General features: G+C 34.2%; 1 protein-coding gene and 2 long non-coding RNA genes across 12 annotated transcripts; 1 reads left to right on the top strand and 2 right to left on the bottom strand.

The window, feature by feature from the left end:
* Nucleotides 1–8,187: 8,187 nt before the first annotated feature.
* Nucleotides 8,188–12,748, top strand: LOC127869516 (uncharacterized). Its single transcript, XR_008044652.1, has 3 exons — nucleotides 8,188–8,383; nucleotides 9,299–9,439; nucleotides 12,525–12,748. It is a non-coding gene; the product is annotated as an uncharacterized LOC127869516 (long non-coding RNA).
* A 43,433-nt stretch (nucleotides 12,749–56,181) lies between these two features.
* Nucleotides 56,182–65,758, bottom strand: LOC127869512 (uncharacterized). Of its 6 annotated transcripts, none has more exons than XM_052412136.1 (15): nucleotides 65,695–65,758; nucleotides 65,096–65,153; nucleotides 64,256–64,549; nucleotides 63,747–64,001; nucleotides 62,408–62,632; nucleotides 61,909–62,190; nucleotides 61,586–61,729; nucleotides 61,351–61,375; nucleotides 61,078–61,229; nucleotides 60,932–60,959; nucleotides 60,700–60,788; nucleotides 59,331–59,355; nucleotides 58,866–59,077; nucleotides 58,628–58,649; nucleotides 56,182–58,322 (listed from the first exon to the last, which is right to left on the bottom strand). In XM_052412136.1, the coding sequence occupies exons 2-15, from the start codon at nucleotides 65,145–65,147 to the stop codon at nucleotides 58,214–58,216; spliced, it is 1,914 nt and encodes a 637-aa protein (XP_052268096.1). In that variant the 5' UTR covers nucleotides 65,148–65,153; nucleotides 65,695–65,758; the 3' UTR covers nucleotides 56,182–58,213. The 6 variants fall into 6 exon arrangements, with proteins under 6 accessions (XP_052268096.1, XP_052268097.1, XP_052268099.1 ...); XM_052412137.1 differs by lacking the exon at nucleotides 65,695–65,758 and having other exon boundaries at nucleotides 56,182–57,485; nucleotides 58,279–58,322; nucleotides 58,636–58,649; nucleotides 65,096–65,474; XM_052412139.1 differs by lacking the exon at nucleotides 65,695–65,758 and having other exon boundaries at nucleotides 56,182–57,485; nucleotides 58,279–58,322; nucleotides 65,096–65,470.
* Nucleotides 65,759–67,333: 1,575 nt separating this feature from the next.
* Nucleotides 67,334–126,345, bottom strand: LOC127869511 (uncharacterized). Of its 5 annotated transcripts, XR_008044647.1 has the most exons (9): nucleotides 126,135–126,345; nucleotides 125,480–125,559; nucleotides 117,481–117,504; nucleotides 88,278–88,510; nucleotides 87,625–87,705; nucleotides 87,169–87,202; nucleotides 86,414–86,777; nucleotides 85,789–85,844; nucleotides 67,334–70,017 (listed from the first exon to the last, which is right to left on the bottom strand). It is a non-coding gene; the product is annotated as an uncharacterized LOC127869511 (long non-coding RNA). The 5 variants fall into 5 exon arrangements; XR_008044645.1 differs by lacking the exon at nucleotides 117,481–117,504; XR_008044650.1 differs by lacking the exons at nucleotides 125,480–125,559; nucleotides 126,135–126,345 and adding an exon at nucleotides 121,946–121,970.
* Nucleotides 126,346–144,179: the final 17,834 nt, after the last annotated feature.

Raw genomic sequence — 144,179 nt, 5'->3', positions numbered from 1 at the left:
GAATTGATTATGTTCTAAAAATGTTATTTCGCAGACTGCTATACTCAATCATGTTTAAAGAGACGTGTATGAATGTCATAGTGCTCCAGATAGGCCTAAATGGAAGGGCGCCCTACCCTTCCGAAGCCCCGCCCTGCCGCTTCGAAGCCAAGCCCTGCCATTTTAATCTGTCTTTTCGTTATTGACTACAAGTTTTATAACAGATGAGCATGATTGATACCAAATAGCACCTTACTAATTAACTGATCCTGTTCCAGTCGGTCTAAACGCCCTCCTAAGTGTTTGATTTACGAGTGCAGTGCTGCGACCAGATATAACCGGTCAAGCCATAGGTAACCTGGCCCATACTGAGACCGTATATATCCGCAAAATCCGTGCATATTTCCTCCACTTGCTGGGCGCTTTTCTAATAAATCCATATTTGACAATCTGTATCACCCCAGGAAACCCGATACCTTGTGAATAGTGTAATACCATTTTGTCAATTGAGATATATTTACATATAATGTATAAGAAGCTAGTCAATTGACCAGTCGCCAGCTGTCAATCAAATATAACTATCAGCCAATCATAGGCGAGTTTTCACACACCCCTCATCAACGCTTATCTGTCTGCCATTTTGTCCGACAAACAAACTGTGTCGTACATATGGAATAAACGTAATTTTTAAGAGTTAACACAGATTGTATATCAAATGCCTGATTACTACTCTTTGATCATTATTCAAAATTGTGGGTGCCTACATACTTTATAAAAGGTCATTATTTTACCTTTATTTCTTCAACATATGAACGAGTTATGAGAAACAAAAACACAATTAATAGTTTGACCACAACAGTTGTGTGTTCTATAAAACGTGTTTAACCATTTGATGCACACTATTATTTAGCGGTTTGAGCGACATAATAATTGCCACACGTGCTTATTGCTTATCTCAGCTGAATTGGCGATAACTAATATTACAATGACAGTATGTTGCGCGGATCTCAGAATGAAAGAACATTAAGGCATTGTTAGGTACTATACACAAGAAAAGAAAACTATTGAATTACTTTAATAATTTCCAATTATATATTTATTTTCAGTGGATCATAAACAAGGGAAATCATTCTAAATTGTAAACTTAAATATTGTTTTAACTGAAGTAAAAACAAAAAAAGGTGATTTCAACGCGGCTTAGCTAGCTTTAGCGACTTCGGGTGTAAAATGTACGGCTTACAGTACAACAACAAAAACAACATTTCTAATACAACATATATATTAATACGGGGGAAAATGTGAACATTGCAATGAACATATACGGTCCATCTTGTTATAAATAAACAATTGCATAATATGCTTAATATATTCCATTCGAATGTTCGTGAACAGGTCAGCACTGTATTAATACCAACATTTCATTTTTCGATAGTAAAAATGTAACTGGTTAGCATTTAAAATACATGCAATAAAATGCATATCAGACTATCTGTTAATGAAACCACTAAATTAGGCCTATATTAAATTATGGTTACAATCAAAATTTAATTTATATCTAATTAAAAAGAATCGGTGTCTTTTTAAAAATAACACAATAAAACAAAGCTCTAAACATTTTAAATAAACAACAAGGGACAAAATTGTCACAAAACCAGGTTTTCATTGTGAAAAAAAAATCTTATAAAGGGAGAAAACTCAAACTGAACTTTTGAAATGAACAAACAAAATAAACCCCCTTTGTAAGTTTGTTTTTAAAAAAAATCTATTTTTAGTCGTGGCGACCTTGACATTGGAGATATTGACGTGATTCTTTCGTGCGACACACCGTCCCATGATGGTGAACAAATGTGCCAAATGATTTTAAAATCTCACAATGAATGACATAGTTATGGCCAGGACAAGCTCATTTATGGCCATTTTTGACCTTTGAACTCAAAGTGTGACCTTGGAGATATCGACGTAATTATTTCGCGCGACACACCGTCCAATGATGGTGAACAAATGTGCCAAATAATTTTAAAATCTGACAATGAACGACATAGTTATGGCCCGGACAAGCTTGTTCCGCCCGCCCGCCAGCCCGCCAGCCAGCCCGCCAGCCCGCCAGCCAGCCAGCCAGCCAGCCAGCCCGCCCGCATTCGCCAATCTAATAACCAGTTTTTTCTTCGGAAAACCTGGTTAAAAAACCCATAATAATTTAGATGTGTCATTTGCATTTAATAAAAATATTTAAAAAAAAAAAAAATATATATATATATATATATGAATAGCCACCTGATTCACTGAAAGGCTGTTTAATACAAGTTCGAAATCAATATAAAATAAATGTTCATTTTAACAACAGAATTTTATTAAACTCCATATAATATGTATATGAAACGTTTCTGATAGTCAGTCTGTCGTTTAATCATTTTTTTGATTACGCCATTTCTCTCGAAAGCATTTATGATTGTATTAAAGTTTAACAAAGCAGTTTAGTTTTGTGTGCGGCTTTAACAATTTCTTTGTAGAAAATAGCATGATACATCGTTATCAATATAATATTTCAATCGCCAAATCCGCTATCATTGCGATCTGCTTGTCGGAGTTTTCTAGAGTGCGTTTCACTAAGCTGCGTACGCAAATAATTTCCGTAAATATTTGCGTACGCAAATCTTGTTCTCAAAAACGCGTTTCACTATACAGCCTTTGCTGAAGCGTTCGCAGTACGCGAGATTCGTCCTCGAATATTCCGAGCACGAATCGACCCCTTAAGTTATCTAATGCCTCAGTCAAAAATAATCCGGCGTTTTTTTCCGCTCATCGGGCTGGCGCCGGCCGATGATAACACGCACATCGGGTAATTTTGTAGCATCGGGCGGCGTCCGGATTAATGTTTTATATCACAGTTTTTTTACCCGACATCGGGCCCGGGAAGGAATCGAGTTGAGATCGAAAAAAGATCGGACGAGCAACGAACGGTTATCGCCCGGCGTGCGCCCGACATCGGATTCATTGTACGTGTATCATAACGAGAATCGTCCGGCGTCCGTCGGGCATCATGCGGAGGCCCTCCGGCAATCAGACGGTCGCCGGCCGATGTATATGCCTCTGGTAAATACCTTTACTTTTGCCGATACACGTTCAATGAATCCGATATCGGGCGATCGCCGGGCAATACCCGTGCGTTGATCGTCCGATCTTGTTTCGATCTCAACTCGATTCCTTCCCGGGCCCAACGTCGGGTAACATTTTTAGTGAGACTTAAAATTAATCCGGACGCCGCCCGATGCTACAAATTGGCCCGGTTTCCGTGCGATCATCGGTCGGTCGCCAGCACGATGAGCGCAAAAATACGTCGGCCGCTGATCGGACGGTGATCGGTGTCTATTTGTGACTGAGGTATAAGCGAAAAGGAAATCGTTGAAAGGTATCGTCTGTCGCCGGAGGGTATTATATAGGAGGTTTTGGCGTGACGTCACAAAAGGGGTTTTCCGTTACTAAAAATAGATTGGCCGTCACCAGGGTTGGCACCAATCGACCGCCCGCGGTTTTAACCGGTTAAAACCGCCCCGGTCAATAACCCCGAAGTGGTCATTACTGGTTAATACTGGTCAATTGAACTTTACCTCCAATTTTAATGAATATTCCATGCTTAATTAAACAATATTGATAATATAAATAAAACAGACATGTTGCCAATAATGTCTTAAGCTATTAATACCCACTATTTTATACCTGTTCATGCAATTTGTAGGCCAATTTTTCAACATTTCGCAAATTAGTCAAAGTCGGTCAATTGGATTTTTCTAGTCGATTGAACTTTTTTTCAATTCTTATGAATTATTAATGTTCAGATAATTCTGTGCTTGATTCAACAATAACCTGTCAATTACTGTGTATTAGTTGTTCCTCATGCCCATTGTCCCCACAGTCTTCTCAACTATACAGGTTGGGGCACCCAAAACTGATAATAGGGCCTTAAAAGGCATTTTTTGACACGACCTTTACTTGTCATGTATTCTTGCCTAGATTTCTTTAAGTGCTTTTTTAAAAAAAGTGAAAAAAAAATTCCATTGATATGAAAATAAAAAAAAACTTTATAAGAAATAATTATTAAACAATAATAATAATTGAAAAGAAGAGTAGACCCACAATTGGAAAGCATTATTTATTGGCAAAATCAAGAACTTTTGATTGCTTATTCATTTGAAGACCAATTAAAATTTTAAATACTAACTGAAAAAAAAAAACCTCTTAATACAAAAAGGAGACAAGTTAGAAGTAACTACATGTATTAAACTAATAGCAAGTTATCTCCTTTTGGGTGAGTGAAATGAAAAAGCCTAAGGGCAGATTTGCTTCATTGTCAATATCAGAGGCATAACAGAACAGAACAGAACAGACATTTTATTTAGACTTATACATATTAAAAGTACATCGTCTTAATACAAACAGTATAAAATAAATATGTCACGTTTTCATTTCATTTAAGTTGAAAACAAATATATATATAAAACACACACACACAAAATACAAATGAAGAAAAAGCATATAGTAAATTTTCTAAACATATAATGACAGAAAGATTTGTAGATGATACCGGTTAGACTCTATATGGTATTATTGATAAATGAATTGCGAATTACAAATGCTTCTTTTATATATTTACACAACTTGACAAGTTCGTTTTTATCAGATGAAGTCAGTAATTGGTGATACTTAAACACAGATGGATTAACATAACACTGCATGCATTTTATTACCAATTAAGGCTTAGGGGCCAGATTTATGACCCTATAAAACACATCAGTTCTGTTTGTCCATTGCTTATCAAATAGATATATCAATAGATCAGTGAAATACTATGGTGACTACAATAGTAATAATACTTTAGTTACAGATGTGATACACTGAGATAAAGATATTGCACTAGTCCTTATGTATTTGAGCCGTTTCCATAAATAATAAAGAAGCAATCTTTTACAGCTTTAAGATTTTTTTACAATAAAAAACTCAAAAAAAGTTTATAAATTACAGAATATTAATGATTGATTTAATATAGAATAGCTTAAAGTCTTCCTTTGTGATGTTTAAATTTTACAATTTTCAATCGACCAGTATTGACCAAAAATGACCAGTATTGACCGGTTTTAACCGGGTATTGTCCGCCGGCCCGGTCAATACTCAATTGACCGGTCAATATGCCAACCCTGCCCCAAACGCAATAAAAAACGGACATAATACATGGAATATTTCTTTAAAGACACAATCATATGAAAACCTAACACTGCGGTTCTTTTCCAAAATAAACACACAAATTTGTTAACGTAGACCATACATGTATCTGACATAAAGTTGAATTTTTGGACCGATGATTCGAAAAAGTTAAACGCATGGAACAGCACAGTGTTTTCTAGTGTTTTATCTTTCCACAACACATGTCTTGCAAACAAGCAAATCTGTTATGTTATCATTGCCTGATATAAACAATGTTTAGTAACAAGGTTTTACAGCGGTTGCGTGACTCACAACTAGGTTAACATGGCCGCCGCATGTATAATGTACATGTATTTTGTGTGTAATGACCTTCACTCGACATCGTACATGTATCAGCACTGTTTAAACCTATCGTTTATGTATAAACTGAATGATACAGTTACTAGCATCTTCTCTTGAAATGTGTTACGTATCGACGTTTCTTCAAACAAAAGTATTTTATCAATTGTAAGCTGTTTCGATTTCCATACTGTGAGCATCAACCATTAAAGGGCGCTAAAATCATCTTAATTGTAATGTTACTCGCTTGAATAATAACTATCCGTGCAGTTAAAACTTAAATATTAACTTTATATAACGTAAAATATACTAGTAGGTTAATATGTATCGCAAACTAGGCTTATTACACAAATTATCCTTTGAACACAATCACCTTACATATCACGTCATCAATCCTTTGTTTTGTAACCGCTCAGTAGTAACGGGCAAGGAATAGAAAATAAAATCCAACCTTTTCGGTTTGGAGGGGGTGGGGGCAGGGGTTAAACTTTGATAATTTTAAATCAGAGTTCAAGCTCGTTTTCTCGCTTTGAAAACGGGGATCGGGCATGCGTGTATAGAATGAGAGCGTGTTTAATTACGGTTATTTGGAATACTGGCGACCTTTTTGTTTGGTTTGTTGTTGTGTTTTTTTTAAGAAAAGGGCGTATACTAGTAAGCGGAAACAATAGGTCATACAATAAATTATGTTATACATCATTTGGAGTTGACCTTAAATCTGCCGTCCAAAAGGCTCTAGATGGGTTCTTGAAAGCGACTTTTACATACTCGAGTTGTTACGAGGTATCTTTGCAACGATATGAGGCTGTTCTGCGTCTGGTATTATCATAATGCTCAAATATGGAACCTTCTTGCCTAATTGGATTGCAAATTGAAAACGTCAACATCCGAATTGTGAAAGTGTGCTTAAGTCTTTATTCGCAATCACCATGTGTTTCACCCATTATATGTTGTTTCTGAACATACATGTAGCATAAAAACACAGCAAAGACAACAATATTCTGATTACTTATTTCAAACCAAAGTGACATAAGTCAAATGTAAAATCTCGGTTTCCATAATAAATGGAAGTCCATGCTACGTTTCAACGGTTTGGATGTGCTATTCAAAAATATCTAAGCAGAACCTTTTATAATAATTTGGCATAGTGATTTAATTATGTACTGTTAAATAGAGAACTTAGGTTGAGAGACATTACCAAAATTTCTTTTGGCTTATTTTGCTTGTTGAAATCGAGTCATTTAACGGAAGAAAACCGATTCCAGAATTAGTAATGGCTGCCTTCATTTATAAGAAATTGCAGTGATAATCTCGGAGAAGCATTGTGTACTACAGTGTGATTCCCCCACAGAACATGTGCAGCTTTCGCGTACGCGGCATATTGTCGGGGAGGGGGGAGGGGAGGGTAATACACTTGTATTAACCGATAATTAATTTCATTTGTGCGTATGTCATTGTTTAGAGTAATATAATATCGCTCTCATAATCGGATGGTATCTGTTTGTTTGTTTTTCAAATATCACTGCTCCCCCCAAAAAAACGAGTATAACAGATGCTAATATATTCAGGAATACGCAATAAGAACGAAAAAGAAAACAACAGGTCACAGCCGTTATTACAACATTGATTGTTGAAGTGTTTTACTTTGAAAATATACGCCATTAACAGCATGTGTCATTATGTCATATAGCTCATTAAATGGAACAACGCGAGCTCACTTTGCTTACACCAATAAACACTAAAGCCACACACTTCGAAATGAGAGTAAATTTAAGTATAAATAAGAAACATATTTTATCTATGCCAATTTAAAATATATCTGGTGGTTACAAGGTAGAAATCCGCCTTTTTGCGCTTTAAAACTTAAAAATAATCGCGTTTGTTGAAATGGACGTATACGTCTAGAAATCCTACTTTCGGTTTTAAAAGCGGTACCGTTTGAAAAATGATAAATTACTTGCTAACTAGGCTATAGATTTGATTTTATCTATGCCAATTAGAATATATCTGGTGGTTACAAGGTAGAAATCCGTCTTTATGCGCTTTAAAACTTAAAAATAATCGCGTTTGTCGAAATTGACGTATACATATAGAAATCCTACTTTCGGTTTTAAAAATATAAAAAAAATTACTTGCTAACTAGGCTATAGATTTAATTTTATCTATGCCAATTAGAATACATCTGGTGGTTACAAGGTAGAAATCCGTCTTTCTTGCGCTTTAAAATTTAATAATTATCGCGTTTGTCGAAATGGACATATACGTCTAGAAATCCTACTTTCGGTTTTAAAAGCGGTACCGTTTGAAAAATGATAAATTACTTGCTAACTAGGCTATAGATTCGATTTTATCTATGCCAATTAGAATATATCTGGTGGTTACAAGGTAGAAATCCGTCTTTATGCGCTTAAAAACTTAAAAATAATCGCGTTTGTCGAAATTGACGTATACATATAGAAATCCTACTTTCGGTTTTAAAAATAAAATAAAAATTACTTGCTAACTAGGCTATAGATTTAATTTTATCTATGCCAATTAGAATACATCTGGTGGTTACAAGGTAGAAATCCGTCTTTCTTGCGCTTTAAAATTTAATTATTATCGCGTTTGTCGAAATGGACATATACGTAAAGAAATCCTACTTTCGGTTTTAAAATTTAAACAAGAGGCTGAGCTGTCAGAAGACAGCGCGCTCGACTATTCGAGTGCTTGACAGTATTAACGTATGCCATCATTGGAAAATTGTCCATATTCAATAAGGTCAATGTAATATAGTCATATTCTAAGTGGAAGAGGACCATAATTGAAACATATTGATCGCTTATGTTTTAAAGAAGTTGTACTTTACAGACGATTCTAAGTTCAGGTATATTTTTCACAATCTATTGAACATTTGTAAAGACGTAAAACAAACTAATAAGATTTTATTTCAAGTTTGATAGCAATAGCTTGGGTGGGATGGTTGGACGGTCCTTCAAAAATAAAATAAATATTTGTGTTTTTTTATCATGTTTCAACAACAACAAAATTCTTTTTCAGTGTGGGGGGGGGTTGGGGTGGAGAGGGGGGTATAATGTGTGTGTGTGGTCATTTATAAGTTGATCTTTCAAAAATACGAAAAAAAAAGAAAAACAATATTTTTTATTTTTTTTTGGAGGGGGGGATTCTAGGGTAGGGCGTGGGGGATGGTTTGGGTGGAGTCCATTGTAGTATGTCAGGTAAGTGTTGTTTGGCAAAGTATGAATCAAATCTGATCATAAATAAAGAAGTTGTGGCAATTTTAGCAAAATTTTATAATTTGACCTTGAGAGGTAATTCAAAGGTCAAAGTCAAATTCAACTTGCAAGGTACAGTACCCTCATGATAAAAAGAAAGTATTTAAATTTTGAAAGCAATAGCCTTGATACTTTAGAGGTAAAGTGGATCTAAACTAATAATTTAACAAAATATTCAAAGTTACTAAGTCAAAGAAGGGCCATAATTCCATCAAAATGCCAACCAGAGTTATTGAACTTTTCCTGTACAGTCCCCTTATGTTAGTTAGCGAGTGTTCCAATTCTGAAAGCAAAAGTTTTGATGCCAGTCAGAGTCCCCCCCCCCCCGGTACATAACTTTGCCTGCACAGTTCCCTTATTATAGTTAGTAAGTGTTGCAAGTATGAAAGCAATAGCTTTGATACTTTAGGAAAAAAGTGGACCTAAACACAAAACTTAATTTTCTTAGTATAAAAAGGGAACATAACTCTTACTTGCTTGATACAGTTGTCTGCTCTTGTTTATAGATTGGGGTCATGTTGGTATAGAAGTATGCAAAATATGAAAGCAATATGTCAAGGGACAATAATTGAAGTGGTACGCAATCTTTAACATTCCAACGCTCGGCTCATGCTCACACAAACGCTCATGCTAATGCGGACGTCGGGGTGAGTAGGATAGCTCCACTATATATCTTTTATATATAATAGTTGAGCTAAAAAATAATAAACTACTTGCTAACTAGGCTATAGATTTAAAGACAATTTTGAACACTTTCAAATTGCATCTATATGTATTGATTAACATGTATTTCATTTCAATGTGTGTGGCTTTAATTAAAAAATGAAGTATTTTGAATCCAGTGCAATATATGTTCAAAAAAATTACCCCCACAACGTTTATATGAAATAAAGCTTAGTCTCAGATACATGTATAAAGTTATTGATTGCTCTAATGTGCAAAAACTAAATCATATACCAGGTTGTTTTTTTCCTTCTTTGAGACCCGCCGAATTTCGGCATTTTCCACTAGACGAATTTTTCCCCTCTTACAGAGATTTTTCCCCAAAACAATGATATCTAAAAATTATATAAGTTAACCTGATCCAGTGTAGAAAATAGAGAAAATATTGCATAATTAAATTATCTGTTGTCATGAATTTGATTTGTTTTAAAAACAGTAAAATATGTTAAATTGATTATTTAAGACTTTCCTCATTTTCCCAAATATTCGGCTTTCGCGTGATTTTTTTCCCCTCGAAAAAGGCCAGGCCCTTACCCCAAAATCAGATAAAAAACACCTGTATACGTTATAATACTAGGTTTTCTAATAGTAGTAATTATACCAGTATTAGACGAAAGTATTTACTTAAAAAGCCTATCAAATAAAGGCAAAAATTAAAATCTTAAACTGACTCATGGTTAATTTCAATAGTGTTAATAACAGTTAATAATAGAGCATTTTCAATTCTACTTGCGCATCTCACATTTGACTGAGTATGTCCTGCTGATAATCATGATATTATTTCAGAAACAAGAAATGTGTTTGTCAGAAACACTATGTCCCCTACTGCCCCTCTTTGAAACTATATATTTGACCTTTGACCTTGAAGGATGACCTTGACCTTTCAACACTCAAAATGTGCAGCTCCATGAGATGCACATGCATGCCAAATATCAAGTTGCTATCTTCAATATTGCAAAAGTTATGGCAAGTGTTAAAGTTTGACGCAAACACACAAACAAACACACAAACAAACCAACAGACAGGGCAAAAACAATACATGTATGTCCCCCACTATAGTGGTGGGGGACATAAAAATGTAAGGGTTATTTTAATATTTAAAACACTAATAAAATATCTTGAAATGCACCACACCCCACACTTTGTTTTTTGTTTACAGATTTGTGTTATGTGATCATAATCTATATCAGGGCTTGTCATCAGGAAACTGGGAAGAACCCTAGCCTTTCAAATTGGGAATTTCATGCGCGCTAACTGCTCATTTCGGGAAGACCGTGTTTTTTAATGTTTTTGAAACTGGGTCTTTTTAACTGTGCGGAAGTATTAAAAGACACATTGTGGTGCATTCTTAATCATATTAGAGCTTATAGCCTTCAATTTGGGAGATGCCCAATATGTCTAAGTAAAAAGAAAAAATATATATTTTTTTTACAATTTGGGAAATTCCTCTTATCAATCTTGGGAAAAAATGACCTTATTTTCAATTGGGAAGTAGCCGAATTTCGGCCTCTGTTATATACATGTAAGGGTGAAAAGCCCTGTATAATATTTATGAATTATTGGTTTCCAAATTGACATAAACATATAATATATAATATTTTACTGTTTATAGCCTTTTTAATCATATGTAAAAGGAAATTAATTATGGAAATTCATTTGAGAATTCTGTACTTCCTCGTAACAGAAAAAAATAAACTTAAAGTATATTGAAAAATAATTCTTAAGAGTTTTATAAAAATAATGATTCATTTGCAACCAGAAGCGCATGAATTAAAATACCAATATTACAAAATGTCACGTAATCGGATGTACTTTAGTGAAGATAAAACAAGTCTCTGATGTCTAAAATATTTCTTTTATTTTACTCTATTCCCTAACACCAAAATTGTACTATAATAATTTCAAAGTCAAAGTAAATAACATAACGTGAATAATTCCTAAGAGAAAGCGAGGTACCGTCTGCCTATTTTGAGGGTTATTTATACTGATCCCGTTGTGTATTCGCTTAATTCGTGACCCACGCCTGTCAACAAGTAATGGACGTCAACGTGTGTATCTTGACGTATATAGACAGATGATGTATGATCCCTACAGATTCTACACCGCCTGTACTCGCGGGCCCCTATGTAATTTGACAAGCCAATTTGTGTTCACAGGTGTATTCACACCTGGGACACGTATCGGAATGTCATTCCTCCCCGCTTAATGTATTTACTAATTGTTTATATGCATTTTACGAGTCACGAATCTTATGTTTTCTGGTACCCCCCGCTTAATGTATTTACTAATTGTTATATGCATTTTGCGAGTCACGATTCCTATGTTTTCTGTTAGTTACATCTCGCTGAAATATTTCTATGACTTTTCATAAAGTAATATATTCATTATAACCCATTACATTACACATCTACATAATCAATTTTCAAATTTCATTACACCCTACCCGAAGGTTCTATTTCCTAAATTAGTTTGTTTATACAACAATAACACGACAATAACAACACAATAATGTACAATGAGATAAATTCTATTATTATATATATTATATGTATACCCTACCCGAAAGTTCTATGACGTTACACAACTCACTCTTTCAAATGAATTTTTCCTATTATTATATATATTATATGTATACCCTACCCGAAAGTTCTATGACGTTACACAACTCACTCTTTCAAATTTGAATGTTTTCTATTATTATATATATTATATGTACATTACGTTACACAAACAAACACATACAACCATGTTTTCTAGTTGTTGTCTTCAATTATCATTGAAGTGAGCTCTTTTTGTGGGAGTGAAGTTGAGTTCCTTGCTACTGTAAAAACCAATTTGATAGGGAGAAAATGCATTGTTTTATATCTCATATATATGTTTGACAATGAATTGTCAAACAAAGTTTAAATGTAGAATTTTAGAGCATTATCCATACGATTCCTATTAACTTTATATTATTCATGCAAAAAATGAAATTAAACATTTAATGATATTATTATCTACTTACAGGAGGTAACAGAATGCATAATAAATGAAAAAGAAATATACATTGTAAATCAGCTTACCAGCAATTATCAAAGAAGTTCCATCATGGATTGCAAGTCTGGACCGTAGAGAATTATGCACTGTGAATACCTCTCCTACCTGCAAATAAAACCTTTCACAAAGAATCATGTGTATATTGTTAAACTTAAACAGCTCATTTTCTCAATGTTTTTTTGGAATAAGACCTACTGTATACCTGTGAAATTGGGAATTTTAGATCCAATTTACATGTTGAAAAAATATTATTGTTTCATATAGAATTAGGGATAATACTCACATGAAACTGAAAATTATAAAAATGTATCTTGTATCACTTGAATCAGTATTACAACTTAAAAACAGCACTTAATTGCTCAGTTTCCACACAAAGTGTATATTGTCATCTATAGTCTGTGGTTTCCAAACCATCACTTTGGAATTTCAGGACTGTTTTGGGAAAAAAATACATTTTGCCATTGGAAATATTATAGAATAACAGCTTTACAATAAAAAAAATCAGCCAATTTGAAAAAGCCCTGTAAAAGCATATTAATTGCAACGATAGTTTGTTTATGTTTAATGTTTATCACATTTGAATCAATAATTAACTTCAAAACAAGTGCATATTGGTCCAGAGGGAGCTAGTCAACTCGTACCTAAGTCAACTCGTACCTTCGGTCAACTCGTACCCGATTTGGTCAACTCGTACCCGATTTTTGGTCAACTCGTACCCCCACTAGTTAACTCGTACCCGAATTGGTCAACACGTACCCTCCTAAAAATTATAAAATTATTTATATATATCAAAGACGTGAAATATGTTCTTGTATATGATTTTTATATGAATATAGATAAAGGTTATAAACAAAAAATTCATTATTTTTCACACGTGTATAATTATAAAGGATGTGTTTGTCGGCGTTTTGTTTGATAAAATGTTGACTTATAACACCTATATGACGACAGAACCGTCGGCGATTTGACAAATTTTGTTAAACAATTAGTTTGTCGTGCATCTAAAATGACACGCACGGTAGTTGTCGGCATTTTCTTTGATGAAATGTTTTATTGTAAACACCGCATGATGACTTAACCATATAAATGTATGATCTACTTTGAAGTTAAAGGAGTATGAGTAAATCCCCAAATTACTATATAAAGGCTTTGCAGATTGGCTTTAATCATTAATATCTTGAAACTAAGTACGTAAGTGTGTTTCGTGTCTTGGACTTAATTTCATTTATTGTTTATCGTGGATTATATTTTAAAGTAAGTAATCCCTTTATAATTTTGTTAATTAGTTTCATTCGAGAAACAGACCTCTATAGAAGCGTAAGCTGAGGAATACAATCCTTTTTTTAGTTATAACTGATGGTATTTACATCTTTATAATATATAGCGTCAGTAAATACGTATATACGGTATCGGGTCCGCGACGTTTGTGAACGTTGGCAGCATCGGCTTTGTGGAACTGGTTAGTTTAATTTAATTTGTCAATTGTATATAATAAAAACATCTAAATAAAATATAACTATTCAGTTTTTATTATTTTATCATTATTACTAGCTATAATCATTTATAATAAACTATTTGGAACTGGTGAGTATGTAAAGTCTAAATTATAATGTACACAATATAAAGTGCATCATTTATTATTTTATATATAAGCTGTATATATTAAATTTATAAATTATTTGTACATTTATATGTGTATTATAATCATTAAGATTATGAGATTTTGAGTGTAACTTCTTGCGTTGTTTATGGTTCTTTCATTCAGCAATACATAACCACCGTCTGTCGGATTATCTAATTTAGTGTAATCTTGTCGATCCCTGCATAGGCAAATAAATTTTAAATTCATATAAACATCATTAAATCTCGATAAAAACATCATCAATATTCAATTTACTAAACTGATCAACTTCCAATAATTCTCATGTGTATTGCGCTGTGTGAAGTAGCAACTGGCCTTTATTGATCGTTGTCGATTAATTAAGAGATTAAAGAGATAACGGTCTGTGTTAATTGATTGATTGAGTGTCGTATTAACCTAATATAGTTAACATTGAGAACAATTACTAAATCAAATAGAAATTAGTTATGTAGAATATGATTATTAAGTTGAAACTATTATCCTAAAGAGTATACTGAATATTGATGCATGCATAAATCATGTTTATAAAACAGAACTGTTATTATTATTTTTTTTAGAAATTATCTTTAATATGATTATTAGCGTATGATTAAGTACATAAACATAAATTATGTAAATGAAAAAGAGCGGTATATTTTAAATTGTGTAGAAATTGGCCTCAAAGAAAATGTTCAATTATAATAAATACATTAAGGTATAATATTTTTATTATTTAATTATATAAATATTAAATTTTAAGCAGCGCAACTTAAAGGCCAATTTCGTAAATTATGTAAACGGTCTCCAAATGGAGAGATAAAACGTCAATTTATATTATAACCTTAGTCGATTTCGTCTGCCTTTTTAATTAAAAAGACCATTTATTGTATAAGCAAACCAAAATGACCAATATATATATATGATAAATTACATCTTCGGTAATATATATATATACTTAGGTAATTACTTTAATTAGTCATATCGTACCCTGGTAAAAAACATAAAAGTTATGTTAGTCTATGCCAAAATATAACTTTATTTGGTCAACTCGTACCTGCAATAAACATAAAAAACATCTAATGCATGCAAACACCCATCGCAATTTGTTTCCATAAAGAACAAATATTAAAAAGGTACGAGTTGACCAATCTGAAAAATGACTAAAGTACGAGTTGACCAAATCGGGTACGAGTTGACTAGGGTACGTGTTGACTTCGGTATGAGTTGACTGGAAACCGGTCCAGACCATGTGTGAAGATATTTTGATAAAAATAACATTTAAAATAATTACTGCATTTTTATATTGCATACTTTATTTTTAATAGCAAGGGAATATATAAACACATGTATACAATGATCCTTTCAAAATGTTTAAATTATAGTAGATCTATTTTAATATGTTTTTGAAAATATTTGACTGTCAGTGTCCTATTCATTGGTTTTTCCAGCTTGAACAATCACAAAAAAATGCAAATTGCTAATACATTAGTAACTTAATTAGTAATTTCCAATAGTTAATGTAAACATTGCCTTGTGTTTTAACAAATTGCAAGCAGAAATAAAAATGCACATTAGTAAGAATAGCAAATTATTAATCCGACTTATCTGACATCGTAACACGATGCGGGTCACGCTCCAATGGATTCTAGCGGTATTGACATCATGATCATGTGTACATGAACCAGCTTACATTTTAGTACGTCGTTCAAAACACAAAATCAACTTAAAGATCTACTGGTTAATAGGGACGTTAACGCTTTTCACTATGATTTACACTTCATTCTGAAACTTAAAATGCACATATCTCCACGGAAAATGAATCAACACAATTATATTTCACTGAGTGCACTTTAATTCCATGCTCGATCTCACACATGTACACTTACATTGCGTTGTTTTACATTCACTAATAAATGTTGGCCAAACGATCTAAAAATAAACATGGTTTGACTAAATAGCGGTAGGCACTTTGAATTTACGGGTTTGTACGAAACGCGCTGAATTAATGTTCGACGAGACGATTTGAATTTTAAAACATCCGCATAAATGACGAAATATTTGACTCATGGGTAACTGTGATTATTAAGAGTGTAATGTAATTGTTTAAACAAATGATCCACTACAACAATGTAATATGCTAGTTTTCCATTTCCGCCCATCAGTCACACCAGCACAAGGAAAAAGTAGGTTGGGAGAATTTCATTAAAAAAGCCATTCTACACCAAAACATAAAGATATATTTGCAAAATTAAAACTTTCATATAATTCAACATAATTTGTGCAATTGTTTATACTGCGAAAGCATATATGATAATAGGGACCTGTAATGATCCCGTGAAATCAGTTGTATTGTTCTAAAAATAGATTCTACTCAGCGCGACGAGATACCGCGGATGAATTGCGAAACAAAGATAAGTTGATAAAACAAACAAAACATATTCGACGTATATTCTGACTTTAAAATAAAGATAGAAAATTTACGTTTAAGAGTTTTTTTAATTAAAAACAAAGGTTTAAGTATTGCTGTGTTCTTTTTTCACTTAAAAGTTGCATTTATACCGCATGCAATGTTTGTCATGAAGTGCACGTACATTAATTCGCATATTAATGTTCGTAGATACAAATTTAGTACGTTTGAACGTGTGATCACATCATATGTGTTCTCACGTCGCTTATTATGAATTTATTTCTTCGTCATCGAAACATTTGATGTTTGATTAAGACGCAGTTTTCTTTCCACACATTCAAATAAAACTGTTGCATCCGTATCAATCGAAAATAGGTCTTATGGAATATGCGACCAGCTTAGCACAAACCAAGCCTGTGCACTTGCGAAGTCTGGTCAGGTGCTGCGCTTTCCGCTATAAAAATACACGCAAGGGTTCGTGGTATTTCCTGAGTATCCTCCTCAGCATGCATATCCACGCAGGCTGGACTGGAGCTTCATTCGGGGCATATTGCATAAGTAAAATTTTCGCATGACGCGGGTCTTCTAAAAGTGCTAGTGATAGAAAACTGGCAAAAGTCGAAAGCCTATTATGGCTTGCAGAAAAGGTTTTCAGACAGACTGACCGCGTACGTCACACATGTGTGGCTATATAATTAAACGATTTCCCTTCTATCTTGGACACCATACTAGTTCGGTAGTTTTGTCTCACAATGCAAGACAAACGGCATTTACCGATAGGTTTTCATAAATTTCTTTCCCTAAAATTCGTGTTATTTGATATATTGAAAGCAATACGATGTTATCAACACAAGACGTTTATTAATAGTACATTTCGTTTTCCCTTGACGATTTACGGATCCAACACTGACCCTGAAAGTTTTAGAGATGGAATTTACCGGTAATGCGTAGTTGTAACTGGGCAAACATGAACATGCGTAGAGTAGTCCGCATTTCTCTACACTGTTTAGTGTTTCATCATATACTACAATGACGCGTCGATGTTGCCAATGTTCCGGGGAATTATTCTTAAATAAGCCAATGGAATGAATGTTGTGTATTCATTCGGATCTTTTGGCGTTATGTAAATGTTATTTTAGGTGAAAAGCTTGGTTAAACAGCTACGCCAAAAACACATTTAAAGAGAATCGGCGTTGAAATTAAGAACGAGACATAAACTACTCGTGAACCAAGATGTTTAGTATCTTTCTTCGCGTACATCTCTATTTCTGCTATATCGACCCGTGTTTATTCTGAGTGAAAGCACAAACACTCTACTCTTACAAATATATTGTTTGTTCTTAAAGGTGCCTTTTCACAGATTTTGGCATTTTTTAACTTATTCATTAAATGCTTTATATCGATAAATGTAAACATTGGATCGTAAAAGCTCCAGTAAAAAATCAAGAATAAAATTAAAAAAAAGGAAAACAACATTGTCCGGACCAGGTTTCGAACCAGTGACCCCTGGAGTCCTGCCAGAGTCCTGAAGTAAAAACGCTTTAGCCTACTGAGCTATTCCGCCGAGTACACTTACTTGACGTATTTTATACCTTATATAAGCCATCTTCGTAGTTTCACCAAATTTAACGACAAAAACAGAACTCTCCAAATTATTCAATCGTTTCGCGTTGCAACGCTTTATAATTTTTAGGTTTTAAAATCGTCAAAAGATGCATATAATGGCTATATTAGACCATGGTAAATGTTCAGTATTACTGTTTCCTCACAAATATTATAACTAAAACGAAAATTTGCGAATCTGAAACAACCTTGTTCAATTTTGTCAATTTACCAAAGCGTGAAAAGATCCCTTTAAAACGTCAATAAATATATAACGAAGTGCTATTTTCCATGTAAGGATGTTTCATACGAAACACGCCGTAATACTCAAAAATTATTTAGCCAAAATAATTATTTTGTGTGACTCTAAATGTTCGGACATATGGGTCTTCGTTCATAATCAACGTCACTAAATTTTTGGAAAACATATTTTACACCGCTATATTACCAGATTTCTGCAATATATTCGCTTTGTACAACCGGATAAAAAATCTACATCTTTGACCGGATTAAGGTCATACAACCTGGTTGATGAATGTCTGAGGGATATGGACCATTACATTTGCGTTATTGGGTAAATTTCCACGTTAACATTTAATAACAATAGTTTTTAACCCCAAAACAGTTGAAATGATTTAGGAAGCAGTATATTTAATGTTTTTACTTTTTATACCGTTTCGAAAAATGTTGCAAAGATGTGAAGTTGTATTTATTTAAAAGAGGAAAAGAGAAAGAATAGTGCAACGCAATTAAATTATTGCACTGCACCTTGAATTATAATTTGTATTTCAATATAATAATTGACAAACACAGGTGGTTAGCGTGTGGCTATGATATTAATAAGTGAAAACATCATTTTGAATGATAAATAATCATATTATAACGAAAAATTAACTTTTCTGAAAAAAAATATTTCACTATCAAATATATATATAACAAGGTATGCAACTCAAAATCACCCCATAACGGGGTGCATCGCTTTGAACAGCCATATCTTCATCAATTGTGCAGCGATTTTCACGATCTCGGTCTTATTCAACGCAGAAATGAATTTCCTTTCTGGAAATGTATATGTCTTGCAATATTTTTACAAATGCTGGGTCAACTTTTAAGAAATAACACGATACACAACACGCATGACCCAGTTGACAGTGATCATGCTGTCTTTAAGACTGAAATCTTCACGGAGTAAAGGGCAACTTCCCTACAAAGTTCATGTAGTTCGATACCATAATTCAATAAAACGTATGAAAAAAACATTATTACCGTTCTTGTCGTTACATTCTGCATCAAGACTAACTGTCCAGCGCCGTTTGAAACCTTTGTTTACATACATTTCAACTAACTGACATTTTAAACATACGAGTGATTTCATTGGTCCAATGCGGAGGTGTGTCTTTACAACTGTAGATTTCATTCATAAAGAATACATGATCACTGTCAACTGGGTCATGCGTGTTGTGTATCGTGTTATTTCTTAAAAGTTGACCCAGCATTTGTAAAAATATTGCAAGACATATACATTTCCAGAAAGGAAATTCATTTCTGCGTTGAATAAGACCGAGATCGTGAAAATCGCTGCACAATTGATGAAGATATGGCTGTTCAAAGCGATGCACCCCGTTATGGGGTGATTTTGAGTTGCATACCTTGTTATATATATATTTGATAGTGAAATATTTTTTTTCAGAAAAGTTAATTTTTCGTTATAATATGATTATTTATCATTCAAAATGATGTTTTCACTAATTAATATCATAGCCACACGCTAACCACCTGTGTTGACAAACACACATAACATACCTGTATCTAAATTTCAGTCATATGTATTTTGTTTTAAATATTTTTCATATCTAAATTTTCAAACACGAAACAAAAAAATATTTTTAGTGTCCGAAAACTTAGACTAATAACGGTCAACAAATATGTTACAAAATAGTAGTTTAATGACATATACCCATGGAACTGTTTACAGATACAATTTTAAAATACGCACCACTGAAAGAAGATCATTCACTGCACAATATTGCATACCGAAGTTTACATGTACGATATACAGTGAAACCTCATTATTAAGACCACCCGTGGGACTTTTGCCAGGTGGTCATGAGATTTTATTAATTTTGATAGAAATATAATACAAGTGGTAAATAGTCAAACTTTAATCTTTTTGCATGCAAAACAACCGATATCAATAAAAACATTTTTCAAATATAGTATTTCAAGCTTTTCAAACAAGAAGTGAAACATAATTTTCATCATGATACTATCATTTACTTAAATGATGTTTAAATCTATTCCGATATAAGTTACCTGAATTCCAAATCTGATTTATTATTTTGGTGTTTATGAAGTGTTTTGTGAGGAATAAACGGATATAGTTTAGACAAATGTGATAACTGTGAGTTGACAAAGAGTTTAACAAAATTTCATAACTTGTAATCCAAGAAATATTTACTTAGCAGATACCTGTTTGTCTTCATTGTGTAATAGCAACTATATTTGCGACTCCAAAGTTAAACATTATATGTTGAGCGATGTTAACGCTTTGGTCGGATTAATTTTCGTCACGCTTTATCACCCTTGATTAGCCGCTTGATTGGATTGAAAGTGATTGAATGAAGCGACCATATAATGGAATAAAGATAAATCTGTCTTTCAACAATTGATCCCATAAAATTTACAGCGAAAAGCACCAATCAATGGGCAAACGCAAACATTTCCTAAGACAGACAAGGAGGTCCTCTGACAATGAGGAAACCGTAAAAAGACATGAATCCGAGTGTGACGCTTACCTACGTGTGAGCCGCCTCTTATCCGCTGCAAGATATATTTTGTTCGAGACCGTTCTAGCAATGGACGCGCACGTTGCGACAATAACCGTTGCAACCGGATCTCAGTGGGACGACATCGCGGCCATCAGGGATTCGTTGAAAGAAGTATCTTCCTCTATTAGCAAAAAAGTAAGCATCCAAGAAAGACTGATACGTATGCTTGATAGTAAGTTAGATTCACTAAAGCTTGATCTAACTAGTTCGATTGACGAGAAAATAAATTCCCTCCGAGATGACCTAGCAATGCGTTTTAGTTGAGAGGGCAAAATAATTCACAAAGTATTCACAACAAACTAGTCCCTACAGTCACGCATGGAGGCCTTAGAAACTGGCTCGGGGAGGCAGCCGCCAAATGATAGAGACACCGAAAGGACCGACACCACTACATCTGAGGACCGGCGGTCGGGCCTCAACGACCCGAATGTCTGTCGGACTGTGAGCGGAATCGTGCTACAGGACGGAGAGGATCTTCTTACAAAGGGAAATGGCATCATACATGCCCTAGGTAACGACGTCTTAACAAGAGTACAAATCACGGGCGAAACACGTTTACGGTCGTACATTCATGACCGCCCATCCATGATAAACATCAGCATTCGGAATTTTAAGAAACGATCCTCGTGTTACGCAACAAATATTTTCTTAACAAAAGGCTCCGTACAAGAATGTCTACATCAAAAGCAGCAAGTCTCATGCTGAACTGTTGATCGAACTAAATGCACGTACCCTTGTAAGTCAACTACCGCAAGGAAGCAACTTTCGAATAGACGCCAACGGTCGCATTCGCCCACGGGAAAATACAGATCGGTAGGATAAGCATCAGCGAAAGCCCAAAACAGAACCCCGGCGCCAGCCACAGGATCAGTACTAGGATCCCTCCCGCCCCACAGAGTCCATAAAATTAGCACACCTAAACCTATGCGGATGGGCTCAGAGTAATAGTGCATTACGGGAAAATATCAAACAAGCGATAGACGCTGATATAACATCTATCTGTGAAACCCATTTTAGTGATCAAAATGGGATAAAAATCAGCGACTATAAAAATGGTTTGGTTATAACAGGGCTGATACCCACATAAATGCTCAAAAGGCTTCCGACGGAGTTGGCTTACTTGTAAAATCAAAACTGTGCTACATATATGATATGCATATTGTTGATAAGTCTTTTGATGGTTTTCTATGAGTAAAAATCTGTCACAAAATTACAGGTTCGGATTTTGTTGCATTTGCGCGTTATTTGCCTCCAGAAAACTAGAACAGAGGTCGTGATTCTCAATCTTTCTACGCTCATTTTTGACACAAATATATAGTCTCAGTAATTGTGATGCTTTGTTCATTGGCGCTGATTATAATGCTAGAATTGGAAACTTATCATATATTTTGTATGAATGTGATATGATAACGCACCATTACTGATGCTTTTATCAACCAACATGGTCATGCATTTGTTGACTTTTTGAAATAAGCTAACTTTTGTTGTTTAAATGGTAGACTCAATACCAAACTTGATAATTTCACATCGATCTCCATTAAAGGAAAGGCTGTTGTTGATTATATTTGTGTTCCACATGATACATAAAACTCTTGCATTTAAAGTGCTGACTATCAGTGGTTGGTTCATTTTAATTGCACGGGTAAATCGACGATGGGTCACGTTTCCCTCAGCATTCTGTTTTGATATTAGAATATGCGACGGGCTATAATGATACCTTCTGACTTTATGACCAGAGACTTATCTCGGCGAGCGATTTGCAAATTTAATTACAACTATAGAAGCCACTAGAGAAAATCAGACAAGTGTGGACTCTATCTAATGTGATCTGTGTTCGATTATCACAACCGTTATGCGCGTGCCACTGCCAGTTTTAGGCTCTACGAAAAATACGCAAAAGCGTTTTATAAACACAAAAAAAACATACTGGGATAACGCTCTTCAAAATCTATGAAAAGCGATGCGGGACAAAAAAAATGCATTTTTAAATTGCCAGGAGGGACGTAGCACGGAAACGAGGCTGAGAGCCGAATATATTCGGTCGAGAAATAACTTCGATAAGTTGCTAAAACAAAGTCGCTCAAGACGTCGCGTCAGATGTTGGCCTACAATAGCGTAACAAACGTTCACGTCGTTTTATAGCATTTTAGCGTTATTCGTAGTTTTTTCAAAAGTTAACGCGGTTATATACATTGTGTCATCTCATTTTATGTTTTCATAAACCATTTTATCACATGCCATACCCTGTTTCCCATGTAATATAACCATTACATATTTTTTTAATATTACACATGTGTAATACAACATTTTTAAGCGTTTTCATTGGCTTAGTTTTCGCTTATTGTCCAATCACATTTTGTTATTTTGATGAAATGACAATGAAATGAAATGGTAAAATGACGTCACGAAATGTAAACAACATTTCATTTGATTGGTAAGTTGTGTTTTGATGTTTTATTTCCGAGAATAAGATTAAGTACCGCGACTCAACAGATGAACAGTAAACAAAGAAAAATCAATAGCAAAAATTATAATAACAATCGTTTTTGCGGAAAATTTTTTTTTATCAAAAGACAAATATAACACAATTTAATATGGGCTGGTAAAAGGTCTTAAAATATATATCAATGAAATCTTACCTTGAATAAGGATCGTTTATTTAATTTTCTGTTTCATCCAAAACAACTCGACATAAACAACTTTGCAATGACGTAATGGTCATTGAACGTCACGTCGATGTGTGCTAAACTTTGGCGGAAAAATTGATATATAATTGACTTTTCTTTAGTGTTTATGGTCCGCTGTGGAGCATTTTGTTACATCCTACGCAACGTTTTCGCAACGTTGTTCATTATTCAAGATGTAATTATATTGCCGTCTGGTACGATATGAATTCATCAACACATTATTTGTGAAAAAAGACATTATATACTTTATTTTGATATAAGAATGATGAGATTGTGTTTCCTTGAACGATTTTAGCAGACTGATTTAGCCGGGACAATGCCAAAAATAGCGTTGTACGCCAACATCTGACACGACGTCTCATGTAAGTGTGCATTTGCATTTGAAATGGACGATATGTCAACATCAAAACCGAATTTATTTTGGCGAAAAAATAAAAAAGTTGTGACAACGGAATAAGTTTAAACCTATTTATTTTAGTTTGATTGAATTTAAATTACTTACTACATATATGAAACGCTCTCAGGTCCGTTTCCTGGGCCTAGAACCAGTACTTGGTGTCTTTGTGGGAGATCTAAAGAACGCTCCTACAGTGGGGATCGAACCCGTGACCTCCCGGTCGCGGAATTCAAAGACAATTCCTGTTGAAATTGTAAATGAGAGTGGGTTAACTGTGCGAAACGAAAACTAGGTCTTTGAAAAGTGGAAAAGGGGCTTTCACAATTTGTATAACTGTGATGACACGTCTGATTTCGATGAAATTGTGTATGACCGTGCAAAAGTACATACACTGCTAATCGAAAATAATATGGAGGACCCTTCATATACGCCAATCCATGTTTTGAACTCAAATATTACGCACCGTTATCGTTCAAAAAAGCAAAAACCGGATCGGCGGTGGGGTTTGATGAAATACCGTATGGTGTAATGAAAAACACACTAATTGACCAGGCCCTTAAACATCTATTTCAATTGATTTTTGATACAAGTATTATACCGAGCGTGTGGCGGAAAGCTTTTATATTCCCTATATTGAAAGACCCTAATACAGACCATCGTATTCCAATGAACTATCGTAGAATAAGCTTGCTATCGTGTGTTAGTAAACTGTATGCGTCGTTTATGATTGACATCATACCTGGAACAAAATGACATGCTTGCTGATGAGCAAAACGGCTGTCGTAAAAAAACGGTCACGTGAGCATCATGTGTCTACTTTTAACAGCATAATAAAGAACAATATACAAGTGTTCACAGCCTGTATAGATCTCCGCTGCTGTTTTGATTACATAGATCGGGATATGTTACTCTATAAACTTATTTTGAATAAAATCGACGGAAAGCTATACAACTCTATAAAAATACATACTCAAGCACCGTATCAACTATACGCATCAACAATCAATTACCGACTGGTTTAATTGTGCAACTGGCGTAAAACAAGGATAAAATCTGTCGCCGACCTTGTTTGCAATTTTTGCGAAGGACCTTGTGTAAGAGGTAAATGACCTTGACAATGGTATGACAGTTGAAGAACGTAAACAGTCAATTCTGATGTATGCAGATGATATAGTGCTGATGAGCGACTCGGAATAAAAAGTTCAAACTTTGCTTGATACAGTGCCTAGTTGGTGTTACTGTTGGAGAGCAAAACTGCAAAAAATCCTAATGCATGCATTTTTGTCAAGGAAGAACTTAAAGAACTACGTTTACCTTCAAAATAGGAGACACTATTCTTGAAACAGTCTACCGTTCCACGATAAAAATGACTACCCATAATTGTGACATTTAAGGTATAGCAGCTGGACGCGCACTTGGTAGAATTATTAATAAAGTGCATCACCTTTAAGACTTGGGTCTCAAATCGTTTGATAAACTATACAGCTCTTGTGTCATACCGATTATTGATTACTGCTCTTCAGTTTGGGGTTATATACAGTATCAACAAATTGACAATGGCCAACACAGAGCCATGCAATATTTTCTCGGCGTTCACTGTTTCGCGCCAGTTTTCGGAATGATCAGTGGCATCGGTGAACTCCAAATGTATACCGACATTGGCTTTCCCTGCTACGGTACTGGAACAAGCTCGTGCAAATGGACGATCACAGAGTCACCAAGAAAGTGTTTATTGCTGAATATAATAGTCACACGGAAAACAATAACTGGAATAAAAATTGAAAGAGGTACTCAGTACAATCGGTCTCTTTAACAATTTTGATAATAAAACAGTGGCAAATCTTTCACGAGCAAAACATCAGATTCATCTTTTTGATGCCAATAAATGGAGTCAGGATATCCAGCATGTTCTATATTGGATATGGCTCGACAAAAACACCCCCATGGAGCCGAGCAGACAAGAAGGAGTGGTGCGCCATGATCCAGACAGAAGTAAGGAAGTCAGAAGAAAACATGAGACAAGCTAGAGCGGTAGAACGGGAACACAGGGAGCATGGGCAACATGGAATACAATTGACAGGACATTTACCTATGGCGACATCTGGCAGTATGACTCCATCAGACTTTCCTTCCTCCTTAGGTCAGTCCATGACATTCTACCATCACCCGCAAACATCTGCCGTTGAGGACGCATACCAGACCCTAAATAGCAACTGTGTGACCGTCCCGGTACTCTAGAACATGTTTCTTGCTGCCCTACAGCTCTGTCACAAGCAAGATACAAATGACGCCATGAAAACGTCATCAAAGAGGTGGCTGACTGGCTGTAACAAGAAAGGAAAAAGGAACGCAGTAGCACACCGCGACAACAGTTGATCAACTTCGTGAAGCCGGGTGAAACTGCACAGACAGTTGACACAGAAAACCTCAATCCTTACTCGAGTTAACTGTACCTTGGGAAACCAAATGCGAGGAAGCCTACGAGAGGAAAACGTTCAAGTATACAGAGCTGCTAGAAGCTTGCAACGAAAGAGGCTGGCGTACTTGGTTGTTCCCCATAGACGTAGGCGCTAGAGGATTCTGTGCACAATCCGTGTGCCGAATGATGTCAATAGTCGGGTCTACTGGCAGGGATAGACGGCGGACTATCCAGAAACTAAGCCAAGCTGCAGAGCGGTCGTCCAGCTGGCTATGGCTAAGGCGAGATGATGCAGCTTGGAAGAAGTAGAACTATCGACATTCACACCGAAGCTACGGTGGCCCCGACCTCCCGAGATGTCACATGGTTCAGAGGCGATACATTGACGACGGACGGACTCCAGGCTGCTAATTAATTTCGATCAGCAATACACACAACCACCATAGAACCCGAGTCTGCAGGAGTTTCATGGTTGTGTGTGATATTGTAGTCAACTATCCTGTACATTTTTGTTTCATTTTCATATTATATATTATTCACGTGTATCAGTGTATGTGGTACTATTGTATATAATTTGAAATATTCTGTTTTGGCGACTTATAGGCCAATCTGTATTTGTATATATATTAATATGATGTTTTGTTATATTGCACATGCCACTATTATAAACAATGTATTTATGTACTTACTTGAATACTTAAGAAACAGTCAATTGTTGTTTGCTAAGCAGTGCTTTATACTTTAACCACTCGTTTTTAAATGCTTTCTTGAAATATGCCACATTCAAATTCTAAATATTCCATATCTTTGTTAGAACAGAAAAATCTTATCTGAAACTCAAACTTAGCATTGCATATGACCTATTACATCTGACAGTTCAAACAGGACAGTTTGTCATAAGGGCAATTTCTATTATTAGCGCAAATTTGTCAATGGCAGATGTCATTTTTAATAACAACATTGTCAATAGGTTATCAGCTGCATAAAAATATTTTAAAGCAGAGGCATGTCCAACTACCAAATGACAGAACAGAACTTCCGTTTCGAAGGGCTGAACATTTTAAAAATTAACACACCTGCTTCTTTCCAATTCACCCATCAAAGACTCGATAGCATGCGCTAATTATTAATCAAGAATCAATGGTGAAACAGAATAACAAGGGCCGAAAATCGAACACCTCGCAGTCGATGAAAAAATACCGTTGTCGTTAATTAGATCACAATGGCTTCGTAAACAAACCCGATCGAACCTTCAAGCCTCCTTACACATAGACGAATACATATGACGAAGCCTGTCAAAAAGAGTAAATTTATGAATTCTAGCGAATTCTTGCCGAAATTGTTTGAAAATGTCTTGCATTGTGTAATATTATAATGAAAGGTGAACGTAGAGGAACTATTTGGTGCGAATGATTTACGAAGTGTGACGAACAGTTACTGCAATTCTCTTGAACGCGTTAAGTCGCGCAAATAATATTCGTTCTATCGTTTAGCGATAAGGAACTATACAGAGCGTAAAGATACGATTGAAAGCGCAACCTTGCGCATACTTTCGCTTACCGCCGAATATTTCCGAAACGATGTTTCTGCATCCGGGCGTTTTGATATAGACTTTTTTTTCGACTCGACAGTATTGCTGTGACTACTGATTATGTAAATCAAAAGTATGCCGCCTATGGGAAGAGGGAGAAGAAGAGGATCTAGAGCGAGGAAGGCTATTGATATAGAGCCACGGGAACTTAACCAACCACAGATGAAGTCTAATGAAAAGCTCGGTAATGCCGAGGAGAAAATACCAAGTATTCCATCCGTGTAAGTTATCATTATATGTAATTTTTAAGCTCACCGAAAGGAGACGATATACATGTAGTCGCTGATTTGTAAGTCTGTCTATCATTCCGCATGTCCGTCATTCCGTTCGTCACACACAAAGGTCATAATTCAATAATTTTGTTTTTTCCCTTTTTATTTTTTGTACTGACAAGGAGCTGTAACGAGCTGTAACGAGAAACTAACCCTTATTAAAACTATTCTGTATCGTATGTATGCATTTTAATTATGCATGAAGTATTTTTCATTAAAGATTGTGCGTAAAAATTTCGGGTCTTAATATTACTATTACTTCCCTTTATAAGGCTAATACAAAAACAACAATATTCTTTATTAATTTATTCCACTAATATGTTAAATTTTATTTAAATATCTAATGTTGCACCATCCTGTCTTGCCATGGCACACATCCCGCTGGAGAGTTGACCCAGTGCTTCAGAGTGTTTCTCACAATCTTGCCTTTTTTGGTTGCTGTGTTGTGGCCACTGATATTGGCATTCCTGGTATCCTCCAAGTTGCGACCTCTTCTCCATTCCCCAGGAACCAAATCGCCTCTTCTATCATCATGGTTAACCAGTGCATTCTGCATGGTGGGGTACCTGTTCCTCGTCAAGTTGTGGAGAAGGCAGCATGTCTTTACAATCAGCCTTACTGTGGATGGGCTGTGGTTCATCTTTGTGAGAAATATCTGAAATTACAGATGACCAGTATTGTTATGTGTTTAAAGTTAACGTGAACATTTCTTTTATAGATGAAATTGTGTTTAGTCAAATGATATTGGAGTAAAGTTCCGCTATTAAGACCACTTCGAAGATTCAAACAAATATGCGTTTTTTGACAATATTCAAGTCCCAAATGGTTAATTTATGAAGGAAAACGGTCCGATATTAAGACCACTTCGCTATTGAGACCACTATTTTGACTGGTCTTAATAGCGGAACTTTACTGTACCTTGAATCGGTTGGCCAAAATCCCATATGCATTTTCTGATACTCACCTAGCCCTGAATAACCGGTAGTTCAGGATTCTTTAATCTCTTGTCAGGACTCTATGTCCATAGGGTTTCTGCATGTTCTCGCTAAGGCTGAAAGCGTCATCTCTAACCAAAAATAGGGCATGTCGACGGTGTCATTTGGAAAGGGCTGTGGGTCTGGAAACCTAATGGAACCATCCTGCACCATCTCCAGGAATTCTGATTCAGTATAAATCTTGGTATCTCCACTTGAACCGTATCCTGAAAATACAAAAGGATAAGAAATTGTCAGTATACAACTGTACATTGAAAACAGCAATACATGTATATAATTTATGTTATTACAAAATAATGCAGTTAAAATTTATTTTGACTAATACTCACCACTCATATCACACCATACGAACGTGTAGTCCGAGTTGACAATTGCCAGTAAGATGATGCTGAAGAATCCCTTATAACTATAATACAAGGAACCAGAGCTGGCAGGCTTTCTGGAAGCTATGTGCTTTCAATCAATAGCAGCAACGCAATTTGGAAAGTTCCGTTTCTTGAGGAAACCATCAGCTAGTTCTCTCCACTCTTCAGGTGTGGAGGGGGCTGTCATTATCTCATCAACATATTCTTCAGATTTAGCATTACAATTTTTATCAACGATTAAAGTCGAGTGGTTTTTGAAAAACGCCTCATGCTGACGGTCGTGACTAATTATTAGATGGTCATGATAACGGCTAAGAAAATAAAATTATGCTCATGTATTCGGCTGAGAGAATGGAAAATGGGATGATGAGAAGTGGACGTTATTCCCTGCTCATAACTGTTTAATTGGTAATTTGAACTGTGTACATATAGACTAACTGTTATGCAAAGATTGCGTCTAATCCTTAATTGTTAAAGCGACAGTTATTCTCATCTTGTTAAAGCGACTGGTATTCTCATCTTGTTGCCGGGGAAGAACATACTTATATTTTCTACTCAAGGGAACTCTCATAATGGAAAAATTAACTGTTATTAAAATAACTTTTTAATATTATATACATAGAGCATTCTAGGTCGGTGCTGAATAAACTTTGCTTTATTCGGCACCGACCTAGTATTAGTTTTCGATTTATCCCGTCAATTTTCTTAGTCATAAATTATTTCTTTAAAAAAAGAATAGGAAAATCGAACTACACGGAAAATCCCAAAGTTATTTTAAGCAAACATTGTTTCATTATTTTAATCGTGCCAAGCCTAATACATTACAAAAAGATCAGTTACTAACCTGTTTTTCTGTTTATCATACCTTTACGTCCCCGATTTTTAAGAAATATTGAAAAAGACGTGTAACTAAACAACTGCAGCTTTAGCGTGAAAGAACATGCATTGTGTCGTATGACGTGTTAATAATGACGTCACGAGTACGCGCACTTAATATTTGTAAAAAAATGTTATTTTTTTCTTTTTCAGTTGCATTATGTTTAAAAAAAAATATTACTTCTTGGTATCAAATTGTTTGTTTTGTTGAATCTGATTCGATTTTACTAAAAATGATTACTTTATAGTTGATTCCGAGTAATATGACCATTTTCCGCCGCGCGTGACAGCTATATTTCAGCACTGCCGAAATAGAGGAAAATTTATTCCACAGTGGTTTATTTCGACAATGCACGTCTGATGATGGGATGAAAAATTGAGCATTACCGACCCTAACTTGTACTTCCCTTACTTACTTCCTGTGATTTACGAGGTAGATTACAAGGTGTAAGCGGGCAGGATAGCTCAATCGGTAGATCATTTGCAATGTATGCATGTGTTCAGGATTCGAGTCCTGGCCTGCTGCATGTTTTTCTCACCTTAATTTATGTCCAGGGTCTTTACAAGAACATTGTTACTTAAATTCTATGTTTTAGTGCTCATTAGATTCGTTACAAACAAACACTTCTAATCAGCATTCACAACATAGGATTTAGGTAACGACTAAGAAAGTTTGCTGTGGAAATACGCCTCTCATCTAGAGCTCTGTAATAAAACATAAACCGCTCCTACTTAAAAGACGCAAACACCGATTTATCCCATTGATTTATGTTTTAAACGTCTCTGTGTATGATTGTGAGATAATCGTTCAGGAAATTGTTTTAAATTATTACAAAACAGAAAATTTTCGGACTAGATCTTGGCTACAAATCATCATAAATAAAATCCTGACTTACACCAGTGGTTGTATAATACGCGTGAATGTTGACCCGGAAAATAAATGACGTAACTCACAGAGACAATCAGCGCGATATTGCTAAATTTTGTATATAATAGAAAATGGTTATTTTAATAACAGTTACTTTTTTTCCAATATGCAAGTTCCATTGGCAAGGAAATATAAGTATAAGTATTATTTAAATGCCGCTCACTTTCCAGCCATATCAGAAAGAAAGTTACTAGCGTTTATTTCGTGTTGATATTCCCTCTTCATCTCGACTTTACTCGCTGCGAAATTTCTTAGCGGGATGACCTAATTAAAGCTCGATTGGTCATTGTCGGCTCGGGTACTACTTACATGTACCCCGGTTACTCTTCAGCATTCTTACATGTACGGAAAATATACTAAACGTACCCGGCAATTTCAACGCTAAATCGGTCGTTGTCGGCTATTTTTTGTTATAATTATGTTCACATTTATGTCAAATGTTCTGTTAAATGGCCTCTATATAATCGAAACGCATAGTCAAAAAGCATGTTGATGCAGTTTTTTAAAGGGAAGTTTGTTTAAGATAATCAATATCGTTGATCGGAAATCTGAAGCGCGTTTAACGACATCGAATTTTTGGCGGGATACAACTCGGGTACAGTCTGATATCGACCGGGTACGTTTAAGTATATTTACCGTACCCGGGCTACATGTAAGCATACTTGAGAGTATCCGGGGTTCATGTGAGTAGTACCCGATCCGACAAATACCAATCGAGCCTAATTAAAGCTCCAATAAGAAAATTTGCCGAGAGTACAGTCGGGACAAAAAGCGAATTTTTATACGAAGTAAACGCTATTCATATGTTTACTGACATGGCTGGAAAGTGAGCGTCATTTAAAAATTAAACAAATGTAATAAAGGTTATAAAACAGCGAAAAATAACTGTCTCGGCATGGAATTCGCCATCTTAAATGTCACGTGATTACCCCCTGTGCAGTCACTATAACGATTAAGGATTAGACACATTCTTTGGATAACGGTTAGTCTATATGTACACCGTTATAATTACCAATTGAAAAGTTCCGAGAAGGGAATAATGTCCACATCTCATCATCCCATTTTCCACTGTCTCAGCCGAATGCATGAGAATAATTTTGTTTTCGCAGTCGTTGTCATGACCAACAATTATAAGTCACGGCCGTCAGCATGAGACGTTTTTCAAAACGTTTTTTTCATATTTATCTTTGGTCTAAATCCTATGAATCCTTAAGTGTGTTCTTTAATAGGACTTTGCGAACGTAATCCCTACCTTCCTAGTTGCTTACCTTTGAAGTAATCCGTTTGAATGTGGTAAAAAAATCAAACAACGTTCACCACTTTCTTAGTCAAACTCTAATTTCATAGGATTTAGACCAAAGATAAATATGAAAAAAAAAATATTGAAATCTTTTATCATCTTTCGTCGGTTATTCCAAATTACAGCATACCGCATGAACAAACAACATTTTCAGCAAAGATTAAATTCGAGTGGGTTTTGAAAAACGTCTCATGCTGACGGCCGTGACTTATAATTGTTGGTCATGACAACGACTGCGAAAAAAAAATTATTCTCATGCATTCGGCTGAGACAATGGAAAATGGGATGATGAGATGTGGACATTATTCCCTTCTCGGAACTTTTCAATTGGTAATTATAACGGTGTACATATAGACTAACCGTTATCCAAAGAATGTGTCTAATCCTTAATCGTTATAGTGACTGCACAGGGGGTAATCACGTGACATTTAAGATGGCGAATTCCATGCCGAGACAGTTATTTTTCGCTGTTTTATAACCTTTATTACATTTGTTTAATTTTTAAATGACGCTCACTTTCCAGCCATGTCAGTAAACATATGAATAGCGTTTACTTCGTATAAAAATTCGCTTTTTGTCCCGACTGTACTCTCGGCAAATTTTCTTATTGGAGCTTTAATTAGGCTCGATTGGTATTTGTCGGATCGGGTACTACTCACATGAACCCCGGATACTCTCAAGTATGCTTACATGTAGCCCGGGTACGGTAAATATACTTAAACGTACCCGGTCGATATCAGACTGTACCCGAGTTGTATCCCGCCAAAAATTCGATGTCGTTAAACGCGCTTCAGATTTCCGTACAACGATATTGATTATCTTAAACAAACTTCCCTTTAAAAAACTGCATCAACATGCTTTTTGAGTATGCGTTTCGATTATATAGAGGCCATTTAACAGAACATTTGACATAACTGTGAACATAATTATAACAACAAATAGCCGACAACGACCGATTTAGCGTTGAAATTGCCGGGTACGTTTAGTATATTTTCCGTACATGTAAGAATGCTGAAGAGTAACCGGGGTACATGTAAGTAGTACCCGAGCCGACAATGACCAATCGAGCTTTAATTAGGTCATCCCGCTAAGAAATTTCGCAGCGAGTAAAGTCGAGATGAAGAGGGAATATCAACACGAAATAAACGCTAGTAACTTTCTTTCTGATATGGCTGGAAAGTGAGCGGCATTTAAATAATACTTATACTTATATTTCCTTGCCAATGGAACTTGCATAATGGAAAAAAAGTAACTGTTATTAAAATAACCATTTTCTATTATATACAAAATTGAGCAATATCGCGCTGATTGTCTCTGTGAGTTACGTCATTTATTTTCCGGGTCAACATTCACGCGTATTATACAACCACTGGTGTAAGTCAGGATTTTATTTATGATGATTTGTAGCCAAGATCTAGTCCGAAAATTTTCTGTTTTGTAATAATTTAAAACAATTTCCTGAACGATTATCTCACAATCATACACAGAGACGTTTAAAACATAAATCAATGGGATAAATCGGTGTTTGCGTCTTTTAAGTAGGAGCGGTTTATGTTTTATTACAGAGCTCTAGATGAGAGGCGTATTTCCACAGCAAACTTTCTTAGTCGTTACCTAAATCCTATGTTGTGAATGCTGATTAGAATTGTTTGTTTGTAACGAATCTAATGAGCACTAAAACATAGAATTTAAGTAACAATGTTCTTGTAAAGACCCTGAAAATAAATTAAGGTGAGAAAAACATGCAGCAGGCCAGGACTCGAATCCTGAACACATGCATACATTGCAAATGATCTACCGATTGAGCTATCCTGCCCGCTTACACCTTGTAATCTACCTCGTAAATCACAGGAAGTAAGTAAGGGAAGTACAAGTTAGGGTCGGTAATGCTCAATTTTTCATCCCATCATCAGACGTGCATTGTCGAAATAAACCACTGTGGAATAAATTTTCCTCTATTTCGGCAGTGCTGAAATATAGCTGTCACGCGCGGCGGAAAATGGTCATAGTACTCGGAATCAACTATAAAGTAACCATTTTTAGTAAAATCGAATCAGATTCAACAAAACAAACAATTTGATACCAAGATGTAATTTTTTTTTTTAAACATAATGCAACTCAAAAAGAAAAAAATAACATTTTTTTACAAATATTAAGTGCGCGTACTCGTGACGTCATTATTAACACGTCATACGACACAATGCATGTTCTTTCACGCTAAAGCTGCAGTTGTTTAGTTACACGTCTTTTTCAATATTTCTTAAAAATCGGGGACGTAAAGGTATGATAAACAGAAAAACAGGTTAGTAACTGATCTTTTTGTAATGTATTAGGCTTGGCACGATTAAAATAATGAAACAATGTTTGCTTAAAATAACTTTGGGATTTTCCGTGTAGTTCGATTTTCCTATTCTTTTTTTAAAGAAATAATTTATGACTAAGAAAATTGACGGGATAAATCGAAAACTAATACTAGGTCGGTGCCGAATAAAGCAAAGTTTATTCAGCTTCGACCTAGAATGCTCTATGTATATAATATTAAAAAGTTATTTTAATAACAGTTAATTTTTCCATTATGAGAGTTCCCTTGAGTAGAAAATATAAGTATGTTCTTCCCCGGCAACAAGATGAGAATACCAGTCGCTTTAACAAGATGAGAATAACTGTCGCTTTAACAATTAAGGATTAGACGCAATCTTTGCATAACAGTTAGTCTATATGTACACAGTTCAAATTACCAATTAAACAGTTATGAGCAGGGAATAACGTCCACTTCTCATCATCCCATTTTCCATTCTCTCAGCCGAATACATGAGCATAATTTTATTTTCTTAGCCGTTATCATGACCATCTAATAATTAGTCACGACCGTCAGCATGAGGCGTTTTTCAAAAACCACTCGACTTTAATCGTTGATAAAAATTGTGTATGTTCTTGTGGGATGCTGTAATTTGGCATAACCGAAGAAAAATGATTAAAGATATCAATAAAATGTTTTTCATATTTATCTTTGGTCTAAACCCTGTGAAATTAGAGTTTGACTGAGAGAGTGGTGAATTATGTTTGATTTTTTACCACATTCTAACGGATTTCTTGAAAAGTAAGCAACTATGATGGTAGGTATAACGTTCACAAAGTCCTTCTTACGTAGGCTCTCAAAGAACACACTCAAACCTGCTCAATTCAATACGTAAAATATAAAGAATAGGGAAATACTTACACTCCGCTTTCCACCGACATGTACATGTATACAGTATCTCAGTCGTCGCCTGATCCACAGTCGTCACAGGAGGCGATTGAACGGTGTGATACACAATAGAACTGAAAACATGTGAAACATAAATAAGTTTCGATATGTATAGTAGCATTGATATATTAAAAATTATTTAATAAAATAACATTATATTTGAAAAAAAGTGTATCAAACCAATATTAAGCAACAATACGTAATAATAGTATTGAAGATCGAGTTAACGTTTGTACAAGTACACCTTTCGATACGCCATTGCAAATAAAGAATAAAGTATATAGGTAATATTAAAATATATAGTTTTTAACTGTGTGCGTTAAACTGTAATATTTTTGCAGGTATTAAATAACAATACCTTGAGAACTTTCAGGCAGAGTAAGACTTAAAAAATATATATCTGCCTTTGCCTAAAATGTAGTGTTTGTTTTTAAAACATCTGATTACGTATTATTTTAAAGGTAATATTAAAATGTAAACGGCTACGATTTTTTTATATTTTAACGTGAATAGTCTCGGAGATATACATAAGCCAATCTGTATAACATTTCAGGCCGATGCAGATTTTCTTCTTGAAATTAACATATCCGCATTTTATTTGCCTAAAACTTTGTTGTTTCCTTACAAAAATTTATTATTTTTCCGCCTTTGCCATCAACTTTACTATTTAAAATTAACACCTCATGTTTGAATATTTAGAAGAAACATAAAAAGCTATAGCCAAAAATCAATTTAGCGAATTTAACTGAAGTAGCCCAGGAGCTATTTAAAAGAAAAACTTTAAAAAAACTTCGGTGCGTGGCATACTTTTTTATTAAAAATTTCATATCTGCTTTTTCCTTAAATTGTAATTTTATTTTATGGCTGAATTTATGTCACCTGTTCCGGTGATGTTCTCTATATTTCCTAAACTGATATATTTCTTTATTAAATATTCAAAATAAAGTATTAATTTAAGATTAGACTATAAAACAAAAACAAAATATAATGGTTTGCCTTCGCGTATTACTGATAAATAATATTAGCAAGACCAGTTTTGAATGCTCATCTGCTATTGAGGGCGCAAACGCATTCTCTTCAAGGGCGACCATGTCCCGATTGTGTATTAAGAGCGGTTACTGCTATGCCTGTTACATCACATGCCTGCACATGTGTAGATAAGATTATCGAGATACGAAGACGCGCTTCACTCGCTCACGTGACTGAAATCTCTTCGCCGGGCGAATTTCCGTGAAAACCCGATTACGCCTTTCTTTGTGTCTTGCTAGATCTTTGACTTGTGCTTAAATAATGTTTCAAACTGAGTTTCGTAGTGGAAACATATATTACATTGTTATATTTTATTAGACTTTATGTTCAAGGTGGTTTGTTGTTCACATGCATTAAGCCACATACACACATTATCATTTATTTTCAAGCTCGTCTGCAATTGCCGCCATAAATATATGTTATTTCTAATTGCATCTCAAAGTTGCTATAAGATCTTACATTAGCATTACCCATTCAATAACTGGATATATGTTACTTCGAGACACGTAATTAAGAGGTATTTTTATATTGTTATGTACTGTCGGATAAACAACAATATATCAACATAAAATTGAACATAAATACGCATCCGTGTTGTTCCTGTATCAATTTCAGAGTAGATTACAGATTTAGACGTTGTTGCAACCGTAAAGAAATCTTTAACAACATTATTAAGTGTCGACGAGAGGTTATTAAAGCGAGTTTACAGTTTTCTACGGCCTTTTTAATTTACTCAATCAGGAAATGATGTAATGTATGCAGCCATTAATATAATTTGCGAACTGTTCCAGGGTGCGATAATTTAAAGCGCAACATTTTGCACTGAAACAAAAGCCTTTTCTTCAACCTTTTCTGAGCTGTTTGTGGTTGGTAAGATGCGATGCACTGAGTGAAAATCGGATGACAAATAGAAGATGCAATACATATTTTGGATCCAATAACTCAGTTGCCATTGGTTTGAACGTTAATTATTTTAGTGTGCCATGCAAGGCAAACGCGACAATCACCAAAACATGATCTTTTAAGAATGCTGATCAAATTTTATTATCAGCGGATTGAAATCTGCATGTGACTTTTCCCATTTCAAACTGACGGCATTGTGATACTGTATAGTTTTTATTGGGGTAAACGTCAGTTAAAACTAATAATATTTCATGTTTCAATAATGTTCTTTATAGCATAGTAAAAGCGAATAATAATTGTTGTTTTAGATTTCGGTGATCTTTTCGAACCAATATTAAACGAATAGTCTTTTTTATGATTTGCAAGTGCGTGACATATTTAGGACGAACATAAAAAGTCTCCATACATAATGCTGTGATTTTATTTCAGTTCCTTTACTGAATCGTTTTAAATGTTTTGCGAATAAACATTTAACTAATACACGGACTGCGACCCGCTTGGTACAAAAAGGCATTTTTTTCATTTGTACTTCATCCATGACAAGTATATACTTGTGCTCTGTAAATCGATGTAAATATTACTTCTCATATTTTAGTGGCAAGCGTCGTTACTACAAACGATCCAATACTAGAAGGAGGGAAAGCAAATCGCCAATAAAGTCAGGTAGACCAAATTAACATTACCATGTCTGGTTTTAATCTAAGCCAGTTGTGTTTCAAGTATGATACTCATGTATAGCGTCATAAGATAATGTGTAAATCAAAAATGCAAGCGGTAACACTAGTAATATGTTGACTATGTTCAAAACAAAAATGAAATGTTAACGCATAAATTAAACCAATTTAAGTTTACAAACGCATTTATACGTTAGCAAGTATAAATGAATACATATGATTAATACAGAATTGATTATTTCATATTTTGCATTGTGAGTCAGAATATTTCAGGCTATATTTTTTAAACCAATCATCTGATGTCCAGAAAAAGTAACGACTAACCCATCCATATTGCATATTTCAGTTAAACCTTAGAAAACTGCCATAATATTGTTCCGGGAAACGTCAACAACTACGCTGCCAATTATGCCTTTAATACATGACATACTATGACTGACTTATACAATACATCTAATGAATATAATTCAAACTATCATTTTGTTAAGAGTTCTAAGTATATTGAAAGTTATTTGCTATGCACATGTGCATTGTTGGGATTAAGGATGCATCAACTATATAAGCTCAAATAACATATATTACAATAATCGACACAGTAAGTTAATTCATAAGTGTATTATCAAAATGTATTCTCTGTTAGAAGGTGAGAAAACATTTTAACTTTTCTAGTCTATGCAGAGGCAATATTTTTCTACAGTTTTGGTAGCCAAAAATCCTTCCTTTGCACCTTAAGGTTGTGCTATGATTGCTGTGTGAGTGGAAAGCAATCGAATTTTGTTTATTTGCATTCCATTCATGAAATAAATATTTTGAAAGAATATTCATTTTTTTAAATTATAAGATATGAATTTTTATATTGGTAAACTTTATTAGAACTATTTTTTATAGGAATATATCATCCTTTCAACTTCAACCATATTTAGTATTATGTAATATTAAAAAGTACAGATTTAGCCTTACTGGGTTACGAGTATCCTCTCATAGATTGAGAATGGAAAGTGGCAGATGGTCTAAGCCTAACCCTACACCTGTTGAGCAAAGGACATGTATTGTTTGCAATCGTCTAGAAGAAGAATATAATTTTGTGCTTAAATGCAACTTATGTATACTTATAAACAGATTTAAGATGTAAATATATACCTTCATATTACAGAAACAGACCAAATATGTAAAAATTTATAGAATTCATGTCTTCCAATAGTGAATCTGTGTTAAGAAAACTAAGTGCGTTTGTCCATGCCGCATTTTAGTTAGATCAACGAACATGTATGCGCCAATTTGAGTATGTTTAGCCATTAACTAGCTACAAAAATGTAAATTGCTGCTGTTTCTGATTTTGTATGTGAATGAAATCCTGTATAATGAGTATTTTTGTGTGAGTTCTTCTTAGTTTTGTTTGTCGAGTAAATGTGTGTTGGAAATAATGCATTATGTATTGATACGTAAGATTACTCCTCTTAAATTAAACGTATTTCATCTACGTATGCTGCCGACCATTTGCTTTAGCTGTGTAATAAGTATTTTGTGTGAGTTCTTGTATTACTCTCTTTAGGTTTTGTTTGTAGAGTTAATGTACGTTAAAATTAATGCAATATGTATTGATAAGTATGAGTACTTCTCTTAAATATTATTATTACGGTTAGTATGTATTTCCTGCTGTTAATCATTTATTGACACTACTTATGTAATTATTATTTAAAAAGTTGTGTAGCATCGCTTACTCATACTTTCATGTGCTTGTTATAATCAGGTTTATATGTCTATTACTGTAGTTATTATATTGCTTGTACTAAAATGTGTCCACAATGGCCATTGGTCTTCTGGAAATGCTGTAAATCAAATCTATACAAAATATAACCAATAAATTTTAATACACATTTACCTGTAAACTATGCACATTAAAAACATAAAATTACTATTTGTTGTTCGTTTGATATTAAAATATTGTTATGCAGTGATGAATTAAACTTGCATTATTTAATTAAATTTATTTCAATAGTTTCTTTGCATTGCATCGATGTATGAACTGTCGACAAAATTACGCCAAATTTGCCGAAGGCGTTACGGCATACATTTGATATAATTGTACAGAAAAATCACACAGCAATGAAATGCAGAACACTGCTATTCAATTCTAATAATCACAACTTAGCGTGTAGTACAGCTTCTTGTGTTAAAACTATACGATTTACAACAAACTTAAGTTCGCTGACGTACGAATCTTGTCACATCCGGTTTTCGGGTTTATCTTTGTCAAACGGAATAACGTTTACGCTCGCGCTAAAAAATGACGGCTTTTCACTATGACAAAACAAAGGCCGTAAGATTCGCGGACTACACTGACCTGATTTGCTAACAAAAAAGTAATACTGTCATAATATGTATGATTTTATTTGCAGACGGAATGTGTTCATTGGTTCACGTTCTGCAGATTATCCAATCAGATTACCGCGCGTATGTGAACATGCAAAAAGTTTTTAGTATGTGCAAAATAAAATTCTGTCTACCTTGCGTAGGGTTGAGCGTTTCATATACGTATATGTAAATCATCGTTGTTTACGTCAAGTTGCAAACGGGCATTGAAAAGCGTTCCTGTTACTCGAACCTTCTAACTTTCGATTTCTTAAGAGCTATCATTCACTCAGATATCAAATGGAAGTATTATGGTTATGTGAATATTACCTTGGCTTAAATGGGAGTAAACTAGCTGATCATCGGATCAGTTAAGCGCTTTACTAAGAAAACGGAGGTGACCACTTTTTAGAATGTGGGTCAGTTTTTAAGTATTGCTATGTCGTTACCCCACCCACTCGTTTGCACACACTGTAACTTAAACAAAGACGAATTGCTAGACAACACATATAAGAACATTAAGTATTTCTAATGAGTAATAAATATGATAAGGTTATAAAAAAATAATTTGAATTCATAATATTTTTTAACTTAAGAATTTACCAACGATAATATTGTTCTTTACTTTTCATTCAGTGAAGCCAATCAATCGGCCTATACTTATATCTCATTACACATGTATTGTTTTTATAAAATCATGTCTCATCAAGTCAGCAACTGTTAATCTTGTTATTTAATAACAGTTTGTTTTTTTAAGTATGGATGTTTGTTCGTGAAACAGTTTTTGTTTGTGTTTCGGTAAAACAGATATTTCATAAATTTTATAAAGGCGAAACACCAGACTACTTGCGCAGATGCATCCTGGGTGAAAGAAGTCCTTGTTACTTGTTGCACGTTTTCTTACGCGCGTATACTTACGAACTTCGCAAGAAAATCCGAGCGTTTCATAAAAAAAATTCGTACTCAACCACCTGCTACGAACGCGTAAATTCCAATGTAAAAGTTTTGACAAGTCAAGGGCAGTCGTAGCGTTCGTAAATATGGCCGCCTAAGTTAGTGAACGTCTTCACAAATTTTACAAAATAAAAAAAAAATTAAGTGCTTTTTTCTTTACAAGAAGAATAAAATTTTTCTTAAAAATGAAAAAGTCGATATATTTTTGTAAGTTTAAATGATTTAGCTTTATGAAAAATACATTATAGAGAGCACAGTTGTTACCCTTGTTTGCGAAATCGCGAGAAGAAAATAATTACAAATGTAAAACAAAGTTTAATGTAATGAATTGCCACTAACCATGATTTGTAGTACTGTATAAGCATTTTCTAAATACAGAAGAGAGGATTATTACAAAAGCGACTCTTATATAAAAGGTTAGTTAGGTCACTGTCAAACTGGAATGTATGGAGCAAACTGGAATACATGGATAATAATACAGAAGACAAGGATACGTTTATTGTGGCAACTACTTACGACTTTACAGTGTAACACAAAGTTCCTTCTAGGATTGAATTAACTGGAAGGTTATCTTTGAATATGTTCAATGCGTCAGTGATTTATTATAAATGGAATGATCAAAACAGGAAAAGAACAACAATGGATTTCCCTTTGTAAATAGGGTAGTTTTTTTTAAATGCATTTTCAGTTATTTAAGGTTCATTAGGGTTTGAGAATTTTCATGTTTCGAAACAGTTCTCTGTAGCTTTTATTCAATGTTGGTAGTTCGAGATCTTTATTATTATCACAACTTAACATGTTTTACCATATTCGTATATGCGGTTGCTCATTATATACTAATATATACTGATGTTGACCAAAATAAATAATAACCATCCAATTCATTGAGGAGTTCTTCACATCTGGCAAAATTTACATATGAACAAAACTAAAGAAGGTACTTAATTATTTTTAAATTTACCTAGCATAAGGAAATAAAATTAAACTTGAAAATCATAGTGTACATACACTGTTTATACTAGCAAGTTTCCAAATATTTATTCCTTTCTATATTCATGTTTGTATACAATAACATTTCAAATATCGAATGTTTTATTTTTGATATTTATTGTATTTAAAAATTGTGTAATTTTAGTGTTTTTTATAGTAAATGTGTGCTTTTTTTTGCAAAAATCCACACTCTCTTGTAACAACTGTGTGGTAAAGTTGTATAAATTGCGTTATTTACTTTTATCTTATAAATGTTAAGAGGATTTTTTCTTGATAGTCACACATCAAATACTTAATTTAAGTCTCATGATATAATTGATACATTGTGTAAACTTATTTTACTGAGAAAATTATTTAGCTCAAATTATAGTTTTTCAATTTAAATTAAGAATTCATCATAACTAAATCCTTGGTCAAGATATAGTTACTATAAAACTAACATTTAAATTGTCCATATCTTGCTGTGTAAACATATTAAAGGGTTCATGCTAATGGTATTTTTCACTTGACAGAACACAAGCTTTATCTGCAGACATATGTAGAATAACCAAGCAACTAAAAAGGTCTATAACTGTTTGACAAAAAATGTGTTTTGTTACTGCGATTCAGTTGAAAATGTTCAAAGATTAGTAAGAATGCCCTATACAAAGATATATTCACATTGGGATTAAAAAGGTCACTTTTGATATTGACTAATTTTGTAGTGTCTTCTTATAAAGCTGCAGTGGATATCTTGTTATGGTACATTTGTATCAATTAGAAGTAAAATATTTTTTATATGGACCTCAGAAATCAGTTATTGATATACAGAAACATTTTAATGTTTAGCATTTATTTGAAAGTTATATTTGAGCATCTCACTAAGTTCAAATTTTGGATAGTTTTTCATTAATTGATGTTTAAACATATACACTGTATTGCATAATGAAATAAGACTGGTGTATTTATATTAGTTTATAATTTATTACATGATTGAAAAGTACATTTATGTGAATATTTTGATTTAATATGGTGTTCAAATGTTGCAAGAAAACAATGGAATTATTGAAATTATTTGGTTCCATGGTAACAAATGTACTACACAACACAAAAAGTGCATATTTTCATATGTTATTTTTTTTTAACAAGAAAATGCATAAAAAAACAACCAAGTTTACGTAATATAAGTCAGGCATTATACTCATCATAATATTTCCTGAAGAAAAAGTTATTAAAGGAAACATGATACAAATCACAAAATTGCTTTTTACAATTTGAAATACTATAAAGGGGGCTTTGCACGTTTTAGGGCCTTACTCTTAACAAGTTCTTAATCTCATTAAATAACTATTAAAATGGTGATATGCATTCCATTTATAAAACTGAGCATACAGTTCAAAGGGAATTTTGCAAAGATTGTCAAAAGAATCGTTTTCCAAACTTTATTCAAATAAACGGAATATAAAGGAATACTGTAAATCAAGAAGCGAAATGCCAGTAATAATGTAGAGTCAAACTGAAAATACAGCTTTTCTGATGAGTTATCATTATGTGTTATGAATTTTTTTTATAGAGAGTTATGATTGAATAATTCTTAATTATCCAGTTGTTTCCTTAAATTATGTTAAATCACATGGATTACATATATAAATTATTTAATGAATGCTTAATATAATGCTCAGGATGTCCAAGTGATAAAGTCAATTGAAATGTAATTTTAAGGTCTTCCATGGGGAATTACATTTTTCTGTTGTTTTTTTTCTTCTAGAATTCAATTCTTTGGTTAAAATCTAGCTATGTAAGGCTTTTACTGACATAAGTAAAAAATGCATCAATTTGTGAACACGTCCCTTAAATATGTAAACCCTTAAGATGTAAGCATATTCTTGATTATATACAATTGTAATTATTTTGATTACAATTACAACAGAACAAAAACCATTTTAGATATTCAATAGGTCCAACGCTCAATTTAATGCATCACTTATTTGAAGTAAAGAATATGCTGTATGTCATGGCATTGATACATGTTATAAGCACATTATGGTTACTTATTATAAGAAATAGGGAAAACAATCCAAATCATCAGGCTTATGTTTCGTTGTTATGTAAAATAACTTATTTCTCTTAAGTTTATACAAATATTACTATAATGAATTTCTGTAAAAATAATTTCCAATCGTTTCAGTTTTTTTACTCTTGGAGTGAAATTCCAGGATGTACATAAAAATGTTCTCTACTTTATATTTCGTGTTTTAATTTCTATTGTTAGAATAAATATTCACAGATATCCAACATTAAAAAAAGTAAATGGAATTTATTTTTATCTCCGGAGAGCTGTAGTGCTTTTTATCCTCATATTGAAGAAACACATTTACTTCCTTGATTGTTTCCACATCAACATTTCTGTAAAACAAGATTGAGCATCAAACGTACCAGTGCAAAAATGTAATTTTACCCTAAATAATTTGGAATAAGAGGTCTAAGATTGCAGTGGTGTAGTGGATATGGTGTCCGCCTAGCGATCGAGAGGTCACGGGTTTGATCCGCACTGTGGGAGCGTTCTTTAGATTTCATTGAAAGCAAGTACTTGTTCTAGTCTCAGAAAACAAACTCGAGAGCGTTTCAACTAAGCCTTAGGCTTGTTATGCAAGCGAGCTAAAATAAATAGGTTTTAACTAATTTGGAATAACATAAAACTGGCAGTCTTGATTGAAATTTTTATGGTTTGTTATCATGAGGATGCACCAAACTTGAGCTTGTACCATTTATTATTTTAATTTACATATGCAATAAAATCTGTGTCGTTAATAGATTCCCTACACATGCAAATTCGTAATTAAAACTACCTATAAAAAGCTACGAAATATTCAAACTAAAATTAATGCTTATATTTGTACTTTTGTAATGTTCCAATTCATATGTTTAATTGAAATTTATGTTGCAAAGTATTGTATAGGGGGAGAAAATTGAGAATTATTACTGTCACTGTATACAGAACATAAGTTATTACACGCGGTCGACAAATCTTTTGCCCAAATAAGTCATAACTTCTTTCACTCATGATGCATCTGCGCAAGTAGTCAGGTTATTCGCCTTTAATCATTAATGAAATATCTGATCTACTGAAACACAAACAAAAACTGCTTTACTAACACACATCCATAATTAAAACACTATTATTAAATAACAAGATTGACTGTTGTAAATAATTTTATATAAAAAATACTAACATAACATTTTACAATTGTTTTCGCAGAGTTAAAGTAAAACTTCCCGACATAAGACATCATATACAAACCTTACTTTTTGGAAAAAAATATAAATAAAAACAATATATCTTACCAAATCAAAATTAAACTATTATTGAATTTAATCTAGGTGTGTCCAATTTGCAACACACACAAGTAAGTAACAGCCTACCTTAAAAAGGTTTTGTCGGTTGTCTATTAATAGTTATCTCAACAGAAGGGACTGTAAAATAATAATAATAAAAGAACATTAATTTACTTCATGCAGCGGTTATTGATTTAAATAAAAAAAATTACAAAGTAACTCGAACATACAAGTTTCTTTACTAATATTACAATCTAACATATCAAAGTAAGTACTACAACTTAAATGCCATAGAATTCCATTTTAAAATTATAAGAAAATTTAAACTAAGCCAGTTTTTACATGTATTTGCCTTTCAAAACAAGACATTAGATGTCAATGTTTACAAATGCGATTTTTATCACGGTGTCATGTTGATTCATAACCATACCTGTCGAATACCATCTTCTTAATGAAGAAATTCTTCTTCTCGATCAAAATCAGTATGCTCCGTTGTAAATCCGGGTAATTATATTCAACGTTGACAGTAATTTTCAGCATTTTAGTCTCCGCCTTTTTAACCCCAATCTTGTTTCAATATTTCAACAAAAAAGCAATGGTTACACTCTACAAACTTAACGATACATTTGCGAGGGGTCAGTGTTTTTTTGGCCTGAAATAGAAACTAAGATAACAAGTTTTATATATGTTTTATGTTTTATTTCACCTCTATTCATAAAAAATGCATATCGAGTAGAATTAACGTCTCGCAATTCGTGCAAATAACGTCGACCTCATTTGAAAGAATTAGTTCGCACGACATCGCATTTACTTTAAAAGGAAAATTAAATGTATGCATAATCAGTAGTGTTTATTAACTTTCGTACAATTAATCTGACATATTGCGCAAATCCGTGTATATACCGTCTTCTCATTTTTCGTTTTGATTCGACAAAACGAAACATGACAATTAAAGCATATTAGTTCATATTCCGATTTTCTAATAACCGAAACAAAAACAAAGAACGAATTTATATCGTTTTTGTTGTACTAATTATCAAACAAAACACGAAATGAATTTCCCTGTTCTTACTTTGTTTCAATCTTCATATGACAAAAATCAATTATTAAAACTTGGTCCCGTTTACTGTACAAAAAAAACGAAAAACGGTTGGCGATGTTTTAAGATCTAAAAACAAACCTGCTTATGTATAGATCTTTGCTCTGTGCTGCTGTCTTGGGTAGGTAACTCATTCATGGATTTTGCGCGTATTTTGTTTCCCTTACATAATATAATAATAAATAACTTATTTCCATCAGCTTGGCTTCTTAGTGCTTGTTGGGGGGGAGGGGCGGGAGTAAAATACACGCCGTAAGGGAAGAAGACGTGGATATTTTTTTTTCAGGTAATGTATTTTCCAAATTGAAATGATGATAATCTTGACATCTACATGTTTCCCAACGTACCGGTATTTCATGTCGATCCAACCGAATAGATAGGGCTATAATAATTCTCTTATGACACTTCTTGTTCTTGGCCCCTATACTTTGTAAATTAAGTACTAATTAACAAAATCTCGTTTTAGTCCTAAAATTAGGGGGTGGTCATTACATTTTAAAAGCAGTATTTCCTCTTCCCCTGAGTCCGCATTCCAATTATTATTACCCCATTAGACCCAAATGACGTTTTAAGAGGCAAACTAATCGGCGGAGGCTGCTAAAATGTCAACTATGTTTTACTTTTAACATCACCTTAATTAATATAATGTTACAGTTGTATTAGTACTGTCAATATTGAACGTAAGAACAGGAAAAAAGGAGACGAAAAAAAGAATCCTATGGAATGATTAAGTACAAGGTGTTTAATATATAATTTTCAATTCGTTCGATTAAGTACAAAAACGTTTTACAGTAAACAACTGAACAATATTTCCATTGATTTAGCTCTAAAATAGTTATAACCAAACACCTTATACGAAACCGTTTTGCGCTTGAAATAAATGTATATAACATTTATACTTATATTAATAAATGTGCCTATTTAATAAGTAACTAAATAACATATTTAATGTTCCGGAAAGAGCGCTCATGATTTAGTTAATTCTAACATAATATTTACCTTCCAATAATATTATAACGCCGCTAAAAAACTTGACTTTAAACGTTACATTACATAAACAAGCATGCGCAACGCCTATAGAAACTACTTGCACACGTATACATGTGCCGTTTTAGACTCTGAATGTCTCCTAAAATGAAACTCGAATACCATTATAGAAAATCTTGTATAGATGTAACTATACGTGTATGATTTGCTGAATCGAGGATATATATATATATATATATATATATATATATATATATATATATATATATATATATATATATATATATATATATATATATATACATTTCAGAGCTTATTTTATTGGTTAGTTCTTCAAGGTGGTAGTGGCCGTGAGCAGGGAAGAGGAACGCGCCATTGAATTCATATGTTTAGCGATAATGTGGGCCTTTTTATTCATTTGTTCAACATATATGAATACCATGTAGTAAATATTTCAATTGTGTTAATTACTTTAAGAGAAAAGCTACGCTTACAAAATATGTTTTATTGTGACATGATTATCTAAATGCATGTTATACATGTACTCAAATCCAATGATTTTAAACAAAAGCAGATATGTACATCATAATTTAATGTTACTCGATCTACTCATTTTCACATTAGACTAGCCAGTAGCCAACAATAGCTGTCCCATGACTCGAGTATTCTTATTCTATAAGTGTGAACATTTACCGGTATGTATTCAAAATAATAAGATCTAAGGGAGAAAACTGTGCAAAAGATCAATCACGACTTATCTCTCCAACAACAGCGGAGCGCCCCTCGTTTTCTCTTTACCGTTTTATCAATTCAAAGATGGTAAAAGTAAGCAGGTATTGTTTTTCAATTTTTAAATATTGAATTTTGTATAATTAAAATTGAAACGAAATATGAATAGGGAAATAAGCTTCGTTTTTTGTTTTGTTATTATTGAACCGAAAAACAATACAAATAACTCATGCAGCGTATGCAAAACGAAAAAGGAAAAGACGGTATATACATGGACCCGAAAATTATAGTGTTACGTATTTTCGAACCTTCAAGTGAAGAACGTAGACTGGTTTATGGTTCGTAAGAATTCTGAAGTTTTCGAAAGTGTGTATGAAATGTTCGTACGAATTGGCGTAAGAACATTCGTTCGTAACAATCGCAGAATTCTTACGCAAAACTTAAGATTTTTTATGACACGGGGCCCATTTAGCCTACTTTAAATTCAAATTTAAAATTAAAAGTGTTTCCAATTATTTAGCAAGATTGAGAAATTTTCATTTGCAACTAGCAGTGGCATTAACGTTTGATAACAAATACATAATTTTTGTGTAAGAGACGTTAAAACATATATATAAACTCGTGAATAATACTCAGTTTCGTATATATGAGGAATTATAGTAAATAGACACATAACATTCAACTGTCTTACACGATACATTTCGTTTCGATAGACTGTTTTAAGTTTGTTTGTATACATACACTACATAACAAAACAAAACACTTGTATATAAGTATATGGTATTCTGTTTTAATTCGATTGTAATTACTTTATTGCAATCTGTATAATACAATGTGCACACCACTACCATGCTCTGTGAAATGAAGGATGTATAAATACGTCAATATACACTTGTTATGTTCAGTATAATCAAGAGAATGTAGTCCGTTTATATAAAAAAACGTTGAACAAGACAATTGAGGCGAAATATAGAGCGATAGAGTAATAATCGTTCGTTCGAAATGATAAAGGTTATGCGTTCAATATTAATTCAGTATACAAAAGTTAAATATTGTAATGAGAATATTCTTCACGTCATATTACTTATACATATACGTTTATATATGTTTAAATTGTATATCTTCTTCGTATTGTTTTCGGTAGTTTCCAATTGATTTAGAAAGTGATTTTCGTGGTTCGATTAATAAACGCAAATGGACCTTTAAATGTATTATTTGCTCTGATAAAAATGTTTATTTAAAATTGTTAAATGAACAAAATTAGACCCACTTTGAAAGCAGCCAAATCGTCCTTGGACTGCCGTGGACTGAATGAAATTAATGATTGGCGTAAAAGTAATGACATAGAACTGTTATTAGACCTTTTCAGAACTTGTGATAAGGGAATGTAATCAACTATTCAAATATACAAATATTGTATATATTTTAATGTAAGAGCTATTAAGTGTCAAATGTTTAAACTGTGTTATATTATGCAACTATTGTTTTTCACTATGTACTGTGTGGAGAAGGATGACCTCGACCCACACACACCTATTGACGAGAAAAATGAAATATGTTGAGCGGACAAATAGAAATAATAAACGGAGCTCTAAGATAAAACCCTTTATTTAAGGACTGCATGTATTTGCCTAACTGCCAATATCATCATTACATGCCACCTTTTGTTTTGTTTAATTAAGCAGTGGCTTTTTTCTGCACCAGTGTCGCTACACTATGATCACCGCAAGATGAAAATACACATGCGTTTATAAATTCATCTTTTAAGGAGGGGGAACGAGGCAGAGAAAGAGAAGTATAAAGAGATATTAGTGTAGTGTATAACAATATAGTGTTTAGCAATCTGTAATATGTATGTTTTTTTTATCAGCGAAATGCACTAAGTCTTAACAGGTTCAAGGAATTGTACCTTGCAATTCACTTTCGATGGTAGATGTCAATAATTCTGTTTTAAGATCTTAAAATTGATACAATTTATTCAATATGGTTCCTGAATCATCATACCCATTTAAATACACATTAATATATAATTTAATGAAACAAATCACTTAACATGCAAGGTAGACAGTCATGCCCCAGAGTCAGTGAGATTCAACGTAGTTTTCACCTAAAAACCAACTAAGATCCAAGCTGTCGGTGGATCAAAAACGAATGTCACGTGACACTTAGTCCTCCAACCCAGCAAGTGCACGGTAATTGGATCGATGCAAACAATGTTGGTTGCACTTTAACGGGATTTACGAGTGCAGATGAAGGAAAAGGTTAGCATTGCTCTGTCCCAGATGGAAATGCAGCCAAAGTTGGTAAGATCGTGCGAATTGAGCTTCTAGGTAAATTCCAATGCAAAATAAGTTTGTGCTCTTACTTGTGGGTTTTTAATGTTAACACCGTTATCATTCTCTGTCCCATAAAGTAAGGGTATAGCAACATACAATGGATTGTGTAGCAATGGGCATTGTCCGTATGTCAAATGAAGTTTTGAGTTCTCTACATTTCTTTTTTTTATCATATCCATGCTCACAAACGTTTATATTGGCCTTCATATCTAATGTTAGCATTTCTTAAAAGGATTATTCATTCATTAAGATGTCGGTTGGATAATGCAAGAGAAAATAAGAAATCTGACACATGCATAGAATACGGAGGTTTCTTTTGATTTTCATACAAAGCGTGGTGACCAACACATCAAATGGTTTAAAAACAATCATGAATTACTTGACACAATTCAAACATATTAAATTTAACCCTGACGCACAATCTTACAATTGTGCAATGTGACTTGCTAATACATTGTTATACGTGAACTATTCCGGGATATCTTAAATCTACTTAAACGATCATTTCTCTTCTACAACAAAACAAACGCATAATTACTAAATAAAATCAATACAGACTCATATCAATATAACCCCACTAATATTTATGTTAAACATCTCTGACTCATTTTACCAATTGATGGCACTTTGAAATAATAGTTGTTTATACGATATGTGCTTTTAAACGCATTTCAAGTACAGCTTACGTTTATCCCCAGCTAACTGTTTAATAAACTAATGTAATCCGGCATACGTCTTTTATTGAGTAGTGTATACTATATATACAATGAAGTTTGTATCAGATATATAGTATACACTACTCAATAAAAGACGTATGCCGGATTACATTAGTTTACAAAACGAGCTACTTTTATGCAAAACAAATATCCAAAGTAATTTATGTTTATAATTACAAAGGGGTTTGGGAGCTTTCTTCGAATACAAAATGAAATACCACAAAATATAATTGCTTTGAAATTTATCGAAAAAGATGCGTCTATGTATTTTAATGTAATAAAATATAATTACTTACAGTGGACATTAAGGTTAAATGAACCTGCATCATTTTCCTGTAACTCATGTGCCTCATAGTTTACTTTGCATATTTATACACCGGAATGAATTTTGGAGGAGTGGGGTGTTGTATATAACCATTGAAATGCTTTTGGAAATTACTACTCAATATGAAGTCGAATGCACGTTTGTTTGTCCAAGATTTCTGAACTCCAAAATGCAATTTGTACGTATAAATAAAGTTTAAACTTCTGCGCAACTTAATTCTTAAAACGTAATGCTTGTGAGCACACTGTTATACAAAATATAGTTGCATTATTAATTAATTATTAATTAAACACATAAATTGAGGATTAATTCGCAAGTGTCTTATATAAAACATGTATTTAAAAGTTATTTTAATATGAGCGTCCGTGTTGTAAAATAAGAATGAGATAATTGCTCTAAACTCAAATAACTATATTAAAAATTTATTTGAAAGGATGAAAAAAAAAACAATCCCAAAATATAAGAATGTGCTGAAGAAGAAAGAGCAAATTCGAAACAGCTTTAAAACCGAATTATACGGACAATATTTGCACGACAATGGTAACATGGTTTATGTTACAGGGCGATACTTGCAAGGTCTAGGCAGTTAAACATACACAGATCGTTCCCCTTGAAATTCGGCCGGTGTGGTTTTTTGAATTGTAGTAATACGGGACGGCTATCTTAGAAGCGCTGAATTTACGAATTGCAGACCATACTCAAAGGTTCAAAGCCCGGTCCAGTCCAGCCTGTGAGCACAACTTGTGTGGAGACAGCTTATGATATTATTGAATCCTTTATACTGCCACTATCTGCTTACATCTGCTTTAAGTAGGGCCATTGTCACTTCTAGTCTTCTTCCATTGTGGGAAAATTTTCGAGTCATGCCATCGGAGAATAAAAGTTCGCATCCATGTTTTATGTTATCTATGATGTACATGTAATGTGAAAATGCCGGATGCTGCCTGTTAATTTGTATCGTTTCATCGTACTGTCATCGAAGGTCAACTAAGTACATGCTAGCATTGTACATTATTTGCATTAAAAGAAATACTAGCGGGCGAAATAGTTCTCCTGTTCGTTGATTTGCATGATCCTGTATATATATTTAACATGTTTTGACCCATGATTTTAACAAACCGTAAAGTCGACTGATATATTTTACGTCCAGAAACAATATCACATATCTGGTGCCTTATTGACTCACCAAAGAAAATCGCCGCAGTATGAATAAACAGCGAACTTATATTCGTAGTGCTTAACGTATGCATGCACTTCTTCAACAACAAAAAACATGTCGCAGTAAACAGGTGCTGTAAAAATGTTTAAGTGTAAGAAAGCAAAATCATTGTTTCTTACGATGCGAACACCTTTTGTAAGGAACGTGCTATTATCATCGTTTTTATTATACGCATCGTCATGAGCATCAGCATCAATACCGTCGTTATTTTCAGTAATCAGTATTGCTATGACTAACAGGAGGTTATTAACCAGTCGCCCTATTCAAAACTCAGCACTACAAAAAAGACCATCCCATCACTTACACACGTGATTTCCCGGACAATTAGTTATTATACGCCTTGATTGAGCGCTGTCTTTATTTCCTTGTGCGTATGGCCTGAACGTTCGAATATGTTAAGTTGAAATCTGTTTTAATCAACGCAAAATATTAGTCATCCACATAAGTCATATTTACTTTGATGGTCATATGAAAGTGTTAATTGATAGCCATGTTTTGTTCCAGTAAAGACTCACAAACGAAATGTATATCGTTAAAATCAATTTATTTGAATTGAACATGTTTACAAAAATTTTACCGATTTTCAAACTCACTTCTTAAAAAAAATATTATTATAACTTCATTAATCTAAACCACAATTTGAATTACATTATGGTTAATTATGAACATATTTTAGTTGTTTATTAAACGTAATGACTATATATTCTTACCGCGATAATAACGCACTATTCTGGTTTCACGACACGTTCTCGATACGGATACGTTGGACGTAAACTGGCGCATTTTCTACACGTGTGCTAACATGTATGATAAACGCATACAGAGGATGTCAATATTTATTCAATCATATTAATGCAGCATTATACTATATAGCAAGTTTAACATGCAACACATTTGAAAAAAATATTGGTATATATTGGTTTCCAATTTAAGGATGTGGGATGCTTAAATTATGTCTTAGTACTTGGTGTGTGCTTAAGTAGCAAAAGCAAAGAAAACATGCAATTTAAGGAATAACACTATAGCATTTATGACACATATTGCACATTCCTTGCTACATGTAAACTTCTTCTGGTCTTCTGAGTAATGTTAAGATCTTTATTTCACACACCTTATGTGCTTATAATAATAAAAAAAATATGTTATTTTTAAATGCTATTCATATTGATATAAAATGGTTATACTCTTGCTTTCATGTTTGACGAGAGTAGCAGTATATATAAAGCTTTTTCTTGATATCAAATGTATTGTTCTAGCTGTGTTATGATATGTTCACGGTACATAAATTAAGTGTTTCCGATGTTTACAAAAAAAGTTTTATAATACTTTTCATGAACCAAATGTGTTTGTACGTTTCTAAAAGTTAAATAGGTAGTATGTACATTATTTATTATATAGTTTTATGTTTAATCGTTTATTTTTATTTTAACCGTCATGTGTGGTCTTACAAATATCGTATTAATCCCGTTGTATAAAACTTCGACAGGAGATTAAATATAACATAATTTCGTTTTTATGAAGAATGAGCGGATGTGTGCCCTGTGACGTTCCCTCTGAAAGTTCAACTTTCTGTGAACAATAGTGATTGCGGAAAGGTCTCAACCGTACAATCGGTAAGGTCACAACCGCACAATCAGATATTGTTTATTGTTTGATGTTTTCGTGATCATCAACGCATGCATATATAAGTTCGTCACAACGTCGGTAATATGTTAAGGGTTGCTATAATTTATGATTTTTGCGCACATATTTTCAAGAACAATTCTTTTAAAAAAACGTAATAAAATGAATGCAGTTTCGAAAAAAGTAAACCTACAATTAGTAGAATTGCGCCTTTAAACTTCGTTTCATATTATGGCAATTATATGTCCGTGTTAGCTGTTCCAATTAAAATGGTTGCACGAATGCTTTGAGAAAATAATTGTTTGTTATTAGAATTAACAGAATAAACGTTGGCCTACTAAACTAAACACACCGGAAACATTTCGTTTGATTTTTTTAAAACGACACTCGAACGTGTTCTTCAGCACGGAAGTCACACTTGTCACGTCTTAGATATATTGTTATACGCAACAAAACTTATAAGTATTACTTATTATTATAACTCAAACATTTACAAACTCGTGTTGCTTCTAAAACGTTTTGATTCCACAAATAAGGCTTAATGTGATTAAGTACTTAACTTTAAGTAATTTACTGACTCATATTTGCAATATTTCCATGCAAGTTGTCACGTAATCGTTCATAGTTCATGGACGACACATAGTTACTAGCAATGTTCATAACTTTTAAATAACTGGTGTGTAGCCTATCATTCAATATTTCGCCAAGCGCATATTGTCATGATGACGGGATTTGTATTAACTACCATTTTGCTGTATCGCGCATGGGACAAGTCCTTCCCTTTCTATTAATGTTAATTTCTCTGCATAATGTGGGATGAAATATTCAACAACACCATATATCAGTTTCTAGTCCAATTTAATGTCTAACATAACTAATATTTTCCAGTTGTACAAATACAGTCTGATCAATAGCTACATGGTTGGATCTTTCTCGACCCGTACTCCTCCAAGTCTAAACGCTGTCTCCCCTCGTTTCCACACCAAACATCTCGTTCTATCGAACTACACATAAACATACAATAATAAAATTTCTATAACATATTTGATTGGTCGATTCTATGCGCGCTTATTGCTGGTTGGCTAGATTTCTAAAGATACTGAATCAATGAAGCCCTGGGAACGGGATAAACAAACCACCCACATATTTACAAGCTTTATCAAACCTTTTGATGAGAGATTTTACTGTATAAACACTTTTGCTTGACCAATACAAACATACCCGGCCTTGTGTCAACTTAACTATTCTTTAATCTCTCCCTCATCGATAAGCTTATTTGTACATATGTGCACTTTGTGACTGTCATGTTTATTGACCATTTGATAAAATTTTCAATATTTCTTACATGAGGTAAACCCACATATTCCACCTACAATTTCCTACCATAATGTGAAAAAGTTGAGGACGTTTAGGTTTTTACATTAAGAAATTGTACAATATTATATTTCAGGCATTATTTTTTTACTTAAATTACAAGTCAAATAAATTATTTACACACAAGTTTATACTAATGCTATGGTCATTCAAAATGTTCCATACCATGCACATAACGTTACTATCTAAAGGTCGATCAGCTTGTACGCTACGTAATTAATTCAGTATTTTTGTATGCATACACATAGCAGATGTATAATGAAAATTGCTGCTTACACAATAACAAACCTGACATGTTGTTGTTTTATTTGCAATACAATATAATTATTAAAACATGAAATTACCGTACGAATTTTAAATATGTACACGAAATATAAATGGAATATTGTACTTATAAACGCTACATAATGAAATAATGAAAATACTATATACACATGACAAATAAAAACTAATGTACAATCCCAATTGCTGCTTACAAAATAATACACTTTAAATGTGTTATTTGTTTACACGCGTAAAAATCAATCATCTTATACAAAGGAGAAAAAATAATATGTACACACGAAGATTCTGTACAAAGTAAGCACACATAATTTCGACATGTGTTTTAAATATGTATACAATGCATACAGGGTTTCACAAATAACTGTAAAATTACATAGTTCAATCGAACAGTACACGATCTTGACCAGGAAACGCAATCAAACCATCCGTTTTTAAACGCCATCCAGTTTTCTCTCCGAGGCATCATCTGCGTCTTCTAACGGTTCTCTGAAGATGCAATCATGAAACAATACGCAGTGTGGTGTGGTTAATCTTTCAATCAACAACCTATGCAATTTCTGATGTGTTGTTAGTAACGAATAACGAGTTCTATGTAAATATATATCATCGGCTTAAAAAAATCAGTTAAGTTATATGTTAAAATGAATTTACTGTATTGCTTTTTAATCGGAAACTATATTTCAAAACGCAGTAGTTAAGAGACTTGTTAATGCATACGTATTCAACGATACTTTTGTTCTTCCATGTGTATTCGACGGGTATTAAGTACCATGTAAGACACATACCTTACATAATGTGATTTATGTTGTTATCTTTGTTGTTGTTTTTCTGTACTTATTTGCATTAAAACATACTGACATATTATGATAATATCGCGTTGTATCGATTAGGCAAGGCGCCGTTGCATACATTTACACAAATACAGTATTTATTATTAAATACCCATGATTTAAACTTGTTTATAATGCGCTTACAAATGCATTTTCAACGTGTTACCTTTTTACACTGCACGACAACGCATGATGCTCAACTTAAAAAAAGCTAAAGAAATTTCAAATAACACACAATACATGAAGCTGTGTTCGTATATACGATTAAAATTGGTTTTCACTAACTATAAAAAGATGGTATGCTTTTATATTTGCATGTATACGGCATTTAAGAATATGCATAATAATAGATCGTTGTAAACATGTTTATGTCAAGCCGATTATTCAAATCTTCATGATATCTTTTTTGTACTGGGATTTATGTGCTGTATTGGATGGCATCGACTTACCGCAGTTTTGGTACTCTGTTCTTCTTGACATACTCTTCTCCCATCTGACGTTTTCGGCGAATATACAAAATGTGTAAAACATTATAATGTACTGAACTTACACGTTACACGTCGACCACAGAACATATTTCCGTAAAGTTAGTGTGAAAGAAATGGTTAGATGTTGCAATGAATTTTATAATTTAAAAAACTAGACGCTTGGGTTTTTATTTAACTATATTCTCTTGTTTGCTACCATGCTTAACGTACACACTGGTAAAATACGACATAGAAAATCAGTGGTTTCAGTACAAAAGCAAGTTGCATGCATGAATCAAACTCGATATGAAATAGACTGGTGTTTACTTACGGACTCACTGATCTTTCTTCATCTGTATCAGATAAGTATTCATAGTAATACATTCAGTCATAAAATGATTTCATGTTTAATGTGAGGTTCAGACTTTCAATACAGGCATCTCATTAAGTTTCGTACACAATTCATATATTTCTTCTTTATGTGAAATGCGTTTAAAAACATATTCCTACTAGTGCTCCTTGTATTTGGTTTTCTTTTGTTTTAGCGAATAAAATAGACAGTTCCGTACCTGTGATGTTGCCCTTCCATTTTTTCGGCTTGTTGACAATTCCGTAAGTGTTATCATCATGACCTTTTGTGTTTTTGGATACCCTGTTAATTAAGACCTTTGACTGTTGTTTTTGATGGACAGCAGAGCAATTGTTGGCGTCTGGTCGTGTCGTTTTATTGACAACGCTGTAAGTGAAATTTTCGCCAACATTTCCTGTTTTAAGCCGCTTACTGTTGAAAAACAGTTTATCGACAGTTCACTGTTAACGTATGCGATGTAATTGAAGGTACAAATGTCATGTAGTAGAAAGCATGCCTAATGGATCTGTATAAATTTAGAAAACTGGACTTTCCGCAAATAGACCTTTGAATAGAATAGGATTATGCTACGAAAAGGAAATCGTGTTCTATTTTACGTCACTATGCATTTCTTTGAATATGTGCGTTGAATGATGTGATCTTGAAACTAGTAAGAAAAACTTACGTTCTGTGTTCTGCAGCGTTTGAGACTGAAAAACATGTAATGATCATCAATGTATTTTACTGAATTACATAAGATTTTATCTTTAGAACAAACAGGCGTGTTGTAAATTATTTGTAATCGCTTAAAAGGTTCGTGTACGAAACAAACACACTTACTAGTTATATTTATTTTGCATGTAAGATGCTTACGCAGTTAAAACGTGTGTAAACGTTCTTATGAATATCTCCAAAATTGTTTTACATATGAATCTGTTCTAGTGTGAATTAAACCATTCAAGTATGGCCCTGACCTTAAAATAACCATCTGGATTTAGTTGAATGTAGCCATACGGTTCTTGTATAGATATCATATGGGTGAACCTATGTTCCGCGTTATTTTAGAGTCATTGAATACAAAGTAATAAAAACGTAAAACCTTACTTTGAAAATCAAATCCTTATTTTAACATCAACATGTTTACATTGACATTCAATGTAGAAATTATGTATTGCTCGCGACACGCCTTTCTTCTTAAAGATCGCAATATGTCTGAGTCATTTTATGCATAGTCAATTTATACATCTGGCATTCCTAATATAATTCCTTAGTTAAGTGCAATATTATGTAATTTAACTTCACATTCTTACATTGACCATTTAGGCAAGCCCATAGTCTTGTATGCGACAAACCGTATAATATGTCATTTTATTTCGTTATCGTTAAAGAGTAGACAAGCCTCTGCTGAAAAACAAAAAGTTGTTTTACGTTTTACCTAAAAGTTTTACCTAAACCCTGAAGTTATTCACACGCATTTCAACCGCAAACTCATATTGGTGTTAAATACAGAGCGCAATTGACCCATTTAAAAATAGGGTGAAGTATTTTCACTTTTGACCTCATTTTAACTATTTCCACGAAGGAATACATATAATTATAGTATGTTACACACCATCACATGGTTATACTTATTGGAAATGAGTATTTTAAAATCTTTCAATGCAATGTCAATTTATAGAACGAAGGAGCCCTTATGCAATAATAAAGTGTATTTTTGGATCGTTTAACGTAAAGTCTTGTATTTCACCTTCATATAAGCCAAGTGATGCTTGCGCGCGACACAACCCCTCATAAAGATATAGTTATTTTTTAATATGTGAATGCATGGGAAGCATACAGTCATCGTCCGTTAGTCGCCCCTTACCAACTTATGTACCGGTTATTGGAGGTTTAATTCGTATTGTGCACAGTAATTAAACGGAGTAAAATAAAATTATTGCTCAGACATAATTCAGAAAAGTAACTGTGGTAACCCCGTATCCTTTTTTATTGAACAAAACAAAAGATATACTGTACGACTATGATATTGTCTCCTACTGAAACGTTTAGTTTACCTTTATTTGCGTCTTCAGGCTGTTTAGCGCAGCTATAGAGTTGGTCATCTATAATAGTTTCCGGTTCAAAGGGATTGGCTAGATCTTGACTAGATATTGTATTAAATAAATAGTTAATATTTGAACACAATCAAAATGAATCATTATAACATAATTTGATAGATTATTTAAGATATTCATTGAATAAATAAATTTAATTATTGCTTAACAAAAATGTAATGTATAGTCATACCTAGGGCTGAATCCTTGCTCAATATGAGCTGAAATCAGGTGAATATACGTTGAACATACACTTACATTCAAATATAAAGAACAAATAGCAATTACTAAAACTGAACGGAAAAAGTTCATTTCAAATGAATATCATAATAAGTGTACGATTGTGATTGGCTTCTCTTTCCCGGTCGAGATATCCAGCATACGTTTCATTGGCGAAAGCAGATTTTATGTATTCATGTTTCGAACACTCTTTGTTTTCTGTTGTTTCGTTTTGTGGGAAGTCAGCCAATGCAATCACAGCAGAAGCCGGTCTGTAAAGGAAATATGTGGCATTAAGTGCTGACTTGTTTTAGGCATGGCCTTCTTTATAAATGTGTACATACACTGAAGCGATCAGTAAATTTGACAAGACAATAGACACATCATTCTTACAGTTCATCGTTTCCTGCAGCAGCATCTGAAATATGATTAATATATAATAATTTGTGTCACAAAATAATTATATTCCGATTCATTGTCAGCTTTCGCAGCTAGTTACTATTATTAAATTTTCAAAACCGTACATGTCAAAAATATTAAAAGTGCTTGCTCAAATAATTTCTAAACATGAAAACAGTTGATCACACACATACCTCGTTGTGTACAAGACATATTAAAATGAAACAACCTGTAACAAATATTCTTCGTTCGCAGAATACGACGATCCCTTGTCTCTTCATCAGAATCATTGACACAACAAGTACAATAACTATGGCGGCTGTGACTAATCCAACAATGACGATAAATATGAAGTTGCGTTCTGTGTGTGAATCTGTTAGACACAAGAGTTATTAACATTTACTAAATAAGAAAACAGTACAATAAAAAACACGCAGACATTGAGTTATTTTAGGTTCATTACATAGAAATGATAAGTAGTTAAACAACTGAGATGTAACTTATATTTCTGTCTATTAAAGCAAGGACAGCTGAATGACTCAATGTACTTACTTCTTAAGATCATGGTGGCGTTAATAACTTTTAAGTCGGTATCGAGGCCATTAGATGCTCGGCAGGTAAATTTCAATGAGTTAGCACTGTCTGATAATTGAAGGGTATGTATAGCTGATGAGGTATTTACAGACACTGTCACATTATTGTGTATTAACATTATATCAGGAGGAGGGTTGCCTTGTCCATTGCAAATGAGCGTGATACTTTCCCTTTCATTGAGTGTGATGCTATTGTGATCCTCTTTGCCTTCGATATAAAATTCATTGACTGAAGCAGGAACTGCAAAACATAATGTATTATTTCTAAACTGGACGAATTATAACACAAACGTATCCACTCAATAACTTGGCCCACACATAAATGAAACCTACGTGCATAGAAACTCTAAACGTCCCAAACGAATATGTATGCTTTGTATCTAAATGTATATAATGCTATGGTAGTTGCAATTATTTAGCATAACCAGTAATAAAATGTATATATTATGATCACTTACCTAAAACGATCAGTTCGAATCGACCCGATACATTTCCAACAAACATTTGGTTTCTTGCTATGTTGAGCGCTTCACAAAAATTTCCATCGCTTATATTATCTTCTGGTTTAGAACATTCTCGTTTTTTTATTTGCACTTTTGGATTCCCATTAAGGAGTGGGCATGCATTCGTGGATTGATGTTTTGTTGTGATGGAATGATTACCGGCGCAGGTTCGTGGAGGAACTAGAAGAGACATGGACATACTGTGTCTGGTGCACATAAAAATATCCTATATGTATCCTACCACTACAGAGGATTTTGTAGAAGAAAATCTGGGGCCCGTCTTATCAAACATCGTACGACATTCTCACCTTACGATGCAATTTTCGAAGCGCCATAAATATGTAACCGTCACATTTAAAATTACTTTTGTTGAACATTTCCATTCCTTTCTAAAGTAGCTGTCAAATATCCTTTATATTTGAAACATACAGATAATATTCACTTATATTTTAAAATTACAAAATTCAATCGTAATTTAACATTGTCGTACGATATTTGATAAGACGGACCCAGGAAATGATATAAATGTATGCTTATAATGACAGGCGAGGTTCATACGACTTCTTTTGACGCACTAGTATGTTTCGCGAAAAAATGTGCTGCAACGTTGTTTTAAGCCAATCTTAAATGACAGTTAGACTATGATCAATAAATGCTTTTATGTAAATATATTGCCTTCGATTTAATAACGTTTATATCAAATTACAGTACACAAATAAAAACGTTGTACATCATGCCAATAATACCATTCTACTGAATACAAGCAAATCGCTAATCTGCATGCCTGATTACGTAATAAGTTGCTCACATCATTCACTTCAATGACACAAGTTGGAAGTGTTAAACGCAATAAGATGAAAATATGTTTGTATTGGATGGATTATATTAATTTATTTAGAATTAATGTATTTGGAATATATCCATGGCTAGAATATAGCCGATGCGATTGCATTTCTTTAACTATGTAGACTATACTCGAATAACGAGATTAATTTGTGGGTTGAACGATTGAAAACAGGGTGACCTAAAAGTGTCAAACCTAATAATTTTGGTAAAGGTTTCCTTTACTTTCCGAAGGAATCTGAAATAATTTTGAAATGGTATTTTCTTCACTGAGTTATTAGTATGTTTGTTAGTCGATCAAAGAAAGTCTTGGTACAAGTGGACAAAGACACGAATCTGATTATTTATTTATTATAAACACAAGCAGCGTATGCCAGAAATCGTACGATGTGAAATGAATAAACAAATGAATAAACATATAACGACAAGAAATAGTAATGTACAAACATACTTTTTATCATTATTCGCCAAGGATCTGCTTCTCCATTTCCGAACTGACATACAACAACTGAGCCGTTGTTTTCTCGTTGAAATACGTTATATATAAAGCTTATGTTTGTCCGAGTATAATGGTTTGATTGGATGCTCGTGTCGTTAAAATAAATTCCACCCACAACCAACTGAAGCCTGTCGGTACATTTGGTAACTGCAGAGCAATTCACGCAATCAGAAAAGTTGCGATGTTGATATGTCGAATTCATTGTTGCTTCAAAGTGGAACCCCAAAAATAAAACAAATATTGAGTAAATATTAAGTAAAACACACATCGGTTAACTGATTACTCTACTTGAACAATTGTTGAATTAGCTGATCAATGCAGTTTTGTATATGTTCAGATCCCCAAACTTGTAATCATCAGGCGAGTAAAAAAGCTTTGATTATCCAAAATTAATGGTCTAAGGCTATTTTTGTTATTTTGTTGAATATGAGCCTTTTTATTTTGTTTAAATACATCCATACCATTTGGACAGGAATTGATGACTTTACTCGTTTTCCTCACGCCATTCTCATCCGCTTCACACGCCCACGTACTACAATTGTATTGTGTAATGTTGCATTCGACACTAGCATTTCCCTTGCATGTGCACGGAACTTTAATCAAGTCGTGTAGATTAAAACATTTGCTCCCAAGTACGACCGACACAGCGTACTTGCCATTTTTTAAAACTCCAAACAACGAAGGAGACCAAGAAGTATTGCACATTAAGTAGTGCATGCCATCGCGATTATACAAGTATATGTCCGGTAACTGACCTGTAAGAAGATTGCTTATTTATACACTATCAAAGCGAAATAAAAACCATTGAACTGTGAATACATGGTGCGTTTCAGTTGTATATAAGACAACACGTATTTCACAATTAACTTTCCATGTGTGATGCTATCAATGCAATATGTTAGCGCCTTAGAATGTATGAGTATAATTCCATTGCAAATAACATAATATCATTGCCTTTCGTTTATCAATTTTCGAATTTGAAAATATAAAAAATAGTGCATACTTTACTTCAACGATTTACGTTTGCAATCGTTTAATTTAATGAGGATGTATTATAAGGGTGCATATCAATACACTATACTAAGAAACAGTTTACACCGTTTACATTTAACGTTTTCTGGGGATCTCGATGTTAACTAGAAATCTTTACTGTAAGCATATTTTAGATGTTTATACCAGAAATGTAAAATGCATATTAATTAAAATAATACTAAGGTCAGAAATGTAAAATGCATTAACAGAATTAGTAAACAAACAACCCTTTATTAAGTAATTAATTTCTATAACCGTTGTGAACTTACCAAATGTTAAGAAAGACCGAAGAATCACTAGTACCAGACTTGTATAGTCCATAATTATCTAAACAGATACAGCCATTAAAAGAATTATTAGTGGCAAATAATTCCGTGTACTATTTCCAGAAAATAAAAATCAATGCTGCATTACTTATATATTTCTACCTTCAACAACCATCCCATATAAACTCGAAATACAGTCTGTCAGAATAAAATAAACACATGAGTGCCAGCAACATTTAAACCCGGAAATTATCTTGTGATAGTGTATACACATAGTAATAGTGAGAGATATATAAATAGAGTCGGCTTACGCGTTGCTTGAATCGTAATATAATCATTAACTTTGTAAGAGAAAAACAGCCCATCGGATGTATTTCAAATTTGCTAAGCTTTTTACCCGCCGCAAAGTGACGCCATTTTGTTTATTATCATGATATGATTTTTTGTTTTGTATTTTGTTTACAGCTATTTTTTTTTGATTACCCTGGATATGAATACATAATTTTAATGACAGGATAACTATAATATCGGAAAAGTGCCGAATAAATAAAGGTTTACTTGCTCTGTTGCTATTGTAAACAATAACCAAAGAAAGTGATTACCCTTCATCCTAGTTGATACAAGGCAGTGGATCACGTGACTGTGATATAAGTCAGTGTGTTCTCCTACGAACAAACGCTCACTTTTCTTTTTCTTAGCCAAACCGGATACACTTTGTCCACCTCAGCATCAACCATGCATTCTATATATTTTTTAACAAATATAAAAATATACTGTATGATCTAAATTTAAAAAAAAGCTTTTCAGCCTTGGTTGGCACAAACAAATGTTGAACTGGCTTGTATTATCTCTATTCCAGGTATGGCGTTCATATCACCGTTAATCACCCTCGACTCTGCACAATGTTTGTCGTCGCAATACATTTAAAACGAAGAAAACACCACGAAGGATTCTTTAAACTAATAATTAAATAAATAACTGAATGGAAAATAACGGTGATAATTCCAAATATAAAAATATATGTATCAAGTGGCGGTAGTACTGTAAAATTTAAGCCACTGATAAATAACAAGGTGCACTTTTTAAGCACTACTAAAATATAAAGACACTTTTACGGAAACGGACGCTCTCATCTGCTATAATGTAAGCAGTAGTGTCGGAAATGATTGAAGAGTTAATATGGAAGTTGTTCGCCCTTCCGCAAATTTCATAGTGACCATAATCCACATAAACTCACTTGATATTGGGGAAGAAACTATTAAGCCCATGGCCAATTTATTCATCTGGTTTAAGCGGAAGTAAAACCGCAGTTTATCATCTGGGTATCCTTATGGAGAACATTCGAGATAACATAAATAACAAAAACACTATGATACAAAGTCTTTCGTTTCGATAGTTTCATATCGGATCGGTGTGATCAAGAGCAAGAGCTAAAGTGCATGAGCCTGTTGTAATATAAAATGGTAAACGCAGAACAATATTGAACCACATTTCCATTGTCACCTAATATGTCAGCAGATTTAGAAGCCATCAAAGAAAGCCAACAGAAATGAGTTCTCTGTTCCAGTAGGATTGCATTGCTAAGTATGCAAATACTAATTTATTGGTCTCGGGCGATAGCAATCGGCCGGTTACCCTCATGCTGCCGGAATGTTTGCAATATAAATGTGCTGATGAAGGACAGCGAAGGATGCACGATGGAAAACCGGAAAAGGCTCAGCGTGAGCTTGTTGTGCAACACCATGAGAACAACTTATGATTTTGAATTCAGACAAGACAATATTCGGTATTTTATATTTAGCTATTTACCATTAGATATTTCAAGAGTTGATGGTTCTTCAAATATTCAATCGCAATGAACAAGTTTGAACATATGCAAATCGGTTACCGAATGTTGATGGTCTTCGATTACAATTTTTATTTATGTCAAATCCGTATTCAAGCTGGATAACACAAAAAGGTAATTCCTAATAGTTCTTAATAACCAATAAATGTCGCTTTGTTAACATAAGTCGCCTGTATATTCGGGCTAGAATACTATACAATTTCTTAACAGAAGATAAAAAACGATATAATTTGGCTATCACTAAGTAGCTTTGATTTTTATGTAAAGAATAATTAATAATTAAGTTCTTATTAGTTATAAATATGACGCTAAAAAGAATATAATTCACTTAAAAATCAAGTATGTTGATTGCTGTAAATGAAAATGATACTTATAATACTAATAAACGATTTGCAGTCGATGGCACATCCCTTATGCATTTATTTTAAAATGAAATACAATGTCATGTACATTCAATTATATATACATATATATAGATACTGACATATATATTCAAATTTATATTGAATACAGAAAGAACAAAAAAAAAATAACTTGTCATATAAAATACATGCATAAACAAACTTGTTTTACGTTTGCAAAAATACCAAGATCTTAATTGCAAATCAAACAAAACATGATCTAGCCCGATATGTACCTGTTGTGCGGTTATTGAGCTTTATAAATACGTTTTTTCGAATGTATTATTTTTAATTCTACAATATTGTTGGGGATTCCATACCATCTTAGATGTCGAATATTGTTGAAACACATGAAAACAACAAACGCAACATTAAATCAAGAAAATGTATAGTATATATGTAAACAACAACGTAAGAAAAATTATATAGAGTAATTGCACATATACATTTTTTTCATTAGTGTTTACACTTATATGATAATAAGAGGATACATACGCCTCTTGACTGGTCACTTGATATCCTGTTTATTTTAGAATTAGCATGCCTTTGATATGGTTGTATATATTGGGTGTGTTACTTACATGTTAAAAAAGTTATCGCAGTATTAAGCCAAATGCGTTGATTTAAATTCATAACTTTTGTAAACAAGGGTGTATTTTTTACAAGTTGACCACATGACTCATTGTCCCAAATAATCACGTTTGGAACTCGACAGAGAGATGATTGTGACAAAGCGATTTTGCAAGATTAATAATGACAATCGAAAAGCAGGTCGGAGAATCGACAAAAACACGATCAGAAAAGCTTTACATATGCATATCCTGCTAAGGTGCGCTAAAGAAGAATAAGCCATTTTAAGAGTCCTTTAAAGCGTAGTATAATGTTTAAAATTGCCTCCAGCCACACTTTATTATAGTCTTGTCAGCTGTGAACAATGCAAGTTTGATCAATAATACACGATGTGAACGATTGTGTGTTTCTTGCGCTTGTCAATACTGTACCTATGCCTCGTTTTGAAAAATGCATTCAATATATGACCAAGTTATTGAAAGAAAAGCAAAAACTTGACAATTTATCTTGACGTCAACTGTTGACAATGACCTTGAATAAACTATGACAGCTTTCTGGATCATATGCCCAACAAATCATCTCATAAAGTGATCAAATTTGTTTAATTCCTTCAATGTAGATAAAAATTAGAGTGGGCAATATATTGACATTAAAGCAATTATTTTTTACCTTTAAGTTGGACCTTGAACGCCAAAGATTCAACATGGATATTTCGCAACACAGATTAGCTTATATTGGTAATTTGTTCAGTTAGTTTAAAATCTTTCACTTGGTCCAGTTATTAAGAGAACAAGCCCTGGTTCGACAATAAAGTTCTTGAAGTTATACTTCGACGTTTTTCATTGACCATAGCGAAAGACGCGGTTCGTGCGCGCGACAAACGATCTGACTTTGGCGAAAAATTCTGAGTAATAAGACACACCATCTGGTACAGGTAATGTTATTTTCGAATAGTAACTTTACAATCCTTCGATGCATGGTCAAGTTATAATGTGGATACGCAAAATGTTCACATTGTTTTTGGCAAAAACATATTGATTTACCAAAGTTTTTAAGTGACTTAGAAGTTAACTCCGTACACGCGACACAATGGCTCTTATTAAAGGAAAACAGTGTTCTAAGTTTGTTTCGGGGTTGCAGTCCAGACGCAAGGAAAAAACGTATTGATTTACCAAAGTTTTAACGTGACATAGAAGTAAGCTCCGTACACGCGACACAGTGGCTCGTATTAGAAGTAAACAGTTTTCAAACTTTTTTTCGGAGTTATAGTCATGATAATTGCAATGATAGACCGATATAAAAACAGACTAAAACTAAAACAGAGTAATTTCTATATGTCCCAACTCCTACCTACTGAAAGTGGGGCTATACTTATATGATAATACTTATGATAATAACATTAATAATAACCCCTTTCTACTGGAAGTGAGGCTAAATAACGTACAGTATTGGCTTGATAATCAGAAGGGCAAAAAGGCGTAACTTTAGAGTTCACTAGTTGTCACAAAAAAAGCACCAAGCGAAAATGTTTCTTCATAAACTAAAATCACTTTTAACTCAGTCTAAATATCATAACAGCATAAGGTTTAAATATTCTTAGCAAGTTTCGTAGTAAGTGGATTACAAATGTAGACTTAACATACTGAAAACAAACTTACCGATTTTAATAAGATTCCACGAAAATATTGAATTTGTCTTGAAAAAACAAAACGACATTCCATGCCTACGAATATAAATGATTTCGCAGAATCATACACAAAGAAAACTCAAGTAATTGGATTAAAGCGCCCTTCTTGACGTATAAACATGGCAGCCAATAACTTGATACACATGTACAAATAAAGCACGCACTGTTAAACATCAAGCATTCACGTTCTTCTGCACATCCAAAAAGTCAAATCCTATAATTCTTAGAATAATACGTTCCCGTCCCGTTTTCTGTCCCGATGCATATTTGCACTAAATAATGTATTGGGAGTATTCGGTGAATTAACAATATTTCACTGGAAACTGTGTATACTATGCTTTTCGTTTTCTCATGATCCGTTGCACGACAAAGGAGGAATGATGACATATTAACATGCATGAAGTAGAACGTTCTTGAAAATCTGTATAACATAAAGAATAATTGGTAAAATAATGTTATACAGTATAGTAAAATAATCAATTTATAACAGCCAACTTAATTAGTATAGTATATGCACAGAGTGCTAACTAGACACAGTGAAAATACTTTAACACCAATTTCTTTCACACTAAGACAGTGTAAAAGATGTTAAATAATGATCAAGTGAGGCGGAATTAACTACAACTATCAGGGCTGTGTATTTTAATTGAGTGAGGAAATGTTTAAACGCATTTTCAAATTAAAGCTAGTAGCCTGGTTTCTGATATCATGTGACCAATGTTAAACCTCACCCATAACATCACTATCAGTATCAGTATCATAGAGACAAAAAATTATTGAAACAATGTTTAAACATACGTGCACAAGTGTGAAATTCGAACACAATAATACAATATGAGCCGTATAGAAATATCTCAACTTTTTTACTTTAAAAATGAACTTGATTATCAGCAACAGTAATTATTTCAAAATGACACAATGGGAGGGAACAACTAATTAACAAATTATTTCTGAGGTCATTTGTCATTCGTCTGTTACGAGATGTGATTAGATAGTTCGTCGAAACCTTTCCGCATTCCATTATTAAACATAGCATTAAGATGAACCTTGCATAATATATGGTGCATTATATATTTTGTTTGATTTATTTACTTAACAAATACTCATACACATCTTCCATGGTTATTCATTATGATCTCAATAATAACATGAATTTGGTAGATTCAGGCCAAACTGTCAACTTTATTTTAAAGGGGCCTTTTCACAGATTTTGGCATTTTTTAACTTATTCATTAAATGCTTTATATCGATAAATGTAAACATTGTATCGTAAAAGCTCCAGAAAAAAAAACAAGAATAAAATTAAAAAAAGGAAAAGAACATTGTCCGGACTAGGTTTCGAACCAGTGACCCCTGGAGTCCTGCCAGAGTCCTGAAGTAAAAACGCTTTAGCCTACTGAGCTATTCCGCCGATTACACTAGTTGATGTATTTTATACCTTATATAAGCAATCTTCGTAGTTTCACAAAATCTAACGACAAAAACAGAACTCTCCAAATTATTTAATCGTTTCGCGTTGCAACGCTTTATAATTTTTTGGTTTTAAAATCGTCAAAAGATGCATATAATGGCTATATTAGACCACGGTAAATGTTCAGTATTACTGTTTCCTCACAAATATCATAACTAAAACGAAAATTTGCGAATCTGAAACAACTTTTTTCAATTTTGTCAATTTACCAAAGCGTGAAAAGATCCCTTTAAGATTAATAGTATTTATGAAAGAAAATGAGAAAACTATGAAATTCAAAATCAGGAAACAAGATTTCTCATTAAATAATCAAGTTACTTCTATCAATAGCATAAAGTATTTTTGCCTAAAATTTGTATAAAAATGAGAAAAAAACACCTTCATTAAGTGGTCACTACACTCAGTCAGTTTCCGCTCATTTTTACAAGAGTTTTCATTTGAACACTAAATTAAATTGAGCTCGTTTATAAAGCTATTTAATTTAAACTAAATTACGTGTACAAGCATTTTCTTTAATTTGACCTAGATACTTTTTGTGTTTTGATCCCACAAAACCCAGTTTCGTCCTAGTTTGTGGCAGATATACTGACACAGATGATTTCTTTAATTTGATCTAATGACTAAGTTTGTGATCCCAGACAATTTTTTGATAAAAATATTTGTTAAATTTGGGCAATACATGTGGTTACGTTAGTACTCACAAATAACATGTTGACTACCGACGACAAACGATTGATGAAAGCCGATCACAACCTAACAATGATAATGTTGTAATGTGAGCTTAAAACAGGGCCGATGGACACAATAACACAGTAAATAAAACTGTCCCGACCCCGTAAGTTACAACTAGATATCATTAAAACTTATTTTATGAGCAAGCTTAATTACGATTGGACTAAGCATGTGACTTTTTGAGTGAGTGATCATAAGCTTTCATTAAAACCATACCAGAAAAGAGAGCATTCCCAGCAAACATGAGACGTCTTTTAGACGTCTTTATTTTGTTGTTTTACGGTCGCGACGTCGCCGCCAAATAAACAACGGCTTGTCAACGTCTTTTTAGCGATATGATAATTACGTCTTTTAAAGACGTCGAAAAGACGTCTTTTTGGCGTGAAAAATAATGACGTCTTTTAAAATACGTCGAAAAGACGTCTTTTTACCGAGAACATAATGACGTCTTTTCATAGACGTAAAAAAGACGTCGTTATAACGTAACACTATAAAGACGTCTGGGAAATTGTAAAATAAACGTCTTTTCAACGTGTTTTAGCAACATGATAATAACGTCTTTTTAAAGACGTCGACAAGGCGTCTTTTTGGCGAGATAGTAATGACGTCTTTTAAAATACGTCAAAAAGACGTCTTTTTACCGCGATAATAATGACGTCTTTTAAAAGACGTAAAAAAAATACGTAGTTTTAACGTAACACTACAAAGACGTGTAAGAAAATTGTAAAATAAACGTCTTTTCAACGTCTTTTTTAGCAACATGATACTAACGTCTTTTTAAAGACGTCGACAAGACGTCTTTTTGGCGAGATAGTTATGACGTCTTTTAAAATACGTCAAAAAGATGTCTTTTTACCGCGACAATAATGACGTCTTTTAAAAGACGTAAAAAAGACGTCGTTTTAACGTAACACTACAAAGACGTCTGAGACAATTGTAAAATAAACGTCTTTTCAACGTCTTGTTTGCAACATGAAAATGACGTCTTTTTAATAATAATACGTCGAAAAGACGTGTTTTTAGCGATATAATAACCCAGCAAACATGAGACGTCTTTTAGACGTCTTTATTTTGTTGTTTTACGGTCGCGATGTCGCCGCCAAATAAACAACGTCTTTTCAACGTCTTTTTAGCAATATGATAATAACGTCTTTTTAAAGACGTCGACAAGACGTCTTTTTGGCGAGATAGTAATGACGTCTTTAAAAATACGTCGAAAAGACGTCTTTTTACCGAGATAATAATGACGTCGTTTAAAAGACAAATACGTCGTTTTAACGTAACACTATAAAGACGTCTGAAAAAAATGTAAAGCTAGAGCTTTGTCACAGAATTGACGAATACCTCCACATGCCGCATTAACACATAATATTTTGCATGTCGTCTTCACAAAAAACAGCGGACACCATGCTCAATTTTTAAAACGCACTAAGTGACCCCTTGACCTAGTTTTTGACCCAGAAAGGCCCATGTTCTAACTTGGCCTTAAGATCATCTCCATAAAACTTCAGACCAAGTTTGGTGAAGATCGGATATAAACTACATAAATTAGAGAGCGGACACCATGCTGAATGTTAAAAACGCACTAAGTGACCCCGTGACCTAGTTTTAGGCCCGGAATGGCCCATGTTCAAACTTGTCCTAGAGTACTTGTGACCAAGTTTGGTGAGGATTGGATGAAAACTACTTGAATTAGAGAGCGGACAACATGGTGAGGTTTAAAAGGCACTAAGATACCCCGTGACCTAGTTTTTGACCCAGCATGACCCATATTCAAACTTGACCTAGACATCATCTTGATACAACTTCTGACCAAGTTTGGTGAAGATTGGATGAAAACTACTTGAATTAGAGAGCGGACAACATTGTGATGTTTAAAACGCACTAAGTGACCCCGTGACCTTGTTTTTGACCCGGAATGACCCATATTCAAACTTGCCCTAGACATTATCAAGATACAACTTCTGACCAATTTTGGTGAAGATTGGATAAAAACTACTTGAATTAGAGAGCGGACATGGTGAGGTTTAAAACACACTAAGTGACCCCGTGACCTAGTTTTTGACCCGGCATGGCCCATGTTCGAAATTGACCTACACATCATCTAGTTACAACTTCTGACCAAGTGTCGTGAAGATCGGATTTAAACTTCTTTAAATAGAGAGCGGACACCATGCTCAATGTGTAAAACGTACTAAGTGACCCTTTGACCTAGTTTGTGATCTGACATGGCCCATGTTCGAACTTGGCCTTCAGATCATCTAGATAAAACTTCTGACCAAGTTTGGTGAAGATCGGATGAAAACTACTTGAATAAGAGAGAGGACACCATGCTGAATTTTAAAAAACGCACTTAGTGACCCCGTGACCTAGTTTTTGACCCGGCAAGGCCCATGTTTGGACTTGGCCTTTAGCTCATCTAGACACAACTTCTGACCAAATTTGAAGAAGATCGGATGAAAACTACTTGAATTAGAGAGCGGACAACATGCTGAATGTTTTAAACGCACTAAGTTACTGCGTGACCTAGTTTTTGACCCGGCAAGGCCCATGTTCGAACTTGGCCTAGACATTATGTAGCTACAACTTCTGACTAAGTTTGGTGAAGATCGGATGAAAACTACTTGAATTAGAGAGCGGACAACATGCTGAACGTTTAAAATGCACTAAGTGACCCCGTGACCTAGTTTTTGACCCGGCAAGGCCCATGTTCGAACTTGGCCTAGACATCATCTAGATACAACTTCTGACCAAGTTTGGTGAAGATCGGATGAAAACTATTTGAATTAGAGAGCGTACACTTAATACGGACCGACCGACCGACCGACAAGTTCACTCCTGTATACCCCATAAACTTCGTTTGTGGGGGTATAATAAATGTCTTTTCAACGTCTTTTTAGCAACATGATAATGACGTCTTTTTAAATACGTCGAAAAGACGTGTTTTTAGCGAAATAATAACCCAGCAAACATGAGACGTCTTTTAGACGTCTTTATTTGGTTGTTTTACGGTCGCGATGTCGCCGCCAAATAAACAACGTCTTTTCAACGTCTTTTTAGCAATATGATAATAACGACTTTTTAAAGACGTCGACAAGACGTTTTTTTTCGGCGAGGAAAATAATGACGTCTTTCAAAATACGTCGAAAAGACGTCTTTTTACCGAGATAATAATGACGTATTTTAAAAGACGTAAAAAGGACGTCGTTATAACGTAACACTATAAAGACGTCTGAGAAAATTGTAAAATAAACGTCTTTTCAACGTCGTTTTTAGCAACATGATAATAACGTCTTTTTAAAGACGTCGACAAGACGTCTTTTTGGCCAGATGGTAATGACGTCTTTTAGAATACGTCGAAAAGACGTCTTTTTACCGAGATAATAATGACGTATTTTAAAAGACGTAAAAAGGACGTCGTTATAACGTAACACTATAAAGACGTCTGAGAAAATTGTAAAATAAATGTCTTTTTAACGTCTTTTTAGCAACATGATAATGACGTCTTTTTAAATACGTCGAAAAGACGTGTTTTTAGCGATATAATAATGATGTCTTTTAAAGACGTCGAAAAGACGTGCTTTTAATGTTACTGTATAAAGTCGTTTGAAATAGTCAATTGCTTATTATTATTTTTGAGTTTTGATCACGTTTGTTTTCTGTGTTGTGGTGTTATAAAATATTGTTCTATTATAGGTAATTGGTCATTTTCCTTAAATTTCCATAGGACTTGCGCTTGATAACAATGGTTTCTTTTCTTGTTATGTCTCTGCCGGAGTTTCATATAATTTAAGATGATAAATTATGTATTGATTCAAACGACCCAGCCAGCACACCATTATCGGATAGATTCGGTAGCAAAACGGTATATCGGCAAATCGTTTATCCGATGCTAATCCGTTTCGCCGCCCGATATAGGTTATTTACAATAAATATAAAGAAGTGAAACTCCAGCTGCTGGAGCAGTATTGAATTTTCATTAAACACAATTAGTTGGTCCTTTATTTAAGGCAAGTGACCGATTGCCCAAACAGTACAAAACAGCACAATACAGCACAATACAAACCAACATAAACACAAAATATGAATAAAGCTGGGGTCACCGCCTTGGAACGGTAAATGCAAAGCATTGGGGGTTTAAACCTGGTTATAGAGCGCCCAACCTCACACTTGGCCCATCAATATTCAAAATGCATTTAAGTGTAAATAAAATTTAACGTCATAGCATTGTAACTCAAATTAAACAATAATAAAAGGGAATTAAAACGCATTCAATTTAATAACTATTTAATTACTCAATTGCATTGAAGATACAAGAGTAACAGAGTTACAACTTTTTGACGAACGATCAAATAAAACTATTAACAATTGTCAACTACATTCCTTCTTTATAGAAAAGATTTGAGAATGTAGCATCATGGAGTTAATATCTCAGATAATCATCGCGCAAATACAGGAAGAAGCAGCAATATTGGGTGTAAAAATTCCATATTACATGGCTTGGTTGTTTATGTGACTGCTAAAAAAATAAAAATAATTAAATCAAACAAGAAACGCCTATCAGAGAGAAAATATAAATAAAACGGAACGTTATAAACCCAATGACCTATGCATGTAGATTACAACTGGGAAAGTCGGTCGTATGACGTCACAAAAATCCATAATGACGTGAACAAATTCCAGGGGCAGTACTAAATAAAAATATTAATGGGGCTGTGCTACTAATAAAACAAGTTAAGGTGATTTAACATTAAGAAGCAAATGAATAAAAATGGTAATTCCATTAAAGCGACATTATTGGAATCAAACAGTATATAGGTGTTTTGACAACTGAAGACAGAAATGATTTGATGTACGATTTGAGTCAAAATGTAGTTTACATGCAGATTTGTTCATACGACACAATGACACAATTTTATTCAACAGTGAAACATGCCTATAATGTAGTATTCATGCAGATTTGTTCATACGACACAATGACACAATTTTATTCAACAGTGAAAAATGCCTATAATATCACTAATGATTCTAAATTTTAAGGGAAGAAAGATATAGTGAATCGAAAACCATCAAACACGTGTTTTTAAGTATATAAGCATCGTATCCTTTTGATAAAAACAAGTTAATTAAATTGAAAAGTTTAATATGAACATTAGGTTCAACATATTTTAATTTGCGGACACGCTTCAAAACATCTCCGTAAAATGATGGATGGGAGATTCCATTATTTAAATGCCATTTTAAAGAAACATTATATTTTGAAATTAAATCACCATACTTAGAGTAAAATCTAGCAAATTTATTTCTTAGGTTATGATACAAAAAGCCTTGTTTTAGTAATTTTTTAGTTAATATTAGATTACGATCATAAAAATCTTTAATACACGAACATGCTCTGGCATAACGTACCAACTGCGAAATGTAAATACCATAGGAAGGTCCTTTAGGGATGTTGCCATCTAGAAACGGAAAATTCACAATTTCAAAGTTAAAATCGTCCCGTTTATCGTATAAACTAGTTTTGATCAAATTATTATTAATAGTAAAATTTAAGTCTAAATACGCAGCGTCGGTATTGGATATACACGATCTATTTAAGACTAGTTCTTTTGGGTAGATTTTGTGAATATATTGTTCAAATAATGGATTATCTAAATTAAGTATGTCATCAATGTACCTACTAGTAAGGTTAAAACAATTAATCAAATCTACTTGCTTAGTTTTAGATAATTCTAACATAAATTCGCTTTCATAACAATATAAAAAAAGGTCAGCTATAAGTGGCGCACAATTAGTACCCTTAGGAACGCCAATAATTTGTTTAAATATTTTACCATTAAATTCAACAAACAAGTTATCCTAAAGAAAAGTAAGTGCTGCACAAAAGTCAAGACCAGTCCAAATGATGTAATTAGCTAATATCTGATTAGTAAAAAAAGCTGTTTTAGTGTTTAAAGCTAGATACAAACACTTCTCTCTAGCAAAAGTTTTTTCAATCAAAGAAACAAGTTTGGATTTTATTAAAGCGTGAGGAAGCGTTGTATATAGTGTAGAAAAATCATAAGTACTTACCTGTGACACCTTATATTTTTTATTTTCAATTTTATCAATAACTTCTAAGGTGTTTTTTATTGACCAAAATAGGTTAATATTACTATTTTCATAAACTTTATTACAAAATTTAGCTATATGATATCTAATAGCACTCAATGCAGATGTAAGATACACTGATAATTGTTTGGTGGTAGAAGACACTGAATTAGCGATAAAACGACTTTTATATGGCGTCTTATGTAATTTAGGTATCCAGTAAAGTGATGGCAATTTCTTGTCAGTAATATTGACTATTACATTTAACTTTATGCATTTGGCAATATGTCATATTTTATATGCAACACTTTTAATGAAATATTAAAAAATGTATATATTCGTACCACAAAACATAAATATGGTCAATAATAAATATGCAGCTTGTGGTTAATTTTACCGATAGCGGACCGACAACGGCCCGTTGTGGTCGTAAATGTTTTCGTTCAAAAAAACGATAATTTCGTTCGGTTCCAATTCTGGAAATTGTCTGGCGGTTAAGTTAAATTAGGCGTTCGAACTAAACAATTGTGTCTCGCGTTTTGTTTCGGAGATCTTCCTTAAATTTCAAGTTAGTATTTGTTGATTATAACATAAAATTAACTTTATTTTATTTACGCACATGTAGATTTAACTTGAAGGTACAGTACGAATTCGGATTTTACGTTAATAATATATAGTCGCGAGGTTTATTTTACCGTGCGTTCATACTTTTTTTTTTAGTTGTACATGTACACTCCCTTAAATTGGATTTGTATACAATTTAAATGTATTGTACATATTAAGAATAGTTTTGGTTCGTTGTTTCATTGACAGATTCCACACCAGTGTTGCCCAGACCCAGCCCTCAGCAGCCTACCCGCATTTACAGTGGTGAATCTTCAAGGTTGTTCTGACAGACCACAAACGATAGTTTCAGGTACATAGCATTCCTGAAATTGTTTCTTTGGTTATTAAAATGCTATTTGTACTTTGTATTTTTTACACTTTTATAACAGCATAAAGTACTAGTCAGCAGTAGTGCAATACTTAATGCAGATAAACTGATAATTTGAATTAAATGTGTTATTCTGGTGACTATAGTATATCATTTAAATTAAACTGCCATAATATTTCAGGTTTTAAACCCATACATCAAAATTAATAGCCCTGAATATTTGAAAAGTTAACAATAATGCTTGGCGATGAAAAAGTGAATATCTTGTTTTAATAAATTAAAAATCTTGGGATATTTAAGCAAATGTATTTAAATGATCATTACTAATCCTAAATGTGTACTTTTGCAGAAGCTGTCAAGCGAGTCTTTCCGAACTAAACGAACAGTGAAATAGAGTAGCTGTCAAGCCAGTCATTCCGAACTAAACAAACTGTGAAATAGTGTTGCTGTCAAGCGAGTCTTTCCGAACTAAACGAACAGTGAAATAGAGTAGCTTTCAAGCGAGTCTTTCCGAACTAAACGAACATTGAAATAAGAGTTTTTCATAAAAGATTTGTTCGAAATGCCAGTCACCGTGACTGCCGTTAGGATTGACGTACCGAGCCATCAACGGTGACATCAGCCATGGCTGAAGATCATGATGATTAGTTAACTTTCTATGTGACTGTAAATTGCATTAATAGTTACAACTAATAAGGTTTACAATTTAAATCTTAACGTATACACTTTTAATTATGACTTAATGTGTAAGCCTGATACTTAGACTGCCTTTTGTTGCATTATATATATATATATATATATATATATATATATATATATATATATATATATATATATATATATATATATATATATATATAATGCAACAAAAGGCAGTCTAAGTATCAGGTATATATATATATATATATATTCTTAAATATTGAGGCGTTAAATAAATATACTATCATGAATAGAATTTGAAACGTGAAATATTGAGAAAAAAGTTTGCCTTATCGGGGCTCAAACTGCTGTGATCACTCGGCAATCCGGACTGTTATAAGAAGTCTGCTTTTTATACTTTATTTATATTAGTGATCTACGTGTTGTTACAAAATTTAAAGGAATACACAGAAACTAGCTATTCCAACATATTCCATCATTTAGGGTTTGTAACACTTTATACTTTTATCAATTTCAAATAATCACTTATCATGAACTAAACTGTATTTTCATCAACCGTCTACAACATATAGTATCATTTTGACAATCTGTGAACAATGCCCTTCGGGCGAGCCTTCTCTTTCTTAATTTGCATCGATATATAAACAATCTTGTTATGTTTGCTATGTTATGGGTTTTAATAATGAAAAAGATGTAGCCGAATATAAATTTATTAAACCAAATGTTTCAACTTGAAGCCATCGGCTCTATTTGGTAAATGGCAGAGTTAGACCTGTCCTTTAAGACTGTCTATTGTTCCAAATAGGTAGTTAAGATTAGATTGTAGATGAAAAGTGCATTGCTATACTAATTATGTAAATTAATTTTGATTAAGTTTATCAAAATTATCCATGTCATCACAAAGATTAAATATTGAGACATGCCGATGGGCTACACTTGCGGCTATTCAATTAGATTTAAGAAAGTGTATTATTTGTAATAAACTCGAAAATAAGTTTAATTTTATTCTTGAATGTAAATAATATACAGAACTGAGATCAAAATATATTACAGTGTATTACAGACAATGACAAAATATGTACACATTTATCGAACTTATTACATCAATTAATGGACTATTAATAAAAAATTGGGCTGTTACATTTATCGCTTTTTTCAGGGATGCATAATACCTTTGTATCATCAATTTAATGTATTCTGATGTGTTGTACCGCATATATCATGTTGTTACTCAAATTGTATTTGTTATGTACATAATGTTGTTACTTACACATTATAAAGAGAGACCTAACGCGGACTTTATGGATTGTTTGCCATTTTAAAATTGTAAAAACATACTGGCAGTGAATAATCAAATATACTTCAACACCTGCATCAATAAGGATGTTATAAAAGCTATGTTCTAATATTATTTAATGAAATGTAGTGTAGTAAGCCGTATGACTGTTTATTGTTTTGTTAAGGATAGAAAGTCTAAACGAGGCATTTATAGACTACAGTTAAAATGTTTGCGATTATTTTATTTATTGGATATGATCAAACATTTTTTGCTTTCAGACTTTCTATTGTATCGAATAGGTAGTCTATAATTAGGCATTAACATCAGTATATAAACATGTCATTGCTATAAATAATAGTATGATACATTTACTTTATATTGTCCTACAATACAAAGTATCAGCCATACGGAAAAAGACTTGGATGATGCGGTTTCAAAGATTTTGAAGTACGCGTCTGACAGAAAAGGCGGTGTGGGCCGAAGGCTAGAAAAAAAACTCACCTTAGTGTTCAGTCAGATAGACTCTGGACCATAGCATATATCATTATGGAATGTGCAGTGTTGGTTATTCCCATTTGATTGCTTAATAGCTGATCAAGGACCACCAATCGTGCCATTCTCATTGCCCTTTTGTGTTTAACACTTGACCAGTATGTAGTTTGTGTACAATTATAAATACTTAATTTTAAATACAAATCTTGACATTTCATTTGTAATTTTATTGGGATATTCAATTGTACCATGACATATGTCAAATTCTTCTTTAGAACACTCTTTAAAACATTTACAATTTACGTTCCCTCTTGGTAATTGAACCTGTTTGCATTTTTAACAAATACCTTTTTGGGAGCATGCACTTAATTGCATATAACAACCTATGTTTGTCTTTAGTTTGCATTGTGTTTAATTGTGTTCAGATATGTTATTCAAAACGTTATATGCTGTGTCGTGACTTTGTTATGGATTATGTACTACAGTGCTGTATATTAAGATAGTCTTTTCAAAGAAATAGGCAAGCTATTCTACTTGCCCTGCGTATCACGTTCGGTAGGTTTTTGAGTTGGCTTCTAAGGGCTGACTTGAAGGATACTGAACATACTTTAAAAATTGATGCTCTTTATTTAAATGAACCAAAATTTCGTTGTTCTAGGTAGATTTTTGTCAAGAATATGTTTGTTATGCTAAGGCAAATAAAATTGCATGAAAATATGCAGGTTCAAGTTTTTGGATTATACTGTACCCCCGCAAACGAGGCTTGGCTTCATGAGCACTTGCAATTTATATTTGTAAAACATGATATGTGATGTGTTTGTTGCCTTTTGCGTCTGAAATATAGTACGGCTTCTTTACGTCGAAGAAGACGTCAAAAAAAACTTTCAAAAACAACCAAAAACACACGTGATAAAGACGTCGCAAAAAAGTCTTTTTCGCGTCACGAAAAGACGTCAAAACACCATTCAAAAACAACCAAATACACACGTGATAAAGACGTCGCAAAAAGACGTCTTTTTTGCGTCACGAAAAGACGTCAAAAAACCATTCAAAAACAACCAAAAAAGACATAATAAAGACGTCGCAAAATACGTCGTTTTCACGTCACGAAAAGATGTAAACAAACCTTTCAAAAACAACCAAAAACACACGTGATAAAGACGTCGCAAAAGACGTCTTTTTCGCGTCACGAAAAGACGTAAAAAACTTTCAAAAACCACCAAAAAAGAACTTAATGAAGACGTCGCAAAAAATGTCTTTTTCACGTCACGAAAAGACGTCAAAAAATATATTAAAAAACAACCAAAAAAGGACATAATAAAGAAGTCGCAAAAGACGTCTTTTTCACCCCACGAAAAGACGTCAAAAAACCTTTCACAATTAGACGTGATAAAGACGTCGCAAAAAACGTCTTTTTCACGTCACGAAAAGGGGTGAAAAAAGCATTCAAAAACAACCAAAACAAGACTATTGCCAAGCAATATATGTCCCCTACCGGGTCGACCATCGTCAGAATTTTTTTTTTACTTTTTTTAATATTTGTTGCCATAGCAACCAGAATTTTTGACGTAGGAACAAAATGAAGTGACGTGCATAATGTCCATATTGCCATCTATCCATGTTTAAAGTTGCATGAAAAAATATTAAGAACTTTTAAAGTTATCGCAGGATCCAGACAAAAACACCATTTTCAGCAGTATTTCCAGTCTATTTGTTGCCATGACAACCAGAATTTTTGACGTAGGAACAAAATGAAATTACGTGCAAAATGTCGATATTGCCATCTATCCATGTTTCAAGTTTCATGAAAAATATTAAGAACTTTTCAAGTTATCGCAGGATCCAGAAAAAACACCATTTTCAGCAGTATTTCCAGTCAATTTGTTGCCATAGCAACCGGAATTTTTGACGAAGGAACAAATGAAATGACGTGCATAATGTCCATATTGCCATCTATCCATGTTCAAGTTTTATGAAAAAATATAAAGAACTTTTAAAGTTATCGCAGGATCCAGAAAAAAAAACATTTTCAGCAGTATTTCCAGTCTATTTGTTGCCATAACAACCAGAATTTTTGACGTAGGAACAAAATGAAATGACGTTCATAATGTCCATATTGACATCTATCCATGTTTCAAGTTTTATGAAACATTATTAAGAACTGTTAAAGTTATCGCAGGATCCAGAAAAAAAACACCATTTTCACAGTATTTCCAGTCTATTTGTCGCCATAGCAACCAGAATTTTTGGCGTAGGAACAAAATAAAATTACGTGCATAATGTCCATAGTGCCATCTATCCATGTTTTAAGTTTCATGAAAAAATATGAAGAACTTTTAAATTTATCGCAGGATCTAGGAAAAACATCATTTTCAGCAGTATTTCTAGTCTATTTGTTGCCATAGCAACCATAGTTTTTGACGTAGGAACAAAATGAAGTGACCTGAATGATGTCCATATTGCTATCTATCCATGTTTCAAGTTTCATGAAACAATATTAAGAACTTTTAAATTTATCGCAGGATCCAGAAAAGAACACTATTTTCAGCAGTATTTCTAGTCTCTTTGTTGCCATAGCAACCAGAATTCTTGACGTAGGAACAAAATGAAATGACGTGCATAATGTCCATATTGCCATCTATCCATGTTCCAAGTTTCATGAAAAAAATATTAGGAACTTTTAAAGTTATCGCAGGATCCAGAAAAGTGTGACTGACTGACAGACAGACAGACAGAGCGCAAACCATAAGTCCCCTCCGGTGAAACCGGTAGGGGACTATCACGACATAATAAAGACGTCACAAAAGACGTCTTTTTCACGCCACGAAAAGACGTCAAAAAACCTTTCAGCATAAGACGTGATAAAGACGTCGCAGAACAACGTCTAAACAACCATAGAAAGACGCCATTTGTTTGCTGCGTTATTACTATTCAGCGCTCACATGCGGGTGTACTTGACCGTTAAGGCAATGATACGGGTTATAAACGCAACACGCAGTAGGAGACAAGTGTAACATGCGACATGTCGTATGATGAATTGCATATGCGCTAAATTATTTTAGATTCCATCAATATATTGCATAGTAATGGCAGAAACGAATATAATCAAGCTGTTTTATTGCCAAAATTTGATCTTGACCTTGTTAGACACGAAAGGCCGTCTCCTCTTACTTGTTATTTATGATAAGTTAAAGTTACAGTCCGAAAAAGCTGTATGATGGCAAATATTGATCTTTGAACATTAAATCGTGACATTGATCTTTGAGGTTATTCGAATTATTTTAAACGCGAGTGGTCGTCATATGATGATCAATATTTTGTCCTAGTAATTTCAAAAAAAAATCAACATATGGACACTTTATTGCGTACACATGAATTTCAAGGATTTAAATGAACAAAATTGACCTTTAAGTGTGACATTGAGCTTTGAGGTAAATCGACAGTTGTTTCATGAAACACATAGTGATATGAAACGCATCTATGCAAATTTATTTCAAATTCCATCTTTGGCAAAGGTATGGCTGAGACAGAGAAGTTTGCACAGACGTACAGTGCTACTGCTATATGCCCCTTCTTCAAAAGGGGTATTACAATTTTTCGAATTTGTATTGACAATAACACACACATGATACACACAAGAAAATTGAACTATAAAAATAACAGTGCAATAATAACTGGAAATAACTGCGGCTATCCTACATTCACTATTAATAAGAGATGTCTCTTATTTTACATCAGCATTGTTTATGACTTCAGTCATATACAGTTGTTTTTAAGATCTGACCTGATGACCTAGTTTTTGAACGCACACAGGTTGCTCCCCTTGTTTGAGCTCATGATTATCTGAGGTTACATTAAAATTCTCCATTGCATCTATTTAGTTACAGAGCGTAAACGAAATACGAACAAACGGAAACGCACAAGCATTGACCTTACAGACGCAACAAACAAATCTACGAACAGACTGTGCTACTTGTATGTCCTCCATTGGGAAAACGGAATATAAACCGCCATTCATGTACGTATTGGGCATAGGGTGTACCTTTGGAATCGCTGATCCGTTACTTTGCCGTTTACATCTCAATGTTACATTGATCTCTTTAAACTATAGAACTGTATAGTTTTTGATAGCTTGATGGATGGATAGGCGGATGGTGATGGATAGATGATAGACATTTGCATCAAACAGTTGAAGATACGGATAGTGGGATTAGAAGAGCAAATGAGGTAGCAAGTCTATTTCTTCTCAAATCCAGTCCAAAAATGCCCAGTTGATTGACATTTTAATATTGCGTTATACAGATAATAGGTCGAGAAATAAAGAATTTTGAAGTTGAAATATCAATTTTATGGATGTGCTTATGTTTGGAATCTATTGTCTATGCAAGTTTTATCACTAATAATTCACAATTCATATTTTATAAAAATATTTTTGTCCACTGAGTGTGCATTGACGTTGAAATTCCCAATGTCGCGGGTATATTACATAACCTTAAATGATGAGAAAAGCCCTGGATTGTTTTTTTATACTCACCTTACTGTGACATTAAGTCATACATAGAGATGACGGTAACAACTAGTGACATCAAACTGAAAATGACACCAATAACAACGAGGTTATCATAGGGTAGTTTTACCAATTTATAAGTGCAAATAGAGCAAGTTATTTTCGCAGGAAAACGCAGGCCTAATTTAAAAACCATTTTTTTAATGACACAATGAACAAAGTGTATTATTATAGCGCTATTCCGTACAAACAATAGACTTCAGTTCACCCAATCTTACCGCCCGAACAGAGTGGTTTTGCATTTCATCGTTTTATCAGTTGTAAACAGAACTATTCGTGATATGTAAATTGAAAATGTATTCATTAGTTACAATATTAAGTACAGTTTAAGTAATTGCAAAAGAAGAAAATAGGTTTAAATGATTATAGTTTCAAAAGATTTGCGGAAAATAATGACGTCATCCACTTGAATGAACACGAAGTACGGTTATGAATTTGTTCAGGTTAAATGGCATAGTTAGGGGATTAATCGGAGTATAAAACCCGTTTGATATTAAAGTTTCTATACAACTGAGTAGATACAAACAATGTCCAAATGAATGACGTCTCCTTAATAGAATATATAGCACAACTAAATGTAAATTGCGTTTACCTGTTATTAGATACATGACTCCCATTACTTGTCCTATCTGTTATCATGACTCCCTCTGTTCGTGTTGGGTCGAACGCATCTGTGCAGTTGTATTGGCCATAAACATCTTGCTCCAATTTTAAAATTACCAAGATTCCACTCTCTAGAGTATAATCTGTTGCATAATGTTTCTTAAACGTTTCTTCGAACAAGTAACAAACAAAATGCATCTCCCCTGGGATACATCTAGCTATCTCAATTGTTTTGTTTCGATTATTGGTAAAAATAAAGGTCAAAGGTCGACCCGAATAGCATTTAATACGAACACTTCCTTCAACAGTCATTTGATACTGAACTTCAATCTTCAAAAGGAAAACATCGGAAACTAGAAACAAAATGATATGAATGTTACACTGGGAAAACATACGCGCTATATACAAATATATAAATACAAGATGCGTTAGTACTATGTTTCTCGCTGTATTAATCATATGCTTTGATTTTACATTCTAACATTCTATGTTCTGTATACTGGACACAATCTAACATTACAACGTATCTATAAACAAAGTACAAACTGATTTCCATCTAAAATATATATGTATATACAAACGTTCAAGAGTGCAAACAAATACTGTTAATCGTTTCCCTATCAGCCCCTATCTATACTCAATATTGAATGTATGCATTTATAAGGGTATGAAAACAAAACAAGCTCTGGCTTTTTTCTGATGTTATAGGTTTACAACTCAAATTAATCTATTGGAAATACTTACCAAACATTACTGCACAAATAAAGCTCACTTGATACTGAAATAAATCAACATTATTGCTCATACAAACGCATACATTTCTTATTCTTTTCTTTAAATTTATCAAGGAAATATGTACACGTTCGTTATGTTTCCGCTTCTCTGACACAGTCACTTATCAAGAAACCATTCGTATACAAGATAATTCTTTTAAATTCTTGATGGATCATTCCTTATTCTATCTTTTTGGAAAGTATTATGTCTATAAACCGATTCTTCTGCGTTTTAAGTATATATGTTAATATGTAGGCGAGATGAATAAACGAGATTGATAACAATGATAATGAAACGCACGAGAATCTTAAATGTAAATTCAAAAATGCACTTACATACTTGGTTGTTGTTGTTGTTTTAATTTAAGAGATTTTACAGGTTGTAACATTTCAGACAAAATAATAGTTATAAGTTTGATTGTCTTACCACATAAAACGCCATATCACGGTTCAATAACATCGTTTGATTCGATCACTTTGAACAGTCAGCGAATGCCCCGCATTGATACTAATGATACAATGGTGAACATATGATAAATAAAACATTGCAATTGAGTATATTGGAATTATACAATCATTAAAGTTTATATGTATTTGAAGATACAGTTTATGTGGTATACACATTTTAAACGTGTCGGTGTTTCATTTTAACAACAGTGTTAAATATCAAAGTTAAGATATGATGCATTCCACGATGCTCTTCTTGTTTGGATGTAAGTTATAAGCAACATATATATATATATATATATATATATATATATATATATATATATATATATACAACAATATAACAACACACAATATTTTAGCACAATACCACAAATCTTGAATCAAGAAACATTTATGGAGCAAACGCTTTTTCGATATTTAGAACCGTGACATTGACCCGCCTAGCCCTAGCTCGCTCGAAAGCTCCCTAACGTCCGTTCATCAAATACGTATTTAACTAAAAGATTCACTGTCATGCATGAAATACCAAAGCATGTCGCCGTGTTAATTGCAAATGTAGGTCAATAGGTTAGATAACACTTATAATCAATATAATTTACCGCGAGAGAAGCAGGTTAGATCAAAACTTACGAAAGCATTTTTGAGCTACTAAATCGACGACGACCTCGTCAGGACGAACCACTATTTACCAGATGGCCGACGATGACTACACCTACGTGCGAATGTAGAACGGAACTTCCTGACCTAGTTGGCTGATGACGCTATTCAAAAACCCAGTTGATAACGCCGCAAAGTTCTAGAAACTAAAGAACCCGCTGCTTCCGTGTCCCTTCTAGCGAAACCGAATAAGACACACCACTGTTCTGTAATAGGAAACATACAAATGTTCACCACACATTATTTCAAGATAAGCAAAAAAGCGCGTTGCTTTCTGTCCATAAAACTTTTTGGTTTTGCAATTGATTAATCTATTGTTGTTCAAATGGTCAAAACTATTTAATTGCTTACATTTTGGGTTCAAAGAAACATTTGTTTTCGACGAACGTTCCAAAGATGTTCATATTAAATACATAAAATACATAGTAGTATATTTAATGATTATACATTATGATGATTGCCGGTATATATACGAATACGAAATAGAGCGTTTACATTATATATTTCGTACAATTTGTAAGATTCGTGTAGATTCCAGAAGAATCCTATAGTTTTGGGAATCACCAGTAACCGAAATAGACTCAAATATAACTTTGGTATCAATGTATTAGTTAATGTGTCATTAAAATGATTTCTAATTGCAATGTGTACTGTGTTGTTCAATCAAATGTTGTCTTCACTTGTATTTAATACTATTATTTCATAGTGACATATTGTTTTAGAAAAGTGGACCTGGCTTCTTTTACTCGATTTAAAGTCACATTTTTTCAATGCCATACACAAGCATCATACGTGCAGTACTGAACACAATCACGGGCTATTGAGATTACGTGAGAAAGCTTAATCTTAACATTTAAATTATTGTAAATCGTATTTTCATAATTACAAGCTGACGACTACTCGGTCGAAAGTTTGTCTACCACGTGTTGTTGAAATCAGTATTAAACGGTTAATTATGAACGAGAAACATTGTGTACAATTATAAATGACAAATACAGTGTTGTAAAACTGCGTCGTACACGTTTGTTACTTATAACCTGCGAAACCATTTTACTTGTCGGTTTCTAAAGACAAGAAGGCCATGGTGCCCCAGTGGTCGCTGACCTGAATAGAAGTAACGTTAAGAAATGATTGGTGACGTTGTTTTGTGAAAAGAAAGTGTTTGTTGTTACGTTTTGGCAGATATATAAATATATGTGTTATAATTAGGCTTTTTGTGTTTGTTTATTTTTCAATATACATTTGTTTTCCATTGCGACACAGGTTTATTTGGGATAAAAGTGATACGAGGACAGTAATTTAATAATTAGCATAATCAGCGAAAGAAAATGGAATAAATCTTTCAACAAATTGCTGTCCAGCTTTGAGATCATGAAATAAGCATCTCAGCATTTTTGGGTGTTACACAAGATAACTTGTTACAACTTGCAAGAAGAGCTTTAGATACCGAAAACAAGTGTATTTGTTCAATAGATCGAGTGTTAAAGAAATAGGTTTTGCCTAATCAAACACAGTATGTTAAAATGTTATAATATATCAAAGTCGGCTATATGGAAGTAGATGAGTATTATAATATGCACTAGAAATTCAACATAGATCTTCTTTTTCGGTACCAAACATCTGACACTTGACCAATGGCATAGTTTCAAATGTGTGCACATATGTGCAAATATAAGAAAACACACACACAAAATTTGAAAATGTATGTCAAAACAACTGTCTATTTGTCATTTAAATGCAAAATAAAATATGTAGCATAAATAAATTACTTTTGCAAAAACAAGTGCCAAGGCAACTTAGCTATTTAACAAAACATTTTGTGTTTTTGTATTTCCTAAGTGTTCACATTTTGGACACAGTTTTTTTTAACTACCTTAACAATTTTCAGATTCACCTTGCAATGATATTTCCAATTAAAACAACAATAAAACATGTTTAAATCACAAATCTTTGATAATCACGCATTAACTACTGACTGACTGCAAACTGTATAAGCAGTCTATCTTGTCAATGGCGTCCATCTGGCATCAAGACAAAGGTCTTTGATGTGAGATCCCAGTTTATTGGGACCCATTTCCAGGGAGCTGTAAGCCTGTTACACGATCATCTCATGGTTATTTAAGAAGGTATCAATAAACACTATTGTACAGAAACGATGCAGGCACATGTATAAAGGGGATATAGAGAGAGTAGGATAAGAGAATGGAATGTCAAAAAAGATTCAAATGCAACAAGTCTTTTTGTTTAACTGGTTTTACCAAAATAAAGAAAACAATCTGAGGTAACGGCAATTAATAAATAATTAACGTCATCGTCGTCATCATCATCATCATCATCATACTCATCATCATCATCATCATCATCATCATCATTAACAACATCATTATCATATCATCATTATCATTGTGTATCAACATCCTCATTATAACTAGATTGTTCACATGGTTTTAATATAGCCACTCAACTGCCAAGCCCTATGGCGGCCATGTTTTACAACGAACCATAACCATTTACAAACACAGCAGAGATATCATTAGAATAAATATTTTGACCAAATTTCATGAAGATTGGACAAAAAAATGTGATTCTTAAATTGTTAACCAGACTTTACTAAAGGCATATAATTAAAACTTCCCCGATACTTGGCGGCCATGTGTTTCAACGGACTGGAACCATTTTCAAACTTAGATGCGCTATCATACGAACAAATCTTCTGACCAAGTTCCAAGAAGAAATGTGACTTATTATGTGACTTCTAGAGTGATAACAAGGTTTTACTATAGCCATATAAGGAAAACTTCACCGAACACTGGCGACTTTGTTTTTCAACTAACCGTAACCATTTTCGAACTCAGATGAGACATCATTAAGACAAATGTTATGACCAAGTTTCATGAAGATTGGATAACAAATGTAACTTCCTGAGTGTTAACAAGCTTTTCCTTTGATTTGACGTAGTGACCTACTTCAACTTTTTGACCCCACGTGACCCAGTTTCGAACTCGACCATGACATCATTGGGACAAAAATCTTTGGACCAACCATCATGAAAATCAGACAAAACTTGGGGCCTCTAGAGTGTTAACAAGGCAAAATGTTGACGACAGACGAGGCAAACCGGCGATCCCAGAAGCGAGCACGTTATGCTCAGGTGAGTTAAAAAATCAAAAGCAATATTCATAAACGGATACATATTTGTAAAATACCTAGATCGACATAAAAAAAGCTTTAATAAAAAATGGAATAATATAATGAAATAAAAAATAATATGGATCTTTAGTACCCAATATTGCTGCTTCTTGTATTTGCACGATGATGAAAAATTAACTTTATGATGCTATATTCTTAAATCTTTTCGTAAAAAGAAGGGATGTAGTTGACACTTGTTTATAATTTAATTGTATCGTTCCTCAAAAAGTTGTAACTATGTTGCTCTGGTCTCCTTCCTACTATTGAGTAATTAAATGGTAATTAAATTGAATGCGTTTTAATTCCCGTGTATTGCTGTTTAATTTGAGTTGCAATGAGCACTATAAACTGGTTTAAACCCCCAGTGCTTATCATTTACCGTTCCAAAGCGGTGACCCCAGCTTTATTCTACTGTGTGTGCATGTTGTTTTGTATTGTGCCGTACTGTTTTGCAATTGGTTACTAGACATAAATAAAATACCACGAACGTTTGCATAATAGGAATGCAATACTGCTGGAGCAACTGGAGGTTCACATCTTCATATTAAGATAAGTCAGGGTGATTTCGAAAACAATTTTAAGCAAGGTTTGCATGAAATAAAAGAGCATATGCTCATAGTGTTTATGAATGAAACGAGAATTAAAAGACTTCTTGCTGAATCAGTATTTGGAAAGAGACCCTTCAAGGGCGTAACTTATGTTGATGGTTTCGTCATTTTACTCCAGTGTTTTTTTTCACCATTTTATAAATAGGGCCGGGTCTCTTTGGATTGGGAAAATTTGCGGCGTTTTGACGAAAATTGGGAAATTAGCGTTGTTGCTGTTATGCAAAAATAAAAAGCTTCAAAATTGAGAACACACGTGTGCTCAGTATTATGTTTACTAAGGTTGACTTTATATGGATGGGAGATGTACAAAATATTGAGATCTAAATTTATTTATTTTTGAAACCTTGATTTTTTAGCTCCCATTTGGGAAAACTAGATACTTTTTCCATTGGAATGGGACTGATTACCGGGCATGATTTTGAATGGGAAAAACTAAAATTTTGTCACTAACGTGACGAATACCACCACATGCCGCATTGACATAGAATATTTTGCATGTTGTCTTCACAAAAAACAGCAGACACCATGCTCAATGTTTAAAACGCACTAAGTGACCCCGTGACCTAGTTTTTGACCAGGCATGGACTATGTTCGAACTTGACCTACACATCATCTAGATACAACTTCTGACAAAGTGTGCTGAAGATCGGATGAAAACTACTTGAATTAGAGCGGACACCATGCTGAATGTGTTAAACGTACTCAGTGACCCCGTGACCTAGTTTTTGATCTGACATGGCCTATATTCGAACCTGGCTTTCAGATCATCTAGATAAAACTCCTGACAAAGTTTGGTGAAGATCGGATTAAAAACTTATTGAATTAAAGAGCGGACATTATGCTGAATGTTAAAAACGCACTAAGCGACCCCATGACTTAGTTTTTTGCCCGGCATGGCCAATGTTCAAACTTGGCGTAGAGATCATCTAGATAAAAACTTCTGACCAAGTTTGTTTTAGATATTGGATGAAAACTACTTGAATAAGAGAGCGGACAACATGCTGAATGTTTAAAACGCACTAAGTGACCCAGTGATCTAGTTTTTGATCCGGCATGACCCATATTGACACTTGACCTAGACATCATCTAGATACAACTTCTGACCAAGTTTGGTGAAGATCGGATGAAAACTACTTGAATTTGAGAGCGGACACCATGCTCAATGTTTAAAACGCACTAAGTGACCCCGTGAACTAGTTTTTGACCTATCATGGCCCATGTTCGAACTTGGCCTAGACATCATAGATACAACTTCTGACCAAGTTTGGTGAATCTCGGATGAAAACTACTTGAAGTAGAGAGCGGACACCATGCTCAGTGTTTAAAGCGCACAAAGTGACCCCGTGACCTAGTTTTTGACCCGGCATGACCAATATTCGAACTTCACCAAGACATCATCTATATACAACATCTGACCAAGTTTGGTGAAGATCGGATGAAAATATGCAATTTTAATGCAATGAATGAAGAGTCAAAGCAAGCCATATCCCAAATGAACAATTTTTTCTGTGGCCTGCACACATTAGTTCATATAGCAGATTTATCACAAAAGTCATTATTTGAAGTTGAAAAGGATCATTTTGAAGGAAATATTCGAATTAACAACCCATCTTTTTTAAAGGAAGGCCAGTCTGGTACAGTGCGTCTTATATATACTGCACGTACAACTTTTGCCAGGAGGGGGATCAGAACAAGAACTGTCAGAAGACAGTCTATTCGAGTGCTTGACAGTATAACGTAAGCCATCATGGAGAGGGGGATATAATGTGGGTGTGTGGTCATTTAATAGATGATCTTTCAAAACTAAGGAAAAAAACAGATTTTTTTTGTTTGGGGGGGGGGGTGATTCTGGGGTGGGGCGTCGGGTACGGTTTGAATGGAGTCCATCGTGGAATGTCAGGTAAGTGTTGTTTTGTCAAAGTATGAATCAAATCTGATCATCAATAAAGAAGTTATGGCAATTTTAGCAAAATTTATTAATTTGACCGTTAGAGTCAAGGCCATTCAAAGGTCAAGGTCAAATTCAACTTGCCAGGTACAGTACCATCAATATTGTAAGAAAGAATTTGAAGTTTGAAAGCAATAGCCTTGATACTTTAGAAGTAAAGTGGATATAAACACAAAATTTAAGAAAATATTCAAAGTTACTAAGAAAAAAAAGGACATAATTTCGTTAAAAAGCCACCCAGAGTTATGCAACATGCCATGTACAGTCCCCATACAATAGTAAGCGAGTTTTCCAAGTCTAAAAGCAACAGCTATGATACTTTAGGAGTAAAATGGACCAAAACACAAAACTTAATCCAATGTTCAATTATCTATGTATAAAAGGGACCATAATTCTGCTGTCAAAATGCTTCATACAGTTGTCTGCTTTTGTTTATAGATTGGGGTCATGTTGGTTAAGAAGTATGCAAAATATGAAAGCAATATGTCAAGGGAAATAGAAAATATTTGAGGTGGTACGCCAACTCTAACATAGATTTATCAATAATATGCTTATTCTAAGTGAAAAGGGGCCATAATTCTTACAAAATGCTTGATACAGTTGTCTTCTCTTGTTTATAGGTTGGGGTCATGTTGGTAAAGAAGTATGCAAAATATAAAAGCAATATGTCAAGGGACATATTTGAGGTGGTACGCAAACTTTAACATTCCAACGCTCACGCACACTAGAACGGTAATGGGAACGCCGACGCCGGGGTGAGTAGGATAGCTCTACTATATATATTTCATATATAAAAGTCGAGCTAAAAATGGTTGCCATTTAGGATTTTTAACATTTACATCTGAGTATTTAAAAGAAAACTGCATATTAGGTCTTCAATTGCAGCCTTTACGAGGAAATAGATTCAACATTTTTTTTGCTAATGCTGGACATACATTTTTCCTTAAAGATAAAATGAAGGAATATCTTGAAAAAACTAGTGCAGTAAATGGCTTGCAAAAGTGTTCTTAAAGACTTACAGACTCCCTTTTTCTTAGCTGGTTGCAAGGGACTGGGTTTAAAAGCATATCCATTTCTATGATGAATGAGAGATATCTAAGACTATTGAATTATTTGAATGTCACTGTAAATAGACTTGACAACTTTATCAAAGGAGAGCTCCCTTTGTTTGAAGATATGCCAATTAAACAAGAAACCGTCGGAGACGGATGAGGCTCCCAAAAGTCTTTTTTGTAACAATATTGCAATATTTATTCAGATAAAAGGAAACATCTTGAGGGCACAGTAGTTGGGGAACAATATTTTTTTATATAAAATTTCAAAGGGCCATAACTCTGTGAAAAATCATCCGACCAGAACCCGCTGATAATATGCACATCTCCTCTTGGTAGTGAAGCTTCCCATAACGTTTCATTGAATTCCAGTCATTTGTTGCTGAGAAATAGCCCGGACAAGAATTGCACTATATGTACAGTTAATGGAAAATTTCAAAGGGCCATAACTCTGTGAACAAGAAACCGTCATAGACGGGTGATGCCCATCAAAGGTTTTTTTTGTCACAATATTGCACTATATATTCAGATTAAAGGAAACGTCTTGAGGGGCATAACTTTGGACAAAATAATACGATGGATGGTTTAGCAACTTAAAAATTTCAAAGGGCCATAACTCATCTAACCATAACCCACTAATAACATGCGCATCTCCTAAAGGTAGTTAAGCTTCCCATAAAGCTTCATTGAAGTCCAGTCAGTAGATGGGGAGAAATAGCCAGGACAAGAATTGCACTATATGTACAGTTTATAGAAAATTTCAAAGGGCCATAACTCTGTGAAAAATCATCCGACCAGAACCCGCTGATAATATGCACATCTCCTGTTGGTAGTGAAGCTTCCCATAAAGTTTCATTGAATTCCCGTGATAAATTGCTGAGAAATAGCTCGAACAAGAATTGCACTATATGTACAATGGCAAGTTTCAAATGGCCATAACTCTGTTTAAAATCATCCGACCATAACCAGCTGATAATATGCACATCTCCTGTTGGTAGTGAAGCTTTCCATAAAGTTTCATTGAATTCCCGTAATAAGTTGCTGAGAAATAGCCCGGACAAGAATTGCACTATATGTACAATGGAAAATTTCAAAGAGCCATAACTCTGGGAAAAATCATCCGACCTGAACCGGCTGATAATATGAACATCTCTTGGTACTGAAGCTTCCCATATTGTTTCATTGAATTCCGGTCATTAGTTGCTGAGAAATAGCCCCGACAAGAATTGCACTATATGTACAGTTAATGGAAAGTTTCAAAGGGCCATAACTCTGTGAAAAATCATCCGACCAGAACCCCCTGATAATATGCACATCTCCTCTTGGTAGTAAAGCTTCCCATAAAGTTTCATTGAATTCCGGTCATAAGTTGCTGAGAAATAGCCCGGACAAGAATTGCACTATATGTACAGTTAATGGAAATTTCAAAGGGCCATTACTCTGTGAAAAATCATCCGACCAGAACCGGCTGATAATATGCACATCTCCTCTTGGTAGTGAAGCTTCCCATAAAGTTTAATTGAATTCCGGTCATTGGTTGCTGAGAAATAGCCCGGACAAAAATTATGCACGGACGGACGTACGGATGGACACACGAAGCGGCGACTATATGCTCCCCCCAATTTTTTTTGGGGGAAGCATAAAAATCGTCCGACCAGAACCCGCTGATAATATGCACATCTCCTCTTGGTAGTGAAGCTTCCCATAAAGTTTCATTGAATTCCGGTCATTAGTTGCTGAGAAATAGCCCGGACAAGAATTGCACTATATTTACAGTTAATGGAACATTTCAAAGGGCCATAACTCTGTGAAAAATCATCCGACCAGAACCTGCTGATAATATGCACATTTCCTCTTGGTAGTGAAGCTTGTCATGAAGTTTCATTGAATTCCGGTCATTAGTTGCTGAAATATAGCCCGGACAAGAATTGCACTATATGAACAGTTAATGGAAAATTTCAAAGGGCCATGACTCTGTAAAAAATCATCCGACCAGAACCCGCTGATAATATGCACATCTCCTCTTGGTAGTGAAGCTTCCCATAAAGTTTCATTGAATTCCGGTCGTTAGTTGCTGAGAAATAGCCCGGACAAAAATTGTGCACGGACGGACACACGGACGGACAGACGAAGCGGCGACTATATGCTTCCCCCAAAAAAATTTGGGGGAGCATATAAAGATAAAGTGTATGACTGTCTTGTGACACCTTCAACTTTAGATGGGTAAGTAACTCTGATCCTTTCAGTAACCATCCCAGCTTTGTCAAAGCTCATCCAAAATCAGTATGGTGACCATCTTCCTGGTGGAACCCATGCCACCATCAATTCGAACGAAACTGTAAGTGTTGATAAACACAACAAGTTCCCAGAACGAGTTTTTTCATATGTTAATCATATTCTTTGCGCAAAACCGAATATTAAAACCCTAGCTCTAGATGCACAAATTACATTATTTTCTTTAAATAAAACATGTGATTGGTTGGAAAACAAGACAAACATAAATGAAATTATTAAAGAAACAAGAAAAGAAGTGAAAATTGAAATGTTAAGATTCAAAAGAAAGGGAAAAAATAATATTACAAACAAGACTTGAAAAACAGGAGGAGGAATTTAAAAAGAAAGAACAAGAACAGCGTCGCATTAAACGACTGGACAAAGAAACAACTGACATGTTATTTTATGGTCTTTGGCAAAATGTGCAGCAAATGGAAAGTGAATTAGAAAAAATCAAATCTAAAAATGAACAAATAAAGGCCTTAAAAGTTCAAATACGGTTTAGAAAAAAAGTTTTTCAGCAAAAGTGTGACACTGATGTTTTTTTGTTCAGTCATGTTGCCAATGGTAAACGTGTATCCCTAAATGTTGATGCACTAAAGAATAATGTTACATCCCTTATTAAACACTCGTTTACTACTCCGCCACCAAAAACACCCCATATTCTTGTAAACAAATCTATAGAGCACAGATGGCTTGACAATGATATTCCCAAATGGTACAGCGGCCATTTCTCAGGTAAATGTAGTAGCAAAGCCTGTTGCCATAATAGTGTGTTTTTCACATGTAAACTTTGTAGCTTCAAAATCAACGATATAATACATATTAAAATATACTTTTTATCAGTTATTTACTAATTTCAGGTTCCTGGATTTCCAGAATGGTTTAACGTTATCTACGACGGAGACGAAGCGGTTTACACGGCCAAGCTAGGGGAAGACCTTAAAGCAGAAGATGTTATCATTAAACCCTGAGGTTTGAGTAATAATTCAGCTGAGAGGAGTCAAATTCAAAAGAATGACATAAATGAAAACTTGGATTTGTATATGTATTATATTATATGTGTGTTCTGGTAAAGCTTGGTATCATACCTGGCACTTTCAGCAATCTAATTAAAGAAAACTGGGCAAACAATAGTGAATAAAATTGAATTTAATTTATGTTAATTGTTATATATGCATGTTTAAACAAAACAAGATGTGTTTGTGAAACACAATGTCCCCCTATATGATGTTTGACCTTAAAGGATGACCTTGACCTTGTGAAGGATGACCTTGACCTTGACCTTTCACCACTCAAAATGTGCAGCTCCATGAGATACACATGCATGCCAAATATCAAGTTGCTATCTTCAATATTGCAAATGTATTCATAAAATAAGCGATTTGGGCCACATATATTTGACCTCTGACCTTGAAGGATGACCTTGACCTTGACCTTTCACCATCCAAAATGTGCAGCTCCATGAGATGCACATGCATGCCAAATATCAAGTTGCTATCTTTAATATTGCAAAAGTATTTATAAAATAAGCGATTTGGGCCACATATTTGACCTCTGACCTTGAAGGATGACCTTGACCTTGACCTTTTACCACTCAAAATGTGCAGCTCCATGAGATACACATGCATGCAAAATATCAAGTTGCTATCTTCAATATTGCAAATGTATTCATAAAATAAGCGATTTGGGGCACATATATTTGACCTCTGACCTTGAAGGATGACCTTGACCTTGACCTTTTACCATTCAAAATGTGCAGCTCCATGAGATGCACATGCATGCCAAATATCAAGTTGCTATCTTTAATATTGCAAAAGTATTTATAAAATAAGCGATTTGGGCCACATATTTGACCTCTGACCTTGAAGGATGACCTTGACCTTTCACCACTCAAAATGTGCAGCTCCATGAGATACCCTTGCATGCCAAATATCAAGTTGCTATCTTCAATATTGCAAAAGTATTCATAAAATGAGCGATTTTGGTCACATATATTTGACCTCTGACCTTGAAGGATGACCTTGACCTTGACCTTTCACCACTCAAAATGTGCAGCTTGATGAGATACACATGCATGCCAAATATGAAGTTGCTATCTTCAATATAGCAAAAGTTATTGCAAAATGTTAAAGTTGGCGCAAACAGACCAACAGACCAACGGACCAACAGACAAACAGACAGACAGGGCAAAAACAATATGTCCCCCACTATTATAGTGGGGGACATAAAAAATATACCAGAATGAATATTTTAAACATATAATCAGGCTAAGTATAACTCTTTGCAACAATCTTCAAATAAATTGTTGGCGAGTAAAAATTTGCAGAAAAGTAAGATTTTCAAAAAAATCAAAGGGGCATAACTCTAGTTATACCTCTCAGTCTCTGATTTTCATAAAACTTGCAGATTTGGATTTGTCTTGACAAGACCTTTCCAATGTTGTATAACACTTGTGGGTTTGTAGACAATAAAAAAATGGGTTGTGGTCGCTAACTAATGGTCGTCATGTCAAGCAGCGATTTTTCCTACTTTATAAAGAACTATGAAAGGTATGATTTTCCAATTGAGACAAAATCCCCATTTGCCGGCTAAAAATTAACAATTAGAGCTTTGTCACAGACGTGACGTATACCCCCACGTGCCGCATTGACATAGACTATTATGCATGCTGTCTTCACAAAACAAGAGAATCAAATTTATGGCGATTTTTAAGAATTATAATGCCATTATCGATTCATTTATGGCCTTTTCGACCTTTGAACTCATGAATTCTTTCGCATGACATGCCTTCCAAATTTATGGCCATTTTTTTACTTTTGAACTCCAAGTGTGACCTAGACCTTGGAGTTATGGACATAATTCTTTTGCATGACACATCGTCCAATGATTGTGAACAAATGTACCAAGTATTTTTAAAATCTCACAATAAATGACATACTTATGGCCCAGAAAAGATCATTTTTGGCCATTTTTGACCTTTGAACTCAAAGTGTGACCTTGACGTTGCAGATATCGACGTCATTCTTTCACGCGACACACCGTCCAATAATGGTAAACAAATGTGTCAATGATTTTAAAATATCACAATTAACAACATAGTTATGGCCCGGACAAACTCATTTATGGCCATTTTTTACCTTTGAACTCACAGTGTGACCTTGACCTTGGAGTTATCGACGTAATTCTTTCGCGATACACACCGTCCAATGATGGTGAACAAATATGACAAATGATTTTAAAATCTCACAATGAATGACATAGTTATGGCCCGGACAAGCTCATTTATGGCCATTTTTACCTTTGAACTCAAAGTGTGACCTTGACCTTGGAGATATCGACGTAATTCTTTCGCGCGACACACCGTCCAATGACGGTGAACAAATGTGCCAAATGATTTTAAAATCTCACAATGAACGACATAGTTATTGCCCAGACAAGCTCATTTATGGCCATTTTTAATCTTTGAACTCAAAGTGTGACCTTGACCTTGGAGATATCGACGTAATTCTTTCGCGCGACACACCGTCCCATGATGAACAAATTTGCCAAATGATTTTAAAATCTCACAATAAATGATAAAGTTATGGTCCGGACAAGCATTTGACCCTTGAACTCCCAAGTGTGACCTTGACCTTGGAGATATCGACGTACTTTTTTCACGCGACACACCGTCCCATAATGGTGAACAAATGTACCAAGTTATTTTAAAATCTAATGACAAGAGCACCGCCTTGCGGGTGCAGACCGCTCATCTATTTTCTTTTTAAAGGTGAAGGGACTCTCAATTTCAATCACAAAGGAGGGAGGGGTGGAGTGAAGAGGGGTGTATAGTGTGGGGTGTGGACATGCATAAAATTATCTTCCAAAAATGCGAAAAAAAAATTCGGGGGGTGGGGGGGGAGGGGATTCTTGGGTGCGATGGTTGGACGGTATTTCAAAAATAAAATAATACAAATAAATATTTGTGTTTTATAACCGTTTCAAAAAAAAATTGGGGGTTGGGTGGGGGGGTATAGTGTGAGGGTGTGGTGGTCTTTTGTGAGTTGATCATATAAAAAAAAACAAGATGTGTTTATGAAACACAATGTCCCCCTATATGACGTTTGACCTTGAAGGATGACCTTGACCTTGACCCTTCACCACTCAAAATGTGCAGCTCCATGAGATACACATGCGTTTCAAATATAAAATTGCTAGCTTCAATATTGCAGAAGTGACATTACATGAGCAATTTTGACCCATATATTTGACCTTGAAGGATAACCTTGACCTTGACCTTTCACCACTCAAAATGTGCAGCTCCATGAGAAACACATGCATGCCAAATATCAAGTTGCTATCTTCAAAATTGCAAAAGTATTCATAAAATAAGCGATTTGGGCCACATATATTTGACCTCTGACCTTGAAGGATGACCTTGACCTTGACCTTTCACCACTCAAAATGTGCAGCTCAAAGAAATATCAAGTTGCTAACTTTACTATTGCGAAAGTTTTCATAAAATAAGCAATTTGGGCCACATATATTTGACCTCTGACCTTGAAGGATGACCTTGACCTTGACCTTTCACCACTCAAAATGTGCAACTTCATGAGATACACATGCATGCCAAATATCAAGTTGCTATCTTCAATATTGCCAAAGTATTCATAAAATGAGCGATTTTGGCCACAGCTCAAAGAAATATCAAGTTGCTATCTTTAATATTGCGAAAGTTTTCATAAAATAAGCAATTTGGGCCACATATATTTGACCTCTGACCTTGAAGGATGACCTTGACCTTTCACCACTCAAAATGTGCAGCTTCATGAGATACACATGCATGCCAAATATGAAGTTGCTATCTTCAATATAGCAAAAATTATTGCAAAATGTTAAAGTTGGCGCAAACAAACCAACAGACCAACAGACAGGGCAAAAACAATATGTCCCCCACTACTATAGTGGGGGACATAAAAAAAATTAGGGGGGTGATTCGGGGGGGGGGGAGGGCACGGGGGATGGTTTGGGTGGAGTCTATTGTGGTATGTCAGGTAAGAGTAGTTTTGTCAAAGTATCCATCAAATCTAATCATAAATAAAGAAGTTATGGCAATTATAGCAAAATTTAATAATTTGACCTTGAGAGTCAAGGTCATTCAAAGGTCAAGGTAAAATTCAACTTGCCAGGTACAGTAACCTCATGATAGCATGAAAGTATTTGAAGTTTGAACGCAATAGCCTTGATACTTTAGAAGTAAAGTGGATCGAAACACAATATTTAACCATATATTCAAATTTACTAAGTACAAAAAGGGCCATAATTCCATAACAAGAGTTCCGCGGTCGGAGATGACCGCAATGAAGCCGGATTTTTGATTTAAATGACAGGAAAGTACCTTTCGTGTTTTTGTCAATGCAATACTTAAATTACTGAAATATTGTTCAAAGGTCAAAATGAAATGTAAGTACTTTTCAAGGCATGAGCAAACCTTGACCTTCAAATGAATGACATTGAAATGACCAGTGGTCATCTTCTAGTACTGGCCAATCTTTATTTCAAGTTTGAAGACTCTAGGTACAAGCATACCAAAGTTATAACATGAAATAAGAACTTTAACATTTTTACATTCAAGGTCACAGTGACCTTGACCTTCAAATGAATGACCTTGAAATGTCCAGTGGTTACTTACTAGTTCTGGCCAACCTTCATGTCAAGTTTCAAGACTCTAGGTCCAAGCATACCAAAGTTATAACAACTTTAACATTTTTACATTCAAGGTCACAGTGACCTTGACCTTCAAATGAATGACCTTGAAATGTCCAGTGGTTACTTACTAGTTCTGGCCAACCTTCATGTCAAGTTTCAAGACTCTAGGTCCAAGCATACCAAAGTTATAACAACTTTAACATTTTTATATTGAAGGTCACAGTGACCTTTACCTTCAAATGAATGACCTTGAAATGACCAGTGGTCATCTGTTAATCCTGGCCAACCTTCATGTCAAGTTTGAAGACTCTAGGTCCAAGCATACCAAAGTTATACCATGAAATAAGAACTTTAACATTTTTACATTCAAGGTCACAGTGACCTTGACCTTCAAATGAATGACCTTGAAATGACCAGTGGTTACTAACTAGTTATGGCCAACCTTCATGTCAAGTTTCAAGACTCTAGGTCCAAGCATACCAAAGTTATAACAACTTTAACATTTTTTATATTGAAGGTCACAGTGACCTTGACCTTCAAATGAATGACCTTGAAATGACCAGTGGTCATCTGTTAATCCTGGCCAACCTTCATGTCAAGTTTGAAGACTCTAGGTCCAAGCATACCAAAGTTATACCATGAAATAAGAACTTTAACATTTTCGAGCACGCCGCCACCCCGCCCGCCCGCCCGCCCCCCCGCCCGCCCGACAACATCAATCTATAAGCCGAGATTTTTTCGAAAAAAATCCGGCTAAAAATGACAACCAGAGTTATGCAACTTGTCCTTTTACTGTACCCTTATGATAGTTTGCGAGTGTTCCAAGTATGAAAGCAATATCTATGATACTTTAGGGGTAAAGTGGACCAAAACACAAAACTTAACCAAATTTTCAATTTTCTAAGTATAAAGGGCCCATAATTCCGTCCAAATGACAGTCAGAGTTACATAGCTTTGCCTACACAGTCCCCTTATGATAGTTAATAAGTGTTGCAAGTATGAAAGCAATAGCTTTGATACTGTAGGAATAAAGTGGACCTTAACACAAAACTTAACCAAATTTTTAATTTTTTAAGTATAAAAAGGGCACATAATTATGTCAAAATGCCAGTGAGAGTTACATAACTTTGCCTGCACAGTCTTCTTATGATATTTAATAAGTGTTGCAAGTATGAAAGCAATAGCTTTGATACTTAAGGAATAAAATGGACCTAAACACAAAACTTAACAAAAAAGGGCATATAATTCTGTAAAAATGCACGCCAGAGTTATCTAACTTTGCCTGCCCAGTCCCCTCATGATAGTAAGTAAGTGTACCAAGTTTGAATGCAATAGCATTGATACTTTTTGAGAAAAGTGGACCTAAACGCAAAACTTAACCAGACGCCGACGCCAAGGTGATGACAATAGCTTTTTTTTTTTTTTCAAAAAATAGATGAGCTAATAAATGACATAGTTATGATCCGGACAAACTTTCGCTTTAAAACAAACTAAGTGACCCCGTGACCTAGTTTTTGACCCGGCATGACCCATATTCAAACTTGACCTATACATCATCAAGATACAACTTGTGACCAAGTTTGGTGAAGATCGGATGAAATTTCGGGACAGACCGACAGACCGACAAAGTGACTCCTATATAGCCCCCATTACCAATGGTAATGGAGGTATAAAAAGGAAGAAACAGTCCGTCAAATACAATGAGCACTGAAACCGACCATTACTAGCACACATGCATGTAGATGAATATTTAAATTGGTTTGTGCAATTTATACCATGCAATTAAAAAGACCAATTATTCCCAATCTGAAGATTTTACGACGAAATGCTCCCAATTTCAGTTTGTTTGTTTCTGCCATAATGTTGCCATATTGGTACGGTGCGGGTACTTTTCCCTATTAGGCAAAAACATCGTTGATAAATGTGCTTCATTTTGTTCTCACCATAACATACTTTCAATAAGAACTTGTTTTCAAAAATATCCAAAACCTTTTTCCGTACAAAAAGTTTTTGCCATTTTTGTCATGCCACCACTTCGTAAAAAAAATCCTCAAAAGTCTATAGACCACAACAAAATTCGAACTTGATATGTAAGTCATGCAGGTAGACTCACAAACCAAAATTCATGTAAAGCTCGGAAAGCGGTAACAAGAGCTGTCAGAGGACAGCGCGCTCGACTATTCGAGTGCTTGACAGTATAACGTAAGCCATCATGGGGTAAATTTTCTAATTATCCAATGAGGTTCAAGGTAATAGTTCGGTTATATTTTCCACAATCAACATTTGAAAAGAAATTAAACAAACTAAATATATTTTATTTCAAATTTGATAGCAATAGCTTGGGTGGAAAGTTTGGACGGTCCTTCAAAAATAAAGTAAATAAATAAAAAAGGAAAACAAAAATATATTTTTTTGGGGGGGGTTAGTGGGGGTTGAGAGGGGGTATTATGTGGGTGTGGTCATTTATTAGATGATCTTTCAAAAATAAAAATGGAAAAAAAAAATTTTTGGGGGGGGGGGGGCGGGAGGGGGGAGGGAGGGAAGGGATTCTGGGTTGGGGCGTGGGCTATTGTTTGGGTGGAATCCATTGTGGTATTCAGGTAAGTGTTGTTTTGTATTAATAAAATCTGATCATAAATAAAGAAGCTATGACAATGTAACTAAAGTAATATGCATATCTTAAATGGAAAAAGGGCCATAATTCTTACAAAATGCTTGATACAGTTGTCTGCTCTTCTTTAAGATTGGGGTCATGTTGCTAAAGAAGTTTGCAAACAAGGGCTGTTTGTAAAACATGCATGTCCCCCCCCCATATGGGCTGTCAGTTGTAGTGGCAGCTATTGTGTGAATACGTTTTTTTGGCACTGTGAACTTGACCTTTACCCTAGTGACCTGAAAATCAATAGGGGTCATCTGCGAGTCATGGTCAATGTACCTATGAAGTTTCATGATCATAGGCGTAAGCATTCTTGAGTTATCATCCGGAAACCATTTTACTGTGACAAGTCACCGTGACCTTGACCTTTGACCTAGTGACCTGAAAGTCAATAGGGGTAATCTGCGAGTCATGATCAATGTACCTATGAAGTTTCATGATCCTAGGCGTAAGCGTTCTTGAGTTATCATCCGGAAACCATTTTTCTAAGTTGAGTCACCATGACCTTGACCTTTAACCTAGTGACCTGAAAATCAATAGGGGTCATCTTCCAGTCATGATCAATGTACATGTACCTATGAAGTTTCATGATCCTAGGCCTAAGTGTTCTCGAGTTATCATCCAGAAACCATCTGGTGGACGGACCGACCAACGGACCAACCCACCGACATGTGCAAAACAATATACCCCCTCTTCTTCGAAGGGGGGCATAAAAATCAATGTTCCTCATAGCAATAGCCAAAATTTCAACACTAGATGTGGTATGGTAACATAGATTTAACAAGATACAAAATGCTCTTTTTTCTTTTTTGTGGGACAATATATTCAACACAGTCATGTTCATGTTATTGTACCATTTTAGTCAAGTGTTCATGTCTAGTACAGAGATATTTTTACAAATGTTCTCATCTGTGTCCTGGGACTCGATAACTTGCAAATCTATGAGACCCGTAATTAAAAGAATGAGTCCAAATATTAAACGATATTATTTTTTGAGAAATTTCAATGCATTTTTGGGACTCACATAATTAGAAACTTTGCATCCCCAGACGTTCTTGTGAGTCCAGGACAAAGGACTCGCAGGTAAAAAAATCACTGTAGTAGTACGAATAGATATCGTTGCAGGAAATTAAAATGGAATATATTGTGCCACAAAAAATTTAAAAAAAGCATTTTGTATCTTGTTAAAAGCTACATGTATGTTATCATACCACATCTACACACCATCTTGCGTTGAAATTTCCCTTGTCAATTTAAAACTCACTTTTTACCAAAACACACATTTAGCGCACTTAAAAGTGCGTTAATTCTGTGTTTTTTGTTAACATCTGTGTTTTCAGTGTTCAAAAGTACATTCAAGTGCGCATTTTGTGTGTTTTTTCTTTCCAAGTGCATTATTTAAGTGAAACAGTTTGTTTTATGTGTGTTTTCTTCATCTGTAAGAGCGCTTTTGAGTGTAGATGTGAGCAGAATGTGTGTTTTTTATCTAAGAAGTGCGTCTTATATCAAGGAAGTGCGTCTTTTATTTAAGAAGTGTGTTTAAGATTTACAGATGTGGGTTTTTTCTCACAATAGTGTTTTTCTTTTTTGATGTGCGTCTTTTTTAAGCATAAGTTAGTCTTTTATTTCATAAGTGCGTTTTTATCATATGATCTGTTTTAAAAGGATTTATCTAAAAAGACACATGTTTAACACACTTCTTAAAAGTGCGTCTATAACAACCGTTTTGTTGTACAGAAATTGAACAAGAAACAAAATTGTTGCAGGCTCTAACAATTTATTTGCATCAAATGAATAAACATAGACAATATACCTCAGTAACCTGTTATAATATAAGGTGCAGTTTGAATTCAAAGCAGTTACTTAATGTGCATATGAATCTAACTTAACATACTTTATAATACAATCTCAATGCATATAACATTGCTGTCGTTTTAATCTCAAACTTTTCTTAAAAAATTCCACCTAAATCAGGCTGTGGGTAACTAATTAAAAATATTGAAAGTGTCAGAAATATTATGTGGGCTTGCAAGCATCAATTTTATTTCCTCAACATAAAAAAATGAGTATTTGAACTTTCTTATACTGATATTTATACCCCAATACAATTAATGTCTACCACATTGACTATTAACATACATTTTAAAAGGCAATTAAAATAATATTGATAATATTATTATTATTTGCTTACACCATTCAGAATGTAAAAATTAAAAATCACAGTGTCACACTTCCGACCAGTCCACACAGCCAAATGAGACCACGTATCTTGGCACATTTTCAAACAGTATTTTCTACCAAACGTATTTTCTTTTAATTATTTATGAAAAGTGTTAAGTCACATGTGATCAGGGGTTTAAATTGCAAATATAAACAACCAAAAACAACAAGCAAACAAACTAGTTTTGATTTAAATTTATAATTTTTATAGCAACGAGATTACCATAACAGCAATATTTAACACTTACATTATAAAATATCTTTCAGGACCTGATCTCAAATGAGATCATGCACGAGACGTGCCGCGCAAAGGCCATGATAGTATAATAGTTGCAAAGAAATTTGACCGGCTGGTGGAAGACGTGGAGAGAAAGATGAGAGCTGCACTCCGCCGCCTCAAAGAAATGACAGGCCTTGATTGATTCTCATCTTTCTTATAGATGTTCCTGTGTATATTCTGTACATGTTATTATTAGTATGCATTTTTTTTTGTTTATTTATAATTAATTATGTTAATATTTATTTCATCAAATTATCATTGATATTTAATTACTCATGTATGTTAACAAATGTTGGTGTACATTAAAGTATAAAATTGAATTATCTTGTAATTATTTAAAGAATACAAATATATTTTTATATAATTATTGGTTTTTATTGCGTATCTGAATTAAACAAGATGCGTTTGTGAAACACAATGTCCCCCTATATGACGTTTGACCTTGGAGGATGACCTTGACCTTGTGAAGGATGACCTTGACCTTTTACCACTCAAAATGTGCAGCTCCATGAGATACACATGCATGCCAAATATCAAGTTGCTATCTTCAAAATTGCAAAAGTATTCATAAAATAAGCGATTTGGGCCACATATATTTGACCTCTGACCTTGAAGGATGACCTTGACCTTGACCTTTCACCACTCTAAATGTGCAGCTCCATGAGATACACATGCATGCCAAATATCAAGTTGCTATTTTCAATATTGCAAAAGTATTCATAAAATGAGCGATTTTGGCCACATATATTTGACCTCTGACCTTGAAGGATGACCTTGACTTTGACCTTTCACCACTCAAAATGTGCAGCTTCATGAGATACACATGCATGTCAAATATGAAGTTGCTATCTTCAATATAGCAAAAGTTATTGCAAAATGTTAAAGTTGGAGCAAACAGACAGACAGACCAACAGACAGACAGGGCAAAAACAATATGTCCCCCACTACTATAGTGGGGGACATAAAAAAACACTTTTAACAGCATATAATTGAATCAACTGTTAAGGCAAAAGATGCACCTTTAATGCACATGTGTGCTTTTTTGTGAGTGCGTTTTTGAGTGCCATTTATGTGCGTAAATTGTGCGCTTTTATGTGGGTTAAAACTGCGCTTTTAACCGAGTTAAATGTTCGCTTTTTATAAGACAGTACCTATAAAAAGCGCCCATTTAGCTCGCTTAGAGCACATTTTCAACCCACAGAAAAGCGCACATTTAGCACACATGTGCGCTTTCATGTGGGTTATAACTGCTTTATAGGTACTGACTTATAAAAAGTGCACGTTTAACCCACATAAAAGCGCACATTTTACACACATGTTTGTTTTTATGTGGGTTGAAATTGGCTTTAAGCGAGTTAATTGTGCGCTTTTTTTATGAAAAAGCGCACATTTAACTCGCTGAAAAGCGTAGTTTTAACCCACTTAAAAGCGCACATCTTACACACATACATGGCCGTCAAAAACACACTTATAAAAAAGCACACATTTAACACACTTAAAAGCGCACATTTACCCACATAAAGCGCACATTTCTGGTTTGTTTGTTCTTGTTAAAAAACTCACTCGGTAAGAAAAAGCGCACATAAAACGCAGTGCCAATACCGCCACGTTTAACACATGCAAAACCTACTTAAAACGTACATTTCACACACTTTTTTGAGAAGGGTTGGGTTATTGCTATAAGGAAAACTGAATTTGTTGTGGGTAAACTTTATTTTACCAAATATTTTGCGAAATATACATTAATTTGGAGTATTTATGTTACTTTAAACATTAATCACCCAGTGTGCTTTTTTCATAATTGGGAAAAGTAGCGGCACCATACTTATTGGATAAAAAATAGCTCGAAAACCCCTGAAATTGGGAAAATTTGTGTAGTAAAATATTGAGATTGGAAATGAAGGGTCTTTTAACCTTTTCCCACTCAACAAAGTAGAAATAGCTTATGAATCCAGCATAAAACCAGAACAGCCTGCGAGTCACTTGTGGTCTGTTCAGGTTTTATGCTGTTTGCTGCTCATCAGTATCTAAGGTTTGGAAATGAAGCCTTTAAAATTTGAATTTAGTAAGGAAGGTCTTTAATAAAATTTAACTTTCAAAGGAACTACAAATGCGTAAAAATACATAATTATATAAGTGGTAAAGGGTTAAATTGCTTGGTATTAAATGCGCAAACAAATTCAAATATTCATTTACATGCATTTTGGCTTGAATTGTTCAGTGCTCATTTTACCTGTTCAATTGCAGATAATGCACTTTTGGAACAAAACTGACGAAATTTTACTTCCATTTGGGAGTTTTTCAGACAGCAATTGGGAATTTATTAGTTTTTCCTCAGTTGGAAAATAAACTTTTATGGGTACTTTATACAGAATCAAAAACATTGCTGTCGCCTTAGGCCTAAACAAAGTAATGTTGTGGTTACAGTTCCTCGACCGAGCCTATTATTTTGCTGCGACCCTACAACATTTTATTCAAAATTAAAAGCCAAAAGAAAAAAATCGTGGTAAAATTAAAACTGTACCGGAAGAACGGTTTAAAGCCAAGCCGAAAACAGAGTTTGATTTTTACGTGCGCACCGTAAGCCTCATCGGCGAGACGCTTTACATATTAAATGCATAGAGCGTTTGCGACGCAATGGAGAAATCATCTTCTTCGTCGATTTTATTTAATGTTTTATGTAAAAAGTGCAACCATGCTCCGGAATTCAGGGCTTTTAGAGCCTTCAGTTTGGAGACGACTTTCAACAAAATCAAATCTATCTTGAGATATCACCAAGATGGGTTTATGGAAGTGTCTCTTGCCGCGACTGAAGGTATGTTTTTCATGGTGGGTGGGGTAAAACAGTGGGTTTTTTCACTGAAAAATGCACGGGTGGTTAGCGTGTGGCTATGATATTAATTAGTTATAACATCATTTTGAATGATAAATTATCATATTATATTGAAAAATTAACTTCTCTGAAAAAAAAAAATTCACTATCAAATATATATATATATAACAAGGTATGCAAATCAAAATCAAATTGTGCAGCAATTTTCATGATCTCGGTCTTATTCAACGCAGAAATGAATTTCCTTTCTGGAAATGTATATGTCTTGCAATTTTTACACTTGCTGGGTCAACTTTTAAGAAATAACACGATACACAACTGGCATAAATAATCTATTTACATATCTGAACATTTCTCAACAAGAGTGCCGGTGTTTTCATTAGGATAAATGAAAAACCCAAGGCCAAAACTCTCGACAATTTCCATAAATTTAAACAGTACTTCTCTTGTCTCTGATTTCATCGCACAATCCAAGGCTAATAGAAATTATGCACACATTTTTCAAGAAATGCCTAGGCTAGGGGAACCCATGCCAAAATTTTACATGAAATGCCCATATTTTTCCTGAAAAGCTAGGGAAACCCATGCCCAATTTTTTGTTAAAAGCTACGGGAAACCCGTGTCCATAAATTTCAAGAAAAGTCAAGCCTATGGGAACCCATGTCAAACTTAGATGGTAAACTACTGCAGCATAATTCTCATTTGTTTTTTTTTAATATAAAGTGTTTTATATATTAAATATCAAGTGGTGCAAAATATATATATGCAAATATTTAAAATCAGTGTTTTAAATTGCATTGTGCGTATTTTAAGAAAATGTGTGTTTCTGTTTTATATCCTGTTTTTAAACCTGTAGGGCCATTTTTTCTTTTCAGGAGGACCATGGGCAAAACTAGAAGTACAATATTTTACAGTATTTTTCTCTATATACAAAAAGGTTTCTGAAGTTTGTTTTTGATATGGATAAAAAGTCGATGCCATTGATTGACCATTCATCCTAATCAGCAGTTAAAATGGTTTTTGTGCTTGATTGCCTATGTATGTATTGGAAATAAAGGTTCAACAAAATAAAATAAAAAAAAAATTTTCCTACCTACCCGACCCTAATTATTTTTTGCCTGTAACCTGAACCACAACATTATTTTGTCTTGGCCTTATCATGGACTAACCATCCTCTTAATTATTGACACGTCAAATATTGTTACGATTAAGATTGAAAATAGTGAAACATATACATCAGAACTTTTTTTTGATAAATAACTTGTGTTTACATGGCTGACAACTTTAATTGTTATGTTAATTCTCTTTTGATAACAGATTTTTTGCAAGTTTCCAGTACCACCATATTATGTAAAACTTTCAATGCTGGCCAACGAGTACCTGCTTTCGAACCCTTCAGTGTACACCATTAAAAATTAATTCGCCCCATGATTTGACCATGGTCACGTGACTAATTACAGCAGCTGATTTGTGTAAACTGTCAAGCAAAGTTGAGAACAAAAATAAGACCATGTTTTTATTAGATTTTTTAATGAAAATCATTACATATATGACAAGAGGGCCATGATGGCCCTGTATCGCTCCACTGTTTTTTCTTTGCGAAAAAAAACGTGTAATGCGCATGGGTTGAAATGTACTCAAGCATGTGACTTTCTCTTTCTATCCCTCGTCCCACTGGGCGCTTAAAGTTGGAAGGGTGATTTTTTTATATATATGGAAAAAGTTACTACCGTGTTAACTAAACAGACAAAAAAGCCTCAGAATTGTTGCACAGGTCCTTTGCTTATAACGTACGTACATTTATCTCTCCAAAAGATATTGTCGTTCTTTCTATTTCACATATTTTTAGATGCTGAAGATCAAATCTACGCATTTGATTTGAAACAGATTCACAAGACCCATAGGAATCAAAATGCCTTAACCCTTTACCAAACGACACATTTTGGACTTTCCCAATTTGAAAGAGGTTGCAGACGTCAATTGAATTAAAATGGAATATGAAGGAAATGATCAGGTAGGGTAGAAATAATTGTGATAAAAGGAGAAATTGCTCATCAACCCACACATCCCTAAGACCAGCAGGCCTGAGAATATTCTGATAATCTAAAGATTATTTCTTGATATTTATAAATGTATTTAATTAAGTAATACATTTGACTTCTAAGATCAATTCATAACTTATATTAAGAAAATTATAAAATGGTCAGAAATATATATGGATTGTTGAGCAATTGACAATCATTTCAACAATTCATGATCAGTCACGATTCACAAATGGAACAATGAATCATTAGTTATTAAAAAGCAGCATATACGATAGTTAAGAACATTGCACTTCATTAATTTCAACACCTTCTCTTGGATACAAAGTTTGAGTTTACCGTGCAGTATCATATATTGACTTTCCTTGTAATAATTATATCATGTTCATGGAAGTTGTGTTTTTAAAATCAATAATATATTATTAAACTGGTTTTAACACTACAAAAAAGACATGAAATTAACATGTTATCCAAAATATTTTCATCCGGATATATGGTCACTTTCGACATATTTATATAAAACCCGACTTTTTTCAGTTTATAAGAAAAACATTCATAACACATGTTCTTACTTCAATGCCTTTGTAAGCAGTCACCATCTGACCTAAAATGGCACTCAATGACAGGGTTTTATCTCATGTTTACAAGATGTTGATGTTGTTGTTGGTCACAGCCAAACAGCCGCAGTAATCTCCACTGGTAAACGTCATATGTTCAGTATTGTGACCCACGGGGCCGGGTCAAATTTGAGCCCAGGGGAATAATTTGAACAAATTTTGTAGAGGACTATTAGATATCACTACATACCAAATTTAGTAGCCCTAGGCTCTATAATTAAGGACAAGAAGATTTTTAAAGTTTGCAAAAAAATAGGCCTTATTTAAGCATATGTTCATTTTTGTGACCCCTGGGGCAAGGTCAAATTTATTCCTAGGGGCATTATTTGAACAAACTAAGTAGAGAACTATTAGATGTCACTACCTACCCAATTTGGTAAAAATAGGCCCAATGGTTTATATGGACAAGAAGATTTTTATAGTTGGCACAATATGGGCCCAATATAAGCATATGTTCAATTTTGTGACCCCTGGGGAACTGTCAAATTTGATCCCACAAAATAGGCCTTATATAAGCAAATTTTCGATTATTTTACCCCCCCCCCAGGGCAGGGTCAAATTTGACCCCAGGGGCATAATTTGAACAAACTTTGTAGAGGACTATAAGATGTCACTACATAGCAAATTTGGTAGCCCTAGCCCAATGGTTATGGACGAGAAGATTTTTTAAGTTTCACAAAATAGGCCTTATTTTCAATTTTAGGCCAAATTAATTGGCCAAATTTTCTATTTTTTGACCCCCCGGAGCAGGGTCAAATTTGACCCCAGGGGCATAATTTGAACAAACTTGGTAGAGGACTATAAGATGTCACTACATACCAAATTTGGTAGCCCTTGGCCAAATGGTTATGGACAAGAAGATTTTTAAAGTTTTCACAAAATAGGCCTAATATAAGCAAATGTTCAATTTTTTGACCCCCGGGGCAGGGTCAAATTTGACCCCAGGGGCATAATTTGAACAAACTTAATAGCGGACTATAAGATGTCACTGCATACAAAATTTGGTAGCCCTAGGCCCAATGGTTATGGACAAGAAGATTTTTAAAGTTTGCACAAAATAGGCCTTATATAAGCAAATTTTCAATTTTTTAACCCCTGGGGCAGGGTCAAATTTGACCCCAGGGGCATAATTTGAACAAACTTGGTGGAGGACTATAAGATGTCAATACATACCAAATTTGGTAGCCCTAGGCCTAATGGTTATGGACAAGAAGATTTATAAAGTTTGCACAAAATAGGCCTTATATAAGCAAATTTTCAATTTTTTAACCCCCAGGGGCAGGGTCAAATTTGACCCCAGGGGCATAATTTGAACAAACTTGGTAGAGGACTATCAGATGTCACTACATAGCAAATTTGGTAGCCCTAGGCCCAATGGTTATGGACAAGAAGATATTTAAAGTTTGCACAAAATAAGCCTTATATAAGCAAATTTTCAATTTTTTAACCTCCCGGGTCAGGGTCAAATTTGACCCCAGGGGCATAATTTGAACAAACTTGGTAGAGGACAATAAGATGTCACTACATACCAAATTTGGTAGCCCTAAGCCATACGGTTATGGACAAGAAGATTTTTAAAGTTTGCACAAAAAGGCCTTATATAAGCAAATTTTCAATGTTTTGACCCCCCCCCCCCCCCCGGCAGGGTAAAATTTAACCCCAGGGGCATAATTTGAACAAACTTGGTAGAGGACTATAAGATGTCACTACATAGCAAATTTGGTAGCCCTAGGCCCAATGGTTACGGACAAGAAGATTTTTAAAGTTTGCACAAAATAGGCCTTATATAAGCAAATGTTCAATTTTTTGACCCCCCGGGGCAGAGTCAAATTTTGACCCCAGGGGCATAATTTGAACAAACTTGGTAGAGGACTATAAGATGTCAATGCATACCAAATTTGGTAGCCCTAGACCTAATGGTTATGGACAAGAAGATTTATAAAGTTTGCACAAAATAGGCCTTATATTAACAAATTTTCAATTTTTTGACCCCCCGGGGCAGGGTCAAATTTGACCCCAGGGGCATAATTTGAACAAATTTGAAAAAGGTTCACCACAGGTACATTCCTGAGAAATTTCATCAGATTTGGACCAGTAGTTTAGGAGAAGATGTTTAAAGAAAAAGTTAATGCACGCACGCACACACGACGGACACAGGACCATGACATAAGCCCCGCTGGCCTTTGGCCAGTGGAGCTAAAAAGCATAAAGGAATACTAATATTTTTACATGTTTTATGATTAATCTACTTATTCTACAGGTTTTTGACGCATTTTTGTTGATTTGCCGCTACATGCGAGTCGGCGTAAACAAATTACTTTTACACAAAAAATGGTGACGAAGTGCGTGTGCACGCATGCGTATGAAATGTAAACAAATGAAGGGTTCGAAAAGAGGTGAGGTTCAGGAAGAGGTACTTTAACGATATACAGAATGATTCTACAACTACTTGTTGCACATACATTTACACATTAGTTCTTCTTGAATGCTCTGAGCTTTTATAGGTACATACGTACAGCTCAGCGGGTCAATAGCTGGGAGTTGTATTATTGCAACTTATTCACACATACAGTGAGGTCGTCAGTTCAGAATCACTATCGAAACTACCCATGTATATTTTAAAACAGCGATCGATTTTAATTTCTGATATAGGGTGTAATACATATAATTTTAACCTCTATGCTTCGCTTACCTTGATTTTGAATTTGGTTATAAATATAAATGAGTGTTTATGTTATTGCTAAACCAAAACCGTTCTCCATTTCCAGTTAATATTCTCCAATAGCGAATCACTTGACAGAAGGTGCACTTTATGACTAGGGATCGTCTCAAAACAAACTTGAACTGTCAAAATAGTTTATTTAACGTTTATAACAATATAACCAGACTAGCTTTTGATCACAGATTTTTGTAAAAACTATAACAACAGTCTTCGAAATTAGCTTTGAAAAGTTACATGCCAGTCGGGCCAGTTACTTAAGAATTTTTACATGCCCAACATATTTTTTACATGCCCAAACTTTTTTAACCAAAATTATAACAAATCACAACATTTTAACACTTACATGCTACACATAGTAAAGCAGAACATTTGTTTCAATAGTAGTGAATACAATAACATCTAATCAATCACTAGAATTAAGACGGTCGATCGTTACACCAGTGCTCTTGAAAAGAGCGTTCTCTGGTGTCCTCGTACCATTTCTTGGCTTCCTTTTTCTCTAAATCATTGTAAATTTTCTATTTTGGAAGTGCTTTATCGGGCTTAGCCCCATCAACATACCTATGATACTGCCTCTATGTCTACAATGATATTTGTTTACATTGACAAAAACGGAAGCGTATTACTTGATTGAAATGATCGATTCAAAAAGCATCTTCTCGATTAATGTCTAGAGAAACCGTCGATAAGAACCGAATGTGACTGAACTGCATCGGTCAAAAACAATAACGATGACGTGTGCAAGCAGGTGCGTGTTGTTAAACCAATCGAATTTCGTTGTTTTACAACTTGCGGCAAGGTCTTTGTTCGCAAAATTGAAAAATAGATCTGCAAATATCAAGAACCGCTTACGATTTTTTTTATAAACTGTCAATTGGCTTTAATAATTTACATGCCCGGCTGGCCACAAACGTGAATTTTTGTATGTGCCCGGCAGTAATTTTACTCGCCACGGGCGATCGGGCGAGTGCTAATTTCGAAGACTGTAACAATAAAGAAAGCAAAAAGTAAAAAATAACAAAACAAAATTAAATGGACAACTACCTGAGATCACACAATGAAGGGCACCTGCATATAATATATATGTATATGTACAGTATACTGTTTCCAAGCAACAACATAGAAAACAAGAAGTAGGAATAGATAAAACGAAATAAAATGGGCCCTAACTGAGACTTGCACTTGCATAAAATATGCTATAATATGCAATCAAATGTTGCCCCATGTTATCTTAGATTAGCTCTCTGCCCACTGCAGACAACACAAGCTTTCTGAGAGGAAAGTTTCATTTCTGAGTCTCAGAGCACAATTTAGAGATTCTAAACAAACAATTACTTGAAACCAGAAAATAATGAGCGATTTCAACCTGTGTAGGTTGCACATGACAATTCAAGATAACAGGTAATGCAAATAACAAGGACCAGTTTTCTAAAGGAGCTAGTATCCAATAAATTGAAGAGTCTTGCTCTGCTCTGACAGGGATGGTACATTTTAATGCAAAAGGCAGTGATAAAAAATAAAAACATATATCTATGTTGTGTTAATGCTTGTATAGGACAGCATTTTCAAATACCGAAATGACAGTAAAAATAAATGAAAACAACCTATCGTTGTATGAATCAAATCTGGATATCATACCATACAGTATTGTCACACAAAACTATGAGAATGTATAAGGAAGCAACAGCACACAATGCATGTCAAGGTTCTATTGTAGTAAATATTCATGTAAACATTATCCAGATAATATGCTTATGAAGGTGTTTTAATCTCACTTGACTAAGAAAATCTATTTTAAAGGATAAGCAAAATATACATAATAACATTTAACAAGTGATGTTCTGTGCAAACTTATTTCACAAAATATAAGTGGAACATGGGCTAACTTTCCTAAAACACCACATATATAGACTGGTGCCCCAGATACTGGATTTAAAATATTATTAAAATATAGCCAAACTTAGTTGTTCTTTTTTCAGAGGGGATGAACCCAGTCTCACAAATCATATCAATTCAACATATGAACAACTGACCATGAAAAATAACTAAATCAATTTCTACACAAATATAAATTCAAGCTTTTGGTAAAAACTAGAAAAAACAAACAAACTAGGAACCAAATAAAATAAAATAAGGAAAAGGTTAGTAAATTAGCAACTGCTAGAGAGCTTTGGCAAGTGTACAACACTCATAAATGCACATGTGTAGAGCTAAACACATCACAGATGCATGGGTGAAAGGTCTGGGCTGCTGCATTTCCCCCATTGCCTGTCAGGGCACGTCTGCGTCCTTCAGTAACAATACCTGAAAAAATAATGATATAAGCCTTACTATTTTAATTATACCTCATGTGACTAGCACATGTCAAATTCCCATTTACCCATATTACAGTCACATGTGACATTATTTTATCACAATTCTTTTGAGCTGAAAATAGCACCACTAGTTTTCCGCCTCAAGAGAATATATAAATATACTGTATTTACTTCATTTTTCTTTCTGGCATTTGCATATTTTTTAATTAAAACAAAAATAAAATCACACAATTTGAATTTTTTTATAATCAGATTTAATTAAATTGGAAAACATTGTTTTGTTTGTCTATGAGTTAATACCAGCAACCTGCCTTTTAAACGTCCGTGCATTCAGAAATATATGAGCCAGAGTGCTAAGTAAATGAATAAACAAGCTATTGTGTTTCTCTTATTAAGTTGTTGTGTTTTATTTGTTGAGTATAATAAAATAAATATCACACCCATACAGCTTGATAAAACTGGGTTAGGTTAACATAACCATTCTCGGGTAAACATTATGTTGTTATTACCATGTATAGGGTGTGAAACATGCATTTATACAAGTTTAAAAATAAAATTGCCATGTAACTTCAAGCATTATAAAGTAATAAAATATAAACTTGAATTATATTTCCAAACAGTATAAAGTAATAAATAGTAAGATGCTCATATATAAATGGTTACATAATTTTTTGAATTCCCTGTTGCTTCTAAGTAAGTTCTACTCACGTGTTTTCATAGTAGTAACAGCATGTTTCCTATTCAATAATGCAATATAAAAATGCTGGTTAGGACCAAATATAATAACATTGTTTTCAAGCAGTAAGCATTACAAATAATATCATTTCATCCCAGACCATATGTAAAGGCCAATAATAAAATTTACAATATCACCAAACGATGTTTGACAGGTGAAAATTCGTTTGAGATTACCCCTGGTTTACTTCATGTCTGTTTCGGAACTGACACCTGTGGCAGTGAGTCATTTTTGAGACTCTAAATTCACAGTTTGACTGAAAATGTATCAATCTTATTGTTTTCTTATTTCCTGATAAATTACATTCAAATCAATACCAAGATCACTTACCATTGACAATCTGTTATAGAAGCAAACTTGTTCTCATTTCCGATGACCGATCGCGCAGACAGGATTTTGCCGCCATACGAAGGGGTAAGGACAAAAGCCCTCTCGGACATTAGCCCTCTCAGACAAAAGCCCCTAGGGCAATAGCCCCTTCAAAAAAGTGCACTCACGGACATTAGCCCCCAGGTGTTTTAAAAAGTTTTATTTTTATTTCATTTGTTTTATTTCATAAGTAATTACTTATTAATATGTTATGTTAACATGTAAATTTTAGTTTTTTCACAATTTCTTTACTTTTATACTATTACTATTGGTTTATTAATTAACTATGAAGTATTTTTTTAATATTTATTGTTTCATAATAACAAGGTGACAAGATTGCAAACAGGTACATGTACGAGTCAACAAAAGGGCAAGTAAAACACTACTCTATGAATCATTAGATTTAAGTAGGAACAAAACGCACAGGAAAGTTTACACTTATGACACAACGAACATTATAATAGTCACATTATCTAGTTTTCTGTTAGAGTACACGCACACAACACACGAAGCACTTAATTACTGCTTCCATCGGATGCAGTTTCCAACAGCTTGCAAGAACTCTGCAAGGGTCTTTCTGCCTCCTGAGTAATCCTGGCACAAGTTGTGAAGGCGCTCCTGGATGTTCAATGTGGCTCGCTTCACTCGTTTTCTCTGTGGTTGGCCTTGGGAATCCTGGTACAGTGCAGTTTCAACCATGGCATGGTCCTTTTTGAAGTGGTCTATCACTGTCCAGATTGACGGTACTACCTTTTAATTGCATTTACTTTTTAAAAAGATGAAATGCAATACATAAAATGAATTTAAACAAGATGTGTTTGTGAAACACAATGTCCCCCTATATGATGTTTGACCTTGAAGGATGACCTTGACCTTGTGAATGATGACCTTGACCTTGACCTTCACCACTCGAAATGTGCAGCTCCATGAGATACACATGCATGCCAAATTTCAAGTTGCTATCTTCAATATTGCAAAAGTATTCATAAAATAAGCGATTTGGACCACATATATTTGACCTCTGACCTTGAAGGATGACCTTGACCTTTCACCACTCAAAATGTGCAGCTCCATGAGATGCACATGCATGCCAAATATCAAGTTGCTATCTTTAATGTTGCAAAAGAACTCATAAAATGAGCGATTTTGGCCACATATATTTGACCTCTGACCTTGAAGGATGACCTTGACCTTTCACCCCTCAAAATGTGCAGCTCCATGAGATACACATGCATGCCAAATATCAAGTTGCTATCTTGAATATTGAAATATTGCAAAAGTGTACATTAAATGAGCGATTTTGACCCATATATTTGACCTTTGACCTTGAAGGATGACCTTGACCTTGACTTTTCACCACTCAAAATGTGCAGCTCCATGAAATACATATGCATGCCAAATATCAAGTTGCTATCTTCAATATTGCAAAAGTTATTGCAAATGTTAAAGTTGGCGCAAACCAACAGACCAACCAACAGGGCAAAAACAATATGTCCCCCACTACTTTAGTGGGAGACATAAAAAAGGTAGGGGCTAACGTCCTAAGGGGCTTTTGTCCGAAGGGGCAAATGTCCTAAGGGGCTAATATCCTAAGGGGCTTTTGTCCTAGGAGCTTTTGTCCTAGGGGCTAATGTCCGTGAGGGCTTTTGTCCTACACTCCTGACTCCGAAAATATGTCTGTGTTTCGACAATTCAGATTGTTTACATCTATCTATCTATCTATCTATACTGTCTAACTCCCCTTGCGGGTATTATTGACAGGTGATTTGTCTATTTTCTTCCGGTTTGTTGCGAAAAAAATCATCAAATATTTAGTATATGACTACAATTTGTTCAATCATAAGTGGTAAGACTTATTTTTCAATGTTGAATGAAATGTAATTTGTTTCGGAACTGGCGACTTTTCGGAACTGACGACCGGACTGTATACAGTCTGCAAAATTAACCAATTGCCTTATCGCCAATGCGAGGAAATCTCGGCTCTGATGATAGAAAAATGAATATAGATTGCCTGAATTGCGACGATAAAAAAATCGAGAAAATAAACCATTAAGTAATCAATTTACGCATTTCAGGTGTAAATTCTTACAGTGAAACTGCTTGGTTACTTCCCGTAGTTTTCATTAGTGATCTCCCTTAGACGTTATCGTAAAGTCCGGCTCGCCGTCGCGTATTTAAAATGTCGTAATATTTTGGTAAAATGAACTTTCCCTCTACGCCGATAAATGAAATAATAGTGCGAGGGATTTTATAAATTAAGTAAAACGGTTGAATTTGTGTTATTAATATCTTTGAAATTACGAAATAACCGTAACAGTGTTTATCATTCATATGATTAAGATCGATACGTTCTGCTAAGGTCAACAATGTCAATGTTTCAACTGAAAGCTCCGACGTTTTTCAATCTATACAATAACGACCTTTCATGATAATGTCACTGTAAATTAATTCAATTTTTTCTGGCTATGACACATTTCCGCTGGGTACGGCATTTTCAAAGTTTCATAGCCACATTGGCTATGAAGACAAAAAAGTTAGTTTTGTAGACTGCATATATCATAATTTATGTATGTATTAAATACACACACATACTTGTAAGATACAGAAAGAAATAACACTATAAGAAATGATTATTACTATAATGACATGTCACAACTAAACAAACACAGCTGAAAGATCGTTTTCAGTCAAAGCCAAAACCTGCAGTGTATGCAGATCAAGATATATAGAATAATCACAGTTAATGCACAGGGACATGTCTTGTGAAATTCTATGCATCATCACAGTCATGATGTATTTGATAATCACAACAACCGAACTTTGCAAATACACAAACAAGGGAAAGGCAAAGTTGTGTCATTAAATCATGTAAGGTCAAGCCAGTGAAATTGTTCGCTAAGGCCAAAAATAAAAATATATACATGTATTTCTTATAATAAGCTTTAGTAGCCTTCCATTCTAGTACCCAAAAGAAAAAAAAGAAACAAGGGCTGTTTGTAAAACATGCATGCCCCCCATATGGGCTGTCAGTTGTAGTGGCAGCCATTGTGTGAACACGATTTTTGTCACTGTGACCTTGACCTTTGACCTGAAAATCAATAGGGGTCATCTGCCAGTCATGATCAATGTACCTATAAAGTTTCATGATCCTAGGCCTAATAATTCTTGAGTTATCATCAGGAAACCATTTTACTGTTTTGAGTCACTGTGACCTTGACCTTTTACCTAGTGACCTGAAAATTTGTAGGGGTCATCTGCCAGTCATGATCAATGTACCTATGAAGTTTCATGATTCTAGGCGAAAGCATTCTTGAGTTATCAGTCGGAAACCATTTTACTATTTCGAGTCACTGTGACCTTGACCTTCGACCTAGTGACCTGAAAATCAATAGGGGTTAGCTGCCAGTCATGATAAATGTACCTATGAAGTTTCATCTGGTGGACGGCCCGACAAACAGACGGACCGGCATGTGCAAAACGATAAACCCCCTCTTCTTCCAAAGGGGGCATAAAAATCCCTACCTACCGACCCTGTTTTATTTCCCAAGGAGACCCCAAACGGACCTATTTTTTTGTTTGGCCTAAGCACGTCTCTAAAACTTTCTAGTATTAGACCTTATATTGGAATGGTTTGTACACAGTCAGTGTAGAAGGGGTATGAGCAGGAGATTGTCTGGATGTAGAATTGTGTGAAATCAGTGCACCCATGTTTCTTTTCTTTGTTAAAATAGTTATTATCAAGAATACTAATTTCAAGTACATGCATTATAAATATCCAATCATGAATGCATGAAAATCACTTAATTTGTACACAGACTCTTGATATACGCTCCGTGATTTGTATGTTGTTCAAGGCAATGTACAATATCGTGTGGCTTGTGAGCAGTCTAAGTTTTCAGGTGTTTGTTAATGGGGACAGGTTGGCAGAACATCGTGTGACTACAGAGTGAGACTTGTCCAAGGATCCGATTTTACAGGGATGGTCATAATAACATTTAATTGTGGTAGTGATTGTTGCATTTGCATTTGGATTGGGAGTTAGTTACAGGACAATGCATAATCTATCACAATGACGAATTCGTCCAGCCTTGTGTAAAAAGATTGACTTTAAATGTTGGTCGAATCAAGATATTGTGTCATCCAGAGCGAAAGGTTAATGGGAACAGTAAATATATGAACCTTGCTGAACAACAACATCTAGTTGTTTAGTTGTTTATGCTATTCAATTACTGATTGATACATTGAGCTCATATCAATGCATATGTATTTATTTATTATATGTTGATAATGTGGTTACAGCAATTTGTTTGCCCAATTGGGAAAAGTACCAGTTCCAGCCAAATTGGGAAAATGTCTGCGAAAAACCATGAAATCTGGAAAATTCGTATAGTGAAGTCCTCATATTGAGAAATTGGTGTACATTGTACTTGATTTTTTGCTCCCAAATACTTTTAAATTGTTTACCAAGTGATGTCAACTTGTCAATATTATACATGTTTTACCCTAGATTTAATCCATAGAGCTGCATACTGAAACTAACAAACTGTTGCATTTTATTTATAAACAAAAAAAAATTTTTTTTTGGAAACCTTTGATTGGGAATTTTTTGGACAGCAATTGGGAAATTTGTAGTTTTATCCCAATTGATAAAGTGCGATTTTCCGGTACATTAAAAAGAAGGAAAAAAATCGCTGGTGGTTATAATGTTCCATGTTGTAAATATAGATTGGCGCTCTGGATGGCGTCTAGTTGTCCACTGGGGTTCACCAGTCACCAGGTTTTTTTCTGCTATGTATAACTCCTTATACAACCAATAAGATTATAAATGTTGTACAGCAATAATTCCTAACATCGAGCTCCAATGTAGCGTGTCGAGTTGTCGCCAACAGCAACAGACTTAATTATTGGTTCGTGAACATACAATTTTATGTTGCTATTCAAAAAATGGTGACAAGGTGTAAATAGAAATTAAAATGTACAGAAAAAATGACAAATAACAAACAAATAAACGACACAATAGTCTTGTTTTGTGAAATTTTAGGTGTTTAATCTTCAGACACATGAATCATTCCTTACCAATTGTTTATCTTTATTTCGTCTGCCATGGTGATTTCCAAGAAGAAAAAAATCAGCGCGTCAAAAATTAAATCTGGCGCCCATAGTGTGTATTGGCTGTTGTATAGAAAGAGTGAGGATCCTGGTTAAACAATCGGTAAGGAATGATTCGTGTGTATGCAATTATCAACCTATTTTGTTGATTACCCCAATAAGTGAGTGAAACAATAGTTACAGGGATTTATCACATCGTCTATGCATGTATCTGTTGAAACTGAAAGTACATAAACAGCGAGGTTCCTGGCCTGCGTGCGCATTTCAATAAGCGAGCGGGGCGACAGTGACTTAATTATGGGTAATGACGCACTTCCGTTGCTTATTAAAATGGCTAGTGCCCTACCTTGTCAATATCTATGTACATAGTTGAACTATCTTTTTTTAAGAAGACTTTTTGACGGAAGATTTTATTGATTTTGTATGTGTATGCATTATAATAAACAACGGGTAACAAAAAAATAAATATTAATAAATAAAAACAAACATTACCATCGAGCGCCTATGAACTTACCAGTATAATCCTGTGTTTCCCAGATCTTGTTGGTGTTATTTGACGAGCATGTAAAGTTGACATCTTGTAAACTCCATCACCTATAAAAAATAATTATTTCACAAAGAATCACATTTTTCAATTTCATTAGAATAACATGTAAGAACTTCAATAACAAAAAAAATCAGTATCATTGTAATTTATATTTAATGTAGTTCATTTCAAAATTTGAATCATGGAACGATGGTATCCAAAAACAATTTCAAAACATGACAACAGTAGAGAAGCAATGCCACAACTTTCAGCGTTTTGCTTTGGATTGAACACACTCAGCTGTTATCTCTGCACGAGAGCACACATGGTAAATATTTGACTGGTAACCATACATTAAAAAGTGATTTTTAATGTCTCTATTTGCTCAACAGTTTAAGTCAAATCTGTTGGTGTTCGCATACGTTCCTTTAAAGTCAATCTCAATTTAATTTTACAATTACAGTTAAAACTGTGATAAAGTAACAACTGAACTTATCTGAATTTTTTGCATGAGGAGCTTGCAATAAGCACTTTTGTTAAAACTAGGTTTCCTCCGTAATAGACCTATCCTGGTAACGAATGAATGCTTTAAAACACTTGCAAACTAATTACTCCACAACTATCACGTTTCACGGTTACTAACATCAATGACGTCAAACAATCGCTCGCATCTCGTCCTAGAACAATCAAGTTTGTCAGCCTACATGTCTCAATTGATTTTCGAAATGCTTTCTTTTTAAAGAAATACTTTTGTTAAAAAAGTGTTAACGATCACGAACGCGTATACCGATACGATAGTAAATTCTTTTCATAAATTGTTGTATCCGTGTACTGTTTCACAATAACGAGCACGTGTATACAGAATGATTTGCATTTAATAAATCAAAAACATACCGTACTGTTTATGGGTTAAACAATACTAATAGTGTTTCATTTACAAACGTACATCTACGACATCATCTACAACACTCGGTCGTAATAAAGAATAAAAATGTTAGATAAAAGTGTCTCCAACATAATACCGAATTTGTTGGATTCGTCATAACTTTATATAACGAATATTGTAGGATACAGGCAATATTCACACATCGAAAGCTGTAGCGCGTCACACAACCACCGATTCGCGCAGAGTTGTCGTTCCTTCGATAGTTGAAGTACGACCCTTTATGAAAATATTGAAGCCCCATATTTGCGTGGTTAGGAGAATTCCTGATGATCTTCGATCGAAACGCATACGTGTGCAAAAGATGCTTAAACAGCTGAATAATCTGTTGTGTAACACCGAGCATAATTATTAACTTTCGGTCAATAAAAACTTACAATTCTTTTCTACGTGTAGCACCGCCCAATCATCAATGTTTCAAATTTATTGTAAACGACACTCGGCGTTGAAATCAATATTGACATATCATGCTCTAAATAAAATAAATGGTAACCATGATCATTCACGTGATATATCGGATCCCATGATTATTTTATCATGTCTAAATTGTGTGTCGTAAGAATAACAAATAGTGTTACATCACGTTACATAATTAATAGAAATAATTATAAGAACACCATAGCGATGTTTTACAGTTGCGTAGCCAGAGACACATTAAAGCCAAGTCAGTTTAGGTGCCGTTAACAAGGTACTTCATGTTCCAGAGGGGCGGGAGGGGGACTAAGAAAGTGTGTCCGTTTGTGACAGGGTGGAGGGGTTAGACCATTTGCGATGACACACATATATTTTATCTTAATTTTATTTATAATTATTTTTGTATTTAGTTTTATAATATTTTAATAGCTTTAAAATAATGTTCAAAACCTCTGTAAAACAAATAATAAGTCGCATGTCAAAATAGCATGAAATCTAAATTTAGTTACAGTGACAGTGTTTGACAGGGGGAGGTAAACATGGTCAAAAATAGCGTGACACACTTTATGGACAGCCCCTTATTGACTTCGAGAGCATGCAACTATTACTTCATCTCAGCGGACGTTTGTTTGACCTAGTTAATATTGCTGTTCATTGATTTTATTCGCTGTGTCTTGTATTGCATGATTCTTCTTAATTGGATCTGCATTCCCAGCGTGGTCTTAGTCCGACCGAATTTCACGAGCACCTAAAAATATTTTTTACACGATTATTACATAGGACTGTCGCGTTCTTACGCCGTGCACATTCGCGAGAGACCCATGCAAAAACTAGTTGTAATGGATAACCATAAGGCATTATAACATTTATGATATTTCCACCTGACTTTCCCAAAACGCAATATTTGCTTTTAGTCAAAGTAAGGACATCTAGTGTAACGCCGTTAATTACAAAGCATTACTGGGACATTATTGCGGCTCATTGAAGTCATTGTACCTGTCAAAACGCAAACACGAAGATGAATGTTTTGAGATGCAAATGTCGCCGCGATTTTAGGCTTCGTCGTCGTATTGAATACTAACCACGTCCACATTTACAACAACGTGCGAGAGTTTGTTGAGCAAATTCAAACATGATATTTATAAGGGGAAATAATTTTTTATTTAAGTTGTAATGTTCTTGCAAAGATATTCATGATTAAAAAATAGTTGAAGTGTTATTTATTGTTATATTAACGTCGGAGATCATGAAAACATCTATGCAATTTACAACGATGATATCATTTTAAATGCAAAAATCTTACTCGAGTTGCCTTCATTTATTAATTGTGCAGGAATTCGGGCATATAATGTATTTGTTTTATGATTAATCAACGCAGCTGTATTGTCTTGCCAAGGCTTGGTTACGACACTGTTTTTTGTGTCTTCTGTTAATTAACGTTGAACGCCAAACGATTTTTTTCTTAAACACATATTATAGTATAGTTATTTATACAAAGTTGCAATTATATTTCATTCGTTATAAAATGAAAACACATTAATTTCGATTTATCGCACGTTTTTTATTAGCCAAACGATCCATTCTTGGCTTATTGCTTGTTGTCTTATTTATATTAACGAAATTGTCTCGGGCATCAATGCCAGAGAATCTTCTGTTTCCAGATGATAACCGCCTTACCACTATTGTCGACGATCGTATCGAGTCTTTAAACACCGATCTTAAAGTTTATCTCTTATCATACCTTTGTTTGTAACGTAGCTTGTGTCTTTTAATCCGTAAAAAAACGAATACATAATATTTTCATGACATTGTGAAAACTGTCACATCCCGAAATTACCATGAAACAATTCTTCCATAATCTAATTCAATGTCGATACGCATCTAGGTCTTTCTTTGCTTACGACGCTACAATCGATGGCCCGCATCACTTCAAATGTTCACAAAGCATAGAAAAGAATCGGCATTGTACGGTATTTCAAATTTCCATTTTAACGCTCCAGTCTTTCAAAAATGCATTACCTTCATACAGTCCATTTTTGACAGCGCCTTTGTAGTTTGAGACAATACGTACAAGGAGCTTAGTGAAAACGTTTATAGCTTTGAACGACTGTAGGCAATAATACGACTGAAAAATACGACTGAACGAAGTAGTGACTTTAAAAACAGTATATGTAAGAATGAACTTCCAATTTATACTGTCGTTTTTTTAATCCACTGTCATAATACACCCTTATTTAAAGATACTGGTACAATGTGATTATCAGCGTTGTCATTCGAGTACTTCATCAAACATCGTTTAATGGCAAAGTTTATATGATCCTTACTTTTACCTATGCTGAAATTTAAATATGTTTATATGTGCGACAGGAAACGCATAATTAAGCCTTATGGCAGCAAGACAAATTTTGAGTGTTTTAATATTATGTTTCAAATTATGAATCTTACACAAATAAACATGCGTTCATGTTTTCTGTTGACATATGATGTTGATGTTGACAAATACATGTAATGTTGATTTTTACATAGAATATGTATTGGTTTTGGTTTTCATTACAACACAGTGGAAATATGCTTTTCATCAGAACATTTATTGCATTCAGAATATACATTTAAACAGATATTAACAAACAATGGCAAGCATACTCATGATTTTGTCAAGATGTACAAAGTTAAATTCACTAACAAAATAATTCGCTCCCTTCGTGCAAAAAGGTTCCAGATATCATTGAACTTAGAAGGCACATGATACCTTTTAGTTCCAATATAGTATGACGAATATTGTCCAAAAAACACCATCGTGCTCATAAATCGGATTACAAAATACTACTTGGTGTTCGTTAAAAGATATTTATTAAAAAACATAATGTTTTACATAGAAAAACATACCACAGCATTGATAATAAGTACATGTTCGAACTGGATTTGAACAAAAGACAATGTCTTATATAGTTCTTCTCTCTATACAAAATATATACAGTTTCATGTTTTCATACAGTCAAAGTTGGATCTTAAATCATTAAAAAATTCGTAAAAGTATAACAAACAAGGAACCCCGAGTATTGCTTTATTTGCGAAAACCAAGTAACATGTACCATTTGGAAGGTGAAGGAAAGATAGTGGAACAGGTTTGGGAAGACAATACAAGGAGTTTTGAAAGACCTTAATTTTTGATGCAAAGGAAGAAAAGAGGGTAAGCAGGCGTTCTTTAACATATATAAGAATCAAATCGCTTACTATTAATAATAAATTTGCGAACTGGCATCAGCTATTTTAATATTGCTTAAATAGGCACGATACAATATAGAATAGTTCCAATCCAGGGAACGGCATATATTGATATTCAATTGTATTTATAGGTTAGCCGCGAATATGTACATACTGAGTGCATTAGAGAAATGTGACGTCTTCTATGAAGTCCACAAAGACACAACGGGTATGTAATAATATTGCGACTGAATCGATGTTATTTTAAGGCGCTACACTTAACTTTTAAGTACGTGTGTAATATTTGAGAGCGTCTTTCGACGGATGAACTGGAATCGGTCGATGTATGCTAAGTAACTGTTTGAAGGAATAGATCGATTCAGTTTATGTGACGTCATCGGGAAGTTCACTCCATTCAGTGACGTATACATCATTGAATAGTAAATGATATGTAGCAACAGCAACAACAAAACAATAACATTGATTGTTCGATGTTAAAATGTATCGTTCCAGTTGCTAGTTGAAGTGATAGTTTAAGAAGAAATTGATAATTGCTTATAGTATTTCTTTTTCAGTACAGTAGTTTCCTAACAGTTGCAATAATTGATCATTGGTTTTTAGCTTACTTTTATAGGCCTATTTTGAAAACTAACTCTGCATATTTTAGATGATCGTACTTTCGGTTTAGCATATACAGGTTATAAGTACTTTTGCTTTGTCATTAGTCAGTTGTCAATTAAATATTGGGATTGCATTGTTGTTTATCTAAATACATCTATTCATTTAATTGGGCCTATATATATGGAGAAAGATATGCGTGAACAACCAGATATACACACATACAAACAGACAGACAGACAAACAGACAGGCATATTCCTATTGGAGACTTCGGCGTGTGCGCCTATACGGTGCAGAATGAAGCAGACATACTGTGAAATTCCCATCCTAAAAAAGATGGTTCATTCACAATTATATACCCCATACTTTCACCGCAACACATCTTCCAATGTTGGAACAGTTTACATACACAGTAGGGACAGTTAAATAAACATTTATTACAAACATGAAACCATAGTTGTAGTTGGGCAGGATCCGATAAGGATGCATAAACTACCCTAACGCTATGTTAGAGACACAGCGGAAATACGTTGGATCTAGAAGATACTGTGAAATTATGAGAATTTTTGTGTTTCAAGGGAGATAATTATATTTCACAACAACGTTATTTCCGTTTTCTGGGATCTATTAATATATACTCGTTCACAGTCGATTGTTAATATACATGTATATGGAGAAAGATAAGCGTGAACAACCAGATATACAGACATACAAACAGACAGACAGACAAACAGACAGGCATATTCCTATTGGAGACTTCTGCGTGTGCGCCTAGCTACGGTGCAGAATGAAGCAGACAAACTGTGAAATCCCCATCCCCCAAACAAGATGGTTCATTCACAGTAATATACCCCATACTTTCATACTTATATAACATAATTTGCCTTATCGTCCGTTCTGACAGTCACTGTATTACTACTATACCGACTACCGTTTCCAGGCAATGAACACATCCATTGCTCCAAATACATGAAACCCTGGATAGTGTTGATGTAACAATCTACATTTGTCCCGTTTCAACAAGTACAATTTGCCCCCCCCCCCCAATGCGGTTTACTGCGCAAAAGAGTTCCGGCTTAACTATTTGCAAGGTATTCCGGAACATGTTATAGCTAGGAGTGCGATATAATAAAACTAGATTCGCCTGAACATTTGACCAAAAGCACGTGAGTTTCAAACATGACGGAGAGGCCATTTTCTTAGTAAGGCGCACTTCCAATTCAACTTAAAGAGTATCAATGGACATAAACTTAAAGATAATCGATGAACATACCGGTAAACACGATTCAGAAACTACAATCCATTAATTTGTTTCGCAATGTCGTTCTTTAACATGTGAGGTTTGGAAGGGGAATATACGTTATATTGTGTTTTAAGATAGAAAAAAAGGGCAGCATTTTCTTTAAAAACAAAAACAACAACGGGTACTTACACGTATGGAAAAAATAAAATAAAATACAAAACATTATTTTCGCATGCATGATGATTATATTTTATATACATCTATGTACGATGTGGTATGACTGTTGTTTAAATAATGAACTTAACCGGATTTTTATCAAGCAAAGAATTAATGTCCTGTTTGATTGTTTACTTTAGTTTTCTATTGTTTAAATGAGAAAGTGTTTCGTATTCAATTAATTATTAATGAAAAATACTTTCAAAGGTCGCCGTGGTGTAATTGATATGATGCCCGCCTAGCGACAGTGAGGTCACGTGTTCGATCTTGACTGTGGGAGCATTCTATAGATTTCGCCGAAAGGTTCACAGTACTGATTCTACGCCCAGAAAACGGACTCGAGGTTGATTGGGCTACAATGCATAGGCTTAAACTAAAAATATAATCACGCGGTATTTACCTATTTGTTTTAAGAAGTAAATTAAGAATCAACTATACAATGCAGTATTTGGTGTATGTTCAGCTAGGCAAATAAGGGTATGCACAATTCTCCTTTTTATACACGTATCAATTAAGTCTTTCCGAAAATGTGTTGCGGTAATGCCTCAATTGGGATTCGAACTAAAGACATGTAAAGACTTCCCAATTCGCTCGCTGAACTGAGAAATATACTCCGTACTTTACAGTCCCCAATATCGGTTGTGCGCATGCGCATAACGATACTTTATGCACATTTCTTTCATAAAGGCTGTAAGTTACTACTTCTGATTGTTTCGTTCCCGCCTAAAGAATCGCATGGAACATTAACAATGAGGCATGTATCAAGCATCAAGTGTGTCAATATCAACATTTTATTTTCGCTTTCTTAAATCAACACATACATTTGAACGAGGGATGTTAAGTACACTTGTTTACCTATTGTTCAATATAATCCATAATCAAATTAATGTTTTCCCATGCAAATCTTATAACAATGCATCGTGTTAAGTAATTGTTGATTTTACGTTATTCTCATATTGCCATAATGACGTGACTTGCATTAACTGCATTTTGTTGCATGGCGAATATGGCATTTTTTTAAATGTTAATTTATTTGTATAACAACGTGGAATGAAATACTTAACAACAACGCCATATGTGAATTTTAGTTTAATTTAATATTTAATACATATATATTTTTTAAATATATAAATACAGTTTGATAACTATTTGACTGGATTTTGTTTTTATTTGTTTACCTTAAAATTTAAGCGAAAAGTGTTTTATTTTGACGAAACATTTACATTTTATTAAGAGGTTAATTTGCATAAAGCTCAACTGTAATTTTGATTGCCCATTAGTATTTTTTTTTCCACGTGCTAATTGTTGATTGGTTGAATTGCTAAGTGTACTTTTTGACGATGCACAGCATCGTCCAAGGTATCATAACCGTAGAAAAATTTCTCACAATGGCGACCTATGTAAAAGACCGAGCCAGTCCGATTGAGATAACTCGATTTTTCAGTTACTTCCCTTTTGCATTCGCCACTGCGTAGGAGATTGCTCGTCATTGATTACATTCTCCTAGCAGAGTAGTCGTTCGTGTTTCAACATTCAACAATGGCCGCCCCCATGAGAGTCTCGAGTCAAAACTTTCTTACTGCATAAATTGACTTGTTTCGCTATTTAGAAGCTGTCATTTATGATAAATGAATTATTTATTCACTAAATCTCCGCTAATGACAACAAAGGATGGAATTCGAAGGATATATTCGATGTGAATGGATCACTTTCTATGGCTTCGCCCATGAGAGACTTGATAACACTCGTGTCAAAACTTTCTTACAGCTTAAATCGGCTTGTTTCGCTATTTAGTAATGCAACAATTAATGGAATTCGAAGGATATATTCAATGTGAATGAAGCACTTTCTGGATCTCGACAGTTTGACAAGGCAAAACTGGCATACTGACGATTCTGGTATTTTTAGTTATCAATTTAAGTCACATTTTGCTTTATAAATTTTGTTTAAGCATTTTGCGACTTATTGAATGGCTATGATACCCGATATCAACATGTCATATGGGATTTGCATATCACCAAGCTGTCCTGAAATACAACATTGAATACAAACTCTTAACTCAAATTACTGGTAAGTATGATTTTTTTCTTCTTTCTATTTAAGAAGTTGATGTCATTACAGTCCAAATAATTAGACGTAATTTACCGTTTAGTCCATGTATATTGACCTCATATTTATAGGAGTAGATATTATGTTAAAAGGGGCCTTTTCACAGATTTTGACATGTTTTGAAGTAAGTCATTAAATGCTTTATATTGATAAATGTAAACATTGGATATTAAAAGCTCCAGTTAAAAATCCAGAATAAAATTCTTTAAAAAAAGTAGTCCGCAGCAGGGCTCGAAGCAGTGACCCCCTTAGTCCTGGAGTAAAAACGCATTAGCCTGCTCGACTATTCTGCCAAGTATAAATGGTTGACGTATTTTATACCTAGTATAAGCAATCTTCGTAGTTTCACACAATTAAACAACAACAACATAACTCTCCAAATTATTCAATCGTTTCGCGTTGCAACGCTTTATAATTTTTAAATCGTTAAAAGATGCATATAATGGCTATATTAGACCATGGTAAATGTTCAGTAATACTGTTTCCTAAAAATCACATAACTAAAACGAAAATTTGCAAATCCGATACAACTTTTTTCAATTTTTGTCAATTTACCAAAACGTGAAAAGATCCCTTTAAAGTTAAATGAACCATATCCCTGTAAAAGAGACATTGAGGCGATTGTGGCCAGTTTAGATCCAGTTCAGACTGCAGTTGCTTGAAAGCTGTTTGCTTAAGAGCGGTTTTCTGACAATGACAAATAGTTTAATTGGATACATTTTAGACTTCCCTTTTCCTGTGACCTGGCTAATTAAATTCAGAAGCCTGGTAACAGTTTAACGTTAATGTTACCAATGTGTCAGACCAGGGCCTGGATTTTGAAATCTAGGACATGCATGGTCAGAAGATGTCATTAAAGATTTAACATTTTTTCAAACACATACAAATGCATACACTTATAAATAGTAAAATGCACTAAGTCAGAAGGCATTGGACTTCGGCTGGTGTTTCGGTTGCAATAGTTTGATGGACTCACTACTTGGATGTGTAGTTACATTATTTACAGTATATCAAACAGTATTTAGCATGAACCAATGATTTTTTCAAACATAAATTATTGATGTTAAATGCTTGAAGGAATAATATTTAAGGTTTAAGAAGGCATTTTCTTTTTGTTTTAAAGGATATCTTTGAAAATTATATTTTTCATGATTTTTTTGGCGACAAGGTGTAATGCCTTTTTAAAAAAATGTGATTAATTTTCTGACAAAAAACTGGTACCATGAGTAGCATGAAACAATACTTTTTTTAAACATTTGTATTGATGAAAAATGATTGCAAAAATAATATCTAAGGTCATATAAAGCATTTTTATGCTCCCCTTCGAAGAAGAGGGGGTTTATTGCTTTGCACATGTCGGTCGGTCTGTCGGTCTGTCGCTCCGTCCACCAGGTGGTTTTCCGGATGATAACTCAAGATCGCTTGGGCCTAGGATCATGAAACTTCATAGGTACATTGGTCATGACTCGCAGATGACCCCTATTGATTTTCAGGTCACTAGGTCAAAGGTCAAGGTCACATTGACAAAAAACATATTCACACAACGGCTGTCACTACAACGGAGAGCCCATATGGGGGGCATGCATGTTTTACAAACAGCCCTTGTTTATTTTTTTTTAATAGGTTACTCTGAAAAGTCTATTTTTCATGATTTTTTTTTGCAACAAGGTGTTACGAAATTAAAAACATGTTACGGGATTTTTAGACCAAAACTGTACTATGATAATACTATGATGCACTTCGCTAAAACATTTATAATTATATTGTTAATTCTTGAAAATGTATTTCTCCTATTCACTAAAAATAACACTTTTGATCAGAAAATTCATATATAATGATGTTTACTTTTATTTTCAAGAATCATAATGCCTCTTTTTAGTTGTATTTAGCCACAAGTTCTTGTCAGCCACTTAAGGGTTATATGTTGCCTTTCTTTTACTAAATGCAAAATAATTCTACACTTTGAGACATTCATAAAATATGTTATGTCTTTACAACACCGACAGGCTAATAAATTTATATATCAAGTACTTCCATACTAACAGGATTATTCTAGGCGGGCAACCTAGCAACCTTGATTTGTTCATATCTTCCTATCAATCTGTTATATGTGTTATGAGTCATTTGTTCGGAGAACATTAAATGTTTGTTATAACTTTTAAAATAATTCAATGTTCAAAGTGATATTGTTATTGACCGATAAACCAACATACTGATTAAAAGAGAATATTTTATTAATTATTTGCATTTTATCTTACATGAGAAATATTTGCCTAAATGTTTTTCAAACTATAGAGAAATCTATATACAATTAATAATTGACAACGTTTAACAAAAAAAGAAATAGTAAAATGGTTTCCGGATGATAACTCAAGAACGCTTATGCCTAGGATCATGAAACTTCATAGGTACATTGATCATGACTCGATGATGACCCCTGTTAATTTTCAGGTCACTAGGTCAAAGGTCAAGGTCACAGTGACCCGAAATAGTAAAATGGTTTCCGGATGATAACTCAAGAACGCTTATGCCTAGGATCATGAAACTTGATAGGTAGATTGATCATGACTCTCAGTTGACCACTATTGATTTTCAGGTCACTATATCAAAGGTCAAGGTCACGGTGACCCGAAATAGTAAAATGGTTTCAGGATGATAACTCAAGAACGTTTATGCCTAGGATCATGAAACTATATAGGTACATTGATCACGAGTCGCAGATGACTCGTAAGGATTTTTAGGTCACTAGGTCAAAGGTCAAGGTCACAGTGACTCAACTTTGAAAAATGGTTTCCAAATGATAAGTCAAGAATGCTTACGCCTATGATCATGAAACTTCTTAGGTACATTGATCATGACTCGCAGATGACTCCTATTGACTTTCAGGTCACAAGGTCAAAGGTCAAGGTCACGGTGACTTGACTAAGTAAAATGGTTTCCGGATGATAGCGCAAGAAAGCTTACGCCTAGAATCATGAAACTTCATAGGTACATTGATCATGTCTTGCAGATGACCCCTATTGATGTTCAGGTCATTAGATCAAAGGTCAAGGTCACAGTGTGTCAAAACAGTTTAATGATTTCCGGATGATAACTTAAGAATGCTTACGTCAAGGATCATGAAACTTCATAGGTACATTGATCATGACTTGCAGATTACCCCTATTGATGTTTAGGTCACTAGGTCAAAGGTCAAGGTCAAAGTGACTCAAAGCAGTAAAATAGTATCCAGATGATATCTCAAAAATGCTTGCGCCTAGGACCTTTAAACTTTATAGGTACATTGATCATGACTGGTATATAACCCTTATTGATTTTCATATCACTTGGTCAAAGGTCAAGGTCACAGTGACTCATAACAGTAAAAAGGTTTCCTGATGATAACTCAAGAAAAGCAAGGCCTAGGATCATACAACTTCATAGGTACATTGATCATGACACGCAGATGACCCCTATTGATTTTCAGGTCACTAGGTCAAAGGTCAAGGTCACATTGACAAAAAACATATTCACACAATGGCTGTCACTACAACGGAGAGCCCATATGGGGGGCATGCATGTTTTACAAACAGCCCTTGTTTATTTTATTTTAATAGGTTACTCTTAAAATTCTATTTTTCATGATTTTTTTTTTGCAACAAGGTGTTACGAAATTAAAAAAATGTTACGGGATTTTTAGACCAAAACTGTAATATGATAATACTATGATGCACTTCGCTAAAACATTTATAATTATATTGTTTATTCTTGAAAATGTATTTCCCCTATTCACTAAAAATAACACTTTTGATCAGAAAATTCATATATAATGATGTTTACTTTTATTTTCAAGAATCATAATGCCTCTTTTTAGTTGTATTTAGCCACAAGTTCTTGTCAGCCACTTAAGGGTTATATGTTGCCTTTCTTTTACTAAATGCAAATAATTCTACACTTTGAGACATTCATAAAATATTTTATGTCTTTACAACACCGACAGGCTAATAAATTTATATATCAAGTACTTCCATACTAACAGGATTATTCTAGGCGGGCAACCTAGCAACCTTGATTTGTTCATATCTTCCTATCAATCTGTTATATGTGTTATGAGTCATTTGTTCGGAGAACATTTAATGTTTGTTATAACTTTTCAAATATTTCAATGTTCAAAGTGATATTGTTATTGACCGATAAACCAACATACTGATTAAAAGGGAATATTTTTTTTTACTTATTTGCATTTTATCTTACATTAGAAATATTTGCCTAAATGTTTTACAAACTATAGAGAAATCTATATACAATTAATAATTGACGACGTTTAACAAAAAAAGAAAGAGTAAAATGGTTTCCGGATGATAACTCAAGAACGTTTATGCATAGGATCATGAAACTTCATAGGTGCATCGATCTTGACTCGAAGATGACCCCTATTAATTTTCAGGTCACTAGGTCAAATGTCAAGGTCACAGTGACCCGAAATAGTGAAATGGTTTCCGGATGATAACTCAAGAACGCTCATGCCTAGGATCATGAAACTTGATAGGTAGATTGATCATGACTCGCAGTTGACCACTATTGATTTTCAGGTCACTATATCAAAGGTCACGATGACCTGAAATAGTAAAATGGTTTCCTGATAAAAACTCAAGAACACTTATGCCTAGGATCATGAAACTTCATGTGTACATTGGTCATGAGTCGCAGATGACCACTATTGATTTTGAGGTCACTAAGTCAAGGTCAAGATCACGGTGACCCGAAATAGTAAAATGGTTTCCGGATGATAACTCAAAAACGCTTATGCCTAGGATCATGAAACTTCATAGGTACATTGATCATGACTCGCAGATGAACCCCATTGATTTTCAGGTCACTAGGTCAAAAGTCAAGTTCACGGTGACCCGGAATATTAAAATGGTTTCCGGATGATAACTCAGAACGCTTATGCCTAGGATCATGAAATGTCATAGATACATTGATCATAACTCGCATATGACCCCATTTGAGGTCACTAGGTCAAAAGTCATGGTCACGGTGACCCGAAATAGTTAAATGGATTCCGGATGATAACTCAAGAACACTTATGCCTAGGATCATGAAACTTCATTAATACATTGATAATGACTCACAGATGATCCATATTTAATTTCAGGTCACTATGTCAAAGGTCAAGGTCACGGTGACCCGAAATAGTAAAATGGTTTCAGGAACTCAAGAACACTTATGCCTAGGATCATGAAACTTCATTAATACATTGATAATGACTCACAGATGATCCATATTTAATTTCAGGTCACTATGTCAAAGGTCAAGGTCACGGTGACCCGAAATAGTAAAATGGTTTCAGGATGACAACTCAAGGACGTTTATGCCTAGGATCATGAAACTATATAGGTACATTGATCATGACTCGCAGATGACCCTTAAGGATTTTCAGGTCACTAGGTCAAAGGTCAAGGTCACAGTGACTCAACTTTGAAAAATGGTTTTCTTAGGTACATTGATCATGACTCGCAGATGACCCCTATTGACTTTCAGGTCACTAGTTCAAAGGTCAAGGTCACGATGACTTGACTCAGTAAAATGGTTTCCGGATGATAACACAAGAAAGCTTACGCATAGGATCATGAAACTTCATAGGTACATTGATCATGACTCGCAGATGACCCCTATTGATGTTCAGGTCATTAGGTCAAAGGTCAAGGTCACAGTGAGTCAAAATAGTTAAATGATTTCCGGATGATAACTCAAGAATGCTTACGTCCAGGATCATGAAACTTCGTAGGTGCATTGATCATGACTTGCAGATTACCCCTATTGATGTTTAGGTCACTAGGTCAAAGGTCAAGGTCAAAGTGACTTAAAGCAGTAAAATATATGATATCTAAAAAATGCTTACGCCTAGGACCATTAAACTTTATAGGTACATTGATCATGACTGGTATATAACCCTTATTGATTTTCATATCACTTGGTCAAAGGTCAAGGTCACAGTGACTCATAACAGTAAAAAGGTTTCCTGATTATAACTCAAGAAAAGCAAGGCCTAGGATCATGAAACTTCATAGGTAAATTGATCATGACTGGCAGATAATCCCTATTGATTTTCAGGTCACTAGGTCAAATGTCAAGGTCACAGTTACAAAAAATGTATTCACACAATGGCTACCACTACAACTGACAGACCATATGGGGGGCATGCATGTTTTACAAACAGCCCGTGTTTGTCTTATGTTGGTAAATGTTCATCTCTGTCAATTCTAGGTTAAGTTTGAAAGTAGGTCATATGTGGTCCAAACTAGGTCAACAAACCAAATCACAGAAAAGGTTAGTGAACACTCCAGAGGTCACATTTTCTTCCAGATCTTCATGAAAATTGGACAGAATTGAATGTTATCTCGATGAAATAAAGTTTCAGTTTGAAAGTTGGTAGTTTGTCAAAAACTAGGTCATTAGGTTAAAATATAGAAAACTTCCTTTACCTTTCTACAGGTCACATTATCTTCCTGATTTTCATGAAAATTGCTTACAATGTCCATCTTAATCAAATCAAAAGCTGAATTTGCAAGTTGGTCCTGGCAGGCTAAAGCTAGGTTACAACTTAGTCAAAGCAAACACAAGTTTTTGACACTAAGGAAGGAGTTTTGGGTGAGCGTTACATGGCTATCTTGTTTTCGAACAGCCTGTAGTAAGAAAGGGAAGGTATTGTATTTGTTTCAAAAGTAACATTTTATTGTTATTGGAAGTAACTGAGCAAGTATATGATGTCATAGTTTTGGTTATTTTGCTCACTTGTTATGATGTGACAAGGTGAGCTTTTGTTATCACTCTTTGTTGTATTTTATCCAAAGTTTATTGTGAACACATAAGATATCGTTTTACAATGTTTAAATTTGGGTGTCACCTCTTTGCCAGATTTTTATGAAACTAGTCACCTCTATGTCATTCTTGGTTTCATATTCTATCAAAAATTAGGGAACTAGGTCAAATATAAGAAAAGGTCTGTTAATACTTTAGTGGTCACATTCTCTCTCTGATCCACTTGTAAATTGGTTAGAAAATTATTTTAAATGATTTCAAAGTCAAGCATGAAAGTAGCATATTTAACATTTAGGTCACAAGGTCTAGTCTCAGTGATTAACAGGTCACGTTCCAAAGTGATTCATGTGCTTCCTAGCAGTTGATCAATAACTAAAATCATTAAAATCCATGTTAAAACTTACATTTTTACCTGATCTTCATGGCAGTTGATCAGAATGTTCAAATAATTAAAAGTAGGATCTCGGTAACAAGACTCAACTAGATCGGATAGACGCAAATAGTTTGTTCATACTCACAATGCCTTTTTTTCTTGATCTTCATGAAAAATTAGTTAACACCACTAGGAAACAATCAGTTTCAGGTGAGCCACATTGTACTGTTAAAGCTATCTATGTATAGTATAGATTGTTACAAAACCTTGTTTATCAATAAAATCAAACGAAAAAAAATGGCTTTCTAAAACTTGTAGTCTTGGATGATATATTCATCAACTTGTAATCTACGACAATCTTTTGCGAAGAAAAACAAAGTTTGATTATTATTATACCCCAACATACTGTGATTGGGGGCTAGCACAGGAATTCTCAATTATGTTCCTCGAAAAATAATAGGTTAGCATATTGTTGCTGTTTTATCCAGTTGTCTGGACCATTTCTCCCAAAAGAATTTTAAGTTCAAATATGAGATATTTAGGTAAATAAATTTCATTGAACTTATTTGAAGGGATGCAGTGTCCAAAAACGAAAACGATTGCACCACAACCATTAACTATTGACCTGCGGATAAATGACAAGCAATAAAAATTACACAATTGCGGTGATGTAGATTAACTTAAATGGATGCTTATTTATGTTATGCTTTCCGGTGATTTATACAGAAATATCAGTGAAATAAACTGGTATTTCGCTTTTTTAAACAGTGAAAAATAACAGTGAAAATATCGATATTTTTCGCATTTTATCTGGGAAAATCGATATGCCACCGAATCCAACAAATATCCTCTATATATCCATCCTCTTCAAAAGCATCGTCAAACAGTACTTTCAGTACTTTGATTTGATGATGCAGGAAACGTGTAGACACATTATTTACATTTGACCTATGTTATAGATGGCTGACTTAGATTATAACGCTTGAGGCGTTTAAATTGCACTTATAATTATTACCTTTTTTCAGTTTGACAGACAAATAGATTGATTCTTTATTTCTTCCATTCATGAAGAGCATAACACATTTACAACAAGTATTTACATCATTAATATATACAAAAGATAATTATATATGTATATTAATGTATGTACATGCATACAAACAACAATAGAGAGACGATTTTATAAAAAGCACACTCAAAAACTAACAAACTAGTCTCAGCAATAGGATTGCTAATTGAGCATTCAGGCGATTGTCACCTGTAGTTGATAGCGTCATTTCAAACAACGTTACGATTTGTCCTTATGGTGTCTTTCGTGTTAATTTTATAAAACACTTAAACCCTTTTTGATAAATGACAACATCCCAAAGTGATTCACGTAGCAGTTCCCTTTTCGAAAAAAAACAACACACTGAGTGTAGTAGTTCGTTTTCCGTGTGTATCCCAAACAATGAGCACTCTGTTGGGTACGATCTATAGAGGAATCCTCCCAGTTGTGCCATCAGGGTGGCTACTAAGGGCGAAAGCTTAGGCGAAATCCGGGATATTTGCCAGAGGAACGAGGGCTTATCTACGTGTAGAACATCATCAAGGTTCAATGTGGGGCACACGTCCCGGATACTTTCCAACTGTCTGTGATGTTCCGGAGCGGAAACCGATCGTTGGAGGATCTGTTGCCACGCTTGCTTAGACGGGAACAATCCTGATTCTAAATACGCGTCTAAACAAGATTGCAGTTGCAGTCTGTAGATTACCGGAACGAAGCCTTTAGTTTGTTTGTCGTTATTCAGGTATCGTACAAGTCTGTTAGTGAACACTTGTTTGGCAAGGTATTGGTTTGGTAAACGACATAATTGATCAAAAAACACTAGCCTTTTCCTGTCAATGATATTCTCAATCGAGTTTACATTAATTGATGCTTATGCAAAGTCCGTATTCGTTAAGGAATGAGATTGCTGCATAGATTTATTACAGAACCGATGAGAGCGCTCAAGGCGTAACATATCGCTGGCGCCGATAACAGTCCACAGTTCACAGCCATATAATGCTTTCGGAACAACCACGGATTGATAAATTGTTCTTAAAGTGATTGGGCTGAGTGATGATGGATTAAAGCCGCTGCTGCATATGCTCAGGTATGTGCCTCGAAGCTTGTTGCAAGCGTCTGCTATAAGCATTTGCGACGAATGCCACGCATCGGCAGTTATCCCCAAATGTAAATAACTTTCGGATTCTTTAACTGTTTCACTTCCAAGCCTAAACACGCGGGAATTTCCTGTGTTTGTACGCTCATAAAAGACGATGACGGCACATTTACTTGCGTTATATTCTAGCGTCATTCTCTCGAGTATTTGTAGCATATATCCATCATTTTATCAAGTCCCGTTTTTGAGTAGGATATTATGACCATATCGTCTGCGACGGTCGACGAACAGATGTTCATGTTGTCGATACACATACCAAACCCGATATCCTCCAGTTGTTTGATAAGCCCATTTATGAACACTAGGTTTTGATTGTTGGAGTTGATAATAAATTACTACTGCAATTATTTTTGCCGCTATTACATATTTTATCTGTTTAGTTAAAGTTACTGATTTATACCAGTTGAACAAAGAATGTTAAGGTTCGCCGGTTGTTGCAAAATATTTTAAGCACATTTTGATAATTTTATTAGATTTTTTTTATAATTAAACATAAATCAATAATTTTTAAAATTTAAGTATTATATTATTAATAATTTGTAATGAAAGATTCGTAATT

Source organism: Dreissena polymorpha, chromosome 2 (assembly GCF_020536995.1).
Source record: "Dreissena polymorpha isolate Duluth1 chromosome 2, UMN_Dpol_1.0, whole genome shotgun sequence".
NCBI classification, from domain to species: Eukaryota; Metazoa; Mollusca; class Bivalvia; order Myida; family Dreissenidae; genus Dreissena; species Dreissena polymorpha.
The sequence above is the reverse complement of the archived record's forward strand: the minus strand, read 5'-3'. Positions and strand labels throughout refer to the sequence as shown.

Coding starts and splice junctions, on each gene's coding strand:
- LOC127869512 (XM_052412136.1), bottom strand. CDS start 65,147: ATGGACTATACAAGTCTGGTACTAGTGATTCTTCGGTCTTTCTTAACA. Junction 64,550..65,095: donor TCGGTCTTTCTTAACATTTG/GTAAGTTCACAA, acceptor ATCTTCTTACAG/GTCAGTTACCGGACATATAC. Junction 62,191..62,407: donor ATTCGAACTGATCGTTTTAG/GTAAGTGATCAT, acceptor TATGTTTTGCAG/TTCCTGCTTCAGTCAATGAA.